Source organism: Eumetopias jubatus, unplaced genomic scaffold (assembly GCF_037043125.1).
Source record: "Eumetopias jubatus isolate StellerSeaLion01/CBP00866 unplaced genomic scaffold, mEumJub1_p1.0 scaffold_13, whole genome shotgun sequence".
Taxonomy (NCBI): domain Eukaryota; kingdom Metazoa; phylum Chordata; class Mammalia; order Carnivora; family Otariidae; genus Eumetopias; species Eumetopias jubatus.
In genome coordinates, this window is record NW_028274819.1 from 52,119,205 (window position 1) to 52,263,383 (window position 144,179).

Below are 144,179 nucleotides of genomic sequence, written 5' to 3' on the forward strand. Positions count from 1 at the left end.
CAGAGGATCATAGAGGAAGGGAGGAAAAAATAAAACGAAATCAGAGAAGGAGACAAAACTGTAAGAAACTCTTAATCATAGGAAAAAACTGAGGGTTACTGGAGGGAAGGGGATGGGGGAGGGGGTGACTGGGTGAGGGACATTAAGGAGGGCACATGATGTAATGAGCTCTGGGTGTTATATGCAACTGATTAATCACTGAACTCTACTTCTAAAACTAATAATACACTATATGTTAATTACCTGAATTTAAATTAAAAAAAAAAGAGTCTGTCTCATTCAGGGATGGACTACTAGTGTTCTCATCATGCGCTCTCCTGTGAGTAACCAACTAGAATGAGATCATTGTAGCTGTAAAGTGTCACTGTGGGAGGCTCACAGAGCAAGGTACAGGAGTGGTCATTATTCTTGGAAAGAGCACAAGAAGGCTGAGCCTAGAGGTAGGGAGAAATTGCTGCAGGGAGAGGAGAGGGGAAATGCAGATCCATAGAATGAAAATCATGGGGAAGGATGGTCAAAAAAATACAACCTAAAAAAATTACATCTTTTACCTCTTACTCACGTGGCCAGTCCACAGACAAAGGAATGGCTTCTTGAAATGTAGGTGATTACAGTAACTGCTACATGTCTGTGTCCAAGTTCACCTGTTATCTGTGCAAGCTAGCTCAGGCACCTCCATCCATTCCCTCAACAGAAGGGAGACTCCCACTGCACAGAAGGCAGAATAAGCCCAGGATCATTTAGCGCTCCTGGAAAATCCCAAGGGAGTGACCTTTGGGACTTGGTGCCTCTCTTGTCTCCCCCTAAACTGCAGACAGGGACAAATGAGTCAAGAAAATACTTACCTCCTTTCCTGATGAACTGGCAATAATACTTTGATTGTCCATGTACTGAACCCCATAGAGACGCCTCAGGGACACAATTTAAGGAGGCACTCCCTCTCAGGGTCTTAAGTGCTCACTTAAATCCCTGAGAGGGAGTGCCTCCTTAAATTTTGTAACCTGGGCACCTCCTAGTCCCAGCTCTGGAGGGAACATTATTTAATTCATTCTTGCGTCCTCTCAGCCAGCCTCATTCCTCATCATCTCTGCCTGGGCTACAGTGAAATTAATTAATTTTGCTGACTCTAAAGCTTCATTCCAAATATATCTTCCCCGTTCCAGCAGCAAGTCCTTATGACAGCCACAGTGGACTTTCCAATATGTCAATTTTATTCTGTCTTACTCCCAAGTAAAACCTTCTATAAGCCCCTTCATCCTTTAGCCTTTAAAATAAGATCCACGTTCCAAAGCATAAGGAACAAGTTCCTGCCCCCCGCAACCCACAAACTCTTCTGATTTCCTGGTTCCCTCTAAGCCTCACCCACCTCCCTGGTGTCCTTCCACTCTCACCATGTTCTCATTTGCTTTTTCACATTTGAAACAATGTTCTCTCTGACTAGCATGTTTCTAATCCCATGGTTTGCCTATTTTTCCTTCAAACACAGCTCTAACATAAAATAACCATCCTGCCCTCTCTCCTAATTCAGTGCAGCACCCTCCTCTGGTTCCTCACAGCTCCTTGTGTCTTTTAAGATCTTAGATCTTATCACTCTGTCCTGGAACTGCCTGCTTCCCCATGAATCTGTGATCTCCCTAGGACAGTAAAAAACTGCCTTGGCCATAGCTGCGTCCACAGCCTCTGTCACACAGTTACTAGAATAAAATAAAACATTTAAAAATGATTGTCATGCGATGTCCCAAACAATGTGCAAAGTGCCTTACATATAGCCTCACAGATCAATCCTTAAAACTTGTGAGTTGGTAAGATGTCCAAGCCCACATGAGGACTGGAGACTTGATGTTTAAATACATTTCTTAATTCAAACAACAGGACTGCTGGAGTTAGTAAATTGCAGCCAGCAGTCAGTGTTTGGCCACAAACCTTACTCCCTCCTCTATGCTGTCCCGTAGACTCCACCAACAAACGGTGGTTGGATGAATGCGTACAGGAGAATGGGAAACTGGGCCAGGGAACGCACCGCTAAGTTGAATGTCATCTTTCAATATGGTTCCTTGAACAGGCTATTCACTTACAAAAAAAAGGCTTCTATTGCCCATAACTTGTTATACTCCTATTTGTTTTTTTTAAGTATATGAGCCCAAATGAAAACAAAATACTTGCTTCTAAGGAGCTTACATTCACATCTTCCTCCTTCTTGCCTAATTGTCTTTGCATATACTTTTCTCTGTATCTGGAATGTTCTCCCTTTTTCCTTTAGCCTACTGGAGATAATGTAGTGTAATGTGAAGTAGGGTTCAGGAGCCAGACTATCTAAGGTAGAAAATTCTCCACTCAGCAGATGAACAACTGGATAAACTTCCTATGTATCATTTTTCATATCTTTAATATGGAAACAATAAGGGCATCTACCATAATGGGAGGGAGGAAGGGCTACATTTGATGTTTCTAAAGGGTTTGGTCCTATAATTGACACATAGCAAGAACCCAATAAATAGTATCTTTTTTATTAGCTTTTAGTTAAAATTGATATCCTCTTTAAAACATTTTTTCTCACAGAATCTTTTTTCACCTTCCCCAGGTCTGACCAAAGATCTCTATTATTTACTTTTATAACATCTTATAGATTTTCATCACATTTATCAAAGGTAGTGATTATTTTTACACATATAATCTGTTGATTATTTGAATAATATATTCTTCCTCAATGGACTGAATACTCCATGAGGAAAGGCATTGCATCTGTTTTGTTTTTCACTGTGGTCCTGGTGCCTAGGAAAGTGCCTTGCTCCTAGCACGTGCTCAGTATATCTGCATTGAACGATTGAATGTATGCATGCAGGAAGGAATGAGGGGTGGCCTGCCCACCAGGCCAGTTTCATTTCTGAGAACTTCAGAAAATGTACCTGGGTCTGCTAAGTGACACCTGTGTCCCAGAATACATCGTATCCCCCCCCCCACCTCTGATCTTTTGCCCATGCTGGTCTCTTGGCCTGACATGTGTTTTTTCTGCTGATCTTTAACCTTTTTTCATCTTGAGACTCATAGTAAGTTAATTTGTTTCTCAAGATCTTTTCTGGTCCCTAGGCTGTGCTGTGATTCCTCCACTCAGTTTCCATGGACACCTTTGGGTTTCCTGGGACTCTCAATCTGTATTGAAATTTCATTTTACAAGCCTGTTGACCTTAGCAGGTTATGTTCTCTAGTAGAATACTGATATTTATTTCTGAATATCCAGGGTCTAGCATAATGCCTGGTTTCTGGGCCTGACATATTATTCTTATCTTAATAAATGCTTGCTGTGTGAAAAAAGTGATCTTGAAATCCTTTGACAGATATCATACCTGGTGCTTACTGTATTTCACAAGTGCAGGTGGCCTCCCTTGTTGAAGTAATTTCAAAGGGGAATTATAGTGGATTATCTTTAAGTGGCCCAAGTGGCTAGGAACTGCAGTTACTTTGCCTTGACCTTCAGTTCCTTATCCATAGGTAGGACTAGATAGGATAATCTCTGTTCCTTTTCCTATCAGCTATCTATGCTGTGTAACAAGTTACCCCAAAAATTAACTTAACAATAAACATTGATTATCACAGGCTCTGTGTGTCAAGACTTCAGGACTGGCCTCCTAGAAGGTTTTGTTTTGAGTCTCTTACTGGTTGCAGTTCACAAGTTATTGGGGTTGCAGGCATCTGAAAGCTTGGCAGGAGCTGGAGCAACTGGTTCCAAGATGATCACTACGTAGTGCTGTTTGTTAGCAAAGAGGTTTCAGCTCCTCCCCACACAGGCTGTTTGAGTATCCTCATGGCATGAAGGCTGGCTTCGCCCAGAGTGGGCAATTCAGGAGAGAGAGAGCAAAGAGGAATCCTCAATGCCTTTTATGGGCTAGTCTCAGAAAGCATGCATCCACCAAATGCTGTTTTTTAGAGATGAATCACTGAGTCCAACCCATACTCAGTTGGAGGAGAATTAAGCTCTATCCCTTGAAGACAAGAATATCATAAAATTTGTGAACATATTTTGAAACCTCCATACTTGTTTATATTTATAATCACCTGAATTCTTTACCTTTGTGATGTTTTGTCATCTCTCTGTGGGATCTCCTATATCCACCAGGCTATCAGCATTAAAATGCCCTACACTGCACATATAAATCACAATACCCATACTGTATCTGGCACCATTGATTCTACTCAGAATAACAACTGTTTCCCAAAATATGTTATATGAATAAATGAAACATTTATGTAAAACGTGACAGTCTCCTCCCCAAAGACAAAAGGAAATCAAGGGCAGCAATTAGATGCCACAGTTCTTTGTTTTCCTCCCTACCAATCATGCTTGTCATAGGACATAAATTTTCCTGAAAAAGGAACTGGGATGGGGTAGGTGTTTGAACTGAGAGAAGACTATGGAAATGTTACAATAAAAAAGAGGTTTTAGGCACCTAGTCAGTTGAGGGTCCATCTCTTGATTCCAGCTCAGCTCATGATCTCAGGGTCGTGGGATCAAGCCTTGCATCAGGCTCCAGGCTCAGTGGGAAGTATCCTTGAGGATTCTCTCCCTCTCTCTTTGCCCCTCCCCCTGCTCATGCTCTCTCTCTCAAATAAACAAATAAATCTTTAAAAAAAGAGAGGTTTTCATGTAATGTACACTTCCATAAAAATATTCTGTTTTAATCTGAGTTTGTGATAGCACTGTAACTGATAAACTGTTTAAGATTCAGCAATGAGAACTATTTCTTTTCTTTTCTATATTATGCTATAACTTCCGGAAGACAATGACCATAAACAGTGTGTGAAGAAGTGGGTAATTAGGTTTGTAAATATACAGGTATACATTTCAGGCTTTTTCCAGATGCAACGTAAAACTGTTTTCTAATTGGTATTATAATAGTAACTTTATAAAATGCTATAAAATAAATGCTATACAAATACATGCTAATAACATCAATTTTACTACTAGTAATTGAGAACATAGTCGAATGCCTGCTTTGTGAACAACCATAGAAATCTAATGGCAAACATTGGGAATAAGGTCCTTATCATCCAGAAACTTGCCTTCTAGAAGCAGAAACAGAGAGCTAAACAGATAATTGCAATATAATGTGATTAATGCTAAGGCAGGGGTAAAGTCAAGGGGTTAGAAGGGGTAACTTTCCAAATAGGTGATTCTAGGTTTTAAGCTTAGACAGAAAAGGATAGGAAGGCTATTCTAGAAAGAAGGAATACCATGTGCACAGGGATGATGCTTGCAAAATTATAATGTGTATTTGGAGCTCCAAATAGATTCGTCTGGAATTTAGGGTGTTTGGAGGACAAGTGGCAGGAGGTGATACTGCAGAGGAAGTCAAGGGCCTGAAATTGCTAGATATTGTATGTGTATATTTATTTATACAAAAGGCTTTATAAACTCTGCAAAAATGATGGTCATATTTCTATTTTAGGAAGATGATTATGGCTTGAGAGGTGAGGATGGATTGGTGGGAAGGAACTGAGATCTTCAGATCAACGAGGGTTCAATAGCAGAGGTGACAAGGGACTAAAGAGTGGAGACAAAGGAGGAACGTGTTCTAAAAATATCTTCAAGTCTCAATTGCTGGGGCTGGCAAGCATGTGTGTAAGGAGTTTTACATGACAGTTCAAGTGTTTGATCAATAGGACTGATTCGTGATAGCCAGGCATTCCCTTTCTAGTCTTGAATCAGAGAGAAGAATCTGTACCCCTCCTTTCATAGGTCTATTTGCGTTTTCATACTAAAATCACCATTATGTAAAGTTACACAAATGATTATTTATGACATAAATGCAATAACCCACAGAGACATGCAATTTCTCTCTGTCTATGTCTCTGTCTCTCTCTCCCTCTCTCACACATGCGCGCACGCGCACACACACACACACACACACACACACACACAGCTTTCACTGCTAATGGCTTTAGCAGTGGTGGAGAGTGCACTTGCCATTTTGTAAGCCCCAGGGGACTCTGCCCACTCAGGGTACTGCCTGTTCTAGAAGACAGGAGTCTGCAGGGACTCAGTCCACCCCAGCCTTGGGACCTCAGAGCCTCAGGAGCTAGACCCCTGGGAAGTGCTTCCTGTGCAGGCCACAGCCACTAATTGGGTTTGTGGTTCTGGTCTCTCAGGGGCCCACAAGTTTTGAGTGCCCTCACTAAAGTCCAGGAAGAGAAATAAAAGGACTGGTTGCTTGAGGGTGCCATTTCTGTGTATCTTCGGTCCTCACCAAGGGCCTAGGTTTGGTGAGTGTTGGGGAAACCAAGGGCAGAGCTCAGGATCCTGGGGCAGCTAACTGAAGGACAGACAGAGGACCCAAGAGGAGGGCAAAGAGATGCTAAGAAAAGACAAGGGTGGGCTCAGGCCAGTATTCCCCATGAAATAGAGTCTGCAGGCCTGGGGGCCAGATTTTAAAGAGTCTCAAGGGTTGGCATGAGGATGGACAAAGGGGGCAAATGGGAATGAATAGGACTGGAACTTTCTTCAGGACACAATTCAATAGCGCAGACCACATGGTCTGAGAGCTTGGATCTGGAGGAGCAGACTCAAACTCTGTGTTTTCTGTGTGATTTGAAATTTTCTGTTACTGTGTGGGTTCCTGGCATCTGTGTATATTTACAAGTGTTTGTAATAATAATGACATTACATAATAGTCACTATCTTTTGAGAGCTTAACACTGAGCTGAGGACTTTACTCATGTAATGCCCACAAAAATTCTATGAGGAAACAGGCATTTTGGAGAGATCATATAACTTGTTTGGTATGACGAAAAAACAGGCACTGATCAAATGCAAATCTGAATCTTGACTCTAAAATGCAGGTTCTTAATAAGTAACAACAATGTGACTTTGTGTAAACTTTGCCTAAGATTTCCGTGTGTGTGTGTGTGTGTTTTATTTCACTCACTCATTTATTATTTTAGCCACTTATTAATTAAGCTGTACTTTAAAGGAATATAGAGTAAATAGAAGGGAAAATGGAGGTGGGTAGGGAGAGATATGGCAGAAGAAGGACACAGGTCCCATATCAAACAGGGACTTGTGTGCAATGATTTAAACATTATTTATCTATTCAACAAAACTTAAGTGTTTATAGAAATTAAACTAGAATCAAAATATAAAACTATGACTATGAAATTGTCTTTACACTCAAGACAGATAGAAGGTAGGCAAATATAGACAATAAATTACATGTGCTTTCATAGGACATAAGTACATGGTTCTGTGGATATGAATAATAAGACCCGGTCTTGGAGTTGAGAAAACGTTTTCTGGAAGAATTTTCACCTCAACCGAGACAAAGGGGGTGGGCAAAAGTAAACAGCCTTATTTCTCTGGATAAAACTTCTTGAGCAATGTTAATACAAATGTTTTGATAACCATGATCTTCTTTTTATCTTAAGTGGAAATGCCTTTAGCACTTTCCTGGTTTGGCATATTATTGGCTGCCACTTTGATTGGGTTTATTTTCCTTTATTTATTTAGTAACAGATATCTAAAGATTTCAAATGTATTCTCAGAGAAAATGAGACTATTCTTCTTGTCTTGACTCAATAACAACATTCAGTTCCGGAGATAGTCACTGAGTACTTTTTAAGTGCCACTGTTGGGCAGATATTGAAAGCATTTTTGAAACAATAATAACAACAACAACAAAAGCAGGAAGAACAAAACTAACATGATCTTTGCCTTTGTAGAGACTGCAGTCTAGCAGAGAAAATAAGCAGTAAACAGGTGGTGGCAAATACGATGAATTTCAGAAAAGAGGAAATACGATTTGGAAATAGAATTTTCTAACATAGATCAGAAAGACTGTTCCCGGGGGAGTAATATTTCAGTTGAATGAAAGGGGGCTTAGTTGAGACCTGAATGATAAGTAGAACCTAGCATTGCTTGGAGATAGGAAGAGGGATGGGGACACTTGTTCTAAAGTCAAGAAGGAAATAGGTGCACAGTCTCAGAGTCAGGAGACTTTGGCACTGAGGAGCATGTGGTAGCTTACCTGTTTTTAGAACAGCACACCTTATCCATTTAGACTTTATTTATCTACAATGACGGTTGTTCAGAGAAGTGCAGCATCGAGGCGTGGCCCTCACGGCCTCTGGTACCGCTTTGAATACCTTGCAGTATGATAGCTCACCTGCAGGGAGTCACGGTGGTCTCGTTTCTCTTCATCACATGGGTTTCCAATATCTCTGGCCTCATTTCTGTTCATCTGCAGAGAAGAAGTGTGAATCTCAACAGATGCTTAAGTCAAAATTTGAAGAAATAACTAAATACTATAGTTGTAACCCTGGAAATAAAGTGGTAGAGGAATTTACCATATTTCTTATATGGAAATTGCTTTTAACACACACATTTTTAGAAAAAGCAGGACTTCTTTTTCTGGCAAACATTCCTGGAGTGTAACAGGAAGACTGAAGAGGTAACAAGACCAGACTGTGGACACCTTGTTAGCTATGCTGAAGATTTTTAATTCTGATTCCAAAAGAATTAGATCAGTATAATCGATTGCACATGGGGATTTGAAGAGGAAAAAGTGTAAATGCAATTCAGGTTTTTGCTTTGGCTCATTTAGTGGATGATATTAGTATTCTGTGAAATATTAGACACAGGAGGGGACATAGGATTTCTGAAGAAATATGATGGGTCTTAATTTTAATTTTTGAAAATTAAACTTGAGTGCTATGAGATATCCATAAGAAGATATCCAGAAAGGAGTTGAATATATGTGTCTTGTAAGATGTAAAGGAGAGGTAAAGAATTGGGAGATGTCATGTATAGCTCTTAATTGGGATCTTAGGAATTGATGATCTAGATCAGGAAAATTGTGAAGAAAAGAATAGGGGGCTTCAAGCAGAGCCTTAAAGAACCCCAGGACTGAAGATACATAGAATATCTTCTTTTTTTTAACATATAATGTATTATTTGTTTCAGAGGTACAGGTCTGTGATTCAACAGTCTTAGAAAGATGGAAGGGGGGGAATCAGAGGGGGAGACGAACCATGAGAGACTATGGACTCTGAGAAACAAACTGAGGGTTCTAGAGGGGAGGGGAGAAGGGGGATGGGTTAGCCTGGTGATGGGTATTAAAGAGGGCACGTACTGCGTGGAGCACTGGGTGTTATACGCAAACAATGAATCATGGAACACTACATCAAAAACTAATGATGTAATGTATGGTGATTAACATAACATAATAAAATTAAATTAGAAAAAAAGATACATAGAATAGGAAGAACAGGCAAAGGATGAGATGAGATGCCAGAGAGGTTGAAGAAAAACTCAGTGTTGTGATAAAACATTGACAGGATATTTCAAGATGGAGGGGATAGCGAATGGTCTCAGATGCTGCCGAGAAGTCCAGCAAGGGTGGGGCATGGACTTCACTGGTAATGTTAGCAAAAGCTGCTTTGGTGGAAAGGTGAGGACAGAAATGAGATTAGCATGGGTTAAGGGGTAAGCGGGACATGGGAAGCATGTACGTGGTGTAGACAACTACATATTTAATTTAGACTAGAAAATATTTGAGCCATTTTTATTGTTGAAATATTGAAGGAGTAAACTTTTTAAAAGGCTAGGTTGAAGACAAAGGCAAGAAAGAGAATAAATGATTATGAAAGATACCTGACAAGATTGGACGATTTGAGAGAGGGATGGGTTTGTTTTTGGAAGATACAAAAGGGATTTTTTCCCCTTTTTTTTCAATTATACACACACACACACACACGCACGCACGCACGCACCGAGAAGTGATAGCTATCTCACATGATTTCACATACAATGCCTTTGAATCTCTGTGTGAAGTAAAATGAAAGATTATCTGTTGAGAGAGAGAGCTGGAGTTGGTGGATGTGCTTGGAGAAAAGCAGGAAAAAAAGTCACCCAGGGAGACTGGGCTGGACAAGATCATGTTGTTGGGTCATTCGGCAGTGTTGTGGATGAACTTTAAGGTTGATGATCGGGAAATTATGGGAACATAAACATATCTAGTTAAGCGCCTTCCTGTCTTAATCTGAAGAATTTATTAGGGTGGTGAATCTAGGAGTTGAGTTTTGCATTCATACATGATGGGAGCAAAGGCGAGCAAAATATGTGTGAGAGAGTGGTTGACGTGATGAATCAGAATTTAACCTAGAAAAGAGGAATGACAAGACACCAGGATAGTGGATGAAAGTAGCGAAAAAGTCAGTGCCCCAGAGGGCTCAGGGTTGTTGAACAAATTGGTAATCACTGAAACACATAGCTGAGCAGATACACAGTTAGCATGTGTAAATGTGTGATAATGAGGCCAGTGAATTCGAAGTAACAGTTCTTAAAGACAGAATCCTAGAATTGGGTACCTGACCTTTCAGGAACAAAATGAAACTATTCAAGATGATATTATACCTTGAGGGAAAAGGTTGGGGTAGGCGACTGACAAGGATGTTGCACCTGCTGTGAAATGATTATCGCAATATGCCTAGTTACACTTATCACCATGCGTAGTTGCAATTTTTTTGTGATAAGAATTTTGAAGATCTATTCTCTTGGCAAGTTTCAAACATATAATATATTATTATTAACCTGAGTCACCATGCTGTACATTCCATCCCCAGGACTCATTTATTTTATAACTGGAATTTTGTGCATTTGACCACCTTTACCCATTTCACTAACACCCACCTCCACCTCTGTCGATCACCAACCTGTTCTCAGTGTCTAAGTTCCGTGATTTCATGTTGTCGTTGCATTTGTGGTTATAGATTAGACACACACAGCATTTGTCTGTAGGTTCATAAGGGATTTGTCTGTGTTTTCTTCCTGTGACTTAATTTTATATCTTCTGCTATATAGATATCATGTATGTGCCACGTGCCATATATCCTATGGAGAATTTTGTTTATTACATGACAGTTTATGTAAAGACTTACTTGTCATGCAGCCTTTGGCAGGTTACTTAACTTCTCTGTGCCTCCATTTCTGCATCTTCGAAATGCAGGCAACATTATTACCTGTCTCATAGGATTTTTAAGAGGATTATAGAAATGATTTCATGTAAAGACTTTTAGACTTGTGTAGTGTACTGAAGGTTTCCAAAAATATTAGTTTTGTTAGAAACGTTGCTTGTTTGCTTTTATCGTGACCTGAGATTTAGAATGTATCGATTCCATATTTTTTCCACTAGAGGTCCCTCAATTACTCTCTTCGAATACATGTCTTTGACAGTTTTTTCCTTTCTTTTCTTTTCTTCTTCCCCCCCCCCCTTTCTTTAAGCCACACGTTTATGGTTTGGGGAAGAGGTACCATAGAAGTTTAAAACACACAATTTGGAGTCAGAGGTACCTGGATTTGGGTCTTACTCAACTTACCTTCTATGTTAGTCTCTGTAATAGGGGTATAATAAGGCTGCTTGTATCATAGTGCTATTGTGGGTAGTTTATTTTCATTCAAAATATTGTAAATATTCTTTTTTCTTATGCTAGGAAACAATGATGATAAATGGGCTAAAGTAACAATAAATGTCAATCACAACATGCTTACATATAAGTGAACCCTCCTAAAATATTATTTTAAAATGTAATAATATCAGTACATATTTTTTTTTTAAAAGGACACTTGAACCAATTTCTTCATTCAGTGCTAAGAGGGGGTTGGAGGCTGAGTTGCATATCCATTACCATACTGTGCTCCATGGTGAGGCACCAAACATCAGTCTCAGAGAACATTCTGGTCTACAAATCCCAGGTGCTATAGTGTAAGGGGTATCAAGAGAGTAACTGCAGTCAGCATAGGGTTAGTGTGCTGGACACACTGCAGTTTGAGTGTTAGGTTTTCCATATTGGCTTCCCTACATCCCAGGCCCCTTCTCAGTGCTTGGCATCTAACACTGTGTCTCCTGAGCAATCCCCTGGTGTGGCACAGCAGCATAATGGAGGATTAGCTGTGGACTGGAATGATCTTGGCTCTGCCCGTTATCCAAGATGAGATCTTGGGTAAGATTATGTCTCAGAGTTTCAGATTCTGTAAAAAAAAAATATAGGGGGATAAAAATACATCTCTCAGGCCATATCCACAGCCATGCTGAAGCATGATTTCTCTGTGGACATGACCTGGGAAGGCTGCTCTAAAGCTGTGAGAAGAGTGCTCAACAAGCTGGGGAGAGTTGAGTTGGACCTTGACCTGCCCATCAACTCCATCAACTCTGAGCACAGTACAAAAAGTCTGCTGGACATCCCAGGGAAAACAGGAAAAGCTCATTCCTACCTGGGTCCCAAGACCGAAGAAATGAGAGCCTGGACTCCTGGTCCCAAAATGGACCAAAGAGGGCAGAACGCTGATCCTCTCCTGCCTTCCAGATAGTTGTGAGCCTGGCAGTCCTACTCAGTTATGGGAGTTCCTGCAGACACCCTCACTTGTTCTGCTCCTTCATAGCTTCCCTGTAATAAAGTAGAGCTGTTTTGTTGGAAAGAAAATACATATCTCAGAAGACTGTTCTAAATGAGCTAATACTTTGTAAAGCTTGGACTATAATAGGAGTCATGATTGTTATCTCCTTATTTTTCCAATCGTGCCCCACTTTCTTAGTTTCTTTCTTTCTCTGCGTGTGGTTAGATTGTTTTTCTCTATACTCAAGTCTATATAGAAACTAATTATTTTGACCCAGGGAACACTCAATCATTACATGGAAATAAAATAGTATGCAGTTTGAAGATTCCAGAGGAACTGAGTGATGAGTACCAGGAGTTTCATGTCTGGGGTATCTTTCTTTCTTCTTCTTCTTTTTTTTTTTTTTATGGGGAATCATTCCTCAAGACATGAATATTGCCTTTACTAGGACTGGGAGGTTGTTCTTGGTAGATAAGAAAGAGGAGAACTAACCTGAAGGAAAGAGGGGAGGAAGAATTACCACACAATTTACTCAGGTTCATTATACACAATTTGTTTTTCAGATACAGAATCCATTCCTCAGACCACACTGACCATGTACAACCTGAGTAGCTACAGCACAGGTGACTTTACCTTTCTGGGCATCCCTGGTCTTGAACAGTACCATGTCTGGATCAGCATCCCCTTCTGCATTATCTATCTCGTGGCCATTGTGGGCAACAGTATCCTTCTCTACCTCATTGCTGTGGAGAGGAGTCTTCATGCACCCGTGTTCTTTTTCCTTCCCATGCTAGCCATGACAGATCTGATATTGTCTACCACATGTGTCCCCAAAACCCTTGCCATCTTCTGGTTTGGTCCCCAGAAAATCAGTTTTCCTGGTTGCCTCACCCAGTTATTCTTTCTGCACTACAGCTTTGTCCTGGACTCAGCTATACTCCTGGCCATGGCATTTGACCGCTATGTGGCCATCTGCTCCCCGCTGAGATACACCACTATTCTGACCCCCAAGACCATCATCAAGATTGCAGTGGGCATCTCCTTTCGAAGCTTCAGCATCATCCTGCCAGTTGTATTCCTGCTCATACGTCTCCCTTTCTGCAGGACACACATCATCCCTCACACATACTGTGAGCACATAGGCGTTGCCCAGCTCACCTGTGTTGACATCTCCGTCAACATCTGGTATGGCCTTTGTGTTCCCATCATGACGGTCATCTCAGATGTGATTCTCATTGCTGTCTCCTACACCCTCATCCTCTGTGCGGTCTTCCACCTCCCCTCCCGGGATGCCCACCAGAAGGCCCTTGGCACCTGTGGTTCCCATGTCTGTGTCATTCTCATGTTTTATACACCTGCCTTTTTCTCCATCCTTGCCCATCGCTTTGGACACAATGTCTCTCGCACTTTCCACATCATGTTTGCCAACCTCTACATTGTTATCCCACCTGCACTCAACCCCATTCTCTATGGAGTGAAGACCAAGCAGATCAGAGATAAGGTCATACTTTTATTTTCTACCAAGTGTTCAGAATAATATCCCAATGTGCTTTGGAAAGTTAATATCATTTTATAGGTGATATTAATGTAGCAAGAAAGAGGAAAAAGCTAAAACTATATTATTTATTTATTTATTACTTATTTATTTTTAGAGAGAGAGCGAGCACAAGTGTGTGTGGGGGGAGACAGAGGGAGGGAGAGAGAGAATCTTAAGCAGGCTCCATGCTTAGTGCAGAGCCAGACTCAGGGCTCAATCTCACAACTCTGAGATCATGACCTGAGTCAAAATCAAGAGTCAGACACTTAACCAACTAAGCCATCCAGGCACCCCTAATAAAAAGCTAATTCTATTTAAAGTGAGAATTGTTTGTAGGTGCTTTTGCATACCAGGAAAATGGCATGATCTATGTGCAGGAGATGGTTCTATATATAAAAAATTCCTGATGACCTGATTATGTGTGGAATGTGAAGTTGTATAGGATATAATTAGGAAGAAGAGGTGAAAACAGAGAGTTGACTTACTTTAAACAGACAAAGGAATACAAATTTGCAAATTGACATTTGCAGCCAATGAGAGAAAAATGTGTTAAGGCAGAAACACTGAAGAAGAGAGACTAAAAGTGAAAGTATCAATGAATAATTCATTATTAGGGGGATTTTTAGATGGATTGAGAAAATTTACAATAATATTCAATACTTATTATTATTCATGATACGTGTCAGTGGTTTCCATTCACTGCCCCCCGACACATGAAATCCTTCAGTACAAGTGCTATGAGCAGCATGGTCTACTAGCAGTGCCGCAATGAGGAGGAGAGAAGCATAGGTTTCTCAATGCCAGCATTCTTAACCCTGGTGCTGGTGAAGGAGCATAGCTTCTAGATTCCAAGACACATTGAGGAAGGGAGCTGCAGAGATGGTGTCAGAGATTTTGAGCCAGTTCACTGGGATAGTAAAGTAGACATTTACCTCCACTGGATGGGAGCCCATGGGGCCCTTAGCTACAGGGCGTATTTCTTGGACTGGGAGAGAGAACCAAATACCAGACACAGCAGTGTAGTGCAGGGGGGATGAGCAGAGGAACTCTAAAGGAAAGTAATGCATGCATGGTAAGATGCATCTAATTGCACAAAGATTTCACTGGAGACAACACTATATATTGTATTTGAAGAAAGATCTAGAGTTCTAGAAATCTAGATCTAGAAATCTTGCATTTGTTGACAATTATCCATTGGTTTGGAATTGTTCGTTGAGTATCCACTGTATTGCAATAAGGTTCAAAGCATTCAGAATATTAAGGTTAACAATACAAAGAGACTCTGTCCCGGTTCTATGGAGCTCATATTCTGAGGAGAAAGATTCACCAGAAACAAGAAAACAAATTCTTTACTTTCAAAGGGTAATGTAACTGATAGAAAAATGAAGTGAATACAGTGATGCACTACTAGTGGGCGATGAGGACAGTGGCAGAGAGGACAGCACAGGCAAAGGCCCTGGGGCTGGAAACAGTGTGACATGACTGTGGAAAGAACAGAGGTCAGTGTGTCTGGAGCACAGTGAGGTGGGAATAGCAGAGGAGGGAGGAGGAGCATGGCCAGGTCTTGTGGGACTGGAATCAACTAAACTTCATTCTAGGAGGAGGAGATTGAAGCCTGCAGAGTGATTTTTCCAAGGCACACAGCAAGGCAGTTATAAATGTGGAGTTAGAATACAATCTGCCAACCCCCAGTTCAGAGATTTTCCTACTCAACATAACCTCACTCTTGTGAAAACAACTCCAGAGGGAAGGAAAACTATGTAGGAATATCAGAGCCTATTTTTCTTGTTTTGGTGAAGTCCAATTGTCTTAAATTAAGTCTATCCTACTAAATGAGGGTTATGTTCTATGTACCATCTTGCTAAATGTGCCTCACAAATATCAGAAGAAATGAATTCTTATTCTCTACTGATTATTTCTATCCTGCTGAGAACATGGATTAGCCAAGAGCTGATTTTTAAAAAATTTACTGAAGGAATCTAAGTAAATAGATTCTGAGCTAATTCATTAGTACACACTCATTTCATCCAGGTAGGTACTCAAACCCATGGTTATTCATCAACACGCAGGGATGGCTCCCATGAAAGCTTAATGACCTAGAACAAGCAACACAGGCAGGGATTGTCTCCTGAACTGTGTTCCTTTCCTTCGCCCACCCTCTATCTCTGGCGCAGTTATCTGTTAATATGTTTCTACCATTCCTCTCCAAGGATGTTCATTTATTTCTGTGACTTATGGCCTCTTTGCTGGTAACTCTATATCCTTGAGTTCATATGCAATCTTCCTGATAAATCTTACTGTCTGCATTCCTACCTAATAAGGCCAGTATTAGGATTAAACAAATAATGTAATTCATGTGCTTTGCAGATTGTAAAATACTAATCTAGTGTTAGCTGTTAGGTTAATATTCTACGATTTACCACTTCCATTCTCATCTGAGAGGAGAATCTCATTAGCAGGCTTAGCTCTGAGCTCATCATTGTCATTTAAAATCCCTCCTCCACTGGAGGGTATTATGCTAAGTGAAATAAGTCAGTGAGAGAAAGACAAATATCACATGATTTCCCTCATATGTGGAATTTAAGAAACAAAAGAGATGGACATAGAGTAAGGGAAGGAAAAATAAAATAAGATGAAAACAGAGAGGGATCAAACCATAAGAGAGGAGGAACTTTAGGAAACAAGGTTGCTGGAGGGGTGGGATGGGTTAACTGAGTGATGGACATTAAGGAGGGCACATGATGTAATGAGCCCTGGGGGTTATATGCAAATGATTAATCACAAAATTCTACCCCTAAACTACAGTATATGTTAACTAAATTGATTTTAAATAAGAAATTAAAAGGAAAATACAATAAAATAAAATCCCCCTCTACTTCAGTGTTTGTGGAAGTTGAAAACAGGTTAAGCCTGGTGTTTTCCTTCCCTCAAGGTCAAATCTAGTGCCCCCAGCTGCCAATGGCTCTTTGTGATGAGCCTGGCTGCAAACATTCTGTTCTAGTGTCAGATTACATGGATTACATTCCATGTTCTGGTTGGATTTAAAAGAGAATAGCTATATAAATATCAGCACTAACTTTGTCACATATAAGTTGTCTTATCCTATATATTTTTATTTTTGCAAATTCCTCATCCTTTATATTAGTTATGAGATGTTAAAACAATTCGGATTTGAAGGGTTCTACCTTTCCATCCTCAGAGTTTAGAGCTGTATCCTACAAATGGTGAGGATCCATGAATGTGTCTGTAAACCCTCTCTTCCAGAATTTCCACATTGTTTAGGTGTTTGTTTTTCCATTTGCTGTCTCTTAGATTTTAGTGCTACTCACTCCGTCATCCTGTTTACCCCCACATTAGCCAGACATTTGCATTGTATACCTAGACCTGATTGTGCACATGTATTTTAGCCAATTGCAAGTAGATGTAGCTATTGTGTTCAGGAGAATAATGTAGGCTTTATAAAAATGAGTAATGGAATGGATTTACCGTGTCTCTCTTAGAAGAAAGAAGGCAGTTGGAGATTTTATGCCTTGCACCTGTCATTTTGAACCTATGTTTTAAAATAAATGTGCCATGATTTATAGGTCATAATTTCAGTTCAGTAACATTCAAAAAGTACAGGTTATAGGAAACAAAACACATAGAAATTGGCAGTACTGATATGTAGCAAATACTACCCATGTTGCTTACAATCAGAAAGCTTATAGGTTGGCAAAAGGAATATATCACCTATATAGGTACTTTGGTTGGCTAATCTTCTGTATTGTAATGAGTAGCATAGGATGTTAGGGAAGCACAAAGGAAGCATACCCAACCATTCCTCAGAGGCAAGGAAAGCTTTCTGGCAAAGTTTGTTTCTGTGATGGTCTAGAAGAACACAAAACGGTTGAGCCTCAAGAATAAGGGGAACAAGACCTGCCAGCCAGAAGGGATTGCCTGAGCCTAAGCAAGAAATCATGTGTTTAAAAAAATCTGTTAAGTTTGATCTGTAGGTTGATGGAGGAATCATCCGTAGTGATGATGGCATTGCCCAGGGGAGTTGTAGGGGTTGGGCAGTGAGAAATAGGGGGACTCATAAATTGTCTTTGGTGGATTTAGGAAGCTGGTTGGAATATCAGTAGATGAGGCTTGTAAACTATGTTAATAATTTGTCACATATTCTTTACTTCCTCTTGGAAAATAATTGAGGATAGGTATAAGAGTTGGACAAATTGATATACAAATATGAGCATTATTTCCAGTAGTGTCAAATTCAAGAATGTGATACGAGTGTGTATTCATGTTGCCTTCTTACTATTTTATTTCCAAGTGTAAACTTGGAAGGACACATCCAAGAGTGGGTCAAGAGCCACCAAGTGAGCACTGTAGTTCATTCTTCTGCTGAAGAAAACCACTGAATCACCAAGGTAGTTATACTTGTATAGGGACATATGTAGAGAGAGGCCTCTAGAAAAGCTTTTCTCAAACTATCATTGAGCAGGGACAAGTTTTTTTTTTTTTTTTTTAATTTCCAAAAACCATATATTAAGGTTTTTGTAGAATAAAATAAATTCCTAGAAAAATAAAATTTTAAATAACCATGGAATACACAATCTCATATCTATGATTGTATTCAAAGGCATAAAATACATTATAATATGTATTACTGGATTAAGCAGAGGAAACCAATGAAAGACTTGCAGAAATATACATACTGTTTCTTAAAAGTGTGCTGAGTGGCATTTACTATAAAGGATTTGTATTACATAGTGAAATAAAAATATTTTGCCAGCTTTATTTATTCTGTGAGTTGGCTTCTGTATCCCTAACTACTCCCTTGTACATGTGATGTGATATGGTTTTTGTAAAATGGGCAGCCTGCCTAGGCACATACTCACACAAACAGCAGTGCAGGGTGGATTCCTCACTTAGAACACTTAGGAATAAATGGTCATGTTTGCAGAGTGGACTTGCTGTTTCTGTCTCTGGGCCATGTCTCAACTACTGCTCTCACACATTTCAGTTCCAGCGTATCCACACATTCTCCACAAGCGAAAGGCTGGACATGAGAAGAGGTTATTGAACTATTCTAGAATATTAAAACACAGGATAACAATATTATAAGGATTTTTTTCCTGTTTCTTGGGAACCTGTTAAGTTTGTTCTGCACAGTATAAACACAAACAGTTCATTAAAACGAGGTCTAAAAACAAAAACAAACAGCGGAGGACATATTGTGAAATATGTTGTTATCATGTCCTCTTACACTCCTCTACATGGAACCGAAGGCATTTTAGAGAGAGGGGAGAGTTGTGAAACTAAATGTCTATTACAAGTGTCCACCAGCTACCCCACATGGGTCCAGCAGGCATCTCAGAGAGCCAGAGTTTGTCTTCAAGTTGATTCTGTAAGCCACTCAACCTTGAGTAATGTTGTGTCAGCTCTCCAAAGCTCAGGCACCCTGCTGGTGCTCCAGGCTTGCTGTTCTCGTCTTCACACCACCTCTTGGAGAAGGTCCTTGAATCATCATTGTACAAAGGAAAAAACCTGGGTCAGAAGAATAAGACACTTGCTCCAGTCTGTGTAGTAGTGGATCCTATTCAAAACCATGTCTGCCCGATTCAACAGCCCAGGCTCTTCCCACCATGCTGCTTTGTGTATATATCGGGCTAAGCGGCAGGAACAATGCAAAGTAATGAGGACCGTCCATGTCTAGGGGGCAGTTGGGTTTGTTATTTGTGGAGCGTAAAGCACGTCTCCATCTGAGTGTGCTGTGCCCCACCCAGGGGTTCTGCAGAGACCTCCCTGCTCAGTGTCTTCCTTTCCTGGGATCTGAGTGCATCAGGCACGGAAACCTGGGAGGACCAGGAGAATCAGCAGAGATGACTGCAGACCTGTGCTAATCCCTCATTAACAGTGCACAGCTGTGACTTGCAGGTTCTCAATCCCAGCAGGGACGCAGGGTCCATGCCCTTGATGGCCAGAGAAGAGACCCATAAATCCTTCCCATCCACACCTGCTCTCCCCCAGGGTTGCCCCGGGAGCACCTTTAGAGTCCCCAGGTCTCCTGGTGCACTGACTACTGAATGGACAAGCTGGACGGGCAGCGGGTGGAGAAGCCCTGGGTAGATGGAGGCTAGACTCCCTTTCCTCATCTTTAATCCCACCTCTCCAGCAGAGAGGTGAGAGCTCCTGACCCATGGCAGCAGGAATTCCTCAGCCAAGATCAGTCACACCCTAGACAGGGTGTGGGGACTCCTAAAAAGCTCCCCTCCCTATGCCCTACCTGGATTTATCCCATAGGGAGCTAAGCACTGAAGGTCCTGCTAGAAATGCCGATCCTTGCGGGGATGCTTCAGAAAGTCTCTTTGTCCTGCTAGAGAGTCTGCTTCAGACCTTTTCAGAGAACAACTTTCAGAGCCTGTGTTGGAGGGCCAGTGCGGCTGTTTAGTTTGAGAACTGGGGCTGCTGTGTCCATTCCCTTCTCACAGTTCCTGGGTCAGAAAAATGTGGAAGGTACAGATTGGGGACTAGGAATAGGGATTAAAGGACAACACCGCCACATTCTTTCTTTTATTTGGAGCAGTCTTGTATTCAACCTGCTTTTCTTGGCTCCATTGGCAAAGAAACTTCCTAGTTTGGTCTAATCAGGTCGATTCTGAATCTTTCAGCCTTACTTTTAGCCATTGGTTTTTCCAAACTCAGGACCATTCTGCTCTCAAAGATCATTAGTTTAGTCTCTATCTCTTCTTTTTTGTTGTTGTTTTTTAAGATAGACTGCAAGATGGTTGATCAGATGATGAAATGAGAACTAAGAATGAAGTGGAAAAGGTCTCCGTAGGACTAGTTTCAGGAATAATACAAATAAAATTATAATAATACCAACAATTCTATTTAACGTGCATTAGGTATTGGTTGTGTTTCAGGCAGAATTGATTTATTCATCATTCGTTGCTTTTTTTATGAAAAATCATTTCATAGTTCAAGTCATATACTTTATTTTAAAAGCCACTTTTGATGTGGCCTCCTCTTAACAATTACTGTGGAGAGCTTGTTCCACATGTCTTTGGGGGCATTTTCTGGGTTGGTTAAACTGATAGGCGTATTATTTAGGGCTAGGGAGGAACAAGGTGAGCTCAGAATCCTCCTCTGCCATCTTGTCCAGAAGTTCCAGAATTGCTTTACATATGTTATTTTATTTATCCTTAACCGTTTTTTTTTTCTTTTGTTTATCCTCACAAGATTCCTTATCCCCATTTTAGGTAAAGGAAATAAAGGCATAGAGGAGTTGAGTATCTTGTGCAAAGTCCCGCAGCTGATATGTGGCAGAACTAAGGTCTGAACCTAGATAATGTGGCCTCAGAGCCCACTCTAGATCCTAATCACTGTGCTGAAGGGGGAGTACATGGGAACAAGAAAAATGGAACATTGTGCCTGGCTTCCCTCTCACTCCCACCTCCTCCACAGTCTGCATGGGGATCATGAATTCCAATTAAACCAAGGGCCAAAGTGCTTGACCGATTCCCTCCAAATCATATTACGGAGCTGGGACTGAACACGTGTTGCCGGAGCTCAGTTCTCGACTCTTTCACTCTGCCTTCTTTCTGTGTTCCTGCTTCCAGCTGCATTTAATGTTCCTTGTTCTGCTCTTCCCTGGAGGGAATACTTGTCCCTCAAGCCCCTTTGTCAGGACATGGTCTGTGAGCCACTCCGAGGAGAAGGAGGCACTCTGAGAAGGATCAAGAGGGCAGGAAGAGGGAGGACACGGGCTTTGGCTTGGAACCCCTGGAGACGAGGCAACAGATGGAGGGAGGTGAGTCTCAGTCTGTGGCTGGTTTATGCAGGTCTGTGTGCCCCCTGGGCCTCGGTGACTCATGCCAGGAAGAAGGTGTGCATGTGTGAATGGAGTCAGAAGGAGGACCCCTGAGATGGCATAGGCTTGCAGGCCCCTTGCGAGCCAGGGTCATTCAAGGACTGCAGTGAGAGTTAGGAAAGCCAGGCAAACCTGAGCAAGGAGGAGAAAATGTTCTCTTCCCCTTATCTCATTTTGCAAGTTCTGAATGCCTGGATCTGCAAGAAGTGGCTCTTGCCTAGATTAGAGGCGTCCCTCCTTAGGACAACAACATGCTGTCTCCAGAGGAAGGGTGGCTGAGAGAATTCTTTAATGTATCTTTCTTCAAGGATGTTAGTTTAATCCCAGTATGTGTGAAAGTACATATTGTTATGCTTACTTGATTGCTACAAGTATATAGCTATGTGGAAAATAAACAGCAGCATGCAGTTGCAAGTGCTGCCTTTGCTCTGCATCCCCTGTGTCCCGGTGATTTCGCGACCCTTACCCAGGGACCCCAACGCACTAGACGTTGACAGACCCCCTCAGAGTGGGAGTGGAAGCCCAGGTCAGATAAGCTGCGGAATCTGTGTGAGTGGCAGAGTAGCTTCTCCTGCCCAGGAGAAAATTGCTGATGAGTGAGAAACAAGGCAAGACTTCCAGGAGAGGAAATAGTCTTGGACTGGGATGCAGGAGATGTTCCTCATCCCAGCTGTGTGTGACCCTAGCCTTTCTGTGCATTGGTTTCCTGATCACAGAAAGGGGCACAGACAATGGGATGGCTTTGCATGCATGGGCAGGTAGGAGAGCTACAAGGCCCCAGGCCATGGCTCAGAGACAGTCTACTGCCTGAGAGCTCAGCGTGGGCAGAGATCCTACTGCCGCCTCCCTCAGCATGTCCCTTGTGAACCCCTGACTCAGAAAGGACATTGGGCTGTGTGAGGTCTGGAGATGAGACGAGGGTCCAGGTGGAGAGCAGAGTGGGCAGTGGAAGATGAGAAGCAGCCCCTTGTGTATAGCTAAGCACAGAGCAGAGTCCGAGGTTGGAGGTTTGGAGGAGGGTTCTCAGCCTCATACTCCTCCCCTTTCCTTAGCCGATGAGAGGAAGTAGAAGGAGCAAAAGTGTGGACTGTTGACATGGACCATATGGGACAGTTTCCCTGGAATTTTGCCATAAGGAAGTACACTGGTAGGGCCCCCACCCTGAGTTCAGGACTTTCTCATGGGGCCCCTGCCTGGTACAGGTTATGTTTGCCCTGTGGTTTTTGGGAGAGACGTTCCCAGGCCTAAGGGGGTCGACATCTTTCTTTCCTAGGAAAGGCTGGGCCTGCCTTGTTAATCCTGAAAGGATGTTCTCAGGGTTCAGAGGAGCCCAAGGGCCCCCACAGTGAGAGTGGCAAGACCAGACCCCGTGACTTGGCAAAGCCTTATTCTTCAGACGGAAGTTTTGGTTTCTAAACCAGTAAGACTAATTTGGGAAAGTCTATCCTGGTTTATTACCTGATTCTTCTCTGCAGGAGTCAAAATGTGGGGGTATGAGAGAAGGCCCAGGAGGCCATGCTGTGGAGATGCCTGGAGTAGACACAGAGCATAGGATGCTTGATAGACCCCCACCCACCACCCCTCCGCCACTCCGGGCCACCCTATTCTCTGCTCACCTGCCCCAAGTTCCTCACTCCCTGGAACAGCTTAAAATACCAAATGCAGTATCTCATGAAGTTCACGGACATAACTGTGGTCTTCAGGCAGAGCATGGAAAGCACATTTTGGCTTACATCCTTTTGGTAAGCTGTTCCTTATCCACCTAAACGCAGGTAAGGAAAGTTTGTTCACCATTTTCACCTACACTGCCATAGTGGCACCTGGCCCCAGTCCCCTCCACTCCTGCCCAACCTTGATGGTCTGCTGTGTTCTCTGGGTGATTAGAACTTTTCCGTAAAAGAGCCACAAAGCTGGGTCAGGGGATGAGTGTCTATACTGGTCAAAGAAGGAATTAATTTTTATGACCAAGGTACTTTGAAGTATGATGAATAGAGCTGGAGGGAGGGATGTCAAAACCATGGGCAGCTGGGACAAAATACTAGGCAAATTTGAAGGAATAGGCTGTTTGGGAGAGTAGGTAAGCTCGTAAAGTGGCTTCTAGATAAGGTCTTTGGAAGGGGAGTTTGAGCATCAGTCAGGGAGTGAAAGGAGAGTCATTCCGTCTATCCAACCTCTGACTTACAGGGGTGGAGGGAACACAGAATGTTGGTGGGATTAGGCTTGGATGACACAAACAACTTCCTCTGGGACAGGCCATCAGGAAAAGCATATTCTAATGCTCCCCTGTGCCTGGGCTGATGAGGAGACATTCCACCCCGAGAAGACTATCAGAAGAGTGTGGTCTTTAGTCAGATGAGTTTTGTGTGTGTGTTTTTTTTAAGGATTTTATATATTTAGTTGAGAGCCGGAGAGAGGGAGAAGCAGACTCCCTGCTGAGCAGGGAGCCTGACACTGGGCTGGATCCCGGGACTCCGGGATTATGACATGAGCCCAAGGCAGACGCTTAACCGACTGAGCCACCCAGGGGCCCCAACTTAGTCAGATGAGTTTTGATTCAAATCCTAGTTTTATTTACCAGTTGTGTGTCCTGGAGTATGTCTGCTGACCTGTCAGGAACCAAATTCCTTCATATATCATAAGGGAACATTAGCAAATCCACAGACGGCTAGGGAACTCCTCAGCAGAGGGCTCTCAGCAGATGCTGTAGCACCCAAAGCCCCGACCCTCATCTCCACCTATGTAAAATCCCTGGAGAGCTGGTGTTCCCTTCTCACAGGCCTCATTCACACTCTGCAGGGACCAAGCCCGGCAGAACCAGGAGATGGGACTGGATCCTGCACCGCCCGCTCTCAACCAGACTGTGCTCATCCCTGGGCCTGGGCCCTTTGTCCTGCTGGGGTGTCGGGCCTAGAGGCCTCGCACGCCTGGCTTTCAGTGTCTGTGTGCCTGCTGTACATGGCTGCTGTGGCAGGGAATGCCCTTCTCCTGGGGCTGGTGGCAGCTGACAAGATACTTCGGGCACCCATGTACCAGCTGCTGGGGCTTCTGGCAGCCGCTGACTTGGCTCTGGCCACATCCACAGTACCCAAAGCTCTGGCTGTGCTCTGGGGCCTGTTGGGTGAGATCTCCTTTGTGGCCTGCCTAGCCCAGCTCTTTGTGACCCATGTGACCTTCATTGCCGAGTCTTCAGTGCTCCTGGCCGTGGCCGCGGACCACTATGTGGCCATTTGTCAGCCTCTTGTGCTCCGGGGCATTGCTGACTGCCGCGTGTGGCGGGCATGGTGGCTGTTGCCACGGTGACCCGTGTCATGGTACCCCTCGTGGCCCTGCTCCAAAGACTGCCTTACTGTGGGCAGCGGGAGCTCCCCCACACCTACTGTGAGCACATGGGTGTGGCTCGGCTGGCATGTGGTGACACGTACCCCAATGTTTGGTATGGCTTGGCCACCACACTTCTGTCTCCAGCCCTGGATGTAGGGCTCATCGCTGCTTCCTACGTCCTCATTCTCCATGCTGTGTGTTGCCTGCCATCCCACGGTGCCCACTGCAAAGGCTTGGGTACCTTGTGGGGCGCACGCCAGTGTCATCACTCTCTTTTACACACCTGCCTTCTTCTCCTTCCTGGCTCACCGTTTCGGCTGCCACACAGTGCCCCCCCATATTCATATCCTCCTGGCTAACCTCTGTGTGGTGGTGCCCTTAATCCTGTGGTCTATGGAGTATGGACCCAGCAGATTGCTCAGAGGCTCAGGCGCTTGCTTCAGCTCTGCTGGGCAAGGGCAATGAAGGATGTGGGCCCTTGAGACGGCCAATGGCAGTGACCGAGCACCTATTCCCTGAGGCATGTGCCCTCCAATGGCCAAATAGTGCTGCCAGACCCCTCTGAGCAGAGCTCTAACCAAGGTATCCTCATCATCTGCCAATAGGTGGTGCTCTGGTCACCCCAGCCCTGTTCCCTGCTCAGGGACAGAATGCACACTGAACTCACCTCTCCTGGCCTGGGCCTAGCTTGGCTAGACTTTTCCTACCCTTTCTAAGTGTGTATTAATCTCCACAGTTGCATCTCACACACATAAACGGGTTGGGCCTGGACCTTGGCAAACAAGGAGGCCCAGGACATGGCGTGGACATCAAGATCTCATCTTTCTCCATCACTCTGCCCAGCCAGACCAGATTAGTGAGAACTAGCTCTGCGTGGGGCCTTTTGTCCAGTGTGTGACACTAAGCAGGAACTCCATGTTTGCTGAATGGATGAAGACAGGAGGAGCTGAGGAAATGGCACAATATGAATCAAAGAGAACAGAGCTCTGGAAACTGACATGGCTTCGGACCTGGCCAACTCATACTGTCAATCTTGGTAGAGCTGCCGGCTCTGGGAGGGAAGGCATTGGACTGCCCCACGGTGCCCACCTGAGCTATTTCCCCTCTCTTCTCCTGTGCCGAGCTTTCCCTTGCTTTCCCAGCTGGTTCTACTTGCTAGGTTTACTTGGCAAAACAAAGGCAGACTACCCCAGCTCCCGTTGTCATGCTTCTTGCTGTGTTCTTGCGTGCTTCCTCCTCTCCATCCCTCCTGCCATAGAGTTGTAGGAACACCCAGCCGGACAGCGATTCTGGAGAGGTTTCCTGCTCCATGCAGGTTAATTCCCAACTCATTCCTCTCACACCTCCCTAACCTCGGTAGCTCCCCTGGACCCGTGGCTACAGCAAGGCCAGGCCAGAGGAGTTGATGGAGAATGGATCCCAGGTCTGGAGCAGGAAGTCAGAGGGTGAAAACCTGTAAAGCGGGATGTGGGTATAATCTCTCATCAAGGATTGCCCAATGGGGCCCAAGGCATGTCTTCCCGGGGTCATACATTCACTTTACCGCTCCAGCCCTTTCCCTAGGAGAAGTACACACTTCATATGCCTCCCCTACTGGGTATTATGTGTTGGGCAATGGGCTCTAAAGGAGGGTAGGCATTAGCAAATGGCTTTTATGTGAAAAGCCTATGATATCTGAATTGGGGGAGCAATGACAAGTAGGGAAATAATAAAAGATACAAATTTCTCTATGGAAAAATGGGGGAAAATGCAGTCTTCATAGGAAATCTGACATCTTCTTAGGTATTTGGGGGGTTTGAGGCTCACCATTGCCTGGGAAGTATTCAAGAGACATAGTGAAAGAGGAAAGAACAAGTTTGAGTGGCCAGCACTAGGAACACTGAGCTTTGACTCAGGAAGCAACTTTTTCTTTTCTTAGGATACATCAGGTGAGAGGCCAGAGGACTAGAGACTTGACGAGAAGATATTGGGAAGGGGCTTTCTTGAAGGACAGGCGGTGGAGGCTGTAGGCATATGGATCTCCGATTAGCAGATCCATTTGAATAGTGGTGTGGGATGGAAATGTTTAGAGTGCTTAGAACAGTGAAGAGGACAGACTTCCAGGTGTGGGGAGGGCACATAGCTGAGAGAGACTCTGTGTAAAAAAATCCCTTCTACCCCATCTCTGGAAGCACAGGTGTGTCACAGTCTTCTTTTTCCCACACCGCACCCTGTCCCTTCCCAACCCCTCTCACATGCTCAGTCCTTTCAGATGTTGAAATCTATATGCCTCCTGCTGAGACCAGTCACTGGAACCAGAGATAAAAGCCTAGCGGAACTCAAAGGTCTTGCTCCCCTCCTGGAGCAGAAGCAAGATGCAGCCTGCCTTGGGCCTCTGGATACCCTTACTGCTGCTGCTCCAGGTGCTCCCTGGACAGCCTCAGGTACCGCCTGCGGGTGGAGGGATCTCAAGCAGGTGGGCTTCAGCCTGGCTTCCCTCATCCCTCTGACCTGTTTCAGTAAGTCCCAGGTTCTGAGAGAGAGTGAAGGTGGAGAGACCTAGGGATGTCTGGAAGGGGGCTAGGATGCCCAGTCTGCTCTGGTTGTTGCTGGGCTTGGGTAGGCTTAGGGTGAGAGAGGGAAAGCAAGGATGAAGATGAGAGAGGAGGATTTCAGGGCTGTCCACCCTGCTCTCCTATGAGGCCTCACTTTCTGAAGAAATCTGCCACCCTTTGCCTAGTGAAGGATGCCGGAGCCGAGGCAGGCCAGCCTGGGCTATTGTAGGCTTCAACATCCCCAAAAGCTAAACCACTGGGCTGGAGTTGCCGACTGAAGACATGGCCTTGATTAACTATGGGCCAGAAAAGCTAGTGTGGGACGACTCACGGGACAGGAGCCACACATCTTGATTCTTGAAGAATCCAGAGTCCAGTGCCTCATGGTGTCGTTCATATTCATCTCCCTTCTCTGACAACTTGGAACCCTTTGTTCCTGCTGCCTTCACAACAAAATGAACTTGTGGGAATCTACTCAATCTCCGGAGGAGAGGTACTTTATCGCCTAAACTGGTCCCTTAAGACTTCTTTTCAGATCAATTTTCCTCTTTTCCACAGAGCCTCAAGGAAGAGTCTACTCCCAGTTCAGTGAACTGTGACCAGGACCAGCCAGTGCATGAGGTAAGTGAGGAAGGCCCCACCTCTAGGAGCTGGAAGGGGGCCGTGTGACGTTCTGGGAAGTCAAGGGAAGGGTCACTCCAACTCATGGCAGAAGGAGAATCAGTCATGAACAACCTCCTGTGCCGAGAGAGCTCTTCTCAGACACTCCAGGGTAGGGTCAGCTCTTCTGCTTCATGTTCCTAAACAGCACATTAGGACCCATGTTTCATCACACTTAATGTGCCCATGGCCTTGCCTTTGCAGCTGGTGAAAAGGGTGCCAGGTTCTGTGGATGAGGATGGCCTGTGCCACTGTGTAGTTCACCTGCCCAACAACCTCATTCCCATGAATCAGCTGGAACAGCTACAGAGTATAAGACAGGTGCTCATGGACAAGTATGATCAGGAGCTGTCCAGGGTAAGCACTGGAGCTGTGGGCTGGGGCTGGCAGTCAGAGGAGCATATTCTCTCCTGTAACTAACATGAGGATGAGCCGGGGTGGTAGAGAAATTGCTGAAGGAAGCATAGCCCTCACCTTTGAGATGAATCCTGAGTATGAAGGAAAAACTTGGTGTCGTTCTTGGGATTCTCAGTGGCAGTCACAGTACAGAGAGGCTTGGGTAGGATGTGCTTCCTCCATTAAGAGGACAATTCATGGGTATAGGTGCAGTGGGAGCTGGGAAGAGGTCTTAGCAAAGGAAGAGGAAAGTGGGATGGCCAATGCAAAGGAGACAGAAAAGCATTGGGGTTGGGTTAAAAGAGGGGCAATATCTGGAGAGTCTTGTGGGCCAAGCCGCTGAGTTTGCAATCAATGCTGTAAGTAAGGCTGAGTGAATGGAAATGTGACATCCATCCTGTGATGTGGGCAGTAGCTTTTCGGAATGGGTACTCGTAGAGCCCTGGGGAAGGCTGATGGTAGAGGGCCTGGAAGCTAGGAGTCTGTCCATTCATTCACTCACCAAGACACTCCTGAGAGTGTGTCTGTAACCACAGGAAAGGGGAGAGAGAAACTGGGCATGTGGGGGAAATAGTGATTTTTCCCGAGGTGAAAAGAAGGACGCAAATGTCCTGAGCTGTGAGATGGAGATAACACTAATGCTCACCTCAAGGGCTGTTAATGGAACAAATGAAAGTGATGGATCTGAGAGTGTTTTGTTGGCTGTGTGGCACTGGCGGGGGGGCACGTGAATGGGAGAAAGAGCCACAGGTGTTGAGGTTTAGGGGTCCTGCTTGTCCATTTCCCCACACCCAGGTCAGTGAGTACACTCACAGCATTGAAGGTCAGGATAACCAGGTCCTGGAAATGAACCGTGCCCTGAAGCCAGGACTCCCATCGCTCTTGCTTCCTCCTAGGAGCCCCCAACCTACAACTTGCTGTGCCTGGAGCTAGAGGGAGCACGGGAGTTGGTGACCCAGCTTATGGCCAAGGAAGGAGGTACTGAGACTGAGGACCTCCTCTCTCAACTCCAGAGCCAGGTACATGGGGATAGATGGGAGAATCCCTCTCCCCTGTACAGTCTCCTGTCTTATTTAATCTCGAAAATTTAAATTTGATGATTTCCAAAATCTCTTATTTCTGGGGGAAAAAAAGACACTGAGTTGGGCAAGATGGGAGCCTCACTTCAGTTCATAGGAACAGTCCATGACCCATATCCTTGGCATCTCGTTTCCATAGATCGCTAATGCCAGCCTCACACTCAAGTTTCTGGCTGACTCTAACCAGCGCAGCCTCCGTGCTTACCGTCAGGAGGTGAATATTCTTGAGGGCCGGCTCAGCGATTGTGAGAGGGAGAAGTGGCAAGAGGCCTCTGGTCCACCCCTGCCCCCTGGTGAGGCCTCAGACTGAATTTCTTAAGATCTCATCTCCCTAAAGACAGGATTTGGGAATAGGGGGTTGGTTATGGGGTACTGAGAGTTGGGCAGCAAAGTTCTTTTGCTTCCTTGCATGCTGCATCACCAAGGGCTGCAGACTGAGATAGGTACACTCTCACATACAGGCATACTAGTATATACACATATATATAAACACACCTATAATCAGACATGTACACTATCCTCTATTCATGCAAAGTCCCACCTGCTTATATAGCTCTGCATGCCCTCATGCAGACAGACACATGCTGAAATGCACACATGGCTATTACACTTTCATTGTCCCCTCCCTGTGGGTTGTGTGCTTCACTCCTAGTTTCTACCTTGCCTGCTCTCTTCTGTAGGTTCTTGTGCTCACGGAGGCCTCCAGAAAGTCAGCCGACCCCTTGTGGTACAACTCAATTGGAGAGGCTTCTCCCACATGGCAGGTGTCTGGGGTCGAGACTCAGCACCCGATCTAGACTCTTCCCTCTACTGGGTAGCTCCTCTGAGTAAAGATGGCAGGTGAGTTCAGGATGGTTTCTCTTTTGCAACCAGGTTCATTCCAAATGTTCCCTACCCTATCCTAACAGATTTCTTTGTGGCCCCAGCAGAGCTTCCTCTCTCCATTTTAGGTATGCCCCTGGACAAACTTAGCCTAAGGCCTGACAGACCACCTCCTAGAGCTCCTCTCAGGATTAAGGGTGACTCAGATGGCCCTGAGCTCCTTCACAAACCCACTGTCCAAAATTTCCAATCTGATCATAATCCAAACTGGTTCTATCTATAGCCTGATCTTATCTCAAGAGCAAACTCTTCTCCACTTGGCCCTCAAAACCCTAGCTTCTTCTGAGAACAGTTTAAAGGATGAACCTGACCATACTTATGACATGGACTCAAACAAAGCTGAGTTTGAATCTCAGTACTTAAACAAACTGAGCTTGAAAAATGCATTAATGTCTCAGACCCATTCTAGCCATTTGGAAAGTGAGGATAGTTAAATTATGAGAATATCATGTGAGATTCCATAGAAAAGCGTGGACAGTATAATTGGTGCTGGTGGATATTTTTTTAGATGATAAGATTGCTAACTGAATCCATGAGTAGATGAATGATCCCTTCAATAACCTGGCAGCCTGGCTAGGCAGCTAGGCGCAACGCACAGGCAGGGGGTTTAAAGTCAGTCCATATAGGAGTATGAGAAAGACCTAACTGAGTAAGAGATTACAGGAGGGTATGATGAACATGGCTTGAACCTATCACTGAAGGGCCTCAGTGGAAGATCATCTCAGATACTGTTACTAATAACATTGCTCCCAATTCCTACAGGTGCTTTGTAGCAGGTGAAGCATATTAACATGATTTTGCTTTTTAAATCGGCTCAAAAATCTCTGTGGGTAAGGCAGGACTTACCAATGTCAAGCAGTGACAATACTCAGAATTCAGGGATAATTTAAAGAACTTTCCAAAGTGACCTCATGAGCATAGGTCTCCCCAAATCCACCTCTGAACTGTGTCCCACTCCGGGACACCAGTGTCTCGGGGCAGGTGGAATGCCGTGGAGTCTAGGTATAGAAGAGTCCCCATAAAGAAGAAAAGAATAATACCTATCCCTTGATGATTGCTTACTTGGAGATAAATATTCTACTACTTGGTTTATTAGCATTTTTAGGTCAGTCCTGATATCGATGAGATAGATCCTTTTGTTATTCTTTTTACAGATTTTAGTTACGAGCTGAGTGAATGACTTTGAGCAAATTATTCTTTCTGAGAACCAGTCTCCTAGTCTGTGGGAATACAACCTAAGTTCTGGTGCTGTTGCTATAATTAAATGAGATAATGCACTCACAGTGTCCATGAGGCATTGTTGAGTTTGATGTCAATGTTATTGCTGTTACTGATTTTTTTTTTACAGTTGTTTTTTGTCCCAGTATATTGTAAGTAAAAGAAGAGAGATTACAAATCAGTTCTGTTTGATTCAAAGCTCCCGCTATTAATGAATTAGCCCGCTCATTTTTATTAGCACTGTGTACCCTGATGATTCTGGTGTGGGGCTTGGCCTAGGTACTTTGACTACTACCGGCTGTACAAGTCCTATGATGACCTGGTACTGATGAAGAACTATGTGGAGAGGGCAATGGGCTACGGTGATGGCAGTGGTAATACCGTGTATGAGAACTTCATGTACTTCAATTACTATGGCACACGTGACATTGCCAAGGTGAATCTCTCCTCCAACACCCTGGTGCTACGACGCCCATTGCCCAGTGCCACCTACAACAACCGCTTCTCCTATGCCGGTGTGTCCTGGAAAGACATAGATTTTGCTGGTGATGAGAAGGGGCTGTGGGTTCTCTATGCCACTGAGGAGAGCAAGGGAAACTTGGTTGTGAGTCGTCTCAATACCAGCACCTTAGCAGTGGAGAAAACCTGGCGCACCAGCCAGTACAAGCCAGCCATGTCAGGAGCCTTCATGGCCTGTGGAGTGCTCTATGCCTTACGCCCACTGAGCACCCGCCAAGAAGAGATCTTCTATGCTTTTGATACAACCACTGGGCGGGAGCGCCGTCTTAGCATCCCACTGGATAAGATGCTGGAAACACTACATGGCATCAATTACTCCCCCTTGGATCACAAGCTCTATGTCTACAATGATGGCTACCTGATCAATTATGACCTCAGCTTCCTGGCGCTGAAGCAGAAACAATCAAAACCACCAGCTTGAAAGCTCTCTTGGCTTCTTCCTGACCACATCCTGTCACACTCGAGAAATCTTCTAGGCCTTGAGACCCCTGGGGCAGAGTATTGGGAGAATCATGACCTCCTTCTCATAACTCCAGATGAATCGTCCCCCACAATGGCCATCACTCCTACTGACTGAGAAATGTTGATTATATCTTTATCATTGATAATTCTGTAGAATTGATAACTCAATCTTCACATTAAAGTTCTTTTAGTAATGGCCTAGGTGGATTTGACTGGGTTTTGACTGGGAAACAAACACTAACACTAACAAACACCTCTTCAGTAGAATCCTAGAATTGTAGGAACTGCACTCTAATTTTTATTTTTTTTAATTTTTTAATTTTTTTAAAAGATTTTGTTTATTTATTTGACAGAGAGAGATCCAGCAAGAGAGGGAACACAAGCAGGGGGAGTGGGAGAGGGAGAAGCAGGCTTCCCACTGAGCAGGGAGCCCGATGCGGGCTCGATCCCAGGACCCTGGGACCATGACCTGAGCTGAAGGCAGGTGCTTAATGACCGAGCCACAGGTGCCCCTGCACTCTAATTTTTATAAAACAAACCTATTCTGTGTTTTGAAAACTGGGAATCCAGCTCTGACAAATATAAAATTCCATGAACTAGGCTTAAGAAGATAAGTCTTAAATTGAGAGCCTCTGGTCCCAGTGCAGAGACCCAGGGCAACTGGTCATTAGAATGGGATATAGAATCCCCCTTTCTTATCCTCAGCCTCCTGCAGGGTACCTGGGGAGTAAAGAGGCAGTGTCTTGGTGTGAAAATCAATGTTTCCCTGTCCTGAATTGATCTCATTTTGAGTGCAATTGAGGGAAGGACTTAGGCTTGAGTCCCATTCTAGGAAGTGAGCAGCTAATGGCTGAGCATGAGGAGGGTCTGACGTGGACTGAGCTGGTGGTCTAGACATTCTCAATAGAGAATCCTTTGGTGTGACACAGGAAGTCCCCTGGCCAACTGTCTGTAATATCTTTGCTCATCTTCAACACACTAAGAACATAAAGGCCCAGACACTCCACCTCTGTTACTTATCTATCTGTGTGGTTCAACTCTTTTCCATGGGGCTGGATGGAATGGTCAAAATTCCATATCCCAAAGTCTTCACAGTCACACATTGTATACCAGAATACTTCATGCACACTGTCTCATGCTTATACTTCCACATATACAAACATTCACAAATATACATCCAACCAGACATATGGGTTCTTACTCATTTGTACAATATTTCCATCTACGTAAACATAAATGCACATTTTAACATATCCACTAAGGGAAAATTATCTGCTGCCCAAATATAGATCAAGCACCATCCCACAAAACTGTTTTAGTTGCCTAAACCTGTCCTGTTAGGAATTTCACTACAAATCACCTCCACCATTACCTCTTGATCTACAGACATCTCTCCCACTAATGCTATGACACAAAGTTGGGCACTGAAGACTGGGCTAAAACACTGAATCAAGTCTTTCTAAAAGTTCTGCCAAAATGACATGTAGAAAAGACCAAGTGATAGGTGAATAAAAAATATTTTGTGAGGAAGGGCTCACTCACCTTTAATTTGAAATGCCCCTCAGGGAGCCTCCCCAGCTAGCCTTGCTCCTGCTTTTAGGATCGAGGAAATCATTCTCCACATGGGAGCACTCTCAGTTAAGTCCAGTATCACTAAACCTAGAGCCAAAGAAAACCATGACCTCCCCTTCCACTTGTGAACTTTGTCCTTGCTCCCTTTTCCTTTGTAAGGCCTCATTTTTTTGAGATCCCTAACAAAAGTAATAAGATCCTTCTTACAGGAGAGATTCCAATCTTACAGGTATGCCAGTTTTATCTATGGCTTCAGCAAACTCGACTTGCAATATAACAAGACTGCAATCCCAACAGGGACACACACACAGCACCACAGACAAGCACACATCTCACATAAACAATCTGGTCTTTTTGTTTTTTAAGATTTTTAAAATTTTTAAAATTTATTTGACAGAGAGAGAGAGAGAGAGGGAGAGCAGAAGCAGGGGGAGCGGCAGCCAGAGGGAGAGGGAGAAGCAGACTCCCCTCTGAGCAAAGGGCTCAATCCCAGGACCCTGAGATCACGACCTGAGCCAAAGGCAGAGGTTAAACTGACTGAGCCACCCAGGCACCAACCCCCCCCCTTTTCTTTTAATAGTTCCATCCTGAGAACTCTGTCTTCCATTTTCTGGAAAATGACCTTATTTTATTTTATTATGGAGATCTGGTAACCCCACCCCTACCCCCACCCCCACACAAACACTTATGCAAATATGTTTCCCTTCCCCAGCTGGTCCTGGCAGAGACTGTGAGACTAGAGTTGACATCACAATATCCCTTTTTTGAAGAGGTTATGGTATTGGTGGGTGGGGCAGAAGGGAGGGGCAGCCCTGGGTGGAGTCATCTTTACTTAGCCCACCTAGTACCAAGTATGAATCAGTAGCCATGACAGGCCTCAGCTGGGCCACATCTGGAGAACTGGGGTGGGGGGTATAACTTCACAAAATACCTGGCCCCAGCTGGTCACTCATCCCTTTCTGGGCACCAGGGAAACTAGCCTTTGGCCTAAGAACACGACACCTGAGACAAAGGCCAGCAGAAATATTTGTCTGCCCTCGCTTCCACCTGCTCAACATCTGCCCTCCCACTGAGGTCCATGCCGCATGTCATCTCTCGAACACCCAGGATGGCTCAGAGTGGGCGTCCTTCAGGTTTGCCGGCAGACAAGAACATCTCTTCAAGTGTCACCCGAGTGATAGTGAAGACAGCAGGCAAACAGGAAAACTTTATGATAGCTGATGACACCTCAGTGAGGCAGTTCAAGGAGAAGCTATCTGCTCACTTTAAGTGCCAGATGGACCAACTCGTGCTTGTCTTCATGGGCCGCCTTCTCAAAGATCATGACACACTGAGCCAAAGAGGCATCCTAGATGGTCACACCATTCACTTGGTCATCAAGTCCAAATGCAGCTCCACATCCCTACCCCATTCCTCCCGGAACCTGCTGACCAAAGAGCCCTGCCACTGGGACAGAAACACCGAAGGTAACAGCAATGGGGTATACCAACCTGCTGGTGTGAGTCACACCCCAGTGGAATCAGCCCTTCTTGTGGAGCCTGATGCATCCAAAGTGCACACCCAGGATCTGGAAGTGGGTAGTCTAGAGTATATAACACAGATGCTACAGAATCCTAGTATCCAGCAGCTTCTGTCTAACACAGACCTCATGAGACAGTTCATCTCAGAACACCCAGACATACAACAACTGATGCAGCAGAACCCAGAAATCTCCCACATTCTTGACAATTCTGAGAGCCTATGGCAGACTCTGGAGTTGGCCAGAAACCTCGCCATTATTCAGGAGCTAATGCAGATCCAGCAACCTGAACAGAATCTTGAGCATCCACTGAACCCACAGTCACACTCAGGCTTAGAGACAATGCCAGGTGGGGACAATGCCCCGGGTCAGAGTTATGTTGATTACAATGACCAAATGCTCAACAGTTCACAAGATCCCTTTGGGGGCAACCCTTTCACAGCTCTCCTGGAAGGACAAGTTTTGGAACAAGTTCAATCCTCACCTCCATCTCCAACACCACCCCAGGAACGACGGGACCAGCTCCCACAGCTCCCTACAACCCGAGTCATCTATACTAGTTCTCGTGGTTTATCCTCTATCACCTCAGCCAATGTTACCCCCAACAAGGTGAACCATACTCCCAGTGCCTATGCTACCACTATCTCCACCAAGGGCTGGAGTCATACCTGTCCCATTCAGCAGCCGGCTGGGGTACCAGCCTTACCTAGCATAGAGCTCACCCAGCAGCCCCAGGCAGAAGACAAAGATGCCACCATCTCTCTAGATAGCTCTGACCAGAAATTAGAGGATGACTTCCAGCCTTCGGGTGAGCAGACCAGCTCCCAGATCACAGGAAGCATGATGCAGTTGCTTTTGAATAACCCATACTTGGCAGCCCAGATGATGTTGTTCATAAGTATGCCCCAGCTGAGTGAACAGTGTAGGCAGCAGCTGTCCACATTCCTACAGCAGACACAGCTTTCTGACATGCTTATAGCCCTAGCCAACCCTAAAGCATCACAAGCAATATTGCAGATTGAGCAGGGTCTGCAGCTGTTGGCCACAGAGGCTCCTGTTCTTCTACCCTGGGTTGCACCTTACCTGTGGGGCCTGGGTTGGCTTCCTGGACCCAGCTGCAGCTACCCTGACACAGTGCCCTGGGCCTGGGATGTGCCAGATATTGCTGAACCCAAAGATCCTGAATGCTGCCACAAATCTGGAACAGTCCAGCAGAGGCTACAGTCCTTAGCTGGAGACCCTTCCCACCTTCCACAAGCCCCTGAGATTCGTTTCAGTCAGCAGATGGAATCTCTCCAGGCCATGGGATTTGGGAACCGTCATGCCAATCTGCAGGCACTCATTGCTACTGAGGGGGACACCAGTGCTGCTATTCACAAACTCAAGAGATCCCAAGGATTCTAAGCACCATGCCCACTTATTTGCTTGTTACCTGCTACTGACCCATTTGACCACATCATCGGCCTCTTCCACCTCTTCTGATGCTTCCGTCCAGGAGAAGTCCTGGAACAGGAGAAACCAAACAATGCTTTCTCCACTGAATAATAGACCATTGGCCATGGGTAGAAGATCTGTCAATAAAATGGCTACTCCCACATGCCCCCATCTGAGGTTTGGCTTTGTTTCTTTTGCAAAAAAGGGAACTATCTGTGTTTGATGTGATATTCCTGTCTCACTACAGTACATACATGAGTGCACACACATGCCACATGCATATATTAATATAGAGATAGAGGATCATAGTTTTTTATCTTTTGAGAATCATAGTTGTGTACATAGAACCACAAACTCAGATGTCACACCATGCTCACATACCCAAGGATATGTATATGCTTTGTACACATACACAATGTCACATAGCCAAAGATTCATGTATACAAGGCACATATATTCAACACATTACACACACAGCCAAGGGCATGCACAGCAACACACAAATACCTAAAGACACATACACACACCCATGTGTCGGGGAAGACAGTCAGTCATAACATACCCATACAAAAGGGAAAATAACTATAGATAGACACATATATGTAGTCATAAAGACTTCCTTAATTTCCCAAGTCCAAATTGTTCAAGTTTGAAAGTGGAAGAAGAATGGCCTGGTGGGCCAGAGTAGGAAAAGTCCACATTTCTGCCAGGTCTAGGTAGGTATTTATCCTCTTTAGGAATCTCTTACTAATTGCCATTGTTACAATCATAGGACTTTGCTGGACTGTTACTATTCCCTCTTTAGCACAGAGAGATACAGTTGCTTACCCTGACTGCGTATTCCTGTCACCAAAACTCAGGCATTTGGGGGCATGGCACCTTCCAAGAATACAAGTCCTTTGGCATATCAAATGTCCATAGCTTGTGTTCTCTGTAGTTAGTCAAGGCCCCATCTCTTCCTCTTCCTTCCTCCCCAGGAGTATCCCAGCCAATTGGTATGTAAACAATTACATAAGTCAAATATTGTTTTAGGCATTGAATAAATAGCAGTGACCAAATAAAGTTCCTTTATTTAGGAGTTTACTTTTGTGGGGATAAGACCGTATTCTACTTAACCTATGAATAAGTGCTATGAGGAAAAATGAAGCAGGATAAGGTCTTCTACATACAGGGTAATCTGGGAAGACCTCTCCTGAAAGGCAATAATTGATCAGAAATCGGGAGAACTGAACATGCACTCCTTTGGGAGAAGTATTTTCCAGGCAGAGAAGGGTTACCTAGGAGGAAAAGTGTGAGGTGGGAATATTCTTGATGTGTTTGAAGAATAACAAGGAGATGCTGTAGCTGGAGTGGACTGAACTAAACAATGGAAGGAAAAACAGGACATCAGGAAGAACTTTGTAGGGTCTGGTGAGGACTCTGGATTTTCCCATGAATGCAGTAGAAAATCCCTGCTGGATTTCGAGCAAACAATGCAGGTGTTTCAGTGCATGGGTCTGGCTGCCAAGTGGAGAAAGACTGTGCTAGAGGTAGAAGTGTAAGCAGACACACTAATGAGGTAGCTCTTGCAATGGAGCAGGCAGGAGATGGTGGTGTCTGGAGCAGTGGAGGTGGTGATGCAGATTCAGATTCTGGTCTGCAAAGGGTACCCACAGAAATCCTGTGCCTCTAGCCCTGACACTGCCATCAGCAAGATGGAAGGAGAGCCCACAAAACAAGTGCTCCTGCAGATCTACTGCCAGACTCCCACTCCCCCACTCAAACTAGTAAAAGGATAGGTCTCAAGAAAGAATTATAGCTAAAATGGATTTTCTACCTTCCCATTAAGATGCCTCCACCCAATCAATTCATCTTTTTCTTAAGATTTTATTTATTTATTTATTTATTTATTTATTTATTTATTTATTTATTTAGAGAGCTTGAGCAGGTGGAGGGGCAGAAGGAGAGGGAGAGAGAGAATCCCAAGCAGACTCCTCACTGAGCGTGGAGCCCAGTGTGGTACTCCACTCGGGGCTCAAAGTGGGGCTCAACCCCAGGACCCTGAGATCATGACTTGAGCCAAAACCAAGGGTCAGATGCTTAACTGACTGAGCCACCCAGGCACCCTTACCCAATCAATTAATCTAATTAAGCTTTATACCCTGTTTGCCTCAGGTTATCTGAAAAGCCCAAGCTCTAGTGTGTCGCCTTTCTGATTCTTATCCCGATATGCTCTGAAAATCCCTCATGTGACCCAATTTTCCACTGGTCATCAATTCTTTGAACCTTTCCACCTACCATTTAGAACTCATAATTTAGGAGCAGCAAAACCTTACTCTATCTATAGCCTTTCCTCTAAATGATCCCCACCTTTTTGCCATAACTGAAATCTGCCTGTCTAGTGACAACCCATACACTCTGTGCTCCATCCTGTTATGAATAAATTGTCTGTGGACCAAAATCAAGCTCTCCACTTGGGCACTGATCCTAATCTCTCCAATTCATCTACTCAATAGCTTAGTCTTGCAATTATTTTCTCTCCCATCTGCATCATTTGTCTCTCCTCATTGTGTTGTTCCCATCCGAATAAAAGCATGATGTAATATTCTCAACTTAAGAAAAAACAAAACAAAAACGTCTCTATCCCCACATTTCCACACAGCCATCATAAACTTTCTCTTAGGTACAATACTCTTATTGAATCCACTTCATTTCCAACCCACTTGTTTTTAAACCCACTTGCTTTTCAACCCACTCCGGCCAGATTTTTGCCCCCTCCACTCTTCCAAGCCTGGGTTCATCATGGTCCCCCATTCTCTTGTCAAACCCAGTGGTCAGTTCTTAGCCTTTATCTTCCTGACCTACCAGCATTATCCAACACCATCAGTTACTCTCTCCTTTCTGAAACTCTTCTTCATTTGCTTTGTTCCCCCCCCCCTCCTTTTTCTGACTTAGTGTTTTACTCTTCTCAATTTCCTTTGTGGAACACATCTAATATTCCAGACTTGTAAATATGTAGTGCCCATGCCTTGGTTTTTTTTTACCTTTATCCTGTTACTATACTCACTAATCTTATGATTCTAAATACTCTGCCAATACTGATGAACTGCAGGTTCACAATAGAGAACTCCCACCCTTCATGTCCATTTGGGTATAAAATAAACATTTCAAATGTATGTAACTCTGAACTCTGGGTTTTCTGTTTAACAACTTTATTCCCTGGGGCACCTGGGTGGCTCAGTCGGTTGAGTGTGTCTGCTTTTGGCTCAGGTCATGATCCCAGGGTCCTGGGATCAAGTCCAGCATCAGGCTCCTGCTTCTCCCTCTGTCTCCCTCTCTCTTTTTCTCTCTGTCTCTCATGAATAAATAAATAAAGTCTTAAAAAAATTATTCCCTGGTCTTTTTTTTTTTTAAATCTCAGTAAATAGCCAGTCCATTCTTTGGGTTCTTCTGGGGAATAACAATAATCTTTTTAAAAAGTAAAATAAAAACTTTGTATCATTCCTGGCCCCTCTCTCATACACTAGATCTTGCCCATCAGAAAGTCAATATGCTGAAGATATATAAAAAATTCATGTCTAATATTGAATCAAAGAGAAGACAGAAACATAGAATGCCAGGAAGAAGAACAATTCAGGGTGCAGCTGAATTTGGGTCTTCACAGGGACATAGGGGGCTAAGGCTAAACCTTTCCTAATTTTGCAATCCAAGGCTGTCTCCACATACCACATACAAGTGTGTGGAAGTAGGGCTCTTGACCTGTGATGGAAGGGTCAGCCCAGGTTCCTCACTATGAAGAAGGCATCAAGGTAAAGGAAATAGAAGAGGTAAAGGGGGGGCGGCTGAGTTCCTGGGGAGACAGAGCACCTTGGAGAGGTCTCAAGAATCCATTGTGTGAGGCTGTGTTGTCAGTGCTGAGGTCACAGAGGTGACCTGATGGAGTGGGTTCTAGCCCAGAAGGCTTCAGGGGTGGCTGTTAGCAAGATGAGGGTGGTTTGGAGCCCTGTATAAGAGGAAGGACGGGGCCACAGCTTACTGGTATGTATGCCCCGACCCAAATCCTTCTTCCTGCCTTTGCCCTTCACTCATCAACCATAGACCTCTTTCTCAGGGCATCCAGTCTCCCTCTCCTGACCTGACACCTCTCAGACCCATAATCCTCCACAAGCATCCTATCCCGAGGACCTCATTGCCCCTTCCATGCAGACTCCCTGTGGCCCCGCCCCGAGACCCCAGGCCCTCTTCCTGCTCACCTTTCTTACTTCTGCCACTGCCCAAAAGGATGATCTTGGTACCCCATCCCCATCCCCCAGCTGTGTCCCCACAGACCTGGGCCTCCTGCTGCCCACCATGGCCAAAAGCGGAGAGGCCCTGCCACAGGGCAGCCCAGCACCGATCCAGGATCCCCACCTCATCAAGGTGACAGTGAAGACGCCCAAGGACAAGGAGGATTTCTCAGTTACAGACACTTGCACCATCCAGCAGCTGAAGGAAGAGATATCCCAGCGCTTTAAGGCCCGCCCTGATCAGCTGGTCTTAATCTTTGCTGGCAAAATCCTCAAGGACCCTGACTCACTGGCACAGTGTGGAGTGCGAGATGGCCTCACTGTCCACCTGGTCATCAAGATGCAACGCCGCACCATGGGCACTGAGTGTCCGGCTGCTTCAGTCCCTGCCCCAGCCCCCAGCCCTGGATCATTCCCTCAACCTAGCTCCATTTACCCAGCAGATGGGCCACCCACCTTTAGTTTAGGTGTTCTCACAGGCTTCAACGGGCTAGGCCTGACCTCTGGTAGTTTCTCTGACCAGCCAAGCTCACTGATGTGGCAGCATGTCTCTGTGCCTGAGTTTGTGGCTCAGATCATTGATGACCCTTTCATCCAGGGTCTGCTGTCCAACACAGGCCTGATGTGCCAGCTGGTTCTTGACAACCCCCATATGCAGCAGCTGATCCAGCACAACCCCGAGATTGGGCACATTCTCAACAACCCTGAAATCATGAGGCAGACGCTGGAGTTCCTACGCAACCCAGCCATGATGCAAGAGATGATGCGTAGCCAGGACCGGGCGCTCAGTAACCTGGAGAGCATCCCTGGTGGCTACAATGTGCTTCGTACCATGTACACAGATATTATGGACCCGATGCTTAATGCAGTACAGGAGCAGTTTGGTGGCAATCCCTTTGCTACTGCCACTACTGCTAATGCCACCAGCAGCAGCCGACCTTCGAGGACGGAGAACTGTGACCCTCTCCCCAACCCCTGGGCTTCCACATATGGAAGCTCAGGTGGCAGGCGAGGCAGGCGCCCTGGAGACCAGGATGTATCTGAAACTAGAAATAGGGTTCCCAACATTCTGGGTAATATAGGGCTCTATGACTATCTTCAGCAATTATATGAGACCCCCCAGTCCCTGGGAACCTATCTGCAAGGCACTGCATCCACCTGCAATCCTAGCCAAGAACCACCACCACCACCACCACCAGGAAATCGAATCCCCCCAACTTCCTCCTCCTCCCAGGAACGTGAGTCAGGCCAGCCTCTCCCCAGAGAGTCAGTAGCCATCAAGGGAAAGTCCTCTTGCCCATCATTCCTGAGATACCCCCCAGAGAGCAGTACTGAACAAGACAGAGGCCAAGGTGGTGCAGGGAACGGCTCCACCGGCCACAGCACCAACATGCCTGACCTTGTCTTAGGTCTGTGGCGTTCTGCCAACAGGGCGCCATTCGTTCCTTCACCACCTTCCCCCATGGCGGCTACCCCTGGAATGCCTGAGCATGCTTGGCTGCCCCCACCAGCTTATCCAAGATCCCTGAGACCTACCAGCATGAGCCAGGTCCCACAGCTGCAGGACGAGATGCACCGGCAACTGCCGCTACTTCTGCACCTTCAGGCAGCCATGGCAAACCCTCGCGCCATGCATGCCCTGCTACAGATCCAGCAGGGTCTGCAGATCCTGGCTACCGAAGCCCCTCGCCTCCTCCTCTGGTTCATGCCTTGCCTAGCAGGGCTGGGAAGTATGGCAGGTGGAACAGAGCTTAGAGAGGGCGCCCTTATGCCTGAGGATCCCCCGGTAGCCCCAGGTCCTGAGGTTCCCCCAGCACAGGGCTCTGTGGATCTGGACCTCCATTCCACCCCTTTCCTCCAGATGTTGCAAGCTCTAGCTGGTGCCAATCCCCAGCAGCCACAGCCCGAGACTCACTTCCGGGTGCAGCTAGAGCAACTGCGGGCGATGGGCTTTCTGAATCCCGAAGCCAATCTCCAGGCCCTCATAGCCACTGGGGGTGATGTGGATGCTGCTGTGGAGAAGCTGAGGCAGGCATAGGAGCCCTAGTTGTTCAAGCCGTATCTTTTCCTCTGTGCCCTTTCCCCGTGTCCCACTACCCTAACTCCCCCATTCTTGAATGCAGCTGCACACTATGAACCAAATCCACTATGATGCCCTTTACTATGGAGACAATGTTGTTCCAGAGTCAATGAGGAAGAATGAGAGCCAGAAACAGTGGGGCTGCTGTGAGTGACCCAACCATCCCTGCCACTGTACCATCTCGGGGCCCCAGTCTGAGCTCTGCTTACGCCTGTCTTGAGATGCAATTACATCCAATCTCCAGTGTCTGTTGCTGCCCGAGTCCAGTTCTTTGTGGGCTCAGGGGGAAAGGAGCCAGTATGGGAAAAAAGCTGGTGAGGAGAGCTGTGTCTGCATGGGTGGGAGGGCTGGGAGGGAAAGCCCAAAGGTTTGAGGTTCAAAGATTTGGGAAGAACCAAGGAGGGTGAACTGAGGCCTGCAGCTTCCCTGGTGTCCTTCCAGAGGTCCCCCAGATCTTGTGTCCTGTAGGAGCTGCCACCCTGTACTCCGTTCTTCGGAGCATTCCTACCACCAGCCTGCCTGCAAAGTGGGCACGGTTAGTTATTTCTATCGCCCCTGAAGACTATCCCACAGGTGGCTCTCACTTTCTGGATTTGAGGCTGATTCCTGAGTAGATGGGGAGCCCCAAGAATTCAGCCTGAGTTCTAAGATTCCCTAATCGTGCAAGGTTGCAAAAGTACTGTCCCTGGTGGACACAGTTTGTCCTGGATGTTGTCTTTCTAGCAGCTGCCAGCTCAGAAACGGAGTACTCAGCCTGTGCCCAGCATTCTGCTAGTGGTTAGAGAGTCCGTGTGAGACAGAGACATGATCCTCCTTCAGGAGGCGATGGTCTGGGGGCACGGAGCATTCAAACTGTATGTGAAGACTAGTCGTTATATAGAATACAAGTTGTGAAAGGTGCTGCAAAGAGCAGGAGCTATGGAGGAGCACACAGGCCTGATCTTGTCTGGGGAGACAGGGAAGGCTTCCCGAGTAGGCGCTCCAAGCTGAAATCTTAAAAGTGGTAAGAATGAAGTAGGCAGACATGTGACAGGAGAGGGGAGAGCATCCCAGCTGAAGAGCCAGGAGGAGAAAAGGGGCTGAGGCAGGCTGTGTATGACACACAGGAGGTGCCCTCGGCCTCTCAGACTAAAGTCTCGTTTGCACTCAGCAGTGCTTCCCATGACCCGAGTACTTCCACGATAAAAGTGACACAATGCACGAATCAAGTCAGCAAACCAGGCCTCACCCACAGGGCCACTCTGGAGAAATGCACAAACACACTTAAATACACCCTGACACGGCACAGCTTTGTACATATGTTCAAGCATACACACAGAACACGGTCTGTTAAAGATTGATCTCAGAACGGAGATGTAAACACAAACATTAATGTTATATTGCTGTCCAGAGAAGAAAAGGGGCTTTGAGGGAGGGGACCGCTGCGGTAAAAGTGGTCACGGTGTGTGTTTAAACATCAGAGACTCAACATTGGGGGTCCTTCTAAGGAACCTGGAGAAACAGAACCTCCACCTGGGACTCAGGACACTTGTACCCAACCTCTCTTACCTTTCAGCGACCAGCATGCATCAGAGATGAAACGAGCTTTGGAAGCAACTTTCTCCCACTGCTTTAGGTTTCAACCTCTAAGTGAAACAGGAGGCTTCAAGCTCCCCTTCATTGGGGTTAGGGGGGGGACCTGTCCAGATCAAAGGAACTGCTGTTTATAGTGGTGCTAGTGGGGGAAGGCAGGGGCAAGTCTTGCCTCTCTGTTTCCTGGAACCAATAAGGCAAGTGCTGTGGGGCTGCCTCTGACCGGGGAAGGTGTACCATGCAATCTCTTAATTTCTGTCCTCCAAAGGCCAGGTAGGTTTGAGAAAAAGCCTCAGGGAAAGATTGATTTCATGTGCCTTTCATCTGGGCCAAAGGAAGCATGAGGGCTCATTTGAAGTAAATCTCAGGACAGACAGCAGGTGGGAATCTGGGTCTAAGCAGGTGGGAATCCTGACTAGGGAGGAGTTTTCAGGCCATATGTTAGGAGAGCCCTGGACAGTGGACTGGGTGTTTGGAATCTTGGCTATAGTCTCATCGGAGACTGAACACCTCAGCTGGGTGTCCAGGAGAGGGGATTCTTGGACAGGGAAGGTCACTGGCCTCTATCTAGGGCTCTATCCTAATGCAGGGCCAGGCCCATGGGAGGCACTCAGTAAAGACTGAATGAATGAACGCTGAATGATGAGTGAGGAAACGAGCACCCAAATGAGAAAGTGGTTAGGGAGACGAAGCAGATGTGAACTGATAGAGGGTAGCCCAGGACGGGGCTTGTGCTTGGGGAAATGGGGACTGCTGGAGTTTGGGGAAGAGGGCATCTCGCAGGCTGATATGGCCAAAACAGCAGGCTTCTCCAGATGTCTTATTTGCTCCCTGCAGTGACTCTCACCCTCTATCAGGAGGTCTAAATCCAGGACCTGCCCCTGGAGAGGACCCGCAGCTGGGGTTGTGTATGTGCAGAAGAGAAGTAGGGTCAGTTTAGGTGATACTGGCTCTAGTGCCTGGCTCCACCCAAGGAAGATGTACCCTTTCTTCAGACCGAGAGATTTGCTAGAAAGCAAAGAAAAAAAAAAAGAGAGAGAGAGAGAGAGAGAGAAGCAGCAGGAGGATTGAAGTCTGTAATACTGTATCACATAGCCAGTCAGGTAGGTGGACGGACAACAAGTTAAGAGCAAAGCATTACTCAAACAACAGGAAGTGATTTTATGCACCTGTTCTTTTTATTATTATTATTATTCTCCTCCTAATACTTCTGTCATAAATACATATTTTTTCTAGATATTTTAGGGGTTCACTACTTATATTTAATTTTAAATAATAGTTAACATTTTTTGAGGTTTTCCAAGTGCCAGCCCAGTTCCAAGCTCTTTATATCCGAATGCACACAATAGTCCCCTAATGCAGGTAGTGTTACTATTCCCATCTTTCAGATGAGCAAAACTGAGGCATAGGGAGAGGGGAAATTTCATGGCTTAACGTTATACAGCTTCTGCATAGGGGAGGCAGGATTTGAAATTAGTCTATTCCAGAGTCCACACTCTTAACCACTGCGCTCGGTCAAATTAATTCATGCTTCAATCCGTACCCATAAAGAGTAAAAAGGGGAGGATTTGTGGCATTTAATTGGGATCTTTGCCTCCCTGCAAATGCCTACCGTGGACTGGAATATTTCCTTTGCCATATCTTATATATGTTTATATATGTGTATTTATGGTGTTTTTTTAATTTAATCAACTAGTGCCACACTTCTTAAATTGTTTTAACTTTGAAATTCTTAATGACAGAATGTTCAATGCTTGACTCCTTATTCCTTTGCAAAATACCATTGTTTAATTTTGTCTGTTTTTCTGCGTGTACTTACAGTAGATGTCAAATTTCAGGAAAAGCCAAATGAGATCTTGATTGGCCACTACATTTACAAATTAGAGAGAATCGAGAATTTTACAACTGGCAGTATTTCCTTTTAGAATGCGAAATGTTCCCATTCAAATTTCCTTTGTTTGCTCTAAAGAAGTGTAGTGTCTCCAACAGCTGGTGAACAGAGTGGGAGGGATGGGAGTAGGCAAAGTAGATGAGGGGGATTAAGAGGTATAGACTTCCAGTCATAGAATAAATCCGTCATGGGAACGACATGTACAGCACGGGGAATATAGTTAGTCGTACCGTAATAACGTTTGGTGACAGAATGCATAAAAATATCAAAGCACTATAATGCACACCTGAAACTGATAGGATATTGTATGTCAATTATACTTCAATAACAATAACAAAAGAACTGTAGTTTCTTTTGTTACTTTTTTTGTTACTTCTTTTGTTTTATTAGTCCTATCCCTTAGGGTTTATTTCAATGTTACATTTTTCTGGTTATTTGGAGTGAAATTTTTTTCCTTTATATTTTCAGGATACATATGGTTGTGATGAAACTGTGCTGTCACCAATTATATGATAAATTCTTATTTTAGACAGATTTTTTGTTGATTCTCATGCAGACAAGTATATGCATCCTTGAAAAACAGTTATAAAGACTCTAACGTTCTAATAGTTAAGCCTCTTTTCTAAAATGAATTTGAATTGTTTTCTCAGTTTAAAAGCAACATATAAGTACAGTTAATCCTTGAACAACTATGTGGGTCCACATATATATGGAATTAAAAAATTTTTTTATTATGTTCAGTTAGCCAGCGTATGTTTTTATCGTAGTAGAATTTTAAATTTTTGGGGTTGAGAGCAAAAACCACAGACATTTATTTACAACTACCCACCCCAGTCTCCGTGACATCAAATACAAGTCAACTGGCGCAGAGGTTGTACCTGCTGCCCTGTAAGTAGCGGGCTGGGGGGGTGGCCCACAAAGACCAGGACCGGGCTGGGCTGTAGGTCACTCCATGTGCCCACGGTGCAGTCAGGTCCATCGCCCGGGGCTGGTGGGCAGGGGGCTGGGCTGGAGTGGAGGAAGGCACCCAGAGGGCAGGGATGGCACTGTGCAGGAGCCCCGCACCTCCACTGTTCCCAGCTCCCTCACCCCACTGCCCCCTCCAGCCCCCCCGCCCAGAGAGGCTGGTGCACTCACTTATGGTGGACTCACTTGTGACAGCAGCTGCACGTGGCCAGGGCTGGGGGGTATACCCCCAGGAGGCAGATGGAGCAGTTCCACTGTGCCTCCAGGCTGTGGTTGCTGCCCACGGCCCACTCAGGGGCTGCAGTAGGATGGAGGCCACCAGGCTGCAGAACATTGCCATCTTGGCGCTGGGCCCAGGGCTGCCTCCCCGGTCCCAGCCCTACCTGCCGCTTACAGGTGGAGTTTTTTTTTTAAATAAATTTACATACAATACTGTAAATGTGTTTTCTCTTTCTTATGGCTTTCTTCATAACATTTTCTTTTCTCTAGCTGACTTTATTGTAAGAGTACAGAATGTGACACATACAACCTACAGAATGTGTGTTAATCTACTGTTTATGTTATCCCTAAGGCTTCTGGTCAACAGAAAGCTATTAGTAGTTACATTTTTGAGGAATCAAAAGTTATATGTGGATTTTTTACTGCACTTCTAACCCTTGCATTGTTCAAGGGTCAACTGTGTATCTCAGATAATATAGGTAAGTAAAATAAGAACATGAAAACTAGCAATGCTAATACCATGATGGTTGCCCTTCCAACACATGTTACAAACCTGCGCTACTATTGTAAATAATGTTTCATAACCTGGTTTTTTAACTTGATAATAAGTCAGGAAGCTTATTTTCTAAGTTACAGAGGAGCCTTTTGCAACTCATTAGTTTAACCAATATTTCCTGAACACTTTCTATATGCCAGAAACTATGCTTGGTGCTAAGAATTCAATGGTGAAAAAGATAGATACGGTTCTTGCTCTAAGGAGCTTACACTATAGTGGAGATAAGAGACTTCCAATGAACAAGAGATAAAAGTAATAGCTAACACAGCACTCACTGAGACCAAGGCACTGTTTAATAAGCTTTGTGCCTATTAACATTTAATTCTTACAACAACCCTGTAAGGTTGGTACTATCATTAACCAATTTTACAGATAGGTAAAGGAAGGTGTTGGAATGTTAAATGTCTAATCCAAGGTTGCACAGCTAAGCAGTGGTGGAGTTGAAGCTGATATTTGAACCCATGTTTCTAGAGGCCACACTCTTAATCTCTATTCTATTGCAAAAATAATTTTGAATTATAATAAATTTCATGTGGGAAATAGACCAGGTAATTTAATAGTGCATTTAGAGGGAGGAGGGGTATATATTTAGAAGAGTGGTCAGAATGTATCTCTCTGGAGGGAGTATTTCTGCAGAGACTTTAAGGGAAAGAGGAAGCCAGACATTCAGAGAGCTGGGGGAAGAATGTTCCAGGAAGAGGGGAAAGTGTAGAGGAGTTCCCTGAGTTAGGTTAGAGTTCAACAGGTTTGAAGAAAAAGGAAAGAAGGCCAGTGTGTCCAGAGTAGTGAGAATGGGCAGGGAAGAGTGCTTCGAGGTGAAGTGGGAGAGACAGTAGGCAGGATGGTGCAGGGTTGTGTTGCCTCCCACTGAGTATGGAGTGTGGATTTCTTTCTCCTCTCTGGGGAGCATAAATGAGAGGCTGGCAGGGGTGGAAACAAAGTCAAGATAGAAGATCCTGCTGTCATTCAGGTGAGGGATGGTGTTGCCCTTAGACTGGGGTTCTCTACAAGGGCATATGGCAAGAAGTGGACAGCTGAAGAATTTTTGGAGATATAATTGACAAACCCTTCTGATAAGATCAGATGTGCAAGTTTAAAGAAAGGAAGGAATTGGGAACTCATTTACTTATTCAGCTAACATTAACTGAACGCTCTCTCTCTACCAGGTTCTGTGCTGCGTGCTGGAGATGGAAGGTGTTCTAGATCACAAAGCCCTGCCTTTGTGAAGCCAAAAGAAAGGAGGCAGATACACTACATAATGGAATTTCAAGCAAAGGAAGGGAGAGGCTAAGAAACACAGAGTAAGGAGACAGAAATTGACAGGTGGACTCTTCTGGGATTGTAATCACCAAGCACATCACGCCAGAGAGCATTTAAGCCGAGATGTGATGAATGAAGGGAGTGAGCAAATGAAAGTCAAGAGCACGAGGTCCCTGACAAATGGGATATCACTTAAAAAGCAGGCACGAGCAGGGTGTGTTCCAGAATACAAGAAGGCTGCTGTGCCTGGGGCAGGGTGTCCCGGAGATGGGTCAGGGAGTCAGCCCGGGGCGAAATTATCAGAGCGTTTTAGACTTGGTAAAGCATTTAGATTAATCTAAGTAGCACAGGAAATCTTTTGGTGGTTTTGTGTAAAGAGGTGAGGTTAATTGATTTATATGTGCTACTGTGGCAAGTAGTGACTCTAATGGACCAAGAGAGGAAGTAGGGAAACCAGCTAGGAGGACACTGAAAATGTCAAGGTGGGGCACCTGAGTGGCTCAGTTGGTAAAGCATCTGGCTCTTGATCTCAGCTTAGGTCTTGATCTCAGGATTGTGAGTTTGAGCCACGCATTTGGCTCCATGCTGGGTGTGGAACCTGCTTAAAAAAAAACAAAAAAAAAACAAAAAAACAACTGTTGAGGTGATCAGAGTCAGGACGCATGTTGAAGAAAAAGCCCTAAATAATTACTGATAAATTAGAAGTGCAAAGAAAGGACTCAGGGGTGATTCCTGTGTTTCTGGCCTAAACAACTAAATGAATGATGGTATGAGAAGGGAGAAGGGGCTGGCGGGGGGAGCGGTAAGTGGAGATTCTGTTCTGACATGAGCTGTCTTGCTTGTAAAACTAGCCGAGATAGGGAAGACTATGGGAGAAACAGGTTTGTAGAGAGAGAGAGACAAGCGGTCATTTACTGTTTTATATGATTCCATTTATCATGACAACAAAGGATTCTCATATATGTTTGCTCCATGTTCATCCTATTTTTGGACTTGTTTAGGTGAACAAAACATCACAAACTGCCATGACAATAAATCAGTGTCTGCGTCTTTACTTCAATCTCCCTTTCTCCCTCCTAACCTCCCTCCTTCCCACCTTTCCTTTCTTCCTTCCTACATGTATTTTATTTAGTGTTTGCTAGCAACGGGGTTACGGTAGCAAATAAGGTCCCTGTTCTCATGGAGCTTATGTTCTAGTGAAGGGACACGGAAACATAAATGAATAGTAAAGAAGAAATAATGACACAATGATAAGTTCTATGCAGCTAATTAAAATAGACTACTAAGATACGAAATGGTTGGGAAGGGCTTTGTGAAGAGATGATTTGAAAGGTAAGAAGGATGAGCCTTGTAAAGATTAAGTGGACAAGCATTAAAGGCTTAGGGAACAACAATTGCAATGACTTTAAAGATGGGAAGGCACTTGGTCTGTTTCAGATATAAAAGGGAGGCCAGTGTATTTATAGAAGGGAGGCCGGTGTGGCCAAGTTTTGTAGAAAAGGAGAAAATCATCATCAGGAAGTCAAGGAGATGAGCAGGAGTCCAACCAGGGGAGGCTTTGTAGCTAGACAAGGAGTCTGGATATTATTGCAAAAGTGATATGGACGTAGTCTTTGCTACTCCCATCAGAGGGTCTTTTTTTGTTTAATTAAACAAATTTATAAGATTATCATTATAAACCACACTCAAACCTACTCAGTGTATTATAGGAGGGAAAACACAGCTCACTAGCAGGACAGAATCAGGCATTTCTCTCTTAATGGGAATCCTTATAGCCCTTCCTGTTCAGTTATGTCTAATAAAACTATTATTGGGATGGGAAAACCTTAGCCCATCTCTGTGAAAAATATGGGAATGTAATATGTTTTCTGGAAATTAGATCTTAATAAACTTTAAATCAGGTGCATAAAGTCAGCATTTTATTGAATCTGGTTGGGGTCCTGGGTCTAAGAGAAGATACCACACTCCCCTCACCAGGCTGCTTGGAGTTGTCTCCATCATCTGCAGCTGAACATGTCTCTGGGCATTTGGTCAACCCTGACAGGCACACCTGTTCTCAGTATCTCCCAGTCTAGTTATGGACCTGACCACAAGATGTGCCGAAGATCGGCAGTGACTGTAGTGTTGAAATCATACTCAATATTTGACAAGTGTCTGCTCTGTGTCAGATACTTTGGATTGCACTTTATATGCATTATCTCCTTCAGTCTTCAAAACAAATCTGTGAAAAACTACCACTTTATAGATGACGAAACCCTGGCTTAAAAGGGGTAAATGACTTGTTGAAGGTTATTAACTGGTAGGAGTGGGATTTAAACCAGGGCTATTTTCCTCTAGAGAGCCCACATTCCCCCTTTTTTGTCCTAAGTAGTAAGTTTTAAATTGATTAAATAAATACCAAGTTGATTGTTTTATTTTATTTTCCAATTATAAAAGGAATTTAGGTAAAATGTAAAATATTCCAATGATGTCGGCTTCTCAGGAAGGATGAAGGGAGATTCTTGTGTTGAAGAACTCAGCGGACGACATGGGCAGGGCTCCCTCACTGAGACACAGTGTGTAAATGGACTGGCAAGGGCTGTCAGTGGGTGCTTGGGAAGGAGACATTCCAGGTCCTGACACTAGAGCCTGAAAGAGAAGAGAGAAGGGATGCTTCACCTCACAGGCTATGTAGGAGAAGAAAAAAAAAAAAATCCCTGGAAACATGAGGTAGGAGAAAGCAATTCTGGATGACTGTCACCCAGAATGCTCTTCAACTCCTGTTACGTATTAATTTATTAGCTAATGCAAAGCCAGGAACGTTAGCTTGAAGATACAGTTCTGCTGGGTGAAACACAAAGAAACTTCCCCAAAGGAATTGGTTTGACTAATAATGTTTGTATAGTAGAAGTTGTTCTGAGATCTGGGCATTCCCAGGAAGGGCCCCCTAGATTGCTTGCTGCCAGCCAGCCATGAGGCTCATTCTATGAAGCTTCCTCAGACTGAGAGGGTCTTTGAAACTCAGGAAACACAACTTATCAGAGTCTGGATATTGGTTGGATACAGGGGACACTGATTCAAACTAGTCCAAGTTTAAGAACATATATCAATATCTAGGAGTAGAGAAATCTAGACGCTCATTCGTTTCCCATATCCAGCAGAACCTTCTGAAGGTGGTATTATAGACAGCCAAGTGCTAATTTTGTAGTCCTTGGAAAAACCAGAATCAGAAAAAGGATCAAGGATATAATGGTAAAAGTCTGGCAGCCTGATGTATCCATCTTCACAGTAAAAAAAATACAATTGCTGCAGAGATCTGACAGATTTAACATGGAGTCCCACCTGCCTGGAGTGGTCAAAACAGTGACTTAGAGAATCATCATTTTTCTGCTTTTGCAGTTGAAATATGGCAGCTCCCAAGGGACAATTTTCATCTTCAAATGGGTCTTAAATTTCATCACTGTTAAGTCATAAAGACCTAGAGTAAAATTATTACTTTCTTATAATTTCTTTTGCCTCAGCTCTAATCCTGGAGAGTTGAGATCATAGCTTATGTCTCTGAGAACTACTTACAACAGAAGTTCTTGGGGAACATGATGTTTTTCTTAGAACTGCTTCAGTAAGTTACTTAGCCTGGTGAGCCTTGGAGACACAAGCTGCCCTCAAGCCCCCACTGAGGTTGGATGGACTAACTGTACACATCTTCATTCTGTTCATATAGAAACAAGGGAATTTGTGACCTTAGGGGAACTGGGCCATGGTCAGTATACAGCCATTTAGTGGAAGACAGGTGACTAGAACGAGCACTTCCTAAGCCAGTTCTCAGACCAGTACCTTTCCTACTTAGCTATATTTGTTTACCAATCTCAGGTGGTATGATTTTCAAAAGTGAAATAGGCTGGGCACAACAGGTTTCTAGACAGAAACATTTAATTTTTTTCTATTGCTCTTTAAGTCAGATTGTAAAGAGAGCCTACCTCGGGCAGGTAGAAGAGACCTCTGCCCTTCCCCCATACAGGTCTACTTTTCAACTGTGACCTCATCACTGACATCATATCCCTTAAGGCTGGCCTTGGCGAAGGACAGCCAACACCTCTATGGAGCTGGGTGACCTCGGGCTACATTAGGAAGTGGTGTCCGGAGGCCGTGTGTGAGTGGACCTCCCTCAACACCTACTGGTCCCTGCACCCAGGTGTGCTTACTGCTGCACCTGGGCTTCTACAGGTCCTCTGGTTGTCCTGCATTCTGCTCTTGAGGAAATATGGTTCGGGCTAGGGAAGAAGCAAGGGACAGCCGGCTGGTGTCTGGTAGGGAGATGTCATCACGCATTATCAGAGTGTCTGTGAAGACCCCACAGGACTGCCAGGAATTTATGCTGGCAGAAAATAGCAGTGTCCACCACTTTAAGAAACAGATCTCCAAACGCCTTCACTGTGACACCGACCGATTGGTGCTCATCTTCACTGGAAAGATCCTCCGGGATCAAGACATCCTGAGCCAGCGTGGCATCCTTGATGGTACTACGGTCCACTTGGTGGTGAGGACCCATCTGAAAAGACCTCCGCCTGGTCCCGGAACTCTGTCAGACCCCACTGGTCGCTGCATGCATCACTCTGAACCCTCCACCTCAGAGAGCGCTGGGATGCTGACCAGGCTGTGCCGGCTGGTCTGGAGCTCACCTGATCTGGCTGACTTTCTTGGCCAGCTGGCTCAACTCTTAATGGTCGCGCCTGAATTGGTGGTGCAGTTCTTGGAAAACCCTGTGGTTCAAGGCCTGGTGAATGAGAAACCACCCAGTGCCAGCCATGCTCCTGAATCCTCAAGGCCAGTACAGAAATCCGAGCCAGCTCTTAAGGCTCTGGAAACCTTGCAGAAACCAGCCCAGCAACAGGAGCTCCTGCAGGCAGATAAGCAGGGGCTAGAGGCGTTGAAGGCAGTGCCGGGTGGTGACAATGCTATGCATCCAGTCTGCTCTGATACCCAGCAGCTCATGCTCTTCACTCTGGCCCCACGGGCTGCCTCCAAAGGCCACAATCCAGGTTCAGAGCTTTGCAAAGAGGAGGCCAGTGCTAACATCAATACTAACACTACCACAGCCATCCCCGCAGCCTTGGCACCGGCCAGGACATTGGCACAGAAGGTCAGGGCAGGAGAAGTTACCCACACCAGGTGCGCGGCCTCAAATCAGGCCAATTCAGAATGTGGGACTGGTATGCCAGATGTAAACTCAGGCCCGGATCTTCTCTCCCAGGAGAACCAGCAGCCTGTAGGGAGAACCACTCTAACCAGTCAGCTGAGACCCTCGCCCTCTGCCTTGCGTAGAGCCTTGCATGTCCTGCAGCAGAATCCAGCTCTGCTACACCAGTTGGCAACTGGAAGCCCCCTGCGACATCATATGCCACTACTTCCCATCCTGACCAATCCACGAGCACTGCAGGCATTGATACAGATAGAAAAGGGCCTGCAGATACTGTCCAAGGAGGTGCCTGGGCTGGGACCTTGTTTATGGGGGCCAGGTAGGCCACCTGGGACTAGAGAACCCCCTGAAACCAGGGGTGGAGGGCAGGGTCAGAGAGCAGACTTGGTGCAACCCACCTTGGCTGTTCTTCAGCTTCTCCACGCATTGCCCAATACCTGCTCCCAGGCCACACAATCCTCATTACCCTTATCCCCCCTCACTGAAGGCTGCTACCAGCAAGAACTGGAGCATCTAAAGGCCATGGGTTTTGCTAATTGTGATGCCAATCTACAGGCCCTCATGGCCACAGGGGGAAACATTCATGCTGCCATTGAGAGGCTGTTGGGGGTACCAGAGGCCCAGGTCCCTCCCGCTGATGCCCACAGCACATGGCTGCATGGAGAGGGAGGGAGAGGAAGGGGAAGGGGAGGGGAGGGGAAGTAGCATATTTTGAACTCCTCTTACTCAGCTCGTGCGCACACTTGAACAGCTCCCTCCCTCACTGCCCAAGCTTGTTCTACATTAAAAAGATTGCTTGGATCTCATGTGTGATGTCAATTTGGGGGTAGGTGGGTGAAGAGAATGTTGTTTGGGGGAGAGATTGATCGTGTTACAGGGTCCTGGGTCCAGGCTGCTCTTATTCTCACACCCCTAATCTCGGAGTGTTTTCCAAATGTGAACGTGAGGTGGGAACGTCCTGAGTGTTTTCAGCAATCTAGTTCCCCACCAACATTGTCATCATCATCACAAACCACATATGCTCCAACTCCAGGGCGACTCTGAAGGAATCCTGGCTTTTGTTCCCCCCGGAAGCCACTCCCTCTTTCACCAAGTATCTCCGTCTTCATGCCCAGTCTCTCCGTATTACAGAAAGCCCGTCCAACCTCCCTCTCAGCTCGGGCTCTTTCTCTCTTACCTGCGTGTGTCAGGATCCTGCTTTGTGAGGTGAACTCCCACCACTTCTGAAACCCCTTCCTCTCCTCCTGGGCAGGTTTCTTCCCTTTACACTGTAAAGTGCTTGACTCTGCTGCCCTATCAGCCACCGAAATTCTCTCTCCTTTCGTCTCTGAATTTCTCCAGAGTGGCCACGTCTCCCCATCCTCTGCAGCCAGACACTTACCCCCAGGATAGTGTAGAAGCTTTCTCAAAACCTCCTCATGCCTCATCTTCTCATTTTTTTTTTCTTTTGTACAAAATCTGATATACTGACCCATCTTTCTTTAAGCTGCTTTATTTAATCCATTTTCTTATCCATTTTTTGTTTTGTTTTGTTTTTATAGAGTGGTGCTTCCCGAGAGTATGCTACACTGATTCTTTATCTTTCAGGGAGTTTGACCATGTCCGTGGCTGTGGCTCTTACTTTTGTGTTCATGGTTCCTTCATCTCTGAAGGAGATGTCTATTTGTACTTTCTAAGGCCTACCAGCCTTCTCCTGGGTGTCACAGAGGAACCTCTGGCTCAGCATGGCCAGATATAGCTCAACATCTTTCCCCAGGCTCCATTCCTAGTCTACATTCTAGGGTCCCTGTGTCTTCGTGAGAGTCTCTAATACTTTCCTAATCCACCCATTCTCTTCTGTAAACTCGGATCAGTCAATGAGGTGATTCACAGTGTAGGCATATGAGGTGTGCCCCAGAGGACCAGGGGCCCTGTGAAACCGTGCAGCAGGACACTATCTGATGAAAGAGAGAGGTGGGAAGCATGTTGGGGGTGTTACTTTGGGGAAACCAGGGACTGTAGATTCAGAGCTAGCCCCAGGGGCCAAATGACTCTGGGCTGAAAAACTACTGAATCTCATGTTTCCTGGGGGCTGGGGAGGATGGACATCTCTGAGCTACACACTGTGACTTAATTGTTTTGTGACACTGCATGAACCTCGAGACCTGAAGATTGTGGCAGTCAGGGACTTGGCATAAAATATCTCTGGGGCCGCATGACCCATCAATGATCCCGATACAGTTTACTTTTCACTTCCCTGTGGCACCGGGATCTTGGTCTGAATTTCTGAGATTAGTGATGCACATTGGGTCCCAGGGAAGAGTGGGAGTCTGGGGATGAAGTGGGTGCGATAGGCAGAGCAGTCTCCTGGGCTCCTAGAAGCATGCTTTCTCCTTTACTGCATGCGCTCCAGTAGCCAGACAGCTGAGTCAGAGGGGAGATCTTGGCAATAATGTTAATAGTCTTCCTATGGACTAGAACTGCCACCTCCAGTCTTCTGGAAGGCCTAATGGCTTCTACACATCACCCTCCCCTTCTAGGAACTATTGCATTTTAGCTTCAGGATGATAAAAGAGCCCAAACGAGAACTTTAGGGAGTGGAGCTTGTCGTCACAGCAGCAGAATCCTCCATCTGTCTGTTATCTATGGTCTGTGAAACTTGGAGTTTGGTCAATAAGGGGAAACCATGGGGAAGAACCGCCCTGTGCTGTATCCACAAGGTATCAGTCCTGAGTATAGGCCGCAGCTAGACCACTGTGCCGTGGTGTCAGCAGCTGTGTGATCCTACACCCCTCCTTCTCTTCTAGTCTCTGCTCTACACTTTTTGACCTTTCTCCTTTGAGCTCTTCTGAGGCCACAGACATAGCTAGAAGAGGAGGATAGCCCAAGTTATGACGGATGGTTGGTGAATTTGTGGGCGAGATGAGGGAGGAACTAGGCTGCAAACTATGGGACTTGTGGCCTAATATCAGACACATCATTTGCCCACTCATGAACCTGAATTTCCTTACCAGTCCATCAAGTCCCTTTATAGCTCTATGGTCCTGAAAAATCTAGTCCAGAGATGGGTGCATTTTAAATATTACTAGGGGAGCCCAGAGTTCTGAATCCTGGCCCTGCCTTTGGTACTAACTTCCTGGGTTACTGACCCCCACTTTCTTCCGGGAAAAATGTGAGTTTCATGGCAGGTAATTAGTGTGAATGGTGAGCAGTTGCCTTGTGAGGGGGACCTTTTGATTAAATGAAGCCAGGATCTTAGGGGGAGCAGGCATAAGGCCCACAGAGAAGCATTTCAAGAGCAGACCGGCAGTTCCCTTACTCATTCCCACCTTCAGCTTCTTTTTACATATTTTTCTCTGTTCCTGAAATCATTGCACTCCTGGGTCTCTTTACCATTTACTACCTCAAGAAACAAAGGGTCTTCACTTTTGTTGCTGTGTGTTCCTGCAGGTTGGCATCCTCACACATATCACATACTGGATAATGCATGAGTTATGGCCCATATAGATGCATAACCTTAGGAATATTAACCTCTCTGAATCACAGGCTCTTAATTTAAATTGCAGACAATAATCACATTTTGAATTATTGGGAGCAGTAACTGGGGACTTATTTGTGTATTTTAGAACCGAGGTCACTAGGGCAAAGGAGGGTTATTAAAAAAGACAATTTGGATTTTGAACAGGAATCCCTGAATTCTAAAGCAGGGATAATTTTATAGCAAAAAGGAAAGGGACTTCTGAATGGAAGACCAGAGGAGGAATGGGAGAAAATACAGTTTTAATGAGCACTATTCATAACCCAAGCACAATCTAAATATTTTAGAGATGTTATATAACATAGTTATCATGACCCTGTGAAATAACATAATGAAAAAACAGTCCTAAATAAGTTATGAGTTGGCTAATAATTTTCAGACTTTACATAACATTCTCGTATTTATTTATTGATCATTTTACATGTTAGCCACTATCTTGAGTTTTCTACATTCATTAACTTACTTATTCCTAGAGACAGCATTAAGAGTAATAGATTTAAAAAAAAGGTCAGATACTAACATTTATCCATTTGACAGTTGGCCAAACTGAGACATAGGAAGATTAAGCAACGTGCTCAAGGCTACAAAACTAGTATGCAGAGGAACCAGGGCCCAAACCCAGGTACTCTAACTTTAGACATTGTGCCCTTCATCACTGCCCAAAGCATTGGAAATCAGATTAAATTTACCTCAAATGTTCATTTTTTTTTTTTAACTTCGACTTGCAGAAGAATATTCCCACTGTGAAGCCCAGACTGATTTAAGAGGAATTGACTTGATCTTTAGTAAGTCTCAGAAACATTTGCAGCAAAAGAAAAAAATGTTAGGTGTATTCTACCTGGCATATCATAGGTACTGAGATTTCTCCAAAGCATGCTTATTCCTATTTGTGAAGTATTCTCAAGAGTAAAAATACTACCATCTTTCTGAGCTCTTCAGAGCCACTCCAGGAGCCTCAGGAACATGGTATGTTCAATATGATTTTTGATACCTCCAATTCATCTGACCTTCTCTTTCCTTCCAGGGCTTCCTCTCCTGTAAACACATTTCTGTCATATCAGAGGTCTCCATCCATGTAAATGCATCTAGACAGCTACCATACCCATTTATTTTCCTTATCTCCAAACTGTGCTCAAATTTCATATTAAAAATTTCCACAAGTGAAGCAGTCTCAGAAGTCGCCTCTGAATCTCCTTGGTCCTAGCCCCATAGATGATTGGGTTGAGCACAGGAGGCACCAGCACGTAGAGGTTCGCCAGAAAGATGTGCACACTCTTGGGGACTTGGTTCTGGCCAAAGCGGTGGGTGAGGAAGGAGAAGAAGGCAGGAATGTAGAAGACCAGGATGACTCCGAGGGGGGAGCCACAGGTACTCAGAGCCTTGTGCCTGGCATCTTGAGATGGCAGGCAGAAGACAGCATAGAGGATAAAGCCATAGGAAATGGCAATGAAGATGCAATCCAGACCCATGGCCAGCAGAGCCACAGTCAGCCCATAGACAATATTGACAGTGATGTTGGCACGGGCCAGGTAAGCAATGCCCATATGCTCACAGTATGTGGGTGCCATGATATGGTGATCACAGTAAGGCAGTCGCCTCAGCAAAAAGATGAATAGAGAGACCACAGCTATACTCTGGAGTACGCCAGCAAGGCCAGTTCTGCCTATGATGCTATGGGTGAGGATGATTGTATATCTCAGTGGGTTGCAGATAGCCACATAACGATCCAAGGCCATGGCAAGAAGAACCGAGGACTCCAGAGCATAGATAGAATGGACACAAAACATCTGTGCCAGGCACCCCCCAAAGGTAATCTCACCAGCATGGAGCCACAAAATGCTCAGCATTTTAGGCACAGTGGTGGAGCTGAGAGCCAGGTCAGTGAGTGAGAGAAGGCACAGGAAGAGGTACATGGGTGCATGAAGGGCATCGTCTGTCACAGTGACCAGGATGAGGGCAGCATTCCCAGCCAGAGCTACCAGATACATGGCACAGAAGGGGGTGGCAATACAGATGTGGGCCCTCTCCAGCCCTGGGACCCCTGTCAGGAACAGAGTGGCTGGCAGACTGTCATCGCTGAGGTTGGAAGCTGGCATTCTGCATGGAAATAAAGGGCTCTACCCAAGGGGTGATGGTAGGACTGCCCTGTCGCATCAGGTCCTTGGTTCATTCACATAAAGTGATGCCCCTTCTGTGAAACAATCTTGTCTAGGCTGAGAAAAACACATATTGTTTTTAACTTGTTCCAAATCTTAAAATACTCTATCACATATAATCCATTTTTTCCATCTATTTTCTATAGTCAAAATTCATGTTTTGATTTCCACATTCCAAGTGCCAGCTATGCCTAACAGAATCCTTTGTAGGATAACTGGACTTCTAAACGTCAGTCCTAATCTGTCACAGAAACTTTGCGGAACCTTGAGAAAAATCGTTTCCCTTCTCTGGACAGTCTCCAAGTAGGAAGAAGAGTGAGTCTGGAATCCCAGTCACCGCTTTTCTACCTATTCATTGTTTAGCATTGGACAAGTTCCAAAATACTTTTCAGACTCAACTTTCTCATTTATAAGTTGGAAATGACAGCACCCAGCTTCTTTATCTCATGATTTTGGGTAGGTAAGAAAGAGTTAAGTATATGGGATTAATATATCTGTACACCAAAAATAGTGTCTTCCCCATTTGTGCAAGCTCTTTTTCCTGTAGCCACATTTTGGAGTGCTATAGACTATTATAATTATTCTATGTCTGCTTTACCAAGGGGAGATCCAAGTTCAGAAAAATAAACTAATGCAATCCAGATCACATAGCGTGTTACTGTCAGACTGAAATTACATCTCAGGTCTCCAGATTCAAAGTTTGGTGTTTTCACCTTACTTAGCCTCACTTATATGGCCCCAATACTTGAATTTTTTTCCTTGCCTGATACTCTAATATCAGTATCTAATGCTGCAATCACTTTACTCCTTATCTGGACTTCAAAGAGACAGATACTAGTGAAAGCCCTTTTCATTTGCCTGGGGACTTCCAGTGATGGCCCAGGCCACTGGAGGAAAAAATCGTGGGTGGTGGAGTGGAGAGCTGGAGTCACTACCACCTTCGCCTGTTCTCCCTTCCCAGCCTATTCTTACCGGCAAAGGAAGATTTCCAAAGATTACTATAAGGAATTTACCACTTTGTGAGCTACTCTGCCACTCTATGTGGGTACCAGAAAGCCTAGGTCCAAACAAGGCTGTTTTCTAGGAGAGCAATGTGAAAAAGACACTGAGCTGGAGCAACACTCTGGGTGGAATGGGAGCATCCTTCCAAATTCATCCCATTGGGCCTTGGCTCTGGGTCACTATGATGACTTGGAGAACTAGACTTTAATAATTGAACTCTGAGTTCTTTCTTGGCACATATTTTTTTTCTGTAATCTGATTTCAAAAACATACCTGTGTCAAGTGACATGTGTTCATAAGTTGAGCATGTTGAGGCTGGAGCTCTGTGATGGGTGTCACCTGTGAGCATGGCACTGTGTGGGGAGTACAGGGTAGAGCAACAGCTTGTGCAGGTGATATGTGCCTGAATGCAGTGGTTTCTTCAGGGATGTGAAAGCTGTGTTCTTGTGCAGGATGGGTGGATGTGATTTGGAGAATGATCGGGTCTGAGTGTGGAATCTGAGTTCAAAAGTCTGATCTGTCCTCACTTTTGTGAGCTCATTGAGTATCTTTAGCTTAGTTCTGAGTTCCAGCCTCCTCTGGTCAAGGGGTTTGATAAGTGAGGTTATTTATTGACTCTCTCTGATGCTCAATTATGAAAACCCAAGGCTGTTGGCTCTAGAGACTTGATCCATGATGCTCATTCTTAGGGGGACAATAGAGAGGGGTTGAAAAAAGAGAAAGACATGAGGAAAGAACATTTTCCATAGGGAATTTTCAAGGAAAGTGGAAATAAAATCTATTAAGTTTTATGTTTCTCTTCTCTTCCTTTCCCCTTTCTTTCCTTTTCTTCTTTTTCTCTGTTTTCCCTGTTAACTGTGGTATCTCTCTGAATTTCCATGTATAGTGGCCCATGGTATTCTGTGTATACATGTTATCATGAATGTTATTGGTAAATACGGTGGTAAGAAATGGTGGTGGAGAGGCCCAGGCTCCATTGTCCCATTAGCCTTCATAAGTTCAAAAATAAGTTATGAAGAATTTTAAGAACGTGGCAGCAGAATACTAAGTCAAATACAGGATCCTTCTGAGCATAGGCATTATGCCACTGTGCAGGTTTCACACTCACAGAGCTCACCCTAGGAGTGAGGCCATCAGTTCTCTAGCCAGATACACTCAGATCCTTTGACATTATCCATCTATCAAGCCTTTGCACTAAGGATTCCTTCCATCAAAGCCTTCAGAGTTCTGCACTCTTTTCCCTTGTTCATGCTTGTCTTCTCTCACGTTTTTCTTTTTTTAAGATTTATTTATTTATTTGAGAGAGAGAATGAGCATACACAAGAAAGTGGGGGAAGGGCAGAGAGAGAGGGAGAGAGAATCTCAAACAGACTCCATGCTGAGCAAGGAGCCCCACGAGGGGCTCAATCTCATGACTCTGAGATCACATCCTGAGCTGAAACCAAGAGTCAGACACTCAACCTTACTGAGCCACCCAGGCGCCCCTCCTCTCATGTTAGTACAAACTGTTGGTTTTCAAAAATTTTTGCCTTGGTACTTTCCAAAAGAATTTTGCAATAGTATATACTCCCTCAAAAATGTTAAGTTGACATCAAAAAATTATCATTTACTGTTTAAATATTAGAAAAAGATAAAATGTACAGTATAGTGTGAATATTGATGTTTTTAAGATAAAAATACCACATCAGTCTTTTAAGAGTATCCTATGGAATGTAAACAGCCTTGAAATTTTCTTCCCCTCATTTATTATCCATTTAAAAATACATGGACAAGCTTTCCATAACTATTATATTTTTCTTTTTTTAGAGAGAGAGAGCATCAGTGGGGATGGGGGGGTGGGGCAGAGGGAGAGGGAGAGAGAATCCAAAGCAGACTGCACGCTAAGCATGGAGTCCGATGTGGGGCTCAGTCTCATGACCCTAAGATCATGACCTGAGCTGAAATCAAGAATCGAACGTTTAACTTACTGAGCCACCCAGGCTCCCCTGTAACTGTCATAAATTTCAACATTATTGTTTGTCTCCTTAAAGTTGGTCCATTTTCCTGCATAGTAATTTTTGTGCTTAAAAATCTTGTGATGATCACTCTTCCTTCCTTGTTTGCAATAGAAATTTATATGCAAATTAGAACTATTTATTTTATTTTCTTCAATCATTAGGCTCTGCGTGTTGAAATGTTCTACAATTACAATTATTTTAAGTACACATTATACAAGCAATAAAAATAAGCTTTAATTTCATAAATTATTACACATAAACCTATTTTAATACAAAGTTTTTCATAAGATAGATGGGGTTTTCTTATTATTCCTTCAATGAATTTATATATTCAAAAATTAATAGTGATAGTATGAGACAAGGTTCACCCTTAGTTATCTCCATTTAATTTTTATAAAACTAAGTTCTGGAAACTCTTGTTTTTAAATCAATAGCTACGAGTGGAAGGAGTTTGAAGTGTCTGGCACACTGACTTAACAGAGATTCAGTAAGAGCTGTAATCAATTTCTGCCGTGAGAAAGGAGATTGTGCTTGTAGAAGCTTAACAGAGAGTGCTCACAGAGCTGGGGCCCAGACCTTCAAGAATGGGCCACCAGGAGCTGGCGCTGGTTATATGTGAGTTGTATGGAGGTAAGGGTGGTGGAATAAACACCACAAACTGGAACCAGATGCTTTTATAAGAATCAACTGCTGTTGCCAAGGATAAAATAGTTGCTTGGGTGACAATGACAGAAGCAGAAAGCTAACAGGAAAAGTAAATCCCTTCTTTTAGCTTCCAGTCTGTATTCAATGGCTCCTATTGGCAGAGCCTAACAATATATTTGATTTTTTGAACTTTCAGATACTGCCAAAATACTATAATCTAAAACCACCTATTAGTCTTAAAATAAGTATGTATAAGGCAGGGAAAGCAAACCCTAGCTGATATGTGGTCATGCAATTAATAAAGTGGCTTGCTCTGAGTCAGTTATTAAAATTATCCCTCTACATGTTGCTTAGGAAACAGAGAAGAACATGAGAAAGCACGAAATTGAATTTTAAATGTTTTTTTTCAGATGACTGAATTTTTATAGCTAAGTGTATAATCATAATCTTAAGAAAGCTAAAATCAATATCATAAAAACTGATCTCTTTCTATCAGAGGTGGTTTTCTGGCGATTTAGGCTTTGTTCTTTCATCAAACTAGCTCCTTGGTATCTAACCTGGACCAATCTTATCATCTAGCTTTCTGATGGTAGCCCTAGGACCGCTTAATACTCTACAAAAAAAATCACAAATATCCGCGAATTAACACAATGTAAATTTGCAGCCTCATACTTCAGCTTTACCAAGCAATTATTCTATTTGATACAGTTAATTTTCTCTGTCATTCCCCTTAACTGCCATCTCAAACATCCACTGCTCTCTTAGAACTTGCTGCACCACTTACACTAAACAGGTAGAATATTTAGAATTTGGTGACTACTTAAATAGATATGAAGACTGCATGAGACAAAAGATGTGTGGAATGATAGTTAGGTTTCAGCCTCAGCTACCAAAGTCATGCCACTCAGTGAGAAGAGGAATCTAAGAAGAAAAAAAGTTTATATTCATATTTTGGACATTTGATTTTAAAGTTCCTAAGAAACAGCCGGTTAAAAGTGCCAAGTAGTCAGTTGGAAAATAAGAAATAAGTTAGGGCAGGATATACAGATGTGTTGATTAGTGTGTTTCAAAGATAGTGAAAATCTAATTTTTCTTCCAAGGTCATTCAGAGAGAGTACGTAGAGTCAAAACCGAAGCTAGCTTAGCAAAGAACCATAGACAATGTTAATGTTTAGGAGAGAATGGAGGGAGAGCCATTTGTAAAGGAAACTGAAGAGAGGCACCGAGATAGGTGGAGGACCTGAAAGAGTGACATTACTGGTCCAAGAAAGGAGAAAAAAAAATCAAGAAAGAAGTGAAGTCAACTGTATCAGTCTCTGGACTGAGAGTCCATTGTATCCGGTAATGCTGAGGTCAGCGGTGACCTTGGAAGCATAGTTTTGTGGTGTGACGTTACTAAAATATAGTCCATTATGGAGTTAACGAGGAACAAGAAAGAAGAGACAGTGAGAAGAGGGGGTGGCCCATGAGCATGTCCATTAGTAGGTCACCGTGTATCCACTTTCCCCAAGCTGTAGAAAGTGCACTTCTCCTTATAAGACTTGAAGAACAGAAGGGATTGGATGTTCCAGCTAAAAGGATAATAGGTCAGAAGAAGTAGAGAGATGAGTTAAGACCAACACCTAAAGAAGTATGCATGCTCCTGTCATTGTTTAGCTTTTAAACCAAGTGAGATCTGTTTTGAAGCACTAAAGTAGGAAGATTTGGGGTTTTTTTTTTTTATTTTAATTTTTTTTTATTATGTTGTTAGTCACCATACAGTACATCATTAGTTTTTGGTGTGGTGATCCATGATTCATTGTTTGCATATAACACCCAGTGCTCCATGCAATACGCGCCCTCCTTAATACACATCACCGGGCTATCACTCTGCCAGTGGAGGGAAGGAATGGCTGAGTGCTGGCAGATTTGGTCCAGGGGCCAAAAGAAGTCTGTTTTGGGAATTCAGATGTTGAAGGTCTACCCTTGGGCAGATATGGTATCAATGAAATGGCAAAACAATTGGAAGAAATGTTACAAGATGTGACAACTAATCAGACAACACAGTTGAGACAAAATAGTTAACGATGTACAGAAATGTTCAGGCCATGGCTAATAAGGTCAGTGCCCTTACTAAGAAAGCAGGGGGAAGAAAATAGTGGGCCTTTGCCTGTCCTTCCTCAGTGAAATCAGAAGACCCCTTTCGGTTCTTATTGTCCATGCCTGAGCACTCTCCAAAGTCCTGTTACTGACTGGAAACAGTGTCTCAGATTCCCATGCTGTCTGCTCTCTCTATTACAAATCTAGGTTAATCAAGAAAGTATGGTACTAATGTAAGGGGTAAACATATGCTAATTAAAAAGAATGAACAGTTTACAAGTAAACCCATACATCCATGGTCAATGGATTTTCAACAATTGTATTAAGTCTGTTTAATGGGTAAATATAATCTTTTCAACAAATGTTCCTGGGATAATTGGATATCCACATGAAAAAGACTGAAATGGGACCTGTCTCTCAACTTATATACAAAAATTGACTCAAAATAAAAAAAAAAACAAAAAACTGGGGCTCCTGGGTGGCTCAGTCAGTTAAGTATCTGCCTTTGGCTCGGGTCATGGTCCCAGGGTCCTGGGATCGAGCCCCATGTCAGGCTCCTTCTCAGTGGGGAGCCTGCTTCTCCCTCTCCCCCATGCTCGTGCTTTCTCTCTCACTATCTCTTTCAAATAAATAAAAAAATCTTAAAAAAAAGAAAATTTAAAAAATTAACTCAAAATAGATAAAAAATCTAAATGTAAGGTGTAAACCTATAACACCTTTAGAAGAAAACTTAGGTGTATTAGACAGTGGTTGTTTTGGTATCACACCAAAAGCACAAGCAACCAAAGAAAGATATAGATTAATTGGACTTAATAAAAAACAAATCTTTTGTGCTTCTAAGGACAATGTCATGAAAGTGGAAAGACAACCCACAAAATGGGAGAAAATATTTGCCAATCATGTATCTGACAATAGTTTCATATGCAAAATATATAACAATCTCTTACAACTCAACAACAAAAAGTCAAATGAACCATGATTTGAATAGACATTTCTGCAAAAAACAGACATACAAAGAGCCAATAAGCACATGAAAAGATATTCAGTTTCATCAGTCATTTGACAAATGCAAATCAAGATCACTATGCAATACCATTGCACACATATTAGGAAAACAAAACAGAAAATAAGAAATATTAGCAAAGATGTGGAGTGATCAGAATCCTCAAACATTGCTGGTGAAATGTAAATTGATGAAGCCACTTTGGAAAACCATTTGGGTTTTCTTCAAAAAGTTGAACATAGAGTTACCAAATGACTCAGTAATTTTACTCCTGGGTATATACTCTAAAGAACTGCGGACATATGTCCACACAAAAGCTTATACATTAATATTCAAAGAAGCATTACTTGTAGCCCCAATATTAGAACAATTCAAATACCCATCAAGTGACCAATAGATGAAATGGGGTCTATGTATACAAAGGGAAATTATATCAGAAATGAAGCACTGATACATAATGAACCTTGAAAACATGCTAAGTAAAAGAAGCCAGACACAATCAGCAGCACATTTTATTACATTTAGATGAAATGTTCAGAAATAGTCAAGTCCAAAGCAACAGAAAGTGGATGAGTTGTCGCAGGGGGCTAGGGTAAATGAGAAGGGGCAGTGACTTTTAGTGGTGATGAAGCTTCTTGGAATGATGAAAACATTCTGCACTTAGGTATTTGTAATGACTGCACAATTTTTTAAATACATTAAAGATCACTGACTTGTACACTTAAAAACTGAATTTTACAGGGTGTGGATTATATGGTAATAGCAAACTTTCAAAAAGGAAATCATAAAACCATGTAATCTTTGAAACTTAAAAAAAAAAAGTTCAACTGCCTGGGACCCAGCTGTTTATGCGACACCATAGATGTGACACCATACCTAAAGCAGATGCAAGCCCTTTGGTTAGGGGTACTGAGGAAGGGTTCAGGTTTATCTCCCAGATAGTTGCTAGTGGCTTTATGGGAAAGTAAAATGTTAACAGTCATAGGATGAGAGAGAACAGTTTTCATTTATTTTATCCTTTTTTTGTCCTTCTGTGTTCTCTAGTTGTTTTTGAGGGAGGTTGGACAGAGAAAGGCAAAGATAAGAAAGATAATCAAATATGAAAGAAAGGCTAAACGGGGAAAAAGATAAAGATGATAGTGATTAACAGGTATATGATGCATGTTCCGGGGTCACTGCTGGATAAAAATCTTAATATTAAGTTTTCTGAAAATGTTAAGTGAATAAATGAACAGTCTATGTTTGGATGCAGCCCTGCTACTCAGTGGTATTATAACTTTGGACCTAATTTAACCCCTCGTGCACTCATTTTTCTCATCTGTAAAATGGGAAGTAAATATTTCTGGCTCCTGGGTGGCTCAGCTGCTTAAGCGTCTGCCTTTGGCTCGGGCCATGATCCCAGCATCCTGGGAAAGAATCCTGTGTCGGGCTCCCTGCTCAGCGCTCCGCCTGCCGCTCCCCCTGCTTGTGCTCTCTCTTTCTCTCTCTGTCAAAAAGAAAATAAATAAAATCTTAAAAAAAAAAAAAGAAGTGAATATTTCTTTCTAAGTATGATTGTTAGAGTAGAAAGAGATAAGGCTCATAAAGTTCTTGATGGAGTTTAGGGAACATTGTAAACACTCAGTATCATTGATGATTATTGCATTTCTATCACCTATGACTCAAGTCAGCCTTACATTCTGGCTTCTGATAGTCCCCTAAGAAGAGGATCCTGGAGTGGGGACTTGGTTTGGGGAAAGGAAACCTTGGAGCTGAGGATCAGGAAGCCTGAGTTATATTCTTAGCTTCCCATTTACTGGCCCCCTGGTGTTCACACTCATCATCTGCTAGAGTTGCCTTAAAACTCATCCTTAAGAGGATATCAGAAGCCATGAAGACATGGTGTGGGGACAGGTAAGCCCCGCTGAGCTGAGAGGAGAGGAGGCATTGTCTTGTCCTTGGCAAACAGGTCTGAATCACCCATGGGAATAGACAGCAAACAGAGTCCCCTGGGATTCCTCTGTGAGGACTCTAATCCCAGCAGGGTTTGACTGGGGGATATTAAAGGCTTACCATAGTGAGGCCCTCCACTGCTCAGAGCCTGACAGGAAGCTCCTGTGAAATGTGGTATGTGTAGGGTCTTCGACAGCCTTGGCGTAGGTTGGGGAAAACACAGCCCATCCTCCTGGAACACTTGGGGCATCGCCCTGTGATGTTCTTAGTATTCTCAAGAGGTGTTCTTGGCCTTATTTCTCTTCTTTCTTCCTCTCCATGTTTAATATTCTAGTTACTGTCTTCCCAAAATTCCTTCTCTGGTCTGGCATTCCCCTTCCCTCACTTGACTCTCCCATTTCCATAGTATTTCCTCTCTATTCTTTATCCACTTCTCTCTGTCTCTTCCCTGCCCTCCAGTTCTTCTCTTTCTCTTTATCATGTCTGTCTTCATCTTCTGGCCCACTTTCTGCTTTGCATGAACACTGAGAAAACAAGGAACAGAGTAGAAGACTCAGCTGAACGCTAACATCTCTAATTAGGACAGGAAGGAGGTACTGAAACTGACCTCTGCGGCAGCAGGCTTTTACTTAAGACAATTTTAGACTTCCTTAGAGTGGAACGTGTGATGGGATGAAATGAAATCCAGGAGTGGGTGCTCAAGAAGGGAGTGACCCATGGTATCTCCTTAAGACCATCTCCTCTAAATTCCTCAGTTTCTTTGTGTGTCCTAATGAGAGCTCATTACACTGTGCACGGTTCCCAGGGCTTATCTGGTTCATCCTCCTACCTCTTCCAGTCCAGGGCTGCGGCTCAGCCTCCCCATCCTTCGGCAGTAGTTCTCTGAACCTTTGTCCCAGACCCTTATCCCTCTAGCAGGGAATTTCTCTCTGATTTCTAATCTGTTCATTGATGTAATTCCGGCTTTATGGCAGAGAGAAAGCAAGTTTCCTCCCAAAGATACATAAAATAATAAATTACTCAGTGGTGAGTAATTTCATTCAAGTGTTAGGAACTAGCCATGAGAGGTAGAGGACTTCTAACACCTGAATTCCAAAGCTAGCAGGTGAAGCCACTTATCATAGGGTATGCAAGGGGTTTGGGACATTATGAAATATTCCTAAATGTAGCTCCCTCCCCAAATGGTTGTTTCTGAAATTCCACAGTACAAGGAAGATGGCAAATGCATAGATTACTCCTTTGTCACCCCTCCTCACAACCTTGTTTGGGCTGGTGTAAGGAAGTGTTTCTCATTTTCTCCTCCTATTGAACTTTGACAGACTCTGAGATGGAAAACAGTGGTCTGTTACGGAAAGGAAAGAGTGCTATTCTTTAACAACGCAGGAAAAAATAAGGTAATGGAAAGAATGTTTTTAGCATCACAGTTTTTCTTTCTTAATAATTCTCAAGCTTTTGCAATTGACTCCTGCTTGTCTGTACCATAAGCTATTATGTGACAACAAGTGTTCTAAAAATAATTATTTAAGTTTAATATAAATACATTCAATGACTTTTGTGCTTTTGGAAAGCACAATGTACTATTTATTTTCTACCTAAACATGCTTTTTAAAATAATAACTTTTAAATAATAACAATAGCAGCGCTTCTATAATGCTTACTGTGGGCAGGACCTGTGTCAAGTCCAAGTTCTCTCTCTTGCCCTCTCTCTGTTTCTCTCTTTCTATCTTACATATGCCTGTATCCATAGCCACAGGGCAACTCTCTCTTATCCCTATCCTAAAAGTAAAGAGACAAGGGAAGAGAGTTTAAGAAATTTACCTAATGTCACTGGAACTCAAGCCCAGGATGTTCTGGTGCCATACTCTTAATTAGTATTCTCCGATGCCTCTTGAGATATTTTGATTTTCTAGGGGTCCTGCATGGACTCTTCCAGTGTGAAATGTAGGCTGTGGATCATGCAAGCACCTCAGAGTGGAAACTGGATTGGTGAAATCTAGTTCAAGCCATGTAACTGCCTTCCAAGAAAACCTGGACTAATTCTCTTCCCTTTTTTGGATACTTGGTTCCTCATATGTCAGAATGGATGTAAGTGTGAACATCTCTTGGGGAGTAGCTAAGATCATAGCTATGTAAGTTTAGGCATTTGGAGGAGAGCTGTGATGATGATTACATGGAAGGCAACCAGAGGGCTACTGATGAGACTTAATGAGCTCGTCAACTACCCTGAAGAACAGTTAATCTATCTACTCTTTTTTCTGAAAGATGTCTAAGAAAGAAGTTTTTCTTTCAATGGCTAACATTTCATGACTTCCTCTTCATCCTTCCAGTGTACTTTAGGAATAAAACCTATGTGTAATCACAATTTATAAATCTTTATGTTGCTTTTCCTTCCTAGGAACAATGGTAGTCTTAGACACAAGTTATAATTTCTCCAGAAAGTTGGATTGGCTTATAAAAAATGTCCCCAGCTTCTCATGGTTAACTTCAGAATCAATGCCTCTGATGCTCCCACCTTTATCCTGACGGGCTTCCCAGGAATGGAGGCCATGGAATCCCGGCTATCCTTCCCTCTCCTTCTGCTCTACGCTGTCTCCATTGTGGGAAACACGCTGATCCTCCTCATTGTTAAGGAGGAACAGAGCTTGCACCAGCCCATGTACTAATTCTTGTCTCTCCTTTCAGTCAATGATTTGGGAGTGTCCTTTTCCACATTGCCGACTGTGCTGGGCTGCCCTCTGCTTTCACACCCAGGTGATTTCCTTTAATGCCTGCTTGGCCCAAATGTTTTTCATCCACCTCTTCTCTTGGACAGAGCCTGGCATCCTTCTGGCTATGAGTTTCGATCACTATGTGGCCATCTGCAACCCCCTGCGCTATGCTGCAGTGCTCACTAATGCCCATGTTGTGGCAATGGGCTTGTGTACCGTCCTCCGAAGCTTTGCCCTCATCCTAGTCTTTCTGCTGCTGCTGCACAGACTGCCCTTCTGTCTCCCCCAGAACGTCCTCTCCCATGCCTACTGCCTTCGCGTGGTTATGATTAAGCTGGCGTGTACTGATATCTCCTTCAATAGCCACTATGGGCTGTCCATTGTGCTATTCACCTTTGGCCTGGACTCTGCACTCATACTCATCTCCTATGTACTAATCTTGCAATCAGTGCTCACCATTGCCTCCCAAGAGGAGGGCAGCAAGACACTGAACACGTGCATGTCCCACACACTAACTTGCTCATCTTCTATGTGCGCATGGTGAGGGTGTCCATTGTGCATCGCCTTGGTGCTGGCCTGCTCCATGATGTCCATATCCTCATGTCTACTCTCTACCTCTTTGTGCCTCCCATGCTCAATCCTATCATCTACCCCATCAAGACAAAGGTGGTATGTCACAGGCTCCTCAAGATGCTCTTTAGGATTAAGTCCTGAGTCTCTGGTAGAGCTAAAAACCCTGGAAAATTTGGTGTTGGAGTTATAACCATTCAGACACCAGAGGAGGAGAGGATCAATCCAGAGAATGTTAGCACTACACTTTAAGTTATAGGATCAGCAATCAAACATTTAGTCTGGTGTATTGGGTCAACACCTATCAGGACCATCTTGGGTCTTATCCATAAATCAACTATTTCAATGCCCTTTAGAAAGAGAAAAATGGTCTCTTTTCAAGAATAACCCAAAGAGGGGCACCTGGGTGTCTCAGTCGGTTGGGCGTCTGCCTTCAGCTCAGGTCACGATCCCAGTGTCCTAGGCTCGAGTCCCGCATTGGGCTCTATGCTCAGCAGGGAGCCTGCTTCTTCCTGCCCCTCTGTCTGCCTGTCTGCCTACTTGTGATCTCTTTCTCTTTGTCTCTCTCTCTGTCAAATAAATAAATAAAATCTTGAAAAAAAAAGAATAACCCAAAGAATGTCAAACATCACTACAGAGTGAGATTATTTTCAGGAGGAGCAGGGAACTATCTTCTCAATATTTGGTGATATGATACATGGACTTCTGGTTATGGACCTGCACAATTCTGAAAAAACGAAGAGCAAAGAGGGGTTAATTGTGGCCTAGATATCACATCTTTACCAGTACGCAAGTTTAGCTCAGGTGATTGGCTTCTGATGTTTCCAGGAGCCAGAGGTCTTCCCATAATGCTATTTGAAAAACGAAGTTTTAGAGTTTGACAGCTGTGATAATTAATATTACATATGAACTTGAATGGGCCACAAGGTTTCTAGATATTCGATTAAACATTATTTCTGTCAGTATCTGTGAGGGTGTTTCTGGATGAGATTAGCATCTGAATAGGTAAACTGAGTAAAGCATCCTGCCTTACCCAGTATAGGTAGCCTCATCCAATCCATTGAATGCCTGAATAAAGTAAAAATCCAAGTATGAAAGAAAGAAATCTCTGTCTGATGGTTTCTAAGTATGGGTATTGGTCTTCTCTTGCCTTTGGTCTTAGGCTTGGCCTGAAACTTAAATCATTGGTTTTCCTGGTTCTCAGGTCTTTAAATCTGGACTGGAACCGTACCATCACTTCTCCTGGGTCTGGACTTCTGGGTCTCTATAATTGTGAGAGCCAATTCCTTATAATAAATATAATAAATCTCTTTATACACACATCTTATTGGTTCTGTTTCTCTGGAAAGTCCTGACTAATCCAACAGCTACAATATTTAAGTAGTCAAAATTAGGCTTTAGGATTCCTGGCATGTTCTTTTCACGTGGGAGATCCTGAAATATGTAGGCACTTGGCTCTGCCAACCTCCACTAAAATTGACAGCCCTGTGCTTATCTCTCTGCCATGACCTTTCCCTCTTTTATATCTATCTGCTTTCCCCTCGTGGAATCGGAGCTCCTTAAAGCAGCGATTTTGTCAACCACTTTGTCCAGTCTACATCAGACACTATAGGCCCTCCATTCAGATAATGGCTGATGATGCTGGAGCAATAATGAAAGAATAAGTGAAAAAATGGATGAGTAAATAATGATGAATAAATAAGACAAGAAAATCATAAGTGAATAAATTAATGAATGAACATATGAAGAAAATAATACATTTTCTTTTTTTTTAAGTAGGCTCCATGTCCAACGTGGAGCCCAGTGTGGGGTTTGAACTCACAACCCTGAGATCAAGACCTCAGCTGAGATCAAGAGTTGGATACTTAACCGACTGAGCCACCCTGGCACTCCATGATACATTTTCTTAAATCAGAATCTCATGTCAGGAAACATTTCCTTTCCCTCTCTGCCCCATAATTCTCCCTATGGAAAGAAGTATGAATTAGAGGTGACACCTTTCCTTATTTTTTCATTCCTCTAGCTTTATTGAAATATAGTTGAAATTGACATATAATGTTGTATGAGTTCAAGGTACACAATATGATGATTTACTGCATGTACATATTGTGAAAACATCACCACAATAAGGTTACTTAACCCATCCAGAGAGGTGACTTCTTTTTTTTTTTTTAAAGATTTTATTTATTTATTCATGAGAGACAGAGGGAGAGAGAGAGAGAAGCAGAGGGAGAAGTAGGCTCCCAAGGAGCAGGGAGCCCGATGCGGGACTCGATCCCAGGACCCTGGGATCATGATCTGAGCTGAAGGCAGATGCTTAACCATCTGAGCCACCCAGGCGCCCCAGAGAGGTGACTTCTTGAGTAAGTGGACTGAATCTCTCAGTCTTAATTTTCTTATCTGTAAAATGGAACACCGATCTTTGATTTATCTACCTCATATGTTTATTTTGAAAAGTGAATAAAATAAACTACTCTAAAAATTATATAATTATACACATAGTTTATTTACTCATCTTATTTTGATTCAGCAAGAATAAATACAAAATTCAGTGTTTAGTGTCAAAGCATCATGAATATAAACCAGAATCTGAATAATATTTTCTCTAAGATTTTTCTTGAACCCTAAGCAGCACCGTTCTGTATTTGCTTTATGTCCCCACCGTACTCGGAATGTACTTTAATCATATCCATTAGTTTGGGTAATTTGTCTCCTCCACCAGACTATAAACAACTTATGGCCAGGGACCATATCTTATTCATGTTTATACTCTTCAGTCTCTAACCTAGGGCCTGAAATATACCAGACATACCCCAAAAAGTTAAGAAATTCGTTAATAAATGATTATATTTGTATTTATTTACATACCAGTTATCTCTTTATATTTCAATGAATTACCATATCCTAAAATGTTTTACTCTAAAATAGATCATAATTTTATTAAAGAACAATTTAACATGAAGACTTTCATATTGTTCAGAGTCTAAATACCATATGAATTATGGATGTGACCAGAGTAAATAAAGAATAAATTGTACTTGAAATTTTCAAGTGTGCCACAAATATACCTTGCATATTTATACTGCTCAGACCTTATATACTGTAGAGAAGGTGGACCCATAGAAATTTCAATAGAATGTTAGCCCTGTGCCTGACCCAGCGTGTGGGCAAAGAAATATTTTTTGAAACACTGTTGCTATTTAATGATCTTGGCTCTGTCACAGATATGATTTATATTGAGGTTATTGTCTTAATAAGTGGACAATATGCTTTCAGTGATAAATATTTTTGCTTGCTCCTTTAAATCCGAAGGAAAGTTTCTCTACCAACAGAGAAAAGAGAGTAAAACGGTATTGCATAGAAATGAGAAAGTGGTATGCAACTGAATAAAAATATCTTCCTAAATAAAGTGTGAAGAAGAAAGCCCCCCCACCCAAGCAAACAAATATGGACGATGAAAAAGAAGAAGATATATGATCCAGGAAGTGGAATTCCAACCCCAAGAGAAGAGCAGGACAAATTCCTTGCTGCCATCTGCAAAAGAGACCTGAGAAGCAACAGAACAGAGGGCTTCAGGGAGAAGTTACCAAGAAGATTAAAAAGCATTTAATAATTAAATTCCGCATATGAGTGAAATCATATTGTATTAGCAGATGAACAAAGGGAAGAGAAGGAAAAATAAGACAAAAACAGAGAGGGAGGAAAACCACAAGAGACTCTTAACTATAGGAAACAAACTCTTACCTTCTTCTCTGAAGAAGACATACAAATGGCTAACCGACACTTGAAAAAATGTTCATCATCCTTAGCCGTCAGGAAAAGTCAAATCAAAACCACATTGAGATACCACCTTACACCAGTTAGAATGGCAAAAACCAATTTAAATCAGGAAGTATCCAATCTAGCAAACAGAAAGGAGCTCTGAGGACCTGTGCAAAAGAAAGACTTCTATAGGCAGAAGGGAGCCAGAACAAGGAGGTTATACTAGGCAAAAATTTTCTTTAAAATAAAATAAGATGAAATCAAAGAGGGAGACAAACCATAAGAGACTGTTAACTATAGGAAACAAACCGAGGGTTGCTGGAGGGGAGGTGGGTGGTGGAAAGGGGTAACTGGGCCTTAAGGAGGGCTTGTGATGGGGTAAGTGCTAGGTGTCGTATGCCGTTACTTTCCTTTAGGGGATAACAGATGTCCATCAGGCCGATTACTTCACTGGTACTCATCAGGGGATTCCTGATGACTGGTTTAAGGTTCCATTCCTAGAACAGCACATCTCTAACTGAGCCTCTATTTGATGGTGTGGGGCTTAACCTAAGTGACTCAATGTCGGGCACGTTGTCTTGTTTTTAACATTTCTTTCTCCTGTGTATAGCAATGGCATAAACATCCCTCTTATCCAAATTTCTTGGAGTCACAGTTGAGCCTATCTATTGTCTGGCTTTGATGGATTAATTTCTCACTAATTTCCAACTTGTTTTTTAAGCCCTTCTATCTCCCTCTCTCCTCCCCAGTGTTTCTTCTCAAGCCTTCACACCTGTGCAGGTGTTGTCACATCCACCAGAAATGATCCTTCTTTTCTTCTTTCCCTGTCCTCTCCCTTCTGCCTGAGACTTACCATATTCATTGTATATTGCTGCTATAAGAAATTATCACAAACAGTGGCGTCTGGGTGACTCAGTTGGTTAAGCGCCTGCCTTGGGCTCAGATCATGATCTCAGGGTCCCGGGATCGAGTCCCACATCGGGCTTCCTGCTCAGCTGGGGATCTGCTTCTCCCTCTCCCTCTGCCCCTCCCCCCACCTCATGCTCGCTCTCTCTCTCTCTCTCTCTCTCTCTCTGTCTTGAATAAATAAAATCTTTTAAAATAAATTATCACAAACAATAAAACAATAAAAATCTCTTATGCCATACTTTCTGTAGGTCAGAAATCCAGAAACCCTAAATGTTTAGGGTCTCTCAAAGCCATCACAGTGATGGCAGGGCTGAGTCCTCTACTGAAGGATCTGGGGAAGAAGCTGCTTCAAAGTTCATTTAAGTTGTTGGTTGAATTCAGTTCCTTGTAAAAGTAGGACTGAAGTTTCAAGTTCCTTGCTGACTGCTAGCTAGGGGCTGGTATTTTCTCCTAAATGCTGTCCACCCTACTCCCATGCTATTCATTCAGCCCCCTCCGGTCATTGTGGGCAGAGCACCTCTCTCGTTTTGAATCTGACTTCTTCTGCCGCGTTTTTCTGATTTCAGCCTGAGAAATTTCCCTACTTGTAAGGACTCATGTAAATCAACTGGGTCTACATTAATCACCTAAAAGAAAAAAAAAATCTTTAAGGTCCATAATCTTAATTATATCTTCAAAATCTTTTTTGCCATGAAATGTGCATATTCATAGGTACCAAACTTGAACATCTTTGTGGGGGGCATTCTGCCTACCACATTCACTTAATATTTGCTCATAATTTGAGAGTCAAGAGATGCACCTGGAAATCTTCTCTGACTGTCCTAGAATATAACAAATTCCCTTCCTTTGTTCTGTCTTACCTTGTATCTTTTATCATCAGTCACTGAACTATATATGTGTTTCCTTAGGAGTCTCCCCAACTGACTATGAATTGTTATGCTTATTTATCCACACATTCTTCAAGACTAAAATCATGTCTACTATTGAATGAATGACTTGATTTATAATTACTTTTGTTAACATACACCTTATACTATCATAGACCTAAATTTAGGGGAAGAATTGTGATCTTGTTGTAAATGAAAAGACACCATTTTTTTTATATGGGAAATTAATGAGAAAGAACTATGACAAAAGACGAGAAGAAATAAAATACTGATAAATCCGTGCATATTGATCGGGATTTGGGTGGTTTCCTGACCTTTTCCCATGACCATCAGTGTGACTTCAAGAAGGTGTAGGAGGGGATTAGGTGACACACTGAATCCTTTGGTCTGACTTATCTAAGAGTGGGAGTTTTTGAAAAGTGACTGTATTTTCAGCCTGGTTAGTCCCAGACAATCATGAGGTTATTTGAGGGTTTCTTTCTAAACCCAACTTCTTTTACTGTCCTCCCAGGAAAACAAATGCAGATGTTCCACACTCCCAGCAGTCCGTAAGTACCTGAGCTGATAGAAGCTCAAGGGACTACTTGGTGTGGCCTTATATTCTCAGGCCGGGGAGCTGGCAGAGGTAACTCCGTAGGGGGGTTGGAGGAAGGCATGCAGGGCCCCCACTACTGCTCTTCCTTCCTCTGCACCTTCCGTGTAGAGCTCTCACAGGTAGGTAAAGGGGAGTGTCAGATACTCCAGTCTCAAGCTTTAAGGCACTCTGCCCCTGAGTGGTATAATATGACCATCTGAAGGAGGAAAGGCTGTCCCTAATTTGAGTCAGATTGTTTTATCTCCCGCACATGTTCACCTTTATCACTTTTCCAGTTCTACATTTGCTCTCAAAGCCTGCCATGGTTTCTGCTGCAAGTTTTCACAACTGTCCACTTTTGGATCTTCACAACCCCATTAGCTCAGTTTCTTAACATCGCTAGTTTACAACAAAGAGACCAAAAACCCAGAAGGGATCAGTGACTCAGTGGGTACGTCTCCTGTGTGAGACCTTGTACTAAGCACAAAAGGGACTCAACAATGAACAAGAGTCAGGGCTGAGTTCTTGGAGCTGGCGAGTCAGGTGGAAAGATAGAATTCACAAAGCTATCATGCAGGCCAGGCAGAGAGGTGGGCACAAAAGGAGATGCAAACCTATAAGTATGAGAGCTGTGGCAGGGAGACAAGTGGCTTCTGCTGGCCATGACCCACAAGTCTTCACGGAACAGGGCATCACTGTTCCCGCACCCTGGAAGATGGACTGAATGGGGATGTTCTCATGTTCAGGGCAGCGTTTGGCAGCTGAGGGGCTGCAGTTCTTATTTAGACAACAGCAAATAGATCAATTTGGGTTCCTTGAGGTACAAAGAAGGGAATTTTGAGGATTGAGACCAGAACTACTGATTTAGTAGTTTAGACTGACTACAAAGGCCTTTAATTCTAGGCTAATGAGTTTGGATTCGATCTTTGGTAATGAGGGAGCATTCAAGGTTTCAAATCGGAATAATGCCACTTTCAGATCCTACCTTTTAAAATATTAGTTTAGTTCTACTACAGATTAAAATAGTCCTGCTCCAGAATGAAATAGAGAGAGGCATGAGGTTTATTAGAAGACTGTCATTATGGCACAAGAATGTGATTTGTTGGGTCTGCAGGGGAGACTGCAGGTGGAAGGCAATGGAGGAAGGTACTGACAGAGGTATTTTTTGGGTCAGTATTTTCCTTGGGTTTTACCTTATTTAATGCAGTAGATACAGGAAAGAAAGTCAAAACAATATTTGGATTTCAAGTCTCAATCTTAGGCATAATGGTGGTATTATTCAAAGAGATGGAAAACATAGATAAGAAGCAACTTCACGGAATAAATAAATGATTATTGATCCACTGGCTTTCAGAAGTTAGGTGTCATTTGGTTCTAAAAGACATTATTAAGAACTAACTTTTAGTAAATTAAATTATCCAGGGAGAAAAGTGATGATATAAGTTAATTGGGGAGAAGAATGCAAAGATGAGTGGGAATATGGGAGTCTAGTGCATCTTGTTGAATGTCTGGAAGGTTATAGTTATGGATGGATATCTTTCTACCCATTTATCGTCTGTCAGGATGAATGGATAGAACTGACAGACTATATAGGAGTAGAGAAGCTGGAGAGTCATAATAAGGTAGTCAACGTTCAGTAGCATGAGAGAGTGGAAAAAGGAAAAGTTTATGGTGTGATGAATAAGTGAAATGCTTGGGAAGAGGGCAGAATAGTCAAGGAAGTAGCGACCAGGGCAGTTTTGTCTCAGGTTTTGAATAAAGTGATGCCCAGAGATTGATGAAAAGAGTTCATAGCTTTGAATATGAGAAGGAGCATTGTGGCAATAGGCACAAGTGTAAAGGAAGGAAATGTGACCTATTTAGCCAGCTGGATAAACTGAGAAAACTCAGGCAATTCCAGAGATCTTGGGGACAGTGAGAGACAAGGATGAGTGATTTGGTGAGCAAGATTGATTAATGCTATAAAGTAAGGTGTTGGATGATACATGAGAGTCTTTACTAATTTATAGAGGTTCTTCATATATTCTGTACATTAAACATCAGTTGTTCGTAGAGGTATACATTGCACATTTCATCTCTTAGTCTGGTTTGTGTTGTCTCTTTGTTTTTGGTGTGTTCTGTTTTACTGTGTTTTAATTGTCTATTCTCTCGTATTTTTCTAATCATTTCCAAGTTTTCCTTTAACACTTGTATCTTTAATTTAATACATTTTTATGTGTACTATAAAGTAAGGATCAAATTTTATCTTCCACATTGATAACAAATTTGGCTAGCACTGTTTTTTGAATAATCCAACCTTTCCCAACTGTTTTTAATATTATCTTTTTCAAGAGCCATTATATCTGGGGATCTTTGTCTGGTCTGCTGTTACCATCATTTCTCCTCCCATTCTGACCAGGCAAACAGGAAAAAAAAAAAAAGCCAAAATTTGAATCAGAAACCAGTCTAACAGGTATCAGCCATCTGTGTACCACCCAAAGGAATTTTCTCAGACTGTGTATAAACTAAAAGAAATGAAGAGACTGGGGATGTTGGAATATAAAGGCAGGAGAAGCTGCCTTGTGTGGAGGCAAGGGTATGGTTATTCTGGCCCCAGGAACCACTAGACTCCTAAATCCATGGAAAGAAAAGAGATAGTTGAGTTTATCAAACAGACCCAGCAAGTTTTCTGTTCAGTCCGGATCAGGGAGGTGGGGTGGTGGACTATATACAAGGTTTCCCATGCCCCAGAGCTGTGAAGAGTAACTCTCAGGAAGCACTTATGGATCATAGTAACCTGTGGCAGAGGAGACAGGAGGGGCCAGAGGGCCTGAATGAAGCAGAACTAGGATAATGATGAGGAACACCCTTTGATGGATGCCATCACAAGGGGGTCCTCTTGGGCTTCCCGGGTGTAAGAAGAAAAAGCTTCCCTAGAAAAGAAGTTCTCTTTCTTAGCTTTGAATTTCAATTTATGCATTTATGTATCCAGAAATTAATAGTATGTATTTATTGAGCATCTATTCTCTGACAGTCATTGTATTTATGGAGATGTACTGGTTAACAAGACATGCATAATTCCTCCAAGGAGCTTAATTTAGTAATCCATTCTGGAAGATTTAAAAAAAAGAGAGAAGAAAAAAAAAGAAAAAAGAAACTAAACTGAGACACAAAGCAGTACATTACTGTGTGACAGATGTTACACTGGGAAATGCAGGATTCTGAGGGAGCAGACTGAGGGAGTGTCTGCTGTGATGCTGGAGAGAGGGCTGTCAGTGAAATGTCCGTGAGGAAGAGACCCCAGTGCTGAGATTCCAACATGAATTTCATTTAGTCAATGGTATGGGCAATTTTCTTTGCCAACATTAGGTCTGCAACCTCCTGAGAGATGGGATTATGACTTACAAATATTTGTGGTATTTTCCTTCCTTGAAACTTTGCCACATTTCATGTCATTGGGCAAGATCTCACCACTGGAGTGCCTAGGAGCAAACACTAGCTTCTGCTTACTGTCAGTGAGTCCACAGGAAAGGTAAAATCAGAGATGAGATAAGTCAAAGGTCTACTAGATGAACAGAACCGGAAGGGAGTACAACCACAGGAAGATCTGGAAGTGTTCTAACTGAATCAGCCATTAGGAAAGAGTGACAAGTTCTGATTCTTCCAATGTGATTGAAGAGTCCAAAGGATACAGCTTAACCAGGATAGAAATGAGGAGAAGGACTTTACTGGGTAGAGAAGAGGGAAGCAATCCCAAGGAACCGTGGAAGAAGGACATTTCCTGAGGTGAATTTATCTCTTCTCTGCCAGGTTCTCTTCTGGGTGCTTTTTTATTTACTATTCTGTTTTCATTTTTGTTCAATTTCATTTCAGTTTTAATATTTGCACATTGATGATGACCCTCAACAGAGTCTTCTGGGCAGTTTTTGGTGCTACCAAAACAGCTAGATTTCATATATAGGAGGAGGCGTTATAATTTTAGCAAGAGCATGTCAGCCTTCTTGACCCATAGCTCAGGAAAAGAAATTCATACATATTTTATTTAGGGCAATGGAAAAAAATCTTGGGGAACATGTGGGGCAATAATAGGTTCTCAATGCTATAAATCTTTGGGCTGATTTGGGACCTTCTCCTGGGTACTCAGTGGAATTTTTAGCCCCAGGACCCAGCACTGACCTTCTTAAGACCCAGGAGCTTGCTGATAACATGGTGGATCTCCTTTGTCTTAATACTATATATAATTGGATTAAGCATGGGAGGCACGAAGAGATAGACATTGGCCGTAAGAAGGTGGACAGCAAGTGGGGCATGCTTCCCAAAGCAGTGCACCAGAGATAGCCCCACCATGGGCACAAAGAATATCAGCACAGCACAGAGGTGTGAGGTACATGTTTGGAAGGCTCAGAGCTGCTCCTCTTGGGAAGCCAGTCTTGCCACAGTGTGGAGGATGACCCCATAGGACAGTGCGATGAGCACCAGGTCCAGCATCATAGTGAATGCCACCACCGTCAGTCCACATAGGTTGTTGAAGGTGATATCTGTGCAGGCCAACTGTATCACTTCCTGGTGTAGGCAGAAAGAACGGGAGAGGACTTGAGGCCCACAGTAGGGAAAAGTCTTCAGGAGGATGACAAGAGGAACTAGGGCCACAGGTCCCTGGAAGATGACAGCCAGACCTGTCCTGACCACTCGCTGGCTAGTGATAATGACCGAGTACCTAAGGGGGTGGCAGGTGGCCAAACAGCGGTCAAAGGACATGATAAGGAGCACTGAGGACTCCATGAAGGAAAATGAGTGTGTACAGAACATCTGGATTTGGCAAGCTGCAAGGTGGATACCATGAGACTTGAACCAAAAGATTCCCATAGTAGTGGGCAAGGTCGACACTGAGAGTCCCAGGTCAGTGAAGGCCAGAAAGGAGAGTAGATGGTACATGGGTGTGTGCAGATGAGGGTTGGTCTTAATAATTATCAGAATGAAACAATTGCCTGAGATGGCCACAAGGTACATAAGGAAAAAGGGGATGAACATCCAGTGTTCGATGGTTTCCAATCCTGGAAAGCCAGTGAGGTAGATCATGGGGCTAAACTGAGTGATGTTGGACAAAAGAATGAAGCGGGGACTGAGGAGATGTTGGGCTGGCATTCCTCAGGGATGGAGCTGAAAATAAATGGATATTTCTAGTTATTAATTTTTCAGTCTCACTAACAGTCTCATCATCATAAGCAGAATCACAATCATCATCATCTTTGGTATCATCTAATTCACTGTTATCACTTCCACTACCCTACTAGCTGTTCCAAACTGTCTTACAGCACCACCACTCTCACCAGATTTTCTCCAGTATTTCTGTAACTTCTTTTTTTTTTCCTGAAGATAGAAGCATTTTTTAATTTAAATGTAATTAGCCAACATATGGTACATCATTAGTTTTTGATACAGTGTTCAGTGATTCATTAGTTGCATCTAACACCCAGTGCTCATCACATCGTGTGCCCTCCTGAATGCCCATCACCTGGTTACCCCACCCCGCTACCCACGTCCCTTTCTGCAACCCTCAGTTTGTTTCCTGTATTTCTGCGATTTCTGTTCCTTCCCAGTCTCCTTTGCTGGCTTCTTTTCATTACTTGTCCTTAAAATATACCCATTCCCATTCTGGAAAATTTTCTGGCCATACTCTATTGTTTCTCCTGGCAATATCATTGCGCTCATGACTTTATTTACCATTCATACACTGATAAATATCACATATATAACCCCATAATTTCTCTTCCTTTTTTTTTTTTTAATATATAGGCTCATTTATCTAGCAGCATCCTGAGCATCTGCTTCTAGTTGTTTCAAAAGCATGTCAAAAATTCAGCTTAGAATCACTTCCCCCAGTAGGGTTTTCATTTATCTTGTTTTCATTAACTCAGTATGGGAAAATGTCAGCTTCAAAATATGTTGAAGAAAAGACATATATTTGAGAGATATTAGTAAATAGACTGGGAAAACCCTAAGAAGTGAGTGTAGAGAGAAGTTTCCATTATTGAGCCTTGGGAAAATCTGAAATTTAGAAGTCGAGAGGAAAGACTCCATTAAAACAGCTTGAGGGGGAAAAATGCCAGTTGAATAGGGAAAAACATAACAGGAGAGTGTGGTTTTGTGTGTAAGTTTCACAAGGGATTAATCAATTTATATAATATTACTTAAGGAGTCAAGGTACTAAGGACTGAGGAATGACCAGAAAATTTAGCAGCGAGGAAATCCTGGCTGGTGGTGAGAGAGTAGTTCCAAGGAGTGTTTGGGAATGAAATCTGATTCTGCTGTGTTCAGATGTAGGATTCCAGGCAGTGATGAGGTCCTATTAGATGTTCATAAATTCAAAGTGGAACTAGTCAACATTTTCGTGTGTTTTTAATCACGACACTTATTTGCTCAAGTGAAGAAAAGAAGTATGTGGAGAGTGGCATTGACCCAGATTGAAGTTAGGGTAAGCTAGCAGGACTACAGTTAAAGGTGTACACAAAGGGGTGATTATGATGATGTACTATGGAAATTACACTGTGTAAAAAAGGAAAGCAAAAACATGAAGGAATGAGAGACAGGGAAAAGGGACCAGGGTTCTAGAGTACGGGATGGGCTCAAGTTGCCGATTTATGGCAAAGGACACAGTCTTTGTTGAGAGGACGTCAAGGGGCTGACAGTGTGGCTGCTGACTGGATCAAAAGAGGGAATATTGGAATCATAACGATTTTGTCTGGATCAGTAGTGGAAAGAGCGCAGTGAGTCAATGCTAAAATCTGCAGTGAATAAAATGTGACTGGAAAGGTGGCTGGGGAGGCATCAAGGAGCGGGGAGCAGTGGTGATAATGCACGCAGCCATGCACCGGAAAGAATGGGGCAGGACATGGAGAGAAGGAAGAAGGTTGAGGAAGACGAGTGCCTGCCCTTCATCATTTTGAAAAGAGGGTGAAAGAACTATCCACATGTACCCTCTCCGTTTCTTCACCCATAAGTTCACTAGTCAACCAATGGCTTTTTTTTTTTTTTTAATTTAGCTAAAGCCATGCTCTTTATTTTTTTAAAAAGATTTATTTATTTATTTGAGAGAGTGAGGTGGGGAGGGGCAGAAGGAGAGGGAGGGAGAAACTTTAGCAAACTCCTTCCTGAACCACACGCAGGGCTCGAACTCATGACCCTAAGATCACCTGCCTGACTGGAAAGCAAGAGTCAGAAGCAACTATGCCACCCAGGCGCCCCCAGCAATGCTCTTTAAGTTCACCAGTGACCTCTAGGTGTGGAATTCAACGGAGACTCTTAGTCAACACCTGATCTTTATAGCAATGCCTTCCTCTTTAAAGCTCTCTTTTGGAATTCTTGATGCCAGTATCTGCTGGTTCTCTTCTAGTTTTTATGACAGCTCCTATTCACTCCCTTCCATCCGTTGCTCAAATATTCATGTGTTCATGTTACTCAGTGTCCTGACACTGAACACTTTCTCACTCATAATATGATCTATTATTGTTTTACTTATATCCTGATAACCCTCTAGCCCAGACAACTCTGCTATGCATCAGGCCTACATTTCCACCTTCCTGCTAGTCTCCAGATGGATGCCAATTAAACCTAACGCCTCTAATTTTGAGCCCATCATCTACCCTCTCCACACCTGATTCCCCTCCTATTTATGCATTTTTGACAATATCATTTACCACTTTCTCGTCATCCAAGACAACATTTTGTAATGTACACTTTACTTGACCCTTTTCTTCTTCCCAGATGTATTTTGTAACTGACTTAAGTATTTACCTCCTAAATATCCCTACAGTCTTGTTTTTTGTCCAACCTTGTGCTCCCTGTCACAGTTTTTCCACACCTGCTTAACTGACCTCTTTGTCATTTCACTTGCTTACCTGACACGCCCTCCCCTTGATCCATTCCCTGCGGCAGTACTGGGGGTTGTCCGAGGAATGCTAACTCCCTGAGTCCCTAGACTATTCCCAGGCCTTCAAAGCCCCCTTTCACCAGAATGCAATTCAAACTTGTGAAGAGCCACAGCGAGAGCTCCGGTTTATTGAGGCTGTGCATGATTCAGACACAGGGGAAAGTTAACATCATTGTGTATATTTCTCATAACCATGAAGCGTTCCATCCCCGCTACACAGAGAAGGAAACCACAGGAAAGGTAAATAACTTTCCTCAAGCTTCCCAGTAAGCTAATAATGTCAGAGATGGGATCTGAGCCCATTTCTGCCTAATTCCAAAGTGTGTGCTCTGCATATGCTCAAATACTCTATCTGTAGCTAGGCCCTTCTGGCTTTGGCATATTTCTCAACTCATCTTTTTTCTCTTGTAGTCGACAAATCCATACAACTCTTTCTACAATTCACTGCATGTACTTTTCTTGTTTCTATTATTTGTATTGCTTCATATCTTACTTTACTGGAAAAAAAACAACAACCTTGTTTTTCTGACCAGTGAACATTGGCTGATCCTTTAAAACAGCACGAGTATCATTTTCTCCGACAAATCTCTCCTGACTTTCTTGTGTAGAGTTAGGCGAATCTTTCTCAGTACTCACGTGATACCTTTGCTGCAGCACTGTTAAAGTGTAAATCACAAACATACATCCTTTGTATCATACATGTATATAGGCATTCTTACTCATATTTACACATAGTATCTATTTATATGTTATGTCTAAGTATATACAATTACAAATATGTAGAATATAAATAACAAATATATTTACCTATATATATTTTATATAATATAATATGTATTCTTCATATACATATATTCTTTATATATAAGTATACTTATACATATTTATACTTATATACTGATACATACATTTCTCATATACACTATATATGATATATATTATTTGTATCTTATATGTACTCCTGATATGTATGTTGTTTGTGTGTGTGTGTTTATATTTTATGGTTTTGACTCACTTTTTTGTACGTGTAAGAGTGGGACTCTCTAATAAATATGCTGGGAGCCCTGAACAGGGTCTAACGCATGGTAGGCACCACTATATGCTTTTGCATGAAAAACTGAACGAGTGAGTGAATGAATTAAGCGCTCCCCTCGTGTCCTGATTAACCGTGCCTGTGTTCACTGACAGAATGATAAGGACAGGAAGAGAGATCTGGGGGAAAGGAGAAGTCTATAGAGAGACCACGGCAGGGCTGGGGTTATTTTTCCTGGAAAGGAAGTTCTAGGGAATTTCTCTGGAAATAAGGGAGCAACAGGTGTTTCTCCTTAAAAAAAAAAAAAAAAAAACACTCCAAATTCCCACCCGTCTAAAGTGGCCCCCATTCCCATCTTGACCTGAAAAGACCAGGGGCCAGACAGCTTGCCCCACCTCCAACCCCCAGCCCAGCCTGCTCAAAAGAACTGGCAGGACAGAACCAAAGGAAACAGATAACCCCCCTTGGCATCTGTCCCCGCTCCACGCATCCAGATGGAGAGGTGGCCGCTTGTTTCCCCTGAGACCGTGCTCTGCCCTCTTCCAGGGTAAGGAGAAACTGGAGAACAAACTTTGATTGTCCATTGGAGTGGGCTAAATATTTCCATCTGGGTTGAGCACTCAGAGGCCCAAGACCTCCAACCCAGTTTGGCCTTGGCTTGCAGCCTGCATCCCTTTGCTGGGGAGGAGGAGGAGGTCTGCTTTGTCTTGTGTGGAAGGAGTAACATCAGAGCCACTCTGGAGGTTGAGGCCATCCCCACCCCAAAGCAGAACCATGTCTCTGATAAAGGTTTTGAAGTGACTAAGGTTTTAAAAGCCCTGGACAGAAACAAACAAACAAACCAGGAAATCCATTTTTCAGCACACAGTCATGGCTAATGACAATGTAACTACAGTATTCATAGCAGAGATACAGCAGAGCCCTGGGGAGGAAATTCCTGAAAAGAGAGATTTTTCACTATGCAATGAGCACATAGATCTCTACCTGAGCTTTGTGTTCTAAATACTTTTTTGTTTCAATTTAATATTTGCTATTTCAAAAACGAATTAGTGGTGGAGGCTACTGTTTCTTGTGAGTAGGAAAATACACAGATGGACTTGGACCTTATTTTTGATGATACCTCATTTTTTAACCAAAAAGCATTTCCACAATAGTCAAACTCCTGTGTAAACATGCCTTTTGTGACGAGGGTAGAAGAGGACTTTGGAGGGGGGGGATGGCATATCCTGGATACTGGGGAGGCCACAGGGCTATCTGTATTAATAGAAGAGACTGCGGGCAGGATATTCCCTGCCATGTTCACTGGTCTGGCACACAAAATGCACTTAATATCTGAGTTGAAGAAATGAGTGGTACTGGGTTGATAAGAAGACGAGGGAAGGCTGGGTATCCCAGACAGCTTGGCAGGGAGGAATCTGTGGAGACCTGGGCATGTTGGCCCTGGTCCAAGGAGCCAGGCAGCCTTTTCTCCTGGCCTCAGCAACAGAATATTATAGATGGTCTCTCTTCTTCTTTAGGGAGAGCAGTCCCTGTCCCTTTCCCTGGTTCTGGTTCTTTGCAAAGATTTTAAGAGTGTCAGAAGTGAAAAAGTTTCTGTGGGACCACCAAGTCCAAGACTTCATTTTGCAATGAGAAACACTAAGGCCCAGTGTGGGGAATACACTTGCCTCAGGTCGTTCAAGGATTTAGTGCAGGAGATGGAGTTAGATCTTAGACCACATTTTACCAGGGTTACTGCTTTCCCAGACAACTGTGCACCCCCTTCTCCTTGCATTCTCTCTCTCTCTTCCCATATGACCCCCTAATTCTCACCCCTGAAACCCTGACACAGGACAGCAATAGAGACTTACCAGCAGCTGCAAGCTGCAATTTTAAAAAGAGTGAGGCTCAGGTGATCTGTACTGGAAAAGGAGACAGGTAGGCAGGATTGCACCAGGGTTAGTGAGAGGCATCCTGCTGTGCTGCCAGGGAAGGATTTATTCTCCTTTTTCCTCTGTGCATGTGAAGCACCATGGCACCAGCTGGGAGAAGCTGAGGACAAACAAGGAATCCCCAGGGCTGGGAGTCCTATGGGCAGGAGCTGTCATTACTCCTTCCCCTCTGCATCCCTCCCTCCTTCACCTGAGGCTGAAGAGCCCTAACTTTATAGGATTTAATCTCCAGGCTTCAGCTGCTGACAGATCTCTGCTGTAAGAAAAGTAGTTCGGCCTCATCGTATTTTCCTGCTACCTCATTCTCTGCCTCCCTTTGTTCATTAGGATGGACCCACAGTTTGCCAGAGAGGCTGCATGTGGTATATAAAGATTATGCACACAACTCCCACGTTGGTTCACATTACTCATCTTTTTTTTTTTTTTTAAAGGATGTTGCAGTCTTTTTTTTTTTTTTAATGATTTTATTTATTTATTCATGAGCGACAGAGGTGGGGAGAGAGAGAGAGAGAGAGAGAGAGAGAAGCAGAGGGAGAAGCAGGCTCCCAAGGAGCAGGGAGCCCGATGCGGGACTCGATCCCAGGACCCTGGGATCATGACCTGAGCCGAAGGCAGACGCTTAACCATCTGAGCCACCCAGGCGCCCAACATTACTCATCTTCTTAGAAGCACCATAGCCACCACTGCCCCAAAGTCCTCCCACTCTTGCACTAAATTGTAGGCCTACACGTCTGTTTCCTTTTATGGGATCATTCATTCACCCTTTGTCTCTGCCAATCACTGCACTTTGAGCCTAGAGATCGGCCAGATGAAAACCTTCCATATACACTCCCATCCCAAATACATGTTCTATCCAGTTTCTCAGGCTTTCCCAAGGCTCTCTACTCAACTCTGAACGTGTGGGATGCTACTTCAACAGGCCCTAAAACAAACAGCCCTTCCCCAACATTTCCTCTCTTCTTGCCTTTCCCCCCCTCTGGTAGCAAATATCATCATCGTTCAGAAAAATCAGTGTGTATTTCTTCCTCAGTCTATGTTACAAAACCTAAATTGATTGATGTCATCAGGCCATATGCACACTTCTCTTCCCTTTGAACACACACACACACACACACACACACACACACACACACACAGACTTGGAGATTGACATGAACAATGTATTATATTATAATAATATAATCATAAGCCAGGGATGGTTGATCAGAGTTGTATGAGGTGGAACCCCCAAAATGGGGCATATAGATCCAAAGTGAGGACAAAGGCCCATGAAGTTTATGACATGCCAATGTGATCAGAACACACCTAGTTAGAAGATGGCATCACCTTATATCAGGGGAATAACCAGTGGTTACGGACAGACTGTAGGCAGACACAGTTAGGATGACAGGACAGGAGGCAGAGAACAGGTCATCTTTCAAAATGTAATTGATGGAGAGAGTTCTGGCTCAGGCAACAAAGGGAGAGAGTTGAAAATCCTCGTTTAGGTTTGTAGGAGAGGAAATCCTTACAGGAAAAATTTGAGAATATTCTGTCTTCATTGAGAACATAATTTTGGCCATGTCCTAGAGGGAGCGTAGTTAGGGAACAACGCTGCTGTTCTTACCATCAACAACTATTGTTATTCTTTGGGGGCATCTATCACATATGAGATGATACAACAATTATCATATGGACAACCAAAGAGATGGACAAAGAGATGGACATGTGAGTTTGGGTAGGTAGCAACCAGCCCACCTAGGAGACACAGGGAAGCTCTCAAATTGAACTAGGAAGACTAAGTAAGAATTAATCATGAGATGGAGCTTTATAGAAAGGGATTTCCAGGAAGAAGGAGTAGCATAAGGTAAGGCATAGAGGTGAAGAAATTTTTCTGAGAACTATAAAATTCTCCAATACGCAAATATAAAATTTAAGAGAGGTCATACTATGGAATGAGAAAGTAGATGTAGGTAGGGATAAGACTCTGGAAGACTGTATACCTATTGATGACTGAGTTTGAGAGGGCAAGGAATGACCTTATTCTATTTTTAATAAAATATACTGTTAGCAATATGTAGAAAATACTTAAAATCTGCACTGGAAACAGACATTATTTGGTGTATGGAGCTGAGTGAGATTATTTAACTCATAGCTTTTCACATGGCTAAATAATACTATGTAATGAATAACCTGTCACTTATCTAGAGATATTTGCAAGGCAAATTTTTGCCTTATATTTTTTACTAGCGTCTATGTAATAGCTCCCCCCTGCTTCTCTGAATTTTATAATAATTTAAGGACTAGTGCCCAAGAAATTGTCATTTTAAAAAATACAAAATGTTCTTAAATCTTTTTTTCTTTCTTGTTTCCCTAAATGATCTTTAAATTTATTTTATCATGTCACAAAATAATTTTTTTTTTTTTAAGTAAGCTCTACAACTAACACAGGGCTTGAACTCATGATCCTGAGATCAAGAATCGCATGCTCTATGGACTGAGCCAGCTGGGCACCCCCAAAGTAATCTTTTTGAATGAAGACTGAAATTACATTAAACATTCTCATCCATTTTCATTTGCCATGCATCTATTAAGTGCCTGCTCTGGAAAACCCTGAGCAAGGCCTTGCAGATACACAAGGAGACATGACATAGTGTTGCCTTTATGAAGCTCATATTTGGCTAAAAAAAAAAGACTGTTAAACAGAGTTTGCCAGACGGTATGACTAGCCCAGACTAGGAAGGCAGAATTTGTTTCTGAAGGCTGTGGCAGAGAACAACGAAGGAATAGTCCTTGGGCACATCTCTGTCTCCTTGAGTAATAATGGTGTAGGGGTGGCAAAATTTGCCACCCCAAATGTCTCTTTGGTATGTGGTTTGTTTTAGGCTGGTTATTTTTAAGAAACAGAAGATTCAAGAAGTTTTTCTTTTTGCCTGCCGAAAAGAATTTAGATAGAGCACCTGTTCTAGGAAGAGAGCTATTACAGTAGATAACTAGTGTAATATGAACTTAATGTTATAGACAGGGAGGAACCTAGCAAGGTCTCTTTGTTAAAATTCCTCTCTGTGTAGGCACCTGGGTAGTTCAAATGGTTGAGCGTCTGCCTTTGGCTCAGGTCATGATCCTGGGGTCCTGGGATTGAGACCCACATCAGGCTCCCTGCTCATCAGGATGCCTGCTTCTCCCTCTCCCTCTGTCTGCATCTCTGCCTACTTGTGCTCTCTCTTTGTCAAATAAATAAAATCTTAAAAAAAAAAATTCCTCTCTGTGTTCCATTATTTCCTTAAGGCTCAGCAAACATTTGTTGACCAAATATTTACTCTTTTCATCTTCTTGCCAATTATCTTTCTCCTCTTTAAAGTCCCAGATCCCTACCCACTTCTTAGTTCTGGAGGGCATATAAGCCTCAATTACTTGACTGCCTGTGGACCTCTTATGCTATGGAGCCCCCATATATATGTAATTAAATTTAACTTTCTCCTGTCTCATGATTAATTAATGACTAATCTGTCTCATGTCAATTTAATTCTTAGACTAGCCAGAAGAATCTCAAAGGGTATAGTAAAAATTTTCACCTCCCCAACAATGAAATCCTGTGACTATAAAGCGAAGTGAATGTACATGTGTGATGCTTAGGGAGGTGGTGTATCAATATGTTGGTATGCATCATTCAGGCTTTAACCTTGAATGTATTAGAATCCATTACCAAAATATCTAAATGCATTACTAAAAGTATCAATGTAAGAGTGTGCCTATTTATATATGTGCTAATAATGGCGTTTAGTCCATTATTTTCACATGTGCCTGTGAAAATTCTTTTCACATGTGCCTGTGTGTGTACGTGTGTGCACGTGTGAAAAAGACAGAGAGACAAAGATATTTTGTCTCTGGTTATGTGTGTATGTGAGAATATGACTGTCTTAGCTCACACCCTATGCATAAGGAGAACAACTGAGCCTACTCTGTACCAGAGATTGAGAAAACCTGTGGGAATGACAGGGATATATTAGATCCTAGCATGTTTTTCAGGGTCCCCATATAAGTTATATTCAAGGGAGCTTCGACTCAGTATCCATACCTAACGAATAGAGTCAGGCTTAGTGGGGTAGGAGATTACTGTAGAACGGCCAGGTCAATATGCATGTTGTGGTTTTCCAATATAACCACCAGGGGGAGCCCTCAACTTAAAAATGGGCTTGAATTCAAACCCTCTTCTATTTCCAACAGGTTAAGAAAGTAGATCTTTCAGCTTCATCTCCCCACATCTTCTTTATCTCCCACATAGTTCTGAAAGATGCCAACCTGTTCATTCCTCCTCTGAAGATGATCCCGTGTCTCATGCATACAGACAGCAGACAAATCCACACCCTATAACCAACATTAAATCCTGAAATTGATGGAGATATGATATTTTTCTCTACTTTCTCAGATATTAAAGATAACCTCATAAGATGCAAATGTTTCTGTGTGCTTTAGTCCTAGTCATATTGACCAATCCGACCAGACACAGAACTAAAAGAAATCCTTACTCAGGGTTTTCAGTTTCTCTAAACTCAGACTCAATTTGGGGGGGGTCTCTATTGCAGAAAATGGCTGTAGCTTTAAGGGAAGCAGAATTTGTGGCTCCAAAACACGCCTCTTTGGCATAAGGATTATTTTAAGGCTGATTATTTTTAAGAAGCAGGGAAACTTAGGAGAAGCTCTGAAAACCAACCAAGTAGAGGTTGTCTTTTTGTAAGAGACATTTACATTTGAAAGAACAATCTCCATTTGTAAGGGTGTCTCCATCTGCGTACCAGGAAGTGGAGAATGGCTAAATCTCTAGAAACTTATCAATGGAGAAGACAAAGACCTAAGTCTATAAGACAAACTCATCCTTTTCCAATAGCTTTGTGCTTTTCCAATAGCCTCCCATAACTGGGCTCCCACCCCCCAACATCTTTTGTCTTTAGCTGGATCTGGGATTTAAAGTGGTATCTTGGGCCATTTTGGAGAGTTATGCAGTTTTCCCGGGTACCTGCCATGTATACAGGAGGTGTGCATGTTACTGAACTTGTTTTTCTCAGGTTAATCAGCCTTTTATTATGGGAAGAGGGCGTTGGTCCCAGTTTTGAACCTTGAAGGGTAGAAAGAAAATTACTTCCCTCCCCCCGCCCCCCCCAAAGCTCAGCACACTTTTTTCTGATGCAAGGTCCTGGTGATCCTGGTGACCAGACTTCCCTAGATGAATTCTGTTTTATGGCATGTGATTGATAGGAATATTTCAGGCTGGAAAGACCTACACATGTTGGGATTATCAAAGGGATCCTCTAGCTTGGTCTGAGTCCTTGAGAAAGCTTCATGTTGGAATTTATTTTGTCTACTTCCCTCCTCTTTGGATGCCTGCATCCATGTGAGCATAGAAAGTCTGGAATGTTTCCATACAGAAAGGCTCCACATTTTCCCACAACAATCTTTTTAGCTCTTCTTTCCTTACATCCTGCCTCTCCCCAGTCATTCTAAAGAGGAACCAATTTCCATCCTCACTGAAAAGTTTAAAAAGTAAACTCCCCGCTGAGTACAGAGCCCTACACTGGGTTCCATCTCATGATGCTGATATCATGACCTGAGCTGAAATCGAGTGGGTCACTTAACTGACTGAGCCACCCAGGCGCCCCCTGAAAACCTTTAAAATGCTTTAAGGAGAATAACAAAAACACACATTTGTGTTAGGATATTAGGGGAATGGAAAATATTTGGGGAACTCTTAAAAAAATTCCAGTGGGAGATGAGCAAAGTCATGGGATACAAGCAGAGAGGAGACCAATGAGACACATGTTAAGAGTCTGCAATCTATGTAACCTGAAGACTATCAAGGTGTGAGTCAAGTCTGATACATTAATACATTGACACCTATTTTCCCCTAACATAGCAATCTGGAACCATTTTCCTGAGGCCAAGTGAATACCTCTTCAAATTATTTTATATCTGAGGTCGTGTCAGGTTCTCTTTTACCCAACTCCTGAAACTTCCCAGTCCCTGTACAATAATCTATATTTTGAGCCCAGGTAGAACTGCTCCATTCTGAGATCTTTTGCTAACCTAGTCTTCCTCATCAGGCTTCTCACTGCATTTCTCTTTTTCCTCCTTATTAATAGCATATTATCAGCTGAGCCATGATTAAGGAGGTAACATCAGTTTAACAGGATCTCAGAATCCATGTGAAATTTCTTTTTCTTTTTTTTTTTAAAGATGTTTTATTTATTTGAGAGAGAGAGAGAGCACAAGTGGGGGGCAGAGGCAGAGGGAGAGAAGCAGGCTCCCAGCTGAGCAGGGAGCCTGATCCCAGGACCTGAAATCATGACCTGAGCCGAAGGCAACTGCTTAACTGACTGAGCCACGCAGGTGCCCCCCTGTGTGAAATTTCCTAAAGAGACGGAATTTCTTATAAAACTTTGGTGAGAGGCAGGTCCTCTCTTTCCCTCCAAACAAATATTGAGCATCAGGGTCAGGCCAAAGAGAAGCAAGGTAGACACCTAAAGAGCAAAATTTAAGGAGACACCCATTCCCGTTGTACAAGGGCAAGGTTGGCAATTGCAGGACCTGAGAGTGGGTGCCTCCCTAAAGTTGCCCCCTGTTAGTCCTTTTGAGTGCCTGTTATATTTAGGCACTGAGGATACACAATAATTAAGAAGTGGTCTTAGGGAACAACATGCTCCTGGGAGGGACAGATATATAAGTAGTCACTTGCAACAGAATAGTACAAATGGACCCAAAGAAATAAGAAATTAAACCAGACTTGAGGGCTTACAAGAGACTTCCTAGAGGAATAACCAGATAAATCAATATATGATAAAATAGCACATTAGCCAGGGAAAGAGGAGAGGGGGGGATATGGTTTTCCAAGCACACAGCTAGACACTGGACTCTTTTCCAATGATGATGAACTCATCCTCTTGGAAAATGGCATGAAGAAATGGAAGTTCATAGTGATAAGGAAAAATCTGTGTCCTAAGATGGCCAACCGAGCCAGCAAGGGAGTCCCAGCCCCTGCCCCGGGGGCTCTTCCGGGTTCTTCTCTTTGCTCTGCTTCCCACGCACGCCAATCCGGTTCCTCTCCCTGCCCCGCTTCCTGCACGCGCCAAGAGTGCCCAGTATGCAGACGTAGCAGTGTATAAATTACCCCCTTTGTTTGTGCTCGGGGCTCAGACCTTTGGAGATCACTGTCCTCTGAGCCCGCCGGCGTTAAATAAACCTCCTATCCTGCAAGATTTCCGAGGGATGCTTGGTTCTTCTGTCGGGTGATCCAGTCCAGGTTCCGTAACAGTAGGACTTTGAAATTTAGTCAGATCACTTAATTGAATCCCAGCCATGTGACAAAAAGCAAGTGATTTAACCTCTTCAGCTCCACTCTCTTCAACATGTTAAAAAGGAAACCAAAAGCCCAAAGTGATATCACTGAGGTTAAGGTCCTAAATCAGTAAACCGGGACTTAATACCTAATCTAATTTCAATTTTGTCCCCCACCCCCACCCTCGAGAAATGTAGTCTTAACTGGTCAGTCAGTAACTTTCTGATGGGCACCAACATGTCTATCACATGGCCCTCTCCATTCCCCAAAGGAAGATAAGGTCAGCTGCATGACAAGAGCCCCATTTGTTCCCCCTAAGGGAAAATGACCTTGCCCAGAATAATCCTTTCTTTACTTTTGCTTACAGCTTCCTTGCCCCACCACCTTCCTATAAAAACCCGCCCTTTTATACACCTCCTAGGAGCTCCCCTCTACTTGCTGGAGGAGATGCTGCCCGATTCATGAATTACTTAATAAAGCCAATTAGATCTTCAAATTTACTTAGTTGAATTTTGTTTTTTAGCAAGTAAGATATGTACCATTCAGACAGCTATTGAAAGAATAACATGTCACAAGAAAGTGATAATTTATGAAAAAAATAAATAAATGTTTTTTTGTGTCCTGAAGTAACAAATTGCTCTACATATGCTTTCTTAGGGAGCCTGAGAAAGAGTCAAACTCTAGCTATTTCTGTGCTTCCTCATTTACAGCACGGAGGAAGCCTAAGGTGTAAATTTTCTTATCTGTGTCCTGCAGGGTTTTTGCTAAGTAGTCAGTGGGATGGTTTAGACTTGAGCCTCTGCCTTGCCAGTAGGCAAATGAGGAAGGAGCCAGACCCTCCGGTGACAATGGACGAGGCTGATGCTCTGCTTCTTTGTAAGCACGCATTATCTCAATGCTGTTTAATGGGCCCTCACTACCCCTCCTCCCAGTTTTGAGGCTCACCTTCTTGGCTGACTTCAAAGTAACAGAATACTGCTTCCTGGGGCCCTGGCTTTATCCAGGACTCCTGCTGCTCTGGTTTCTTCAGCTGGCCTGTGCCAGCAGCTGCGCTTTGACGCTGAGCCCAAGGAACTTTACTCATCCCTTGGTAACAACCATTGCCACTGACCTGTGACCCTGAGTATGAGCTTCAGGGAATGTGCCTGATGTGCTCCAAGAACAATACTGTTTGTTAAAGTTAGAGAATTAAAGCATCTTTTTAGCTAAACCAGGGAAGTTCAACAGATCACATACCCTTATACGCAGAAACATGCAGGCATTCAGAGAGCCCCACAAATATCCATTTATCCACAAATATTTATTAGGGACCTACTACTTGCCAGGCACTGTACAAGGCTGTAGCATAGAGCAGTGGATAAATGGTAAGGTCTCTACCCTCATGAACCTCAAAGTCTCCTGAGGAATTTTTGTTACATCATCCCTGTATAGATACACTGAATACAAAGCAAAGCTGTGGAAACAGGAGAATGGCCTTAGAACCACTCAGCAGATCAATAGCTCTTAGGTGAGCTTCCTAGCATTAGCTGGTCAGACCAAGCCTTCTCTATTTTCTGGTCTGTTCACATCTGTATATTTGTAATTCCAGGACATAAAGAATATCCTCTCCTTCCAGCAATCAGACTAGGAGAAGGAGTCAGAGGACCATTCACAACCTATTTGTTCTGTAGATACCAAAAGACAACAGGGAAAAGAAATGCCACAAGGTGGCCTCCAATAGAATCTTGGAATGGTGACCATCTGTTCTTTTCAGTTTTGATGAGCTATATTGAGTTGCACTCTAGCTTCAACCTAGAAGGGATTCATTTTTAGTGGTATCTGAAGATTATTCCTTGGTTCTCTTCGAGCCTAGAGGTGTTCTCCCAAAAAGTTTGGCTGAAATTTGCCATCCATCTTCCACTAAGCTAAAATTATTTGTCTTGTTCCCAATATATCTCTACTTTGGATAGGAAGAGATGAGGAATTTAGATATGGATGAGATTAGGAATTTCAGGAAATATTTGGAACATGTAAAAAAAAGGAGAATCCAAGTAGAGGAAAATAAATTAAAAATTTACTGGATGGGATCCAGAGTAGATTGGACAGCATAGAAGAAAGAGTCACTGAACTTAAAGATGCAGCAGTATAATCATCCAAACAAAAGCACTGAATGAAACAAAGATTTTTTTTTTTTTAAAGACTCCCAGAAGTGGTGGATCATTATTAAGCTATGACATGTGCAATTAGTGTTTTAAAGTGAAGAAGAGAAAAAAGGATCAAAAAGTTTTGAGGAACTATTGGCTGAAATTTCTCAAAATTAGAACATAAAGGATACTCATGAATTCAGATGCTCAGCAAATGTTGAGCAAGGTCAATTAAAGAAAACATGCAACTAAACGAATATAGAAAAAGACACATTGCATACAAGGAAACTATGAGAAGAATTCTCTCCGACTTTTCTTCAGAAACAATGGAGGTCAAAGAATAAAAAAAAACATGGAACTTCATTTGTGATGTGGTAGAAGTAAAATCTGTCAATGTAGATTTCTAGTGAAAATTTCCTTCAAAAACTAATGTAAAATAAACATTTTCAGGTTAAAAAACAATTGAGATTATGACTATTTTATTCCTATTTATTTCTATTAAATTCATTAAAACACAATTGAATATTAAAGTGAAAATAATAACAAAATATTGTGTAATTATTATATGAGCAGAAGTAAAATATATCTGAACTATGGTACAAAGAATAAGTTGGGCTATAAATGAAATGATAGTATGATAGAAAAAAAGGAAACATACCAATACACTGGGTCAAGATATTTCTGATTCCAAAACAGAGCAACATTTCTGAGAAAAGAGAATACTATCCTATACTATCCATCCATGAACTTGTTTTTGTTTGCTTGTTTAAAGTCTTAAGGAAATAATCGTAAGTGAATCCAGTAACAATAAAAAAAGAATAAGACCTCAGCACCATTCATTTGGAGGTTAGGGGAAAACAATAACAAAATCTTAGCATTTTTTGATAGAATTTTATAGGTTGTTTTACATTTCTTTTTACAGAAATGCAAAAGAATGAACATAACTAAACACCTTGAAAATAAAAAGTCTTTTAGAGCTCATATACTACTTAATTCCAAAACTTACTATAAATCTTCAGTAAAAAGATAGTGCTGAATAATCAGAATGAGAGACAAACACATCAACCAAAGAGATGAGAGAGTCCAGAAACAGATCTTCACATAAATCAATTATTGACATTTAACATAGTCACCAACTATTTTTGTAAGAAAGAATATCTATTCAATAAATGGTGCTGGTACGACTGTATATGTATATAGAAATAAAATTAGTTTTGACCCTATCTTAGACCTTACACAAAAATTAATTTAAACACAACAAAGACCTATATGTACATAATAAAAATATAACAAAACTGTAAAGCATCTAGAAGAAAACAGAGTAAAAAGTCTCCGTGATCTTTTTTAAGAAAGAAAAATTAATTGATAAATTCAGCTTCATTAAAAGTAACAAAGTCTGTTCTTCAAAAGACTCTGTTAAGGAAAGAAAGTCAATCCAGAGATTGAAAATATATATATATATAACATGTACATTTGAAAAAGCACTTGTATACAGATTGAATAAAGAACTCTTACAACTCAATAATCATAAGACAATCCAATAAAAGCAGGCAAACTTTTAATCTAAATATTTTCACAGAAGATATGTGAAGGGCTAAGAACTATGTGAAACGACGATCAAATAATTAGTTCTGAAGGAAATGCAAATTTAGGAGAGGGTAAAAAAAAGTAAAAAAAGTAAAAAGGAAATGCAAATTTAAATCACCATAAAATGACTTATAGACACTGGAATGACTATATAGTTAAAACAACAGACAGTACCATGTGTTGTTATGGATGTGGAGCGCTTGGAACTCCAATATGTGGCTTGTGGGAGAGTAAAATTCTTCAACAGTTGTGGGAAATACTTGAGAATTAAAATGTTGAGGCACAGTGTGTTTCACTGAATGAATCAAGGTCGCATAGCTGGTAGAGGACACAGTCAGAATTTGAATCAAGAGGTCTAGAGTCAGAGCTCAATACTTTACCAAAATGCAAGTCAATGGCATGATAGTCAAAGTCTGTATTTTTCAGTCTTTAATATTATCTGTTGGGAGAGAATATATTTTGAAATAATACTATGGATTTGAAATATTATTAGAAATATAGATCTCATCTTTCTCTGTTCCCTCCATCTAAATGTAACTGATAACATTTCTTTTGGCTTCCTTCTTATGCCTTAGTTATTTGCCCCCTACAAAGATGTATCACCTTGGTTTATGCATTACCAAGATATAACACTGTTTCTGGCATTAAAGGGTTAAGTAATATAGGTTTGCTGAAATTTCTGAGAACAAACATGAGGGTCCCCCAACTACTTTTAAGTTGCTAATGAGAACACATTCCTAATAATCTAATTTTCTTATCAAAGATCCTAACACCATGCTTGCAGATTAGGAAAAAAGAGTGAAAAGAATAAATTAAATAACTGCATCTTGGAAAGTTTGGATAATAATAATAACAAAAATAATAGTAACAATAAGCATCATAACAGTATAGTTAGTATTAGTATAATTAGTATTTATAGCTAACAATTATTTAGGCTTTGATATGTCTCAGAAAGTGTCTTCAGCACTTTCCAAACATGATTTTTATCTTTGACATACTGAAAGTAAAGTTAAGGCAAAGAAAGTTTAATTTAGCAGCTGCCCAGCGTCACACAATTCGTGAGTATTCAAATTAGATTTTGAATCCAAATTAGCCTAATTCACAACCACTTAGGTAGGAAAATGCAATATTTGTTCTTTTCTAAAAGAAAAAGGATTACTGAACATAATGGGGAAAACGATATAAAAATTTTGAAAACAATTCTGTTTTATAAATAAAAATACTGATATTATCCTAGTATAAAATAAGAGTTGCCTCATCCTTAATTCAATCTTTTATCATCACACTTCCCTGACTCTCATTTATCTTTGCAATTAATGGTTAAACAAACAGACAGAATCACAGTGTGTAATAGAGAAGAGTGCTGGAAAGTTCCTGGTTCAATGTTTCATATGATAAATACTTCATAAGGAGAATTTCCTCTCTTTGGAAATTGTTTCTCTGTCCAAAGAATTCCAGAAATTCTCAGTCAAAAACATCTCCAGAGAGGTGCACTTTGGTGGCTCAGTCAGTTAAGTGTCTGACTCTTGATTTCGGGTCAGGTCATGATCTCAGGGTCATGAGTTCAAGCCCGGCTTTGGGCTCCATGCTGGGTGTGGAGCCTACTTAAAGTAAAAACAAACAAACAAAAAACATCTCTGGAGAAACTATTTACACAAAGCTTTTGCTTGGTTGTTTTGGTTTTAATGTTGGTCAAATTGTGCTTGGAATCTGTATGTACTTCTGTGTCCTTAACTAGGTGTGGTCCAGGGCAAACTATGCCACACAAATCTTTCTTGCTTCCATACCTTGGGATCCTGTAAGGCCCAAGGGCTACCTTCTTCCCTGAGGACCTGCAGGAGCCTATACAAATGCTTCTGCTCAGCAGGGTGAGGAGTTCCACAGAAAAAGCAAAGCACTTGGCTAACAGGTGAAGTACATGGTCATGGATTACCAGAAAGAAAGGACAGAAAGTGAGGCTGAGCAGGAAGACTTATCTCTATGAACTGGACATAGAGTTATATGTCACTGCTGAGCTGGAGGAAGGAAGGGTGATGCTCTGGGATCTTGAGGGACAGAGCTAAAAGTACATTATGGTACTGTGCCGAGGCACAGATTGCTGAAGGGAACTTTCTCTGGGTAATGTTATTTCTGGAGAAAAGGAACCAAAAAAAGGGGTCTCTCACTGATGGAAAAACTGTTGGAACTCTGACGCCATTATGGAAGCAGGAGAGTGATGGGTAAATAGAAAAGATTCTGATTTCCATAGCCCAGGATTTCCTCCCTTCCCATTCTCTTCTGCTTCCTCAATCTACCAGTCTTCATAGTGGGTAAGATAACACCTATGTTCACCCTGAGTCACAAGGGGTATTCCAAGTAATGCTTTCCATTTTCTCGTAGAGGACAGAAATATCAAGAGCAAGTTTAGAGAAGGCAGAAGGAAGTTTTACCAGATAGCAGTGTTAAAAACAAACAGATGAAATAGTTTATCCAAACAACTGTAAGAGAGGGAAAATATTTTTCCCTTTATCCTTCTAGGTTTTCGGCTGCGGCTTCCCTCTAGGGAAAGATTATTGGGAGAAAAATAAGCAAAATTTAAAAATGTATATACCTCCTGTATACACGGGTCTTACCCTGGAAAAGTGAGTAACTCCTTGAAATGGCCCAAACTATCACCTTAAATGCCTTCTTTGGATAAAGACAAAGGAAGATGTTGGATGGCTGGATGGGTAGGAGGGAGGGCTTATAATGGGAGGTTCCCACGGAAAGCACAGTAAACACGGGAATGGTTGTTATGCGGGTTTACATCTTCTTTGTCTTCTGCCTTCTTCTTTATAAGAGTTTCCAAAGATTTCCTCATTCTCTTCTTCTAGGTCTCCCTTATAAATGTAAATGTCTCACCGGTCACTGTAAGGATCCCAAAGGTAATGTCTACTCAGATGTCAGAGATCGTTCTATGTCCGCTGTTTCTTAGAAATAATCAGCTCAAGATAATCCTTAAACCAAACAGGAGTGTTTTGGGGTGGCAGATTCTGCTCCCGTTCACATTCATCAGTATGAGCTTAAACAGTTTTACAGAAAACTACTAGCTGATACAATGGATCCAATTGCTTTATGTACGAAGAGGATATTTTTCCTTAATCCAACCCTATGAAATTGTTCCCACAGAGATGATCCTACCTATCATTGCTGTCTTTCCCAGAAAGTGCTTCCTAGGCCAGTCTTATATTTTTTATTTTATTTATTTATTTTATTTTATTTTGTAAAAAGATTTACTTATTTATTTTGGCGGGGAGGGGCAGAAGGAGAGGGAGGGAGAGAAAGAATCTAGAGCAGACTCCCCACTGAACGCAGAGCCCAACATGGGGTCGTGCTCTCAGGACCTCGAGATCATGACCTGAGCCAAAATCAAGAGTTGGATGCTTAACCAACTGAACTACCCAGGCACCCCTAGGTTAGTCTTTTAATATGAGTTCTTTTAACAGATATCTGAGCACCAGAGTTTTACCCATTTAGCTCATGTACAGTCCTTTCCAACAGAGTCCCTGCACCCATCTGATTCTAAAAGTTCCTTCTTAGGGCACCTAGATTCTGAAGACAGTCTTTATTTTTTCCCACTCCTTTATCTCAGTTTACTTCTGTATGGTTTGCTTGGCTCAAAAGAGTCAATTGGCATTTTGGAATTGCTTTGTACATTACTGGTCTTAGCTTTGTCTTTTTCTCCTAACTTTATGTCATCCAAAGATGTCCTACAGTAATCTTTTCTCCACAGCTCTTCTTTCCAACAGCCATAAAGTACCCCTACACCTTCCTGCTGCAAAGGCATAACTGTTTTCTACACAGATAAAGAAGACTTTGGGTTAAAACTAACGAGAACTTCATGCTCTCAACTCACCAGTTGACAAGAGATGACAAGCTAGGAGCTAAAACAAGCAAAAGTGATAAAACATTTTAAAACTCATTTCGCAGCTAGCTCCCTTTCCCCAGGTCTTCTTTTATGATCTATCAGAGTAACTTCAAGTAGTCATAGAACATTTACTCAAATCCTTATGTTGTCCACTTTTCACAGATTTGGCAAAGAACTCTGGTCTTGAGGCTGCCTCCTCCAGTCATGTTTTTGGTTACTAACTCCATTCAAGTCTCCTTCTTATTCGTCCTCATGGGCATACTTGGCTTTGAGGTTTTCCATACCTGGATTTCCATCCCCTTCTGTTGTCTCTACACTGTCTCCATCATGGGCAATATCACCATTCTTGCTGTCATCAGGACAGAGCCCTCCCTACACGAGCCCATGTACTTGCTCCTCTCTATGTTGGCCCTAACAGACCTGGGGCTTACCCTCACCACTTTGCCTACAGTCATGGGGGTCCTCTGGTTTGGTGCCTCAGAGATCAGCTTTGAGGCTTGTTTTTCCCAGTTCTTCTTCCTCCATGGATTCTCCTTTATGGAATCTTCTGTGTTATTGGCCATGTCCTTTGATCACTATGTGGCCATCTGCCACCCCCTCCATTATGTCTCTGTCCTCACCAACCAAGTAATCAGCAGAATAGGGGTAGCCATCATTTGCCTCTGTGTTCTGGCTGTTCTTCCCACATTGTTCCTGCTAAAAAGGCTTCCCTTCTGTGGCTCCCACCATCTCTCCCACTCCTACTGCCTCCATCAAGACGTGATTCATCTGGTGTGTGCTGACACGACTGTCAATAATTGGTATGGATCTGTTCTAGCTCTGGTCATTATTACATTGGACCCCCTGTTCATTGTGTTTTCCTAAGCACTCATCCTGAGAAGTGTCTTGAGAATCAGCTCCTGGCTTGAAAGGCTCCGGGCACTCAATAACTGTCTATCCCACATTCTGGCTGTTTTGGTCCTCTATGTGTCCATGGTGGGATTGTGCATGACTCACCGCTTTGCCAAGCATGCCCCTCCAATTGTACATGTCATATTGGCCAATATTTATCTACTAGCACCTCCTGTGATGAACCCCATTATCTACAGTGTTAAAACAAAACAGACCCACTGAGGCATTTTTCACCTCTTTTCTCACAGACAATTGCAGTAGAGTGTGGAGAAGAGGATTGTGGGTACTATTCCTTAAAGAGAACTTGGGGAACTTGGAAAGTTATGGTTTGGGTGTCCAGTCGTGTATGAATCATAAAACAAGAATGGGCATTCAATACATTTATTGTGCTCCCTGAATTGGTAATTTAAACTAAACCGAACCATCTAGCCATCATGAAACTGCTCCATTTACATGAGATTTTTGTATACCGAGTTCCTCAAAGCTGTAATTCTCAACTGTATTATACGGATGGAGGTTTCTGTGACTTGTCCTGCAAAACAGACCACCCCAACCTGCATGTACGCAGGCAGGCTAAAAATGTTGTGAGATTCGTGCTGCATAAGTGACCTTGGGAGTCTGGTTATTTGACATTATCTGGCTTCCAGGTCATAATTGGTCCTTCTGGTCTGGATACCAAGAACTGTAAATCTTGCCTTATATCTTCTCCAGCCCCAGGCTAGTCTGGCCCCCCAGGATGGAATCTGGAAGGTAAGGCAAGCACATATGCCCTGGGGTCCTTGAACACATAAAGACATGATAACATAGAAATGCAGTTTCCTCCAAACTGCACGTAGGCAAACGAATGTTTAACTTCAGACTCTTGTCATCTGCCCTATAATTATGGCCCTTATGGGGATGGTCAGTTGGAAGTCTCCCTTGAGGGGAGGATGTTCCACCCAGGCCTGTCTATCAGGACTCCAGCCTGGCTGTCTCCACCCATGGGGCTTCCCCAGCTAATGACGTTGGAGGTTTTAAGTACCCCATCTGATGTAACTGTCTTATTCTCCTTTACTGCTTACTATTGTCCTCATCTATGCTCAGATTTCCCTTTTCCTCTTTCTGTTTCTATTAGATATTTACAATATTAATAAAGTGTTTTTTTCCTCCTTGGAACCTGAGAGTATGGTAGCTGTGAATCTTTTGTTTAGGACATCAACTTTTTCTTTTTGCTTGCATTTAATCATGAAATTTTTAAACTACTAATTCTATTTAACCAATACTATTTTTATCTATCAGTTAACATGAGTTCATGGCTTCCCTGATTATAACTGTACAATCCTCTGTCAGACATGTTTTTCACTGCTTCTGGCTTTATCATATTCTGCCTTTGCTGGGTAAAAAGACTCTTTATAGGGGGGAGGAGCAAGATGGCAGAGGAGTAGGGGACCTAAATTTTGTCTGGTCCCAGGAATTCAGCTAGATAGGGATCAAACCATTCTGAACACCTACGAACTCAACAGGAGATCAAAGAATAGCAGCAACTCTCTGAACAGAAAAGCGATCACTTTCTGGAAGTAGGACATGCGGAGAAGTGAATCCGAGGCAATCCTTGGGAAGATAGACGATGGGGGAGGGGGCCTCCGTCAGCCGCTACTGGCAAGTGATAGAGCAGCAGAGCACAAAATCAGAACTTTTAGAAGTCAGCTCCACTGAGGGACGTCACTCCAGTGGCTAAGCCAGGGGTGGAACCCTCGCGGGACAGTGTGGTCTGAGGACCCTCGGGGTCACAGAAAGACCAGGGGTGCCTGAGTGCAGCAGAGCTCCCAGGTATTGGAGCGGGGAAGCCAGCTGCAGAGACGGAGCCAAGGAGTGGGCTCTCAGCTCGGGATTGCCATAAACTGTGACCTACAGCACAGTCAGGCCACTGCTCTTCCAGCAGGGACCCAACAAGCGGCAGATCTGGGGAGACTCCCCTTCCTCCCCCGGGAGAAGCAGCATGGGAGCACACTGCAGGAATCTGCTGGGCTTGGAGACTCTACACGGGGTTGTGTGCCAGAGATAGAAACGCTTGGTCACAGGCCAGGTGAGCACGGAGTGTGGCCGGAGACCAGGGAGATGGGACTGATTGACTGCTTTTCTCTGGGGGCTCACCGATGAGGGGTGTCCCGGGGTCTCAGCTCCTCCAGGGTGGAGATTACAAGGCCGCCATTTTCTTTCCTGTCATCCAAAGCTGTATGGAGAGCTTGCAGGGAAAAAAAGCTTCCAAAAGCAAACCCGAGCAGTTGACTTAGCCCGGCCCCCAGCAAGGGCGGGGCAATTCTGCCTCCAGCAAAGATATTTGAGAAGCACTGCAACAGGCTGCTCCCCCAGAAGATCAGCAAGAACAGCCAGCCAAGACCAAGTTTACGGATCAATGAGAATGGCAGAACTCCAGCACTAGGGGAATACAGCACATAGAATTCATGGCTTTTTCCCCCTGATTCTTTAGTCTTTCAAAGGTAATTTTTAAAATTTTTTTTTAATTTTTTATTTACCCTTTTTCAACCAAAATCTTATCAATCCGTTTTTAAAAAATCTTTTTTATTTTTCATTTTCAGAGTCATATTTTAACCCTTCATATGAGTTAACCTTATTTTTGGTATATATATATATATATATATATATATATAAAAGTTGTCCTCTCTTTAAAATTTTGGGATGCAGTTTCTTCTAACAGACCAAAATATTCCCTAAATATCTAGTGTATGGCTTTATTCTAGTCTCCTGCCTGATGACATTCTCTCCTTTTTTTTTTAATCCTCTTCTTTCTTTTTTCAACCAACTTTGTATTTTATCAATTCCTTTTAAAAATCTTTTATAATTTTCATATGTACAGTCATATGCCATCCCTTTATCATACTTACCCTTATCTTTGTACATATATGAGTTATTCTTTCTTTAAAATTTTGGGAAGCACTTTCTTCTAACAGACCAAAATATGCCCCAAATCTAGTGTATGGCACTGATCTATGCACCAGCCTGATCATATTTGATCATATTCTTTTTTTCTTTTTTCTTTTTTCTTTCTTTCCCTTTCTTTTCCCCTGGTTTCAGGTCTCTTCTGATTTGTTTAGTGTATATTTTTCTGGGGTCATTGTTACCCTGTTAGCATTTTGTTCTCATTCATCTATTCTCCTCTGGACAAAATGACAAGACGGAAAAAATCACCTCAAAAAATAGAACAAGAGGCAATACTGACTGCCAGGGACCGAATCAATATGGACATTAGTAAGATGTTGGAACTAGAGTCCAGAATGACGATTTTAAAGATACTAGCTGGGCTTGAAAAAAGCATGGAAGATATTAGAGAAACCCTCTCTAGAGAAATAAAAGAACTAAAATCTAACCAAGTTGAAATAAAAAAGCTATTAATGAGGTGCAATCAAAAATGGAGGCTCTAACTGCTAGGATAAATGAGGAACAAGAGAATTAGTGATATAGAAGACCAAATGATGGAAAATAATGAAGCTGAGAAAAGGAGAGATAAACAACTTCTGCATCACGAGGGCAGAATTTGAGAGATAAGTGATACCAGAAGATGAAACAATATTAGAATAATTGGGATCCCAGAAGAAGAAAGAGAGAGGGTGGCAGAAGGTATAGTGGAGCAAATTATATCAGATAATTTCCCTAATTTGTGGAAGGAAACAGGCATCAAAATCCAGGAGGCACAGAGAACCCCCATCAAAATCGACTGCTTTCGGCTCGGGTCATGATCCCGGAGTCCCCGGAGTCCCACATCGGGCTCCCGGCTCAGCGGGGAGCCTGCTTCTCTTTCTGACCTTCTCCCCTCTCATGCTGTTTCTCTCTCTCTCAAATAAGTAAATAAAATCTTTAAAAACAAAACGAAAACAAAAACAAATGCACAGGTGACCAGAGAGGAGAGTGTTAGACCCACTCCCCCTCATTTGCTCTTTTCATCTACTCCCTTCCTCCTGAACGGAATGAGGTATAAGCTCTATAGGTACAAGAGTGATGGGCCAGAGACAGTCTCAGGTTTTCTATTTTTCCCAGCGAGTCTCACATGCCCTTTCTAAGACAGCGGTTCCTAACGTGTACGCACACACATCCTTCTATGCAGTCCTCTGGAAAACTTTCTTAAGTGCTTCTTTTGACTGTATATAATATCAGAAAGGAAAGGAGTCATTCCCTGTTTCTGTTCCTGGCACTCATCCACTCCAGACTTATCCACAGAGACCTGGCAGGCCAGAAAGGACTGGCATGGTGTATTCAGAGCACTAAATGAGAAAAATATGCAGCCAGGAATACTCCAGCTAGGTTGTCATTGAAAATAGAAGGAGAGATAAAAAGCTTCCAGGACAAACAAAAATTAAAGGAATTTGCAAACACAAAACCAGCTGTACAAGAAATATTGAAAAGGGTCCTCTAAGCAAAAAAGAGCCTAAAAGTAACATAGACCAGAAAGGAACAGAGACAATATACAGTAACAGTACCCTTACATGCAATATAATGGCACTAAATTCATATCTTTCAATAGTTACCCTGAATGTAAATGGGCTCAATGCCCCAATTAAAAGACATAGGGTATCAGATTGGATAAAAAAACAAGACCCATTGATATGTTGTCTGCAAGAGACTCGTTTTAGCCCCAAAGACACCCCCAGTTTGCAAGTGAGGCGGTGGACAACTTACCATGCTAATGAACACCAAAAGAAAGCTGGGGTGGCAAACCTTATATCAGACAAATTATATTTTAAACCAAAGACTATAATAGGAGATGAGGAAGGACCCTATATCGTACTTAAAGGGTCTATCCAACAAGAAGGTCTAACAATTGTAAATATCTATGCCCCTAACAGGGGAGCAGCCAGTTATATAAGGCAATTAATAACAAAAGCAAAGAAACACATCGACAACAATACAATAATAGTGGGGGACTTTAATACCCCCCTCATTGAAATGGACAGATCATCTAAGCAAAAGATCAACAAGGAAATAAAGACTTTAAATGACACACTGGACCAAATGGACTTCACAGATATATTCAGAACATTCCATCTCAAAGCAACAGAATACACATTCTTCTCTAGTGTCCATGGAACATTCTCCAGGTTAAATCACATCCTAGGTCACAAATCAGGTCTCAACCGGTACCAAAAGATTGGGATCATTCCTCGCATATTTTCAGACCACAGTGCTTTGAAACTAGAACTCAATCACAAGAGGAAAGTGGGAAGGAACTCAAATACAAGGGGGCTAAAGAGCATCCTACTAAAGAATGAATGGGTCAATCAGGAAATTAAAGAAGAATTAAAAAAAATTCATGGAAACAAATGAAAATAACACAATTGTTCAAAATCTTTGGGATGCAGCAAAGACAGTCCTAAGAGGAAATTATATAGCAATATAAGCCTTTCTCAAGAAACAAGAGAGGTCTCAAATACACAACCTAACCCTATACCTAAAGGAGCTGGAGAAAGAACAGCAAATAAAGCCTAAACCCAGCAGAAGAAGAGAAATAATAAAGATCAGAGCAGAAATCAATGAACTAGAAACCAAAAGAACAGTAGAACAGATCAATGAAACTAGGAGCTGGTTCTTTGAAAGAATTAACAAGATTGATAAACTCCTGGCCAGACTTATCAAAAAGAAAAGAGTAAGGACCCAAATCAACAAAATGATGAATGAAAGAGGAGAGATCACAACCAACACCAAAGAAATACAAACAATTATAAGAGCATATTATGAGCAACTCTATGCCAGCAAATTAGATAACCTGGAAGAAACGGGTGCATTCCTAGAGATGTATCAACTACCAGAATTGAACCAGGAAGAAATAGAAAACCTGAACAGACCTATAACCACTAAGGAAATTGAAGCAGTCATCAAAAATCTCCCAAGAAACAAAAGCCCAGGGCCAGATGGCTTCCCAGGGGAATTCTATCAGACATTTCAAGAAGAATTAATACCTATTCTCCTGAAACTGTTCCAAAAAATCGAAATGGAAGGAAAACTTCCAAACTCATTTTATGAGGCCACCATTACCTTGATCCCAAAACCAGAAAAAGACCCCAATAAAAAGGAGAATTACAGACCAATATCCTTGATGAACATGGATGCAAAAATTCTCACCAAAATACTAACCAATAGGATCCAACAGTACATTAAAAGGGTTATTCACCATGACCACGTGGGATTTATCCCAGGGCTGCAAGATTGGTTCAACATCCGCAAATCAATCAACGTAATACAATACATTAACAAAAGAAAGAACAAGAATCATATGATCCTCTCAATAGATGCAGAAAAAGCATTTGACAAAGTACAGCATCCTTTCTTGATCAAAACTCTTCAGAGTATAGGGATAGAGGGTACCTACCTCAATACCATAAAAGCCATCTATGACAAACCTACAGCAAATATCATTCTCAATGGGGAAAAACTGAGAGATTTCCCCCTAAGGTCAGGAACGCGACAGGAATGTCCACTATCACCACTGCTATTCAACATAGCGTTAGAAGTCCTAGCCACAGCAATCAGACAACAAAAAGAAATCAAAGGCATCCAAATCGGCAAAGAGGAAGTCAAATTCTCACTATTTGCAGATGATATGATACTGTATGTGGAAAACCCAAAGGACTCCACCCCAAAACTGTGAGAACTCATACGGGAATTCAGTCAAGTAGCAGGATATAAAATCCTATACACCAACAACAAGGCAGAAGAGAGACAAATTAAGGAGTCGATCTCATTTACAATTGCACCCAAAACCATAAGATGCCTAGGAATAAATTTAACCAAAGAGGCAAAGGATCTGTACTCAGAAAACTATAAAATACTCCTGAAAGAAACTGAAGAAGACACAAAGAAATGGAAAAACGTTCCATGCTCATGGATTGGAAGAACAACCATTGTGAAGATGTCAATGCTACCTAGAGCAATCTACACATTCAAAGCAATCCCCATCAAAATACCAACCACTTTTTTCAAAGAAACGGAACAAATAATCCTAAAATTTGTATGGAACTAGAAGAGACCCTAAATAGCCAGAGGAATGTTGAAAAAGAAAAGCAAAGCTGGTGGCATCACAATTCCGGACTTCCAGCTCTATTACAAAGCTGTCGTCATCAAGACGGTATGGTACTGGCACAAAAACAGACACATAGATCAATGGAACAGAACAGAGAGCCCAGAAATGGACCCTCAACTCTATGGTCAACTAATCTTTGACAAAGCGGGAAAGAACGTCCAATGGCAAAAAGACAGTCTCTTCAACAAATGGTGTTGGGAAAATTGGACAGCCACATGCAGAAGAATGAAACTGGACCATTTCCTTACACCACACACAAAAATAGACTCCAAATGGTTGAAAGACCTAAACGTGAGACAGGAGTCCATCAAAGTCCTAAAGTCTCTCATAGTTTGTCTCCCCCCCATTCTCTCTAAAGGAGAACACAGGCAGCAACCTCTTCGACCTCAGCCGCAGCAACTTCTTCCTAGAAACATCGCCAAAGGCAAGGGAAGCAAGGGCAAAAATGAATTATTGGGATTTCATCAAGATAAAAAGCTTTTGCACAGCAAAAGAAACAGTCCACAAAATCGAAAGACAACCGACAGAATGGGAGAAAATATTTGCAAATGACATATCAGATAAAGGGCTAGTATCCAAACTCTATAAAGAACTTATCAAACTCAACACCCAAAGAACAAATGATCCAATCAAGAAATGGGCAGAAGACATGAACAGACATATTTCCAAAGAAGGCATCGAAATGGCCAACAGACACATGAAAAAGTGCTCAACATCATTCGGCATCAGGGAAATCCAAATCAAAACCTCAATGAGATACCACCTCACACCCGTCAGAATGGCTAAAATTATCAAGTCAGGAAAGGACAGATGTTGGCGGGGATGCGGAGAAAGGGGAACCCTCCTACACTGTTGGTGGATAGGCAAGCTGGTGCAGCCACTCTGGAAAACAGTATGGAGGTTCCTCAAACAGTTGAAAATAGAGCTACCATCCGATCCAGCAATTGCACTACTGGGTGTTTACCCCAAAGATACAAATGTAAGGATCCGAAGGAGTATGTGCACCCCAGTGTTTATAGCAGCAATGTCCACAATAGCCAAACTATGGAAAGAGCCAAGATGTCCATTGACAGATGAATGGATAAAGAAGATGTGGTATATATATATATATACACACACAATGTAATATTATGCAGGCATCAAAAGGAATGAAATCTTGCCTTTTGCAACGAACATGAATGGAACTGGAAGGTATTATGCTGAGTGAAATAATCAGAGGAAGACAGATATCATATGACCTCACTGATATGAGGAATTCTTAATCTCAGGAAACAAACTGAGGGTTGTTGGAGTGGTGGGGGGTGGGAGGCATGGGGTGGCTGGGTGATAGACATTGGGGAGGGTATGTGCTATGGTGAGTGCTGTGAATTGTGTAAGACTGCTGAATCACAGATCTGTACCTCTGAAACAAATAATAACTTATATGTTAAAAAAAAGAAGATAGTAGGAAGGGTAAAATGAAGGGAAGGGGAATGGGGGGGAGACAAACTATGAGAGACTATGGACTCTGAGAAACAAACTGAGGGTTCTAGAGGGGAGGGGTTTGGGGGGATGGGTTAGCCTGGTGATGGGTATTAAAGAGGGCATGTATTTCATGGAGCACTGGGTGTTATATGCAAACAATGAATCATAGAACACTACATCAAAAACCAATGATGTAATGTATGGTGATTAACATAACATAATAATAAAAAAATAAATAAAATCAAGTGAAGTGATGCTGTATGGAAAAAAAACAAAAAAACTAATGATGTAATGTATGGTGATTAACATAACATAATAAAATAAAAAAAATTAAAAAAAGACAAGAGATAAAAAGTGTTAATGAGGATGTGGAGAAAAGGGAACCCTTATGTGCTGTTGGTAGAAATGTAAATTGGTACAGCCACTATGGAAAACACAATGGAGTTTACTCAAAGAAATTAAAAACACAACTACCATTATCCAGCAATTAACTTCTGGGTACATAGCTGAAGGAAGTGAAATCACTATCTCAAAACGATAGCTATATCTCCAAGTTCATTGTAACATTATACACAGTAACCAAGATATGGAAACAACTTACATATCCATCAATAATAGATAAAGAAAAAATATATATATATCAGGTTTTCTTTATCTCTATCTGTATATACATAGACATACAATGGGATATTATTTAGTCATGAGAAAAGAAGGAAATCCAGTCTTTTTGGCCACATGGATGAATTTTGAGGTCACTCTGCTATGTGAAATTATGTTAAGTTCAAATAGAGAAAGAAAATATTGTATGATCTCATTTATATGTGGAATCTAAAAAAACAAACAAACAAACTCAGAAATAGGGTAGAATAGTGGTTGACAAGGGCTGGGCATTAAGGGAAATGGGCAGATGTTGATCAGAGTGTACAGAGTATAGGATTCTATTTAACAATACTGTATTATGTACTTGAAAGTTGCTGAGAGAGTAAATCTTAAATGTTCCCATCACATACACACACACACACACACACACACACACTCACACACACACACAAGTGGTAATTATGTGAGGTGATGGAGGTGTTTATTAACCTTATTGTGTTAATCATTTTACAATATATATGTATATCAAGTCCTCACCTTGTATACCTGAAAACTTACATCATGTTATTATGTCAATTATATCTCCATAAAGCTGGGGGAATTTAAAAAAAAATAAAAGAGAAAAGAAAATTTTAAAAATCAGGCATATCTATGTCAGTCTATTCTATTTCTGGGTTTCCTATTATGTTCCATTTTTCTATATGTCTGTCCTTCCATCAATATCACACAGCCATGATTACTATAGCTATAAAATAACCCTGAACATTGAATAGAGTTATTCTTCCAATTTTGTTATTTTTCAAAATTGTTTTAGCTATTTAGATCTTTTGTCTGCCTTATACATTTTATAATAAGCCTACCTATGTCTAAAAAAACTGCTGGGATTGACAGGAATTGTATTAAAACTATGGATCAATTTGGGGAAAATTGACCTGTTTACTATATTGAATCTTCTGATCCATGAACACAGTATGTCTCTCCATTTATGTAGGTCTTCTTTGATATTGTTCACCAGAATTTTGTAACTTTTATCATCTAGTCCTGTATAAATTTTAATAAGTTTATACTTAAATATACATTCAATACTGAAGAGGTTATGTAACTTGTCCTTGTTTACATTGTTAGTGTACTGTTTCTCTAGAGCTGCCATAACAGGTACCACCAACTGCATAGCTTAAACAATAGAGTTTTATTGTCTTATAGTTCTGGAAGCTAGATGTTCTGGAGCAAGGCATTGGCACTGTTGGTTTCTTCTGAAGCCTCTTTCTTGCCTTATAGATGGCCATCTTCTCCCTGTGTCTTCACATGGCTTTTCCTTTGTGCACACTGCTCTGTGTATGCCCAAATTTCCTCTTCCTCTAAGGACACTAGTCAGATTGCATTAGGACCCACTCTGATAGCCTCATTTTAACTTAATCACCTCCCTAATAGGCCATATCTCCAAATGCAGTCACATTCTGAGTTACTAAGAGTTAGGAAGGACTTCAACATATGAATATTTTGAGGTTGACACCATTCAGCCTGTAACAGTTTGTAACAGTTGATGATTCTAAGAGTAGTCATTTGCATCTCTGATTTGCATTAAACATTAATTCTGACATAGCATAGCAGAAAGCCAAACAGATCTTCAGGGACAGGAAATTTGTTCACTGGTACTCTATCTTTATTTTCCTCTAAAACCAGTAACAGGCAACATGCCATGGTCAAAGGAGAAACAGCAGATATTATCATCCGTGGGACTAAAGTGATGAGATGTGCTTGGCTGAAGCACTGTTAAGTATGTTCATGTCATTTCCAGGAAAATGGAAAAATTCCGGTGAGGTGAAGTCAATAAAGGAATGATGAGGACTGCGGACAGTGGGTTCATGTTGACTACTACGGAAAGCTGACTGACTCTGACCTTGTTGACTCCAGTCCAGCTAACTTTCAACTCTCAAGCTAGCTTTGAGATAAACCAAGCAGAAAATATAATGAGAATTCAAAAGACTTAGGGGCACCTGAGTGGCTCAGTCAGTTAAGCGTCTGACTCTTGATTTCGACTCAGGTCATGATCCCAGGGTCATGGGATTTAGCCCTGTGTCGGGCTCCGTGGTCAGCATAGTCTGCTTAAAATTCTCTTTTTATCCCTGTCCCTCTGCCCCCCCCTGCTGTCACACTTGCTCTCTCTCTTTCAAATAAATAAATAAATCTTTAAAAAAAAGAGAGAATTCGGGTGCCTGGGTGGCTCAGTTGGTTAAGCGACTGCTTTCGGCTCAGGTCATGATCCTGGAGTCCTGGGATCGAGTCCCGCATCGGGCTCCCTGCTCAGCAGGGAGTCTGCTTCTCCCTCTGACCCTCCCCCCATCTCATGTGCTCTTTCTCTCTCATTCTCTCTGTCTCTCAAATAAATAAATAAAATTAAAAAATAAATAAATAAATAAATAAATAAAAGAGAGAATTCAAAAGCTTTAGGCTAAGAGGATGAATGAAGTTTCCTCCTGAGAGCAACTGGGAGAGATTTGACTTTTGAAGTAGATGTGGAAGATAAATGGTCTCCCATAGGTAATAACAAGTTCTACTGGGGCCATAAAGACAAGCGTTCTGATTTCTCACACACAAAGCTGACACCTGAGGCTGTATTATTTCCTTACCTTATTTAGAGAAGATGTTTTAAGACCTTAGGGAGATTAGTTAAATGTTCCCTCTCCTTCATAGGAGGGTTTAAGATAGAGAAAATGTTTCTTAAGATCTGCAATTGTGGGGAAAAGGGAAAACTCTGGGGAGGTGCTTTCTTCATTAATAACCTCACTGACTGCGTCTCTTAGCTGACTTTGAGAAGGAGCCATATGATCTGAGTCCTCAGGCAGGTCCCAAGACCCTGTTCCTTATCCCTAACATCCAAGCAATGGTACATGTGAGTATGGGGAAACACCTAGTATATACAGGAAAAGGGTACTAGGACACTCCTCTAAGCTTATCTAGAGAGAAGACAGGGGGAAGAAGGGAAGGGTCTTTATAGCTCATGGTTCCGGATGAGTGCAGAGATCTCAGTCTGAAGTTGGTAGCACTTGGAAAGAGATTCAGGCATGAGTACCTCAGACCTGCCATGGTCATGGTATGAATATGGTTGACCCTCTCACATGTCTCCTAATCCTTTCTAGGGGATGAACACAGAAGTATCTCTTATTCCACAAGATATTTAAATGAAGCAAAGCAGGATTATAGCTTTAAATGGTAGAAGATTACCTGAATTTCAACAAACTCAACTATAGATTCTTCTTCTTAGTTCTATCCCAAATCTTCATAACCTCTTTCCTTCCCTAAGGTCTTTCCTCAGCTTTGAATCTTTTCTCAATGCCTTTCTTCTCAGAAACTACAAGAAGCTCTTAGCTGAAGACATGAATTTCTCATAGCATGTAGTACAAGGTAGATCTGAATGGAATTCTTGGTAATAAAGAAGAGGAAACTGAGTTGAAGGTTATTGGCAAACTAGAATGGATCACCTCCACTTTGAGTAGCTTTCTTTATTGTGATTTATTACTGTGTTACGTATTCTTTTATAAGGTGAATTTTTCACAAAATTGCATTAAGACATTGGGTTACAGATCATTGCTTAAGAGTCAGAGAAGTAGGGGGAATGAAGCTGTATTTAGAACACACAAGAAAAGAACAGCTGTGTGGGATTAATAAACAATACTCCTCATATTTTCAATAAGCACTAAATTTATGTATCTTAATCCTGAAGACAGAATATGAAAAATGAGAAATGATTCTGCTAATTTTCTGTCACTTAGTGTCAGGCCAAAAGGGCTGAATCACTGCCTCATGCCCAGTACTCTGGCACCTTTTCACTGCTACAAACTTGGAGTTTAATCTCATCTACACAGGTGCATGGTTTTCTTTAAGAGCATCTTAAGGTGGTGGCTTCCACTGACAAAATCACTTCAAAGAAGCATTCTTGAATGAGAATATCTTTTTTTAACTTAGGGAAAAAAACAGTTTGAATAAACTGTTCTGGTATGTAACAAGAAAAAAAAAAGGACATCCATTTGCTCCAATTCATCTGTATTTACCGATAATGCTTGACTTCCTCATGACTAAATATATATCTTTCAAACTTCCCTTTTTGAGTAAATGACTTCACCATCCTCCCATTTGCTCAAGCCAGAAATCACACACACAAAGAAATAAGACAGTCTCATTTTCTTTTTCCCTCATTCCCATTTCCAATATATCAGCAAATCTTGGTACTACCTAAAAATATGTATCTTTATCTGTTTACATTTTCTTTATTTTCACTGTCCTTCCAGTCAAAATCACCATCCTCAGCTGGATTATTTTGATGGCTAACTACTATCCTTTCTTTGATCTTGCTTGATTATCCATTCCTCACAAAGCAGTCCAAGTGATAATTTAAAAATGCAAGTTTCGGTATGTCACTAGGCCCTCCTCCACTGGGATTTTTAAAATTCTCTAATGTGTTTTCATCACATTTGTAGTAAAACAAAATTCTAGTGTTATCTATTAAGCCCTGTGAGACCTGACCACTGCCTGGGTCCTTGATGGTACCTACTGTCTCTCTCTTGTTTGCTCAACAAGCTCCAGACATGGTAATTTCCCCCTCTAAATGGAACAATCGTCCTCCAGATCTTCATGTGGCCAGCTTTCATTGTTATTCAGGTCTCAGCTCAAATGTCACTTCCTCAGAGATGCAGTCCCAGATCATCCAAATTACTAAACTGTGTGCAATACCATCTCCATCAATCTCTATTAAATAGCGTTGTTTTATTTTCAAATTGCACTTCTATTTATCTAAATGTTTCTTATTTATTTTCTAATTTAATTTATGGTTTATAAGATCAGTGACTTTGTTTTATTAGCATTTAATTCCTTAGTTAGGAATTTAAGCATTTAAGAACTTAAAATATCATGCTTATCACACAGTGGATGCTGAAAAAATATTGGGTGAATTAATTTATATATGTATAATTGTATAAATGCATGTGCGTACATATGTACATACAGATACATGTATGTGTATGCATGTATACACGTAATTACATATAATTGATGTATATATGTAATGGGTTTATGTATTTACATAACATGTTAGGTACTTCACTAGGTGTTGAGCAAGGCAAATAAAACATGGTTTCTATATTCAACTAGTCCATAATCTAGTGATGGAAGAGGTGTTGAGACCTTCTTAAAGGACATACCACTTCCCTCCACTAAGAGGCAACACTGTAAGCAGCAATAAGGCTCTCATTTATTACTGCCTAAGACAGGTTCAGAAGTGCATGGGTGGATATAAAATGAAGGAGATCAAGAAGATGGATGTTTAAATACAAATGGAAAACTTGAAAAGAGAGAAATCAGGTTCTAAGGAGTTATGATACTGGTTCTACAGAAAAGTAATAGGAAAGAGAAAGAAATTATATGGAAATAAGATAAATTTTTTCAAGCTGAAGGATAAAGTCGGTCATGAGCCATATCCTTGGCTGGCCTAAGCATTTATTCCAGCTCCAGGGTTCTATAATTATCTAACTTCCAATTAGTCTAGGCTATTATAATGAATAGTGAATAGCTCTATAGTGACTGGGAGGAGGCTAATAAGCACATAATGTTTGTCTTCCCAAAACTAATCCATGAAGTAGGAAGGCAAAGTACCTCTTTCTTCTATCTGTCTGCCCCTTAGCAATGGTGGTAGTGGTACAGCTTTTCTTTCCATATCTTTTTTCTCTTAGACTCCTGGGATTTTGTTGAGATTCAGAGAAGTCCTACATATGCAGGATAATATGGTTTAGGACTCATTGTGAAGGCAATTATAGTTAGGTCAGGGTTGTGTTCCTTGAAGTCCTTCAAGTATGGATTCTTCTGCATAGTTGATGGAAATGGTTTCTAAGTGTAGTGTGTATCAGAAATTTCCTGGGAGCTTGTTAGAATGCAGATGACCATATGAAGAACCAAGGATTTAATTAAGTGGGTAGGGGATGGTCCCTGGAATATGCAGTTAAGAACACAGAAGATACAAGTTGTCCTAAGAATATGTTTTGAGAAACAATGGTTTATACTGATGTCATTATTACCTTTAAGAGAGAATTCTGAGATGATATAGTTGGAGTGATATCTTGAAAGTGGAGCTGCATTTCTGTGGTAATAACTAAGAAAAAAGGACATCTCTTCTGGATAGACCGAACATATGGCAGTTCCAATTCCTTCCTGTTGGCTGGTTTTCCGGGCTTGGAGGCAGTTCACCACTGGATTTCCACACCTTCTTTTGTTTTTAATTTAATTTTATTATGTTATGTTAGTCACCATACAATACATCATTAGTTTTTGATGTAGTGCTCCACGATTCATTGTTTTCATATAACACTCAGTGCTCCATGCTGTATGTACCCTCCTTAATGCCCATCACCGGGCTGACCAATTCCCCACCCCCTCCCCTCTAAAACCCTGTTTATTTCTCAGAGTCCATAGTCTCTCATGGTTCATCTCTCCCTCCGATTCCCCCCCTTCATTTTTCCCTTCCTTCTCCTCATGTCCTCCATGCTGTTCCTTATGTTCCACAAATAAGGGAAACCATATGAAGATTGACTTTCTCTGCTTGACTTATTTCACTTAGCATCATCTCCTCCAGTCCCATCCATGTTGATGTAAAAGTTGGGTATTCATCCTTTCTGATGGCTGAGTGATATTCCATTGTATATGTGGACCACATCTTCTTTATCCATTCATCTGTTGAAGGGCATCTTGGCTCTTTCCACAGTTTGACTATTGCGGACATTGCTGCTATGAACATTGGGGTGCATATGGCCCTTCTTTTCACTACATCTGTGTCTTTGGGGTAAATACCCAGTAGTGCAATTGCTGGGTCATAGGGTAGCTCTATTTTTAATTTTCTGAGGCACCTGCACACTGTTTTCCAAAGTGGCTGTACCAACTTGCATTCCCACCAACGGTGTAAGAGGGTTCCCCTTTCTCCACAACTTCTCCAACATTTGTTGTTTCTTACCTTGTCAATTTTTGGCATTCTAACTGGTATAAGGTGGTATCTCTATGTGGTTTTGATTTAAATTTCCCTGATGGCTAATGATGATGAGCATTTTTTCATGTGTCTATTAGCCATTTGTATGTCTTCTTCTGAGAAGTGTCTGTTCATGTCTTCTGCCCATTTTGATTGAAATTTTCTGATGAGTTGGGAAGGGACTGCAACTCAAGTCAAAATAGGCTGTGTTTTCATTACATCTCAGTTAGGTCAAAGAAACAAGAAGGTGAGCCAGGAGAAAAATTATAAAGAAGATGCTATTGATGTGATTGGTACTTTGTCCAGATCACTTTACACAACTGTGCACCTACTCCTTGCTCCTATGAATGTTAGTTGCTCATCACTCACATTTGCTGCTTTCTCTAGCTTATTAGTCCCAAGATAATTGGAACTGCTTCACCAAGATTATAACCCCTGCTTCCCAGGAGGCAGACCACAGGCGAATAACAACATTTTCCCTCATAAAGCTAAACTCCAGCTGGGACTATGTCCTTGCTTATCTCCTTCCCCTGCCTACCCTGTTTTTTCTTGCTCCCTGTCTCCAGAGAGTATTCATTAATAAATTGTATACATCTGAATCCCTGTCTCAGGTTTTACTTACAGGGAGCCCAGCACAAGAAAACCCACAACTCTCATCTCTTTCCTGTTTCATCAATTGTAAAAGGACTGAGCTCACAAAAAGAGAGCAACTGTATGATTTACTGTTTTTTCATCCTATCACTTGATGACATCCAAGTAACACAGCTTGAATACCAAACTGTGTGTGCATGTGTGTGTGTGTGTGCACGCGCATGTGCACACACGCGATGGTAAGTTACATTCTATTTCCCATTATCCATTTTCCCAAAATGCAGGAAATGAAAGCTAAAAAATTCAGGAAAGCAAACCTGGCTGACCACTTGGTCAATGATTAATGAAATAATTGCCCTTGTTTAGGAAATTCATTTCTTATTTGCAAGTAATTGAGGAAACAAATTCATCGAAAAGAGGCTGTAGGGGGAAAACAGAATTGGGAGAACCAGGGAAGAAATTAAAGGAATACCTCTATTTATCTATACAAAAGAACTACAAATGACTGCAATCCACCTAGACATTTATTTTTCTTAAAAATCTGTTTTATGAATCAACATAAGCCCCCTTCCTTGGGTGTATGTTACTATCATCACAAAATTTAGTTTTCTGTAGATCTAATATAGGTTTATCTGTGGTAAAATGCAGGGTACCAAAAGCAACCTATCTGCAACAATATATCCCAGGAAACACTGCAAATATGTTTTGTATTCATAAGCAAGGTGGACTTCAGAGTGGTCTGTTGGACCAACGCATCAGCCCATAAGTGAATCTCCATCAGGACAGGTTGGTGAAATCTGAAATTTAGCTTATCATCACTGAATACTTAAAAAAAAAAAAAAAAGAACTGTATGGAGTTACTATTGGAGAATTTCATGATAAATAAATTCACTAGTGCTTAATGAGACGAATAATCAGCATGTAGTTACAGGAGATTTAAGGCTTATTAGAACATATATTAGGAAAAAGCCTTTGCCAGTATTATCCTTGCTCTTCCAAAGAATTTTATATTAGCTATAATTTAAAGAATAATATACCATAAGGATATGAATTTGAGTTAGAAAATGAAAGGTTAATCATGCATTCCTCTGGATGAAAGACAAAATCCAGTCTTAAAAATCATCAGAAAGAGAGTCAGAAATATTAGAGATATACATTGAAAAACCTTAACCTGATCTAAAAAGTCAGCAGATTATTCCTCTTCCAAATATAAAATGAACGAATGGCAAGTGAGAGGCAGATGAATTCATTCTGTTAATTAATAAATAATTCCTGGATTTTTTCTCAGGAGATGCAGATGTTTATAGGGTAAATGAAAGGAGATGAGTTTATACTTACTAGGCTTTATATTAAATTAGATATTCAGAGGTATTAGAAATGTTTAAAGGACCCAGGGGTCTCTATATCCAATTAAAGAATGTCAGCCAATTTTTATTTTATAGCCTAAATCTGCAGAAAGTATCATTGTTATGAATAAGCTCATAGACAAAATTTATTTTTATAGGAAATTTAGAAGTTTATGCCCCTATAGTTCTATTGCTTGTCACCAAGCTGACAGGCGGTAAGAACAGTAAAGAAGCACCACAAACATGAGTAAGATGAGATGGACCCTTCAGAGGAAAAATTTAAAAGATGGGCTCTGCATGGACTAGGGTGGAATGCTGAAGACTGACAGATAATAGAATTGAACTCCATATGAAAAAGAAGGCCTTTGACATCAAAACAGTCTTGCTTAACAAATAGCAAACAATTCCTAGGAAAAAGACTCCTCTGAATCCTTAGTGAAGGTACTTAGAATGCCTGAATGTTACCTTCAGATATGTTATAAATATTATAGGGTATAAATAGGACTTAAACTGTGTGACACTGCAGCTCTGAACCATTGCTGGGGAATGGTAGGTAAGGCCAGAGGAAAATATTTTAACTCAAAAGATAAGATATTGTTACTGATGAGGCCATCTGAATATCTTCAAAACACATATTCCCATGAAGATTGAGCTCTGTGACCCAGAAGGAGACAGGCACTGACTGTATGATCCTTGTCAGGAGCACTACATCAAAGAAAGGCTTTCATTACATGAGATGGGAAGTTCTTCCAAATCCGAGATATTATGCTACTATGAATCCTATACTTCACAGGCAGTGTTGTAGGAAATATGAAAGGAATGAATAAAGTTTGGAAAACACATGCATGACAAGACGCTAATGGCCACTTAAGGAAATGGTGCCCTGCTCACCTCCTTCCAGTGCCCCCAAACTTGGCTGCTTGGAGTGTTGGTTGATATGGGCTAACAGCTGCTCCCATTCTCCAGTGACTTGTCCTCTGTCTCACGTGGAAAGTTACCCTGACTGCGGCATCTTGCAGCAAATGACCTTCTACCAGTTCTAGAGAAAGTGGTGCTTCCTGGAATGGAGTTACACCCAAGGATGGAGAGCTCTGTGGATGAGAAGGTAAGTCTTCCAACTGATGAAACACAGGGAAAGCTTGAAATCATGTGGATTATCTCAGGTGCTCACTACGTTACCTCATTTTCAGCTCAAAATATGGCTTTCCCAAATCAAGTCATCCTTAAGTATGCATTTAATACAGAGTTTTCAGGGAAAGGAAATTCAGACTCAACTCATTCTCAGAGACTGACTCCTAATCATGACTTCCCAAATCCTACTGACTTTCAGAAAGACTTATGGGCAGAGGAGAGTTCAGGAGGAACTTAACTGAATCTGAAATGTCAGAAACCAAAATGTGACCTACATAGTTTACCACATTGCACCCATCCTCATTTTAAAGTCTCACAGTTGGGCTAGGCTCCAGGACAAATTTAGAAAACAAAGCTAAGACAAAACAAGAGTTCATCAGATCCTTATCCATGTCAGAATGTGAATACAGTCCTTTCTACTCAAGTATGAATTATCAGAGGAGGTCAAGGATGGAAAGAACACCTTCTCCATGTCCACTACTTCACTTCATTATTATTTAAAGTAAAAGAGTTTTTACTTAACTTACATGGTTCCAAACATAAGAACTATGATCTCTGGATAAGACTTACTAAGAGGAAGATATAAAGCTTACTGTTTGAAAGAATTTATCAGTAATTAGACTCATTTGTGAGATAATATCACTTTAAGAATGCATGGATGAAACAGTGTAATAAGTGATCTCATCTGAAACCAAAGGAAGGTAATTGTCAGAGAATTATCAAACATCATCTAAGTTTAGTGAGATTACTTGCTCCTGGATTCAGGAATGACAATGTCAAATGCAATTTTGATGGTATCTTCTCTGTTCAGGTGGGGATCAGAAAGGACAAAGGTGATTTGACAGCACAATTTCCATCTGCTAAATGAAGCTACAATTCTGCTTTCTGTCTGTAGTGACAATGTGGAGTTATAGGACACAGCTCTGGGGGCCCTCATCCTTCCCCAGAGGAGGCCAGGAGAAGATATCCCAGAAGCTTAATTATCCAGCAGCCAAAGGGACCCTGGGGAAGCATTTTTCTATACAAATAGCTTCACCAATTAATCCTATCAGCAGTCTTCAAAGATAATATGGGCATCAGGTTCTATATCAAGACCACAATTATCTCTCCCCTTAATTCCTGGTGCCCCACGTATGGCTCTGGTGACCATGAGAGAATAGGATGGAGATAATAAAGAAGAAATTGAAGATGACTGCTCTTCTTGGACTCCTCTTCCTTTATGCAGACATTGCAAGATGGTGAATACAGGAGTGGGGAAATCTGTGTGTATCCATGGGCTGGGGCTGTGTCCAGTGTAACAGATTGCCACATAAAAGTTCAGCTCCTGCTGTAAATTGTGTAAGACTGTTGAATCACAGACCTGTACCTCTGAAACAAATAATAACTTATATGTTAAAAAAAGAAGATAGTAGGAAGGGTAAAATGAAGGGAAGGGGAATGGGGGGGAGACAAACTATGAGAGACTATGGACTCTGAGAAACAAACTAAGGGTTCTAGAGGGGAGGGGTTTGGGGAGATGGGTTAGCCTGGTGATGGGTATTAAAGATGGCATGTATTGAATGGAGCACTGGGTGTTATACGCAAACAATGAATCATGGAACACTGCATCAAAAACTAATGATGTAATGTATAGTGATTAACATAATAAAATTAAAAAAAAAAAAGTTCAGCTCCCTAGGAAATATTGACTCCTCGAGCTACCCAGTGCATTTTTGTTTTGTCTTCTTTTGTTATTGTTTGAAATCATGGGTGCAGATGTGAATAATCAAGAGATCCAGGTTGCAAATGGTGTTGGGAAAATTGGACAGCCACATGCAGAAGAATGAAACTGGACCATTTCCTTACACCACACACAAAAATAGACTCCAAATGGTTGAAAGACCTAAATGTGAGACAGGAGTCCATCAAAATCCTAAAGGAGAACACAGGCAGCAACCTCATTGACCTCAGCCGCAGCAACTTCTTCCTAGAAACATCGCCAAAGGCAAGGGAGGCAAGGGCAAAAATGAACTATTGGGATTTCATCAAGATAAAAAGCTTTTGCACAGCAAAAGAAACAGTCCACAAAACCAAAAGACAACCGACAGAATGGGAGAAAATATTTGCAAATGACATATCAGATAAAGGGCTAGTATCCAAAATCTATAAAGAACTTATCAAACTCAACACCCAAAGAACAAATAATCCAATCAAGAAATGGGCAGAAGACATGAACAGACACTTCTCCAAAGAAGACATCCCAATGGCCAACAGACACATGAAAAAGTGCTCAACATCGCTCGGCATCAGGGAAATCCAAATCAAAACCTCAATGAGATACCCCCTCACACCCGTCAGAATGGCTAAAATTAACAAGTCAGGAAACGACAGATGTTGGCGGGGATGCGGAGAAAGGGGAACCCTCCTACACTTTTGGTGGGAATGCAAGCTGGTGCAACCAGTCTGGAGAACAGTATGGAGGTTCCTCAAACAGTTGAAAATAGAGCTACCATACGATCCATCAATTGCACTACTGGGCGTTTACCACAAAGATACAAATGTAGGGATCCGAAGGGGTACGTGCACCCCAATGTTTATAGCAGCAATGTCCACAATAGCCAAACTGGAAAGAGCCAAGATGTCCATCAACAGATGAATGGATAAAGAAGAGGTGGTATATATAAACAATGGAATATTATGCAGTCACCAAAAGGAATGAGATCTTGCCATTTGCAACGACGTGGATGGGACTGGAGGGTGGTATGCTGCGTGAAATAAGTCAATCAGAGAAAGACATGTATCATATGAGCTCACTGATATGAGGAATTCTTAATCTCAGGAAACAAACTGAGGGTTGCTGGAGTGGTGGGGGGGTGGGAGGGACGGGGTGGCTGGGTGATAGACATTGGGGAGGGTATGTGCTATGGTGAACGCTGTGAATTGTGCAAGACTGTTGAATCACAGATCTGTACCTCTGAAACAAATAATGCAATATATGTTAAGAAAAAAAAAGAAGAAGATAGCAGGAGGGGAAGAATGAAGGGGAGTAAATTGGAGGGGGAGACGAACCATGAGAGACAATGAACTCTGAAAAACAAACTGAGGGTTCTAGAGGGGAGAGGGGTGGGGGGATGGGTTAACCTGGTGATGGGTATTAAAGAGGGCACATTCTGCGTGGAGTACTGGGTGTTATGCACAAACAATGAATCATGGAACACTACATCAAAAGCTAATGATGTAATGTATGGTGATTAACATAACAATAAAAAATTTAAAGTAAAAAAAAAGAATGATGAATATGTTGGGTGGGGGATGGGCTAAATGGGTGATAGGTATTAAGGAGGGCACTTGTTGTGATGAGCACTGGGTGTTATATGTAAATGATGAATCACTAAATTCTACTCCTGAAACCAATATTACACTACATCTTAACTCGAATTTAAATAAAAATTTAAAAACAAACAAAGAAACAAAAAAAGAGATCCAGGTTGCTACCTAGATTTTCTTATTAGCCCAGAGCTATCAAGACTATTTTTCCTACAATAAGAATATTCTTTGGGTGAGGTAGGCAGAGGAAGAGAGACTGGTGTTGGGAGTACAGGTGCAGGGCAGGGTCACATGACACATACAGGTTTCGATATCACATCTTTTCCTCCTCTTGGTACTATTCTCAATGTTCAGTTTTCTTTTGCTCACATCTCCCTATGTTACCTTTCTGTCCTCTCTTTCCTCTTCTTTGTACTTTATGCCTTCAGTAATTTGACTAATTCTCAGTTATAAGACAAAACTGTGTGTGTGTGTGTGTGTGTGTGTGTGTGTGTGTGTGTGTGTTCTTACCCCAATGCTTATCCTTAAGAGTTGTTGTCCCTTTAAGGCTTGGGAATGAGCACAGTGTAAGAGCTCCACTGGGGGTAAGATACAGTCAGGACTGGCGAGGAATGTCCACCATTGAGAAAAAATTGGAGTCTGGAGGGTTTGATGGTGACCACATATGCAGGGTGTTGGTAAGTTATTGGTGACTCTTAACTGGACATTTGCTTGGTGAATGGCTGTGCTTCAGTCAGTCAGCTTACACATTAACCAATTAGTGTGTCAGTAAGTAGCATTTGGAAGTCAATGTCAATACATAAATCAGCTTAACTATCAGCTTACCAGCGAGTTAGTGTATCACCTGTTAAAAATAAAACCATTGATATTTCATTAAGGACCTGGTAATCTATATCAAAATCTGTCTTTGCTTCCAGGAAGACTGATGTATTCATAGAACAGTCAATAAGGAAAGCAATGTTAGCATTGGATTGAAAATACATCCATGTTTTAATTGGATTGAATTAATTAGAGTGCTTAGGTCTGAGAGACTGGTACTAAAATGTAAAACATATTGCATTAAGGTTTGTACTAGAGCATGCGTGATGGGGAAGAGACATATGGGACTTAGCTACAGGGAGAGGACAAAGTGAGGGATAAGATTTAAACCCAATAAAAGTGTAATGCACATAAGAAGGAGGGAATAGGAAAATGACGGGATGGAGATGACATCCAGCTGAATCCTAGGTGCATATGCAAGAAAGGCAGAAATCACCAGACCTGTCTAGCCAAGGCCGACCGGAATTAGCTGAACCATATATGTGAATACAAAAGTAATTGTTTAATGTAAGCCACTGAAGCCACACAGGCCTTTGTCATGTAGCAATTTTTTTTTTTACATTGGCTAATTGACACAATAAGTAACTTGCATAAACTCTTCAAATATTAGTTTAATATTCAATGCTAGTGCACTAGTTTTCTATTGCTGTGTAATAAATGACCATGAACTGCACGGCTCACAACACTTGTTTATAATACCACAGTTGTGTAGGTCAGAGTCTGGTAGTCTTGACTGGTTCTCTGTTTAGGTTGTCATAAAGCAACAGCTGGGCTGGGGTCTTGTATGAAATTTCTAGGGAAGAATCCACTTCCAAATGAATTCATGTTGTTGGCAGAATATATTTCCTTATGGCACTAAGAATGATGTCCATACTTTTTTGCAGGCTGTCATCTGGGACCCTCTCTTTGCTCCTAGAAACTGCCTGAATTCTTTCTCATGTGGCCCCCTAGATCTTCAAACTAGTAACTATCTGTCAATTTTTTCTCAAACGTTGAATCATTTCAGGTTCTCATTCCACCACTAGTCTAAATTTTTCACCACTAGTGAAAAATCTTTGCTTTTAAGGGCTCATGTGATTAGATTTGGTCCACCCTGTCTTTTCACGGCTTCCTAGCTCGTTTCATTTTAGTGAGATAGATACGATTGTCTTTAGGTAAAAGTTAGGAATTGAAAAAAGGCACTTCTAAGTTTCCATCTGCTGTCTTCAGCACCAAATTCAATTCTTCCTTGAAGCAGGAAGTTGTAAATTCCATAAAGTTTATCAATGTAACAGTCCCAGGAGGTTAGGAGGCACCTGGACAGACTTCAGACACCCCTCTCTGGGGCTTTCTGAGTGTGTTGGTCCTGTGGGGTTGCATAATATACTTATCCATACAAAATATTATAGTGTGAACTACAACTCATGTAAATATGGTATCATCCCAAGAGAGCATATTTTTGTGACAAGACCATGAGGTTTGTGTCCTTGATGCCAAGTCAACTTCCTCATTCATGTAGGTATCATTCATTCCTATTTGTTGAATCAATGAACAGAATATGAATGGTGGATCTAAAATGGAAAGACCAACTTCTTTCCTATAAAATAAAATATGTTCACAATAGAGAGAAGAAACTAGATGACAGAACTAGAGATGGACAAAGATACAGATGGACTACATTTAAGAGATAGTGGATTAAATAAAATGTAATATTAAAATTACTTTTAACTTTTTTCTTTTTACTCTTTTTAATGTGGCTACTGGAAAATTTAAAATCACGTGCATGGCTCAAATTATATTTCTACTGAACAGTTTTGGTCTAGAGAGAGCTTTTTTTTTGTTTCTTCTCAGGGATCCACCATGTGGTCCAACATCAGTACTGCTCCTTTTCTACTGACTGGCTTCCCAGGTCTGGAGCTATTTCATCCTTGGATTTCCGTCTCCTTCTTTGTCATTTATGTCTCCATACTCCTCAGCAATGGTACCCTCCTCTTCCTTATCAGAGTAGACCACACTCTCCATGAGCCAATGTACTACTTTTTGGCTACATTGGCAGCCACGGACCTTGGAGTGACTTTGACAACAATGCCCACTGTGCTGGGTGTTCTGTGGCTTGATCACAGGGCAATCAGCCATGGAGCCTGCTACTTTCAGGTCTATCTAATGTGTGGAGTCTGGAGTCTTGCTCGTTATGGCCTATGATCGTTTTATTGCCATCTGCAATCCCCTGAGATACACCTCCATTTTCACCAATGCTAAGGTGGTGAAGATAGGTCTGGGGGTCCTAATGAGGGACTTTATACTTATTGCTCCCATAATCACCACCCTCTCTGGATTCCCCTACTGCAAATCCCATGTCCTGTCCCATGCCTTCTGCTTGCACCAGGATGTGATCAAACTGGCCTGTGCCGACATCACCTTCAATAGACTCTCTCCTATAGTGTTGGTCTCATTAACTTGTTTCTTGGACTCTGTGCTTATCCTTATCTCTTATATTCTAATCCTTAATAGTGTCATGAGAATTGCCTCAGTTAAGGAACAGGCTAAGGCTCTAAACACTTGTGTCTCCCATATTAGCTGTGTTCTGGTTTTTTATGTCACCGTGACTGGGCTGACCCTCATTCATCGATTTGGGCAATATGTGTCACATGTAGTTCATATTATCATGAGCTATATCTACTTCCTCTTCCCCTCATTTATGAATCCAATAATCTATGGTATTAAGATCAAGCAGGTAAGGAATGGTATCAGTCGCCTTCTCTCTTTCCATAGAATTTGATTCTAATCTATTTACCTTGGAGTCTCTACCCACTACGGGATGGGTTTCTTGGGAGAACGGACTATATGAGGCCAATGTGGCTTACAATCAAAAGGACTAGCATTCCTGTCATTTAAAAGACACATACTCATTGCTCTGATTCTTAGCCCCTTGCCCCCATCATACTCCCAAGGACATTGACCTTAGTCCTGTTGCTCTGTTTGGTATGTTGGTTTGCTACATACTGTCATTTTCTCATCTGGCAGAATTGTCTTCATGGTTACCTGAGGCTAATGATATTTGAAATAGTTGCAGAGTCTATAAATTGAGAGGGGAATGAGTTAGCTTGCAAGAGCTCCCTGGCATTTTGTGGAAGACAGTTAAACATTTTTTGTATGCCTGAGAGCACATCAGAGATGACAGAGGGTCTTAGACAACCCTACTGGTATTGCATGGTGCTAGAGTGGATCAGAAATAAATGAGAATGAGAACTGGGTGTTATAGGCAACTGATGAATTACTGAACCCTACGTCTGAAACTAATGATGTATTATATGTTGGTTAATTGAATTTAAATTTAAAAAAGAAAGAAATGAGAATAAGATATTCAGAGCAAGAGAGGGCTTGCTGCCAAAACCACCCAAGGCCAAAGAAGAACTTGGATCCTAGCAGATCCCAGTATAGCTAGATGCCCACCATAGATAGATTAATGAGAAGGCTCTGAGTTGCTGATATCTGGTGTCTTCAAACTTAGGGGATGAGGACTTCAAGCCACTACCATAAAATAAAGTTCCATTTCTTGTACACCTGAGTTTTTGTTCTGTGTTCTACAGTTCATAACCTTTACATATGCTTAATGAAAAAGGATATTAGTCAAAGAAGCATTCTAATATGTACACAGGGGCAACATTTTGTCTTATTCTGGACTGAGGGAATGGCGGTGAAATAAACTATTTTCAGGAAATATTGTAATTGTATGGGCTTGAAACACAAAAGATATTTAAGGAAAGTTCTTTTAGGGCCTCCCATGCATTTTATTCCATGCGGGAGTAAACATGATGAGAATCTGTACATCAGCAATATGGGAGGAAAACTTACATTTTATTAGTCCATCAAAAGATAAAGAGGGATAGAGAGAATGATGTACATTCAGCAAAATTCTAGAAAATATGTTGGCAGAGAGAATGCTAATGTATTCATTCAATGAAATTAGTCCATGACATTTTTTTTTCCTGACTGGAGAAGGAATTGCATATCCTTATGTCTTACCGGGATCACTGGAATGGTTTCCTATAAACAACAGATTCTCTTGTAAAGGAAATTATTTCTCCATTGGAAATGGCTATTTATAAAATAATCTGTGAAAACTATTGATTAGGATCTTCCTTCACTGTTTGATTCCATTCTTAATTCACCTAGCTTTTTTTCTCATTTGAGTCTATGAGAGAGAAGAGAATAATAGATCAATTGACCTGTGTAGTCCAGGGAGTTTAAAAATTAAAAAATAAAAGAATATATAACAAGAACTTAAAATCAAGGGAAAAATACATTTAAAAAAATCAAGGCAATGGTGATATAAGTAAGACTAACATAATAAGTGTCTCTAATAGAGTGATACCTAGAAATGAATTAAAAAAAAAACAATGAAATATACAAGGTAATTCCATAGTTATAAACTATTTAAAGAGAATGTAATGGGCATGATCTTTATTTTTTATCATCTGTCTGTGTGCAAAAGTACCTTAAAAATTTAAGATTTCATAGAAATATAGTTACCAATCAATTTTATTATACCATCTTATTATCTATGAAATTATATTCTATCTTTTACAATATATACTGTGTTCTCAAATTTCCCCAAATAAAATGGATAGAGTATATCTAGATATATGGAACAACCATTACATTTAAAAAGGCTAAAACGGTAATCATATTATACCTCTGACTAATCAGTAAATTTACTTGCATCAATTTATTCTTAGGAAATATGGAAAATTTGTAAAAAAAAAAATCACAGGGTGGTAGAAAGAATGTAGTCTTGGAAGAAAGCAGCACATCTACTCTTGCCTCCTTCACTTAAAACCTTTGTGATCTTGAGCAAATCATTTAATATCTGAGCCTCAGTTATCTATCAATTAAGAATAATAAAATGCATGCTATAGGCATTCATATGTCATGTTAATTATATTAATATCATTGTATTGGCAAAGCCAGACATCTAAAAATTTCTACCCATCAGCACTAAAACAGAAGGGAAGAACATTAAGCCAGTAGGAAATCATTTAATATATGATGATTCTTTCACACGATGAAATACATCATTAATATGAATAAAAATTGTAAGTTTTAAATAGCCTTTGGAAATGATAATGTTCCTTCAAGCTTCTCCCTCGGCCACTCCCAGTATAGCTTTCCCCTATGAGGACACCAGGACAACCAGTCCATTGACACTTGTATTTTTGACTCCTTCTTGTCTTCATTTACCTTGACAACGAAGACAGTTTTATTTTCAGTTCTCTGGAAACTCTTATGCCAGTATCCTATGTGTTTTGTGTGTTTCATTGTTTGTTTTGGCTTATTTTAAATTAATCTTAGACATTTTATTCTTTTATACTCGTCCGAAAAAAACTTAACAAAATAAAAGAAATGTAAATATTTTCTTTCTGCTACCCATCATATTCTGCTCTGTTCATTGTGAAGCTGACACAAAAAGGCTAATGATCTAAAAATAAGGTAATTTTTCAGACAAAAGGTTGACTGTCCCCATACACATGGCTTTTAAGAAATTCACTCATGCTCTTTCTGAATCAGCACTTATTTCCGCAAAGGAACAGAAATGACAAAAATACAGTTGGAATTCATAGCTGCAGGATCAACAATGGTACATGTGATCCCTCAGAGAAACTGGTATACCTGTGGTACTTAAGGTAGACAACAGGAAGGACATGCATGGATTTCTTAAACCCTGATGCCGAGGATTCAGAGGAGGGAGGATCACATAACTAAGTCCTGATATTCCACCTCTGCTGGCATCTGAGTTTCCAGTCTTCCTCCCACATCCTTTGGGAGATGCATGAATGACCTGAGGACATTGATTAAGTGGCCCAGCTACTACCAGAAAGATGAAAGAGGGAAGAGAGATCAAGGGGTCTCCAGAGTGGCTGTAAAGCTAACTCCGGGGGAAGTGATTCCTACATATATAAGCTTTCTAATGGGGCCTCCTGAGGGGGCTATGTGAGGGAAACATCTAAACCTGGTCTTCAGAGAAGGCAAGGAACAAGTCCCTATTACAGCAACAAGGCTGGAGTGGATGAGTGCCAGGAACAGAAACAGGGAATGACTCCTTTCCTTTCTGATATTATATACAGTCAAAAGAAGCACTTAAGAAAGTTTTCCAGAGGACTGCATAGAAGGATGCGTGTGCGTACACGTTAGGAACCGCTGTCTTAGAAAGGGCATGTGAGACTCGCTGGGAAAAATAGAAAACCTGAGACTGTCTCTGGCCCATCACTCTTGTACCTATAGAGCTTATACCTCATTCCATTCAGGAGGAAGGGAGTAGATGAAAAGAGCAAATGAGGGGGAGTGGGTCTAACACTCTCCTCTCTGGTCACCTGTGCATTTGTTTTTGTTTTCGTTTTGTTTTTAAAGATTTTATTTACTTATTTGAGAGAGAGAGAAACAGCATGAGAGGGGAGAAGGTCAGAAAGAGAAGCAGGCTCCCCGCTGATTCGGGAGCTCGATGTGGGACTCGATCCGGGGACTCCGGGATCATGACCCGAGCCGAAAGCAGTCGCTTAACCGACTGAGCTACCCACGCGCCCTCACCTTACCTTGGGCCTTTGTGATGGATTCATTACTCACTCTTCCCTTTTGATGTCCATGTACCGTTCCTATCCTTTATTCCTCATACTCCCAAGCCTCCTCTGCGTCTTTCCTGCCCCCATATCTACCGAGAGTCAAGCTGCGCTCTCAGACTGAGCAGTTTGGTCTGTTTCTATGGATCTGTGTGTGTGTGAGTTGTTGTTGTTGTTGTTGTTGTTGTTGTTGTTACAAGTCTAGGAATCCCATTTACCTAGAAAAAGATCATAACATGAAAATCATGGTGGATAAATCATCTAGATGTTTTCAGCATTAGGGACCCTGTTGAGACATTCATTGGCAATACTTTGCATACAATTGCACAGTGATCAAGGCCAGTTACAAACTCTGCTGGTGTGTATTGTGAGATTCTTCAGGACAGAGACTGTGCTCATGAAAAGGTTTTCTCAGCAATCAATATAGTAGCAGTCATGTGGTGTGTGCTCACTCATAATCTGCACATTCTAAATAGTAATCTTTCCACTTGTCCCAGATGATACCGAGGGATGGTGCTTTCACTGGTTATCTGCACCTTCAGGTGTACAGTGTCCTTTAAGGACAGTTCATCAGATATTAATAACACAGTTCCCCCAGGACTTTAGGAAGTCACTAAAGAAAATACATGTCCTGAGTTGGGAACTGCCTATCATTTTCAAGACCGTAGCTTTCCTCTCTACACCTAGACAAATTAATTCTTGTGTACCTGATGTAATTTTCTCAACGTTTGTCAATAAATCAACCCATTTATAGCCAAGCCATATTTATGGAACTTTCGCTACCTAATGCAAGCTTAGGAGGATGCATGAAGTATAGTCCCAGCCCTGAAGAAACTGTCTGTAGTGGCCTCAGTTTGATGACAGTATCTTGTACCCCTGGAAGCCCCACACACCTGCTCCTGGACAAATATCAGGTTTCTCTTTTCATCCTGGACAGGTTTTCCCTTTATTCCAAAGGCTCAGGAACGTGTCCTGGTTTTACATTCTTAGAGCTATCATAGCCTTCTGTGTATCTTATTTTTCTGATGCAAGCCTAGCTATAGAAGAAAATACAGTCCCCCTGTTTCTCATTTTTCTGCTCATAAAAATAGTAAAATCTTATGTCCTTGTTGGTCTTGGACATTTTATTACCAGTTTCCGAAAAGACCTAATTGATTTTTATTTTATTTTATTTATTTATTTGCCAGAGAGAGAGAGAGAGAGAGAGCACATAAGCAGGGGGAGTGGCAGGCAGAGGGAGAAGCAGACTCCCCCGCTGAGCAGGGAGGCAGATGCGGCACTTGATTCCAGGACACTGGGATCATGACCTGAGCCGAAAGCAGATGCTTAACAGACTGAACCACCCAGGTGTCCCAAGACCTAATTAACTTTTAAGGGGAAACTTACAGTCTGGAAATATAGTTTAATGATTCTGAATTACTTTTCTTTAATAAATTAAATTCATGACCTTATGGGGTTTTTTGTTTTTGTTTCTGTTTCATTTTGTTTTGTTTTTGCTATTTTCCCCTTTAGAATAGATATCTCTAATTCACTACCTCTCCCAACACCTTTCTCTTCCTCTGACATGTTGTTTTCTCATCCCTGCTTTTAAACCTCAGGCAGCTTTCAGGGATAGAACAACATTTGTATAGTAATACTAATTTAAACCTGTATATGATTTGACATGCTTTAATTTTAGGGAACTCCTAGAGTTGGTGATTTCTGTCTCGGTGAGTGCCATGCCCATACAGATTTAACTTCAGAGCATTTTCTTTTTCTTTTTTTTTAAAAATATTTTATTTATTTATTTGACAGAGAGACACAGCGAGAGAGAAAGCACAAGAAGGTGGGGTGGGAGAGGGAGAAGCAGGCTCCCCGCCGAGTAGGGAGCCTGATGCGGGGCTCGATCCCAGGACCCTGGGATCATGACCTGAGCTGAAGGCAGATGCTTAACTGACTGAGCCACCCAGGCACCCCTCAGAGCACTTTCTTACACAAGAGTTACATTCTTTGTGAATTGTCCTGATTCTGATTTATTTCTGATATTAGGGACATTTTATGCAGAAGTGTTCTATTTCTGAATTTATGTTGAAGTGAGACTGTAGCATAAAAGGTAATAGGTTCTTTATTTGGGGTTGTTGCCACCAAGAATGTGGAAGTAGTAGAGATGACTGACGTCTTTAGGCTGTAGGAACATTATAATGTGACCAGTCACATGAGCAACAGCTCATCAGAAGTGAGGTATTGAAGGAAAAGGAGCTAACAGGTAAGAGGAGACATAGAGAAAGAATCTGAACATTCAATTAAGTCAAATGATTTGGGAAAGACAAGAAGCAGAAAGAGAACCAGTGAATAAAGCAGCTATGAAAAAAAAATTGCGTGAGGATATTTGACAGGAACAAAGAAACCACCCAGGTGGAAGAATCCAAAAACGTGAATCTCCAAAGATGGAATAGATATGAAATGTTTAGGGCAGTGATTCTCAGATATTCCTGTACACCTGAATCACTTGGGGATTATGATAAAAGGCAAATTTTGGTTCAGTGGGTTGGAGGTAGAGTCTAAGGCCACATGTCTAACAACTCCCTGTGCTTGTTTGTTGCGGCTGGTCTGCGGCCCACACTTCTGGTAGACAAACTCTAAAAAGGGGTAATTAACTAACTGTTGGAGCAACAAAGCAATTAAAAAGGGTGGTGGCCTGTGTTCCATAAAACACCAACATTCAATTTCAAAAACAAACGAAGGCAAGTTTTTCTAACTGACAAGTATGTATTTATCATGATTGTGAAAGATAAAAGCAAAATCAAAGTTAAGTGTGTCCAGAAACTTAGCGGTCATAGCAAGAAAGCAGCTAAGTAAGATTATTATCCACTTGTACTTATTTACCTTATTCATTATTATTATACACTGTTAGTGGAAAAATTTTAAGCATACACACAATAGCTGGACCTGATGTAAGAAAAATTATTGGAAAACGTTTCATTTAATTTGAGAAAATTTTAACTATTAACTGAATATTTTTTTCTACTTAGGGAAAGACTAACATTCTTTATCTCAAGTGTAACCTGCAACCCTCTATTCTTCTTCTGCAGAAAAATACTTGTGGAGTTATAGTTATCATGCCAATTAATTATCTCCAAGTATGAAGATTGTGATTGAGGCTTCTGTGGTATAATACCAGTAAAAAATCTAGGCTCCTGGGTTAAAGGCTTCTAGAAAGCTGCTTTTCACTTGTGGACATAGTATGTGACCCAATACTAGCACTGCCCCCTTTTTGCTGACTGGCTTCCCAGGTCTGGAGGTTGCACATCACTGTATCTCCATCCCCTTCTTTGCAGTCTACGTCTCTGTGCTTCTTGGCAGTGGCATGCTCCTCTACCTCATCAAGGATGACCACAGCCTCCATGAACCCATGTACTATTTCCTTGCCATGCTGGCAGGCACAGATCTGATGTGACATTGACAACAATGCCTACTGTAATGGGGGTCGTATGGATGAGTCACCGGGAGATGAGCCACGGAGCCGGCTTCCTGCAGGCTTATATTACTCACTCCCTTTCTATTATGGAATCAGGTGTCTTGCCTGTCATGGCCTATGACCGATTCATCGCCGTCTGCACCCCTCTGAGGTATAACTCCATTCTTACCAATTCCTGGGTAATGAAACCAGGATTGGGGGTACTAATGAGGGGCTTTTTATCTCTTGTGCCTCCAATCGTGCCACTCTACTGGTTCCCATACTGTCGTTCCCATGTTCTTTCCCATGCCTTTTGCCTCCACCAAGATGTCATGAAACTCGTCTGTGCTGATATTACATTTAATCGTGTGTACCCAGTGATTCTTGTTGCTTTGACTTTCTTCCTAGATGCTTTGATTATCCTCTTCTCTTATATTTTAATCCTGAAGACAGTTATGGGCATCGCCTCTGGAGAGGAGCGAGCTAAGGCCCTTTACACCCGTGTCTCCCATATTAGGTGTGTTCTGGTGTTTTATATTACTGTGATTGGCCTGACTTTCATCCACAGGTTTGGGAAGCATGAACCACATGTGGTCCACATTACCATGAGCTATGTCTACTTTCTGTTTCCTCCATTAATGAACCCCATTATATATAGTATCAAGACCAAGCAAATTCAGAGAAGCATCATTTGCCTATTTTCTGTGCACAGTAGGGCTTGAGCTTTTATTTCATAATCTTGAGATCTTTGGGAGTTTTTCATTTCAGTGTCTTTTTTCAGAGCTAGATGAGATTTTAATTATTACATAAAGCTATAAGTTGACTTGAGCAGATATGTATTCTAATATTATACCTGTATTAGAATATATATATTAGAATAGAATATATATAGATTGTGTTATTAGAATATAATATTATTATATTAGAATATAATATATATATTCTGTGTATGTATTCCAATATATGTATTGGAATGCATATTGGAATAGAATATATAGAATGTTTTATTACAATATATATTATACACATATAATGCTGGTGATCTTGGGAAAATGGGTTATAGGATAGAGGTGGGATGGGGCATTCCAGATCTTGTATGTGAAGAGAGAAGAAGTACTACTTCAGAAAATGTCAGATAAGTGACTAAACATAGCCTGGATCAAAGACAGTTCATCTGAAGGAAGACGTGCAGCTGGAAGTGTATTTTGTGTGTTATATAAATGATAATTAGAATGATCTGTTTTTCATCTTCCCATCTCTATGTTTGAATCTAACTGTAATCCAAATGATGTTGCTCTAAAAGTAAATGAATTTCAGTGAGGAAAACTAGCAAATGTATAGAACTCTAGAAAGCTTACATCTAGAGCTTCACTTTCCCTCAGTATATTAGTGGATTTTCTTAAATGGAAACTGATACAGCTCAAAAGCCAAATAGCAAGCCACCAATTTCCTATCAGCCAGTTGAAGCCAGAACTCCTAGCACACTTTGTTCTCTTCCCAATGGCTGCTGAACACCAACATACTAATTTTTCTTCTTTCTGGCTTTCTACTTCACCTCCCGATATTTTTCTTCTGTAAAAATGGAGTATAGATTTAGATATTTTTTGTTTCCATCTCCCCTTGCTTGCTTCTCTAACATAAAAGAACTCAGGCCTTTTTCACTTGAAATTTTTCTGCTAATCAAGTCAGAAAACCCGGCACAAGTAATGGTATGCACGGATGGAATAGTTTCTTCCCTCCATTTTGTTCAAAATCTTGTAAGGTTTTATGCTGTTCATTTTGGTTGAGTGATGGTGTATTGTCTGTTGTTCATGTTATAGGTGATAATAATTACCTTACCCATCTACTGTTAGTTCTATGCTACTATGTGGAGCTAGACTAGTTATAGGCATGTGACCTAAATATTTCTATATTCTGAAAAGGCTGCTAAGAACCTAGGTTGGCTCTTCTAGTTGGACCCTTCCCAATCCCCTAGTTTCTTATTCAAAGCTTATGTACAGAGCCCATGAAATAACCAGTCCAGTCTAAATTCAGTCTGCCTTACCTAAGAAACTTTCCATACTGATGTCATATCCAGGGAGTAAGGACTCTAAGAATATTCCAGTAATTTCAACATGGAAAAACCTCATCTGCTATTTTCACTAGAAAAAGCCTGTATCAATTGCCTCCAGTCTTACACTTTCATCATCCTTTCCTTAAATGCGTTATATCTGGAGATGCATTCTCTAGCAATGAAGAGCCAGAGGATCTCCAGTGTGGAAAAATACCATTGATAAGACTTACTGTAATATTTAGAAATCTTTATAAGCAAAAGCAGTTGCAAGTTAAAAAAACTGACCCTGGCTTTCTTAAGCTAATAAAGAACATCATTGAAAGAATATTGGGATGACATTCAGAATTCAGCAAGGGCAGCAATTGTGTTCCCCCATCAGCTTATGATATCCCTAAGGATGACTGCCTACCATTCTGCAAACCTCCAAAGCCGTCAATGCAGTTCTTTAGAAAAAGATAAACAATTTTATTTGTGTGGTAAGGGCCGATTTATTTAATCCACGACAGATTTCAATGTCTCAGAGTCACAGCAAACATCCTGTTTCGGGTATTCTTCTTCTTTTTTTTTTTTTTTAAGATTTTATTTCTTTATTTGACAGAGAGAGACAGAGCGAGAGGGGGGAACACAAGCAGGGAAAGTGGGAGAGGGAGAAGCAGGCTTTCCGTGGAGCAGGGAGCCCGATGCGGGGCTGGATCCCAGGGCCCTGGGATCATGACCTGAGCCGAAGGCAGACGCTTAACGACTGAGCCCTCCAGGCGCCCCATGTTTCAGGTATTATTTTAAGAGCTCTCCATGAATCAATTTGTTGCATATTTATATCCACATAGCAGTTCTTGAGATGGGACAAACATATCTAAGCAACACACAGCGTTCAAACACCCTGTTTAGGGACACAGAATTTTTAACAATTTTATTTATGAATAAAAAGTGATAGTTTTACACACTTAATAATTTAAACATGGTGATGAAGATGTTGCAATTTTTCTTTCTTTGCCTTTTCTTTTTTGCCTGAAATCTGAAAAATATATTTTCAATATATTTTGCTAAACCTCTAAAAGTCTTCTTTTTCTGGGTCATATCTTCTTCCCCTTCCTTCATAGGTGGTTTGTGGGCGTAAGCATGAGTCTGCATGCATGGGTGTATATGTGTGTGTAGGGGGGAGAAATCTCTAGAAACACTATGTACCCTTCTGATTCTCTCCAGATCTCACCTTGATCTTTATTTTCTCCATTTGAAAAACAAAGGTATTGTTGCATCTGGTTTTCTCTTTCTCCGTCTTAATTAGCAGACTGAAAAATTGAGTTGTTCAGGATGCAGAACTGTTAACACCCCAAAAGTAACTTTCTCGCACTACCTTGCAGAATTATACATCCCACCTGTAACCCCTGCAAATCACTAATCTGTTTTCTATCACTATCGTTTTCTCTTCTCAAGAATGTCATGTAACAAAAATCAGACTGTGTGCAACTTTTTGAGATTAGTTTCTTTCACTTAGCAATGCCTTTGAGATTCATCTAAGTTGTGTTTACCAATAGTTCATTTTTCCTTAATTGTTGAGTAGTATTTCTTATATGGATATTCCATTATTTGGATGCTGTTTTCCTGGTATTCCCTAATAATTTTCTGTTGGTTACTGTTAGCCTCCAATTATGTTCCATTTTGACCATCCTTTCCCATGTCCATTCTTAAGACATTTCCCTCATGCAGAACTCTACCACATCCAAAGTGTAAATAACTGGATTTTCCTGTCTTTCCATCTCTCTTACTCATACACCTATAGAATTCGCATGTGCCTTGGCATCTCTATATTAGATCTATCATTCTCTTTTCTTTAGTTTCTATCTTGTGAGTGTTCCCTCAGGAGACATCTTCCCCAACCACTCCCTTTATCTGGCTTATTGCTGATCCCCTTGTTGCATTCACTGGCCCTGCCTTCTCTGATAGCTCACTCAAGCCTCTTAGCATATTATCAAAAGCTACCACTACTGAACAGCTGGATCCAAAAGTATTGTTGACATATGGGGCCAGGGAGTAAAACTAGCAAAATAGGGATAATAAGCACAGATACTACACTTAAGATTAAGATTCAACTCCATGACTGTAAATGGGAGATACAGGTATTTCTCTAAAGTGGCTTAGATGTGAAACCTAGATGCTCACATGAGTCCAGGGTATACTGATAATAGAAGAAAATTAGTTATATGTTCAGATCTTACTGTTGTTACTCGATGCCGTGAGAGCTTCATCCTTTTATCTAACTGATCGTCATGTAATTTTCATTATAATTCTTAATCGTCAGATGAAGAGACTGAGATGTAGGTAGATTATCTAGGTAGGTTAAGTATTGTGTCTAAAATCACACAATGTGGAACCTAATTATATGTATCCATACAAACAGAGTTTGTGGTCCAAGTGAGAGAAAAATTTTCTCTCCTTCATGTTCTCATCGGATGAAAACAAATAAAATATTCAATCCATCAATCATGCCTTAAATGGGATTCTGCATGTCTGTTGAAGACTTGGTGGAGGCTTAGATAACTCAAACTGTTGCATCTGAGAGGTGAGTGAAGGTGGGTGACCCTAACAGAAGGGAGAAGGAGATTGGCAAGACTGTGTTTATGAGTATATATAAAATCAACATTAGGCTTGTCTGTGTCAATGGGCTATATTTGTGAATAATATGTATAAGAAAGTGTGCCTGTTCGCTTATAAGTGTTTCAGTATGTCTAGAGGTGTCCACTACTTTGAGTTGCTTTAACATGCCTGGATATCTCTATTTACTTTCTTAAATCTTAATGATAAGTGTGTATCATAGTAAACATCTAACAAATATCTAAGGAATCATTTAACATGGTGCACTCACCAAAATTCATTAAGTGCCTGATATGTACCAGGTCTTATAATGAATACTAGAGAAGTAAAGGGGAAAAAATATAATCCTTAATTTAAAGAGCTGTGTGGTCTAGTTAGGGAGAAAGACATACAAACACAGAACTG

At 42.0% G+C, this 144,179-nt stretch overlaps 10 protein-coding genes, 1 long non-coding RNA gene and 3 pseudogenes across 11 annotated transcripts; 11 read left to right on the forward strand and 3 right to left on the reverse strand.

Moving 5' to 3' along the window:
* The first annotated feature begins 12,073 nt into the window (after positions 1 to 12,073).
* On the forward strand, positions 12,074 to 12,355 carry LOC148162648 (copper transport protein ATOX1 pseudogene; annotated as a pseudogene).
* A 622-nt stretch (positions 12,356 to 12,977) lies between these two features.
* On the forward strand, positions 12,978 to 13,919 carry LOC114218752 (olfactory receptor 52H1). The gene has a single exon (XM_028116005.2). It carries the CDS (start codon positions 12,978 to 12,980, stop codon positions 13,917 to 13,919), a length of 942 nt encoding a protein of 313 aa, XP_027971806.1.
* Positions 13,920 to 24,313: 10,394 nt separating this feature from the next.
* On the forward strand, positions 24,314 to 25,153 carry LOC148162649 (olfactory receptor 52B2-like; annotated as a pseudogene).
* A 2,293-nt stretch (positions 25,154 to 27,446) lies between these two features.
* On the forward strand, positions 27,447 to 32,801 carry LOC114218653 (olfactomedin-4-like). The gene is made up of 7 exons (XM_028115830.1): positions 27,447 to 27,515; positions 28,185 to 28,247; positions 28,491 to 28,643; positions 29,579 to 29,701; positions 29,901 to 30,054; positions 30,442 to 30,601; positions 32,141 to 32,801. Exons 1-7 carry the CDS (start codon positions 27,447 to 27,449, stop codon positions 32,799 to 32,801), a joined length of 1,383 nt encoding a protein of 460 aa, XP_027971631.1.
* A 2,691-nt stretch (positions 32,802 to 35,492) lies between these two features.
* Positions 35,493 to 37,337, forward strand: UBQLNL (ubiquilin like). Its single transcript, XM_028115743.2, has one exon. The coding sequence runs from the start codon at positions 35,493 to 35,495 to the stop codon at positions 37,335 to 37,337; it is 1,845 nt and encodes a 614-aa protein (XP_027971544.1).
* A 4,359-nt stretch (positions 37,338 to 41,696) lies between these two features.
* Positions 41,697 to 43,670, forward strand: UBQLN3 (ubiquilin 3). Its single transcript, XM_028116068.2, has one exon. It carries the CDS (start codon positions 41,697 to 41,699, stop codon positions 43,668 to 43,670), a length of 1,974 nt encoding a protein of 657 aa, XP_027971869.1.
* Positions 43,671 to 52,578: 8,908 nt separating this feature from the next.
* LOC148162650 (uncharacterized) lies at positions 52,579 to 108,014 on the reverse strand. Its single transcript, XR_015766671.1, has 2 exons — positions 107,896 to 108,014; positions 52,579 to 52,804 (listed from the first exon to the last, which is right to left on the reverse strand). It is a non-coding gene; the product is annotated as an uncharacterized LOC148162650 (long non-coding RNA).
* LOC114218706 (ubiquilin-1-like) lies at positions 54,417 to 56,057 on the forward strand. Its single transcript, XM_028115945.2, has one exon. It carries the CDS (start codon positions 54,417 to 54,419, stop codon positions 56,055 to 56,057), a length of 1,641 nt encoding a protein of 546 aa, XP_027971746.2.
* Positions 60,009 to 60,965, reverse strand: OR52D1 (olfactory receptor family 52 subfamily D member 1). Its single transcript, XM_028115947.1, has one exon. The coding sequence runs from the start codon at positions 60,963 to 60,965 to the stop codon at positions 60,009 to 60,011; it is 957 nt and encodes a 318-aa protein (XP_027971748.1).
* Positions 72,158 to 73,105, forward strand: LOC114218709 (olfactory receptor 51I2-like; annotated as a pseudogene).
* Positions 83,225 to 84,217, reverse strand: LOC114218707 (olfactory receptor 51M1-like). Its single transcript, XM_028115946.1, is given in 1 exon segment — positions 83,225 to 84,217. A coding segment is annotated over 1 exon segment (993 nt).
* Positions 105,076 to 106,023, forward strand: LOC114218712 (olfactory receptor 51Q1). The gene is given in 1 exon segment (XM_028115949.2): positions 105,076 to 106,023. A coding segment is annotated over 1 exon segment (948 nt).
* Positions 108,015 to 130,939: 22,925 nt separating the features above from the next.
* Positions 130,940 to 131,858, forward strand: LOC114218636 (olfactory receptor 51B2-like). The gene is given in 2 exon segments (XM_028115799.2): positions 130,940 to 131,244; positions 131,246 to 131,858. Coding segments are annotated over 2 exon segments (918 nt in total).
* A 7,058-nt stretch (positions 131,859 to 138,916) lies between these two features.
* Positions 138,917 to 139,851, forward strand: LOC114218710 (olfactory receptor 51B2-like). The gene is given in 2 exon segments (XM_028115948.2): positions 138,917 to 139,121; positions 139,124 to 139,851. Coding segments are annotated over 2 exon segments (933 nt in total).
* Positions 139,852 to 144,179: the final 4,328 nt, after the last annotated feature.

Coding starts and splice junctions, on each gene's coding strand:
- LOC114218752 (XM_028116005.2), top strand. CDS start 12,978: ATGTACAACCTGAGTAGCTACAGCACAGGTGACTTTACCTTTCTGGGC.
- LOC114218653 (XM_028115830.1), top strand. CDS start 27,447: ATGCAGCCTGCCTTGGGCCTCTGGATACCCTTACTGCTGCTGCTCCAG. Junction 27,516..28,184: donor TGCTCCCTGGACAGCCTCAG/GTACCGCCTGCG, acceptor TCTTTTCCACAG/AGCCTCAAGGAAGAGTCTAC. Junction 28,248..28,490: donor AGGACCAGCCAGTGCATGAG/GTAAGTGAGGAA, acceptor TTGCCTTTGCAG/CTGGTGAAAAGGGTGCCAGG.
- UBQLNL (XM_028115743.2), top strand. CDS start 35,493: ATGCCGCATGTCATCTCTCGAACACCCAGGATGGCTCAGAGTGGGCGT.
- UBQLN3 (XM_028116068.2), top strand. CDS start 41,697: ATGGCCAAAAGCGGAGAGGCCCTGCCACAGGGCAGCCCAGCACCGATC.
- LOC114218706 (XM_028115945.2), top strand. CDS start 54,417: ATGGTTCGGGCTAGGGAAGAAGCAAGGGACAGCCGGCTGGTGTCTGGT.
- OR52D1 (XM_028115947.1), bottom strand. CDS start 60,965: ATGCCAGCTTCCAACCTCAGCGATGACAGTCTGCCAGCCACTCTGTTC.